Genomic DNA, 125,203 nt, shown 5'->3' with positions numbered 1-125,203 from the left:
GCCCCTTTTACGGATGAAAAAACTGAGCTCAGAGGTAAAGTCCCCTGCTCACACTTATAAGCAGCAGAGGCAGGATTCTTGACCATGCTTCATCCTGGAGCACGACGCAGCCATGTCCTCAGAGCACACACGGGGCCAGGGAGGGAGAAGGACACACGGGACACGTGTACACAAAGCACTGGCCGAGAGGTCTGCCCCTGAACAGAGAGCTGTGCTGAGCCTGGGGAGGAACCACCTCCCCACGTGTGGCCACTGCCCAGCAGAGAACGGGCAGCCCGGGAGCCAGCCCACCCCAGGGCTGCTGTGAGCCGGGTGCTGGACCAGGCCTGTCCCCTTCCTACTCCGGTGCATGCCCTCTGCACCAGCTTCCTGGGCTACCATGACAAAGGACCACAAACCACGGGGCTTAAAACAACAGAAACCTATTCTCCCACATTCTGGGGCCAGAAGCCTGAGATCGAGGTGTGGGCAGGGCCGCGCTCTCTGGAGGCTCCAGGGGAGGGTCCTTCCTGCCCCTCCCAGATCCCGGTGTTGCTGGCCATCCTCGGTGCTCCTTGGCGTGAGGACGCATCCCTCCAGTCTCTGCCGTGGTGTGCGTCTGTCTCTGTGTCTTTTCTTATAAGGACACTTGACATTGGATTTGGGGCTCCAAAATTTGGAGCTCCATCCTATGCCAGCATGCCCTCGGCTTAACTTGAGGACATTTGCAAAGACCCTGTTTCCAAGCAAGGCCACATCCATAAGTAATGGGGTTAGAACTCAAACACATCTCCGGGGGAACACAATTTCATGGACACTGTGCTGGGTGTGGGATGAGGGCAATGTTTCAGGGCCAGGCACTTCCCATCAGGCATACACCTGTTCCCCTCTCAGGGATGCAAACTCCAGAGGGAGCCCCCGGCACAGAACAAGGGCGATGAACACGTGGCACCTACAGCAACAACCCCCCTGGTGTGGAAGGAAGATTCTGGGAGTAGGAAAGCCAGCAGAGGTAGGAAGAACTCAGGCCTCAGTGTCCCCAGCTTGCATACAGGGGGTTGGGAGGGCTCCCCCCGCACCCCGACCCTGCTGCAAACTGCCTGGTGCCGCCACCTGCTGGACGGTGGGGGTAGTGCATGGGTGGGAACATTCCAGAAAAAGCTCTTGGCCGTGAGGCCCTCACACCAGGGCCCCTGTCACTGTCACTGGGTTCCTCCCTTGCAGCCACAAACCCTAGGGCGGTCACGGACCTCGTTCTTCGTGTGTTCCCCGCTCCTGGCCCGGTGACAGGAGGGTGGCGAGGAGAGAAGAGACCTTGGTGGTGACCCCGAAGTCACTTGACTCCTTCTCCCGCTGACGGAAGCTTCCGGGCTGCTTCTACTACAAGGGATTCCACTGCGAACGTTCGTGTGTCTCTACACGTTTGTGAGCATTTCCTGCGGCCGCACTTGGAAGGTCACTGTGGGGTCTCCGGCGGGCGTGGCCTCTGCCCCTGCACACTGCACACGGGGACCTTCTCCGCAGCAAAGGACCAGCCGCCTGTGGTCTCATCCTTGGCATCACCTGGTGTGCTCAGGTTCTTTGAGTTTTGCCAACCTGCCAGCGAGGAGAGGGCCACACCGTGACTGGTGTGCACGCCCTGCTGCCTGGCCGGGACCTGCGTTTTGCCCACCAGGCACGTCTCTCCTCTTCCACTTGCCTGTTCATTTTGACGTCAAAGTCAACAATCTTTTCTTCTACAGTTTGTGCTTCGGGGATTTTGTTAAAGAAATCCTTCCCGGGATTTCCCTGGTGGCGCAAGGAATCTGCCTGCCAATGCAGGGGACACGGGTTTGATCCCTGGTCCTGGAAGATCCCACCTGCCACAAAGCAACTAAGCCCATTTGCCAGAACTACTAAGCCAGTGCTCTAGAGCCTGTGAGCCACAACTACTGAGCCCACGTGCCACAACTACTGAAGCCGGTGCGCCTAGAGCCCGTGCTCCGCCACAAGAGAAGCCACCACAATGAGAAGCCCGCGCACCGCAACTAGAGAAAGCCTGTGCACAGCAACAAAGACCCAACGCAGCCAAAAATAAAAATAAGTAAATTTATTAAAGAAAAGAAAGAAATCCTTCCTTACTTTAATGTCATAAGATACAGCTTTTCCCTGCAAAAGTTTTATGCATTTTGCTTTTATGCCATTATAGACCGTTCTGCTGCCAAAAGCCAACCTGCTGTCAAAGAATCATCAGAGACAGTGCCCCCCACTTGGTCCCACCTGGTGTCCTGCCCTCTCACTGGGCCCTTCTCCTCTCTGCACCCTGGCTCTCCTCACTTCCTCCGCCTGGCCCACACGCCCCAACTCCAAATTCTCCTCGGTCGATGGCGCAGAACAATTCCGCTCTCCCCAGGCCCCTGCCGCCCCCTGCTCTTGCTCACTGCTGACGCAGCAGCTCTGATAACTTGCTCACCGTGTGATCTTGGCCACGTTTCTCAGCCTGCCACACACACCTGCCACAGAGCTTGACAGGAATGCCCAGCCACGAATGCCTGCTCCACCCTCAGCCTCCACACCGGAACCACGCTGCACCCTATGCACCCTGCTCCTGCCCCAGGAGCTGGCCTGTGCCTTCAGTGGAAGGGTACACCCTTGCTCTCTGGCCTCTGGCTGCCCCCGGGGGCCCTGGTGCAGTCAGCATGAAGGTGCAGAGTGAGGGCCGGGTGTTCAGTCTCTGGATCCCTTCCTGTAGGACTGCCTCGGGCCGGGGTATCCCTTGACGGTCAAGGCGGTGGGCTCCACACACCTCCCCCTCCCGGTTCCAGCAATGCCCGCCTTCCTACCCCAAGGCCCTGCTCCCCCAAGGTAGCAGCTCTGCAGCTTTACTGCATTATTCCTGCTGGCCCCCTGCCTGCCCACACCTCTGGGAATCACACCCCATCAGTGCCCTCCTCAGGTTACCCTGATGTGAGTGTGCCGTGCGTCTCCTGACGGACAGACCAAGGGCCACCCTTTCTTCTTTAGAACCCGCTGAGGCCCATCACTCGAGATAGGAACCCCTGTAAAAGTCAGGAAGGCCCTGGCAGGCAAATGCGCTAGCAGGTTCCAGTGATGATCAATTTCACTGGTGAGTACTGTGTCTGGGTCAGATCATTGTTTTCCTCGAGATGAGATGTCATAAAGATTTACGATGATGGTCGGCACACTTGAGGGCCAACCTTGATGCCGGAAAGTCAAACCATCCCCATGCCTCCCCTGGCTCTGCCCTGAGCTCTGATGGAAGCAGCAAGGTGGAGGGAGGGGGCGGGAAGGCGAGGCGAGGCCCAGGTTTTCCCAAGCACTTTATCAAGGTCAAGGGAGGCAGCCTCCTCCCTTCCCACCCCTCCTGCTGAAAGTTAAATTCCATCAGAGAGAGGAGACAGCTGCCAATAAGGGACAGAGGGCGTTAGCGGGAAGGGCAGGTGATTTGAAGTCAGACCCGCCTACGCCCAGCGCCCATTTGCTAGTTGGGTGTCCAGGGCAGGCCCCTCGGCAACTCCAGAGTGAGGACAGCAATACCTCAGTGTAGAACCGTTGAGAGGATCACAGAAGTGAACGGGAAACATTCCACCAACAGCAAGTTCTCTGTTACCATTGGCTCTTGTAGCCACAGTTGGGAGCATTCGTATAATTAACACGAAAAATAGAACTGCTAAACATGATCTCTGAATATAAGAAAAAAGTGCATCTGTTTCAATGTTGAAGCTAAAGACCGTTGGCCTCTACTGCTTTGCCATCCAGATGATGACACTGAGGCCCAGAGAAGGTGAGTGGCTTGACTGAGGTCACACAGCAGTAGCAGAACCGGATCTGGAGCCCAGGCCTCCTGAATGTGTTTTCACAACTTCGTGCTGTGGCAGACACATCCTAGGGTGGCCCCCTCCCCGCGAGTGTGGGCAGGACCTGTGACTTGCTTCCAACCATGAGAATATGGGATGTTACTCTCATGGTTACGTTTCATTATACAAGACTCTGTCTTAGCAGAGGGAGTGAGAGAGAAGGAAAGAGCCAGGCTATGAACTGCCATGGGGAGGGCCCAAGAGCAGCCTCCAGATGACACCCAGGGACAAAGCAGGGCCCTCGGTCCTTTAGCCACGAGGAAATCAATCCTGCCGACAGCCAGAGCGAGCTGGGAAGCTGGGCCCTCCCAGTCGAACCTCCGAATGAGCACGCAACCCGGCTGACACCTTGATCATAGCCCAAGACACCCTGAGCAGAGACCCGGCCCAGCTGAGCCTGGACTCCTGACCCTCAGAAACTGCGAGACGGTACTGGGGGTTGCTTCCGGCTGCTAAGTTTGTGCCAATTTATTATGCAGCACAGGAAACTAACACACACATGATCCCTCTGAGTCCTCCTGAACCATGAGAAAACACCCCCTTTTCCTATATACAGTGGGTGGCCAGATCCTTCACCCCCCCTTTGCTCGCTCAAGGATGTACTGAGCACCTGGGCTCTGGGTGGGCTGCGTCTGTGCCAGGTACTATGCTCTGCCCGTCTCTCTCTCGGATGGAGACCTCTGGCTTCCAACAGAAACGTGGGTGCCCATCGTCAACACTGCAACTCCCAGCAGGGGGATGCAGCCATGTGAGCGAGTTCTGGCCAGGGACCTGCGAGGAGGGGAGGTGTGAAGCTTCTGAACCATGTCCTTGAAGACCAGGGCCCGCCTTCCCTCCCTCCCTCCCTGCCGGCTGGAACGCAGCCCATGTGAGCCCACTAGGTACGCACTGTGTACCTGATTGACTGTGTGTCCAGCAGCCGGGCCACCCTTCTGGACTGGAGAGCTCATATCCGCTCTTCTGGGACACAGCCTTTCCAGAAATACCCTCAGCTGAAGACAGCTGCCTTGCCTGGAGCCATACCCACTCTGGTCCAAGACGCAAAGGCCCAGCCCCTCGCCTTGCTTAGGACACCCCTGAAGGGCCACCCAGCCTCGGAGCTCCCTGCGGGGTGAGGCCTGTGGAGGCTGCATCACAGTGAGGGTCTCCCTTGGCCAGGCAGGACCCCAGGACCCTCCTCCTGCAGATCTCCCCCGGGGGACCCGACCTGCACCCGGAGAAAGGCAGCACCACAGGACAGGGGAGCCACCGGTGAGGAGTTGCACCAAGTCAGCTTGACCTTGACGTGAAAGAGACAGACAGAGACGCTTCCGGCTCTGCTCTTTTGGCTTCCTTTGCTAGGGCACTGCAGTCGATACCTTAATTACTATACCAGGCTGCTCGGATGCACGAGCAGCCCGAAAGGATTGAGCCCCTACAATCTTCCTCCACCCAGAAGGCCATGCCTTTTTAAACTTAGTCCAGATAGGGGTACCTTTCTTCTGATTTGCACAGACATCCCACGGACTGCCTCAGGTCCCACCTGCAGCGTGGGCTTGATGACTCGCTCGGGAGAAAATGAGGGTCCCTTCCTGCCAAAGGCGAGATCCACGCGGGGTTGGGAACGCTGTACAAACGGGTGGCCAAGGAAGGGTCGGAAATCCTTATGAGGAACTCCTTACAGAAACGCCTCTGGTCCGCGAAACACGTGGCTTCCGCAGGACCACACGGCCCCTTCCTGAGATCCAGCCTCCACGTGCAGGGTGATTTATGGACCGCACGAGGCAGGCCTAGGTGGGAAGCGGCAGCAAGTGATTACGAGGCTGTTAAGAGACCTCGGGTAACGTGATCTCTGCCAGCACTTACAAGGATTTTCTGCTTATCTCCCAGGCCTTGGACTTTAGTATCAAATGTCAGAATCAATTACCAAGTAATTACCAATGAACGTATTTTACGCCGACTCCATGAACAGATAAATAAGATGAGCTGAGGACCAAGTGATGTTGGCAGCAGGGCTCGGCACACACCAAGGCTGGGCAGTGCAGCCGGCAGCCTCTTCCTGAGAATCTGCCGTGAGGACGCAGGGCCGCCCCACTGATGGAAACTGTGCCCACAGGTCTGATGCTCCCGCTGGGGGCCAGGCCTCCAGGACCCCTCACAATGTCTTGTTCATGGGGGCGCTATGTAAACAGAGGATGACTTGGTCATTTATGGTCCCTAAACTAGGTAAGTGCCTTTGCATCCTGCTTTCCAGCTGCTGAGAAGCTGCCAGTCTGAACCACAGACAATGGAAGCAGCTTCGGTTTCAGCAGTGGGGCGGATACCGTCAGGATCCGCCAGGGATCTCTGGAGCCCTTCGTACCGTCTCCATGTACCCAGAGTGCGGGTGTGTCCACACCTCCAGCAGCTGGCACCTGCGCTATGTCTGGACAACCGCCTTGCCTCTTGCAGGGCACCTGCCTGCATAAGCGAGATGCCTGTGATTTGTATCACTCCAGGAAGCCCTTCACCAAGACGGTGGGCTTGGGCAGGAGTGTGAAAGCCTGCTCCCTAGGCATCCTCACGTGGCCTCCGTCTCTCCTGTCCAGATTCCCTCACTCCCTAATTGTCGCTTCAAAACAAATCATCATGGTAGGCTCTGCTTCTGGGCAACCTGTCCCAGGAAACAGATCTGGGTTAACGATTCCTTAGTCATCGACACAAAGGAAACGGCACAGCTGTGGTTGGAAAAAGGAGGGAGCAGCAGCTACTGCTTCAGGGACACCTTTAGAATCGACTGTTAAATATATACACCACTATAGATGAAACAGATAACCAACAAGGACCTACTGTGTAGCACAGGGAACTCTACTCAATATTTTGTAATAACCTATAAGGGAAAAGAATCTGAAAGGGAATATATATATCATACTATACATATGGAATATATATATAACTGAATCACTGTGCTATACATCTGAAACGAACACAGTATTGTACATCAACTATACTTCAACTATAAAAAAGTACATGCATTTAGAGTGGGAAAAAAAAAAGAACAGACTGTTAACAGTAGATGCGGTATCCTTGTTTTTTGAAGGGGGAAGGATAAGAACGTGTATTATATACATGCCTGCACCTCCATCAAGAAGGAGATACATGGGGACTTTGCTGGCGGTCCAGTGGTTAAGAACCCACCTTGCTGTGCAGGGGATGCCGGTTCGATCCCTGGTCAGGGAACTAAAATCCCACATGCTGTGGGGCAACTAAGCCCGTGCGCCCCGACTAGAGAGAAGCCGCGCACCACAACGAGAGATCCCGTGTGCCACGACTAAGACCCAACGCAGCAAAAAATAAATATTTAAAAATTTTTTAAAAAGAAGGAAATACATGAAAGTAATGAAAGCAGATACTCAGGGTGCAGGAAGTCACAAGCCCTCTGCATGTTTAGACTGCCGACGCCACCAATCCAGAAAATTAGACACAGTTCCTGGGCCCCGCCCCCCGGGAGCCTGAGGCAGCTGGCCTGGGGTGAGAAGTCAGGGTCTGAGAGGCTCCTGGGCTGGCCGCAGCTCAGCCAGGCTGGGGGACGTCATTCTGGGTGGTTTCATCAAGAGGTCTGATGAAACCTAACAGGCAGCCGGCAGCTCCACACCCAGGTGGTGCTGCTTCTGGGACATGAACCAGCCCCTATGGGACGTGCGACGGAAAACCTCCTCTCATTCCCGGATGACCCCTGATGACACCTGTGAGCCGGGCTGCGGGGCAGACGTCAACCGCCTTCGCCTGGCGCCCGCTTCTCATCCCGTTGCCACAGCAACAGCAGACACAATGGTTTCCGTGGAGTTCGGGTCTATAAATAATGTCTAGATCAGTCGTTGGGGTGGGAATGGGTGGACTCTGCAGAGTGGTTCGTGGTGACCAGCAGGCCAGGCCACTGTCCACCGGAAGCGTGGCCCTCGGGGAAGGGAGGTCCGTCTTAAACCTGACTCCGTCCAGTGGTAAGGGCGGTCTCCTCCGATTCTGCAGCCATTTCTCCTTCAGAGAACGTAGCTGGGAGTGTTCCACCTCTGTGAATCTGACATGCGTGCACCCAGCTGGCTACGCTGAGCCGGGGCTGGGCGGGCAGGTGGGCTTCAAGTCCCTTCTGGGGACTCGGAGACCGAGGAGGGTGCAGAGGGGCTGTTTCTGTGCTGGCGAGGACGGTGCCTATTTCATGTCTTGGTCTTGCTGGGTGAGCTCTGGCGGGACGGAAGGGCTGGGGTCTGTGGATCCGGATCCCAGTCTATCTGGCTCCCCTGGTGCAGGCAGCAATTCTGTCTGTGTCCTAAGGACAGCTTTTTGTGTTTTTTAATATCAGTGTTTCCAGGGAAGGCTCACATTCTCAATCCAAGGGTGAAGGAGGTGATCTGTGGTGAAGTCATTTGAAAATCAAGCCGATGGACGCTGTTGCTCTCTGATGAGGGTGAGTTCTCTGGTGGGAGGCCCGCAGGGCCTCTGGCACGTGGCACGCTGCATGGTGTCGAGAGAAGGGCTGGGCATTGCTCTGACATATGGTGGGTGGGCATGGGAGTGGGGCAGCCTCTTTGGAAGGCAGTGAAATGACAGCTGTCAGCACTGACTGGGCGGGTCCCTCCGTGCAGCCGTCCTGCCTCTAGGGGTACTTTCTGACCAACGCCTGGCTTGTGTGTGCCGAGGCATATTGCATAGGCGTGCGAGCGGCCACGTCCATGAGGTTGCGTTTACTACAGCAAAGACGGGGACTGACGTCTGCCGGGAGGGTGGCTGGATGCATACAGCTTGACACCCACATACCAACAACAAACACACAGTCAGACAAAAAGAAGTGCTGGGTTATCTGAGCCGATGCACAACAGTCTCTAGGATAAACTGATGAAAAAGTGCAAGATGTAGAGATGCTCCTGCTTCTGTAAGAAATGCATGATGCACTGCGAACATGAACGTCCATGTGTGTACACATGTACATGGGATACGTATACATACACATATCTCTGAGTGAACGGACGTGGATAGAGACGATTTCTGAAAACATACACAAGAACCAGATGACTCTGCTTCGCTGTGTGAAGGCAGGTCTGGCGCCCTGAAGAGGTAGGCTGGAGGGAGACTTACTTTCATTGCACACTTTTCTCTAGGGTTTGGGTTTGGTTTCATCATCTGCATACATTAATTTTTCAGTTAAAAACAGATGAGTGGACTCACGCCCTGGAGCCCATATGTCACAACTAGAGAGTAGAGAGCCTGCGCGCCGCGATGAAGACCCAGCGCAGCCAAAAAAACAGACAAATGCGGGAAAAGGAAGGGAGAAAGAGGAAACAAGGCAGGAGGAAGGGAGAGAGCCAGGAATGGAGGCTGGAACCTTCTCTTCTTCTAATCCTAGCGCTGCCAAGGTCAGAGGACGCAGGGACTCAGCCAGAGGTAATGGAAATGCAAACCAGATTCCAGAGTGTTTTGCTCCAACGCTGCACCAACTCCTGGGAAACCCGTGAATTTGTTTTCCCCGACCCAAAGGACGGCAGGGGTTTCAAATTCTCCGAGAAGCAGCCCTCAGGGTGTAGCTTCACTGACCCTCAGCCCAGCTGCTGTCCACCTCGTGGGCAACTGAGAAAAGGGGGGGAAATGCATGAGAAGGAGTTGGGAAATAAGTTTTTCACATTTCCAAATGAATCCAGGTCTCATGCAATTGGGCCTCAAGACTCGTATCTCCAGAGGGTCACTGTGCTAATGGTGGGGGGAGGCTGGCACCGGTGGTGAAGGTCAAAGGGCATCCCCCCTTAAACAGAGTGGTGGCCTGGGTGTGACATAAGAGTCTCAAACAAAAAAAAATGGTTTTTCATCTCAAGGGAAGAAGACGGGAACTGCGGGCTGGGGAATGTGGGTGTTGGTGTGGTGACTTTGACCTCGTGAATATAAGAACTGCATGTCGTCAGCTATGGTGTCAGGCTCAGCAGGTGGGGTGACCTTGACTTGGGAGCCTGTGTTAGGAGGGATGTAAGCAGGTCTTCAGCGTTTCCCCACACTTCACTCGAGCATTTTCTCAAACACCAAGATCATGTCTGGAAAACGCAGACACTGGGAAGCCCAAGGCATATATATGAAAGAAGGTCTGTTAAAAGTATGGGAAGAAACTATTATCATTTCAACTTCAATTCACCTCATCCTTTTAAAATTTCTCTTTGGTGTTTGATGATGTGCATTAAATGGTGGCAGCAGAGTACAGATGCAGGCTTTATGCATAATCATAATAATACCTAGCTGGGACTTCCCTGTTGGCCCAGTGGTAAAGAATCTGCCTTCTGGGGGCTTCCCTGGTGGCGCAGTGGTTGAGAGTCCGCCTGCCGATGCAGGGGACACGGGTGCGTGCCCTGGTCCGGGAAGATCCCACATGCCGCGGAGTGGCTGGGCCCGTGAGCCATGGCCACTGAGCCTGCGCGTCCAGAGCCTGTGCTCTGCAACGGGAGAGGCCACAACAGTGAGAGGCCCGCGTACCACAAAAAAAAAAAAGAATCCGCCTTCCAACGCAGGGGACATGGGTTGGATCCCTGGTCAGGGAACTAACATCCCACATGCCAAGGGGCAACTAAGCCCGCACGCTGCAACTACTGAGCCCGTGCGCCTCAATGAGAGAGTCCATGTGCTGCAGACTACAGAGCCCATGTGCTCTGGAGCCTGTGTGCCACAACTAGAGAGAGAAAACCCCGCACACCACAACTAGAGAGAAGCCGGAGCACCACAATGAAAGATCCCGCATGCCTCAACTAAGACCAAACGCAGCCAAAAAAAAAAAAAAGAAAAGAAAAGAAATATTTAAAAATAAATAAATAAAAAGGAAGCACTTAACTTGACCTTTGATTTAAAAATAATACTAATAATAGCTAGCCCTCGTACTGCCCGTGTGCCACAGCCCTGCTCCAAGCTCTTTACGGGTATTCATTCATTTACTCCTCACAGCTCTGCAAGGTACCATTACCTCCTGCTATGGACTGAATTGTGTCCCCCCCACTAGATTCACAAGCTGATTTGATGATGTGCATTAAATGGTGGCAGCAGAGTACAGATGCAGGCTTTATGCATAATCATAATAATAGCTAGCTGGGACTTCCCTGTCGGCCCAGTGGTAAAGAATCTGCCTTCTGGGGGCTTCCCTGGTGGCGCAGTGGAACAAGGCATGGCTGCATTTGGAACAAGGAAGTAATAAAGAGGAAATGAGGTCCTAAGGGTGGGGCCCTGGTCCCACTGGATTAGTGAGATCCCATAGGATTAGCTGGCCTCTCTCCCCTCCATGTGAGGACACAGAGAAAAGGCGGCAGTCTGCAAGCCGGAAGGAGAGTCTTCTCCAGACACCGAATCACTAGAACCTTGACCTTGGGCCTCTGGCTTCCAAAACGGTAAGACAATGTCTGTGGCTTAAACCACCGAGTCTGTGCCCGTCTGTTGAGGCCCCCGCAGGATACTACCACCCGCCTCATGCAGGTGAGGAGGTGGAAGTATGGGGAAGTTAAGGAGTCTGGACAAGGCAGCACGGCCAGGAGGTGGGACCAGGGCTTGAATCCAGGTGTTTGGCTGCAAAGCCCAGGGCTTTCATTACATATGTTAGGCCACGCTCTTTTTTTTCACTTGTATTGGAATATGTTTGAAAAAGTCTGGAAACTACCAGATTAGAAAGAAAGGGTGAGCCTCTGGCAGAGAGGACAACAGCCCCCAACAACCTCCGTGTCCGAATCCTCAGAAGCTGTATTTACTTTACTTGGCAGAAGAAACTTTGCAGATGTGACTAAGTTAAGCATGCTGAGAGGAGGGGATTACCCTGGAGTATCCGAGTGGGCCCCACGTGCAATGCCAGTGTCCTTACAGGAGGGAGGCGCGAGGTCAGAGAGGAGAGGAGATGCCGGGCCCCTGGCCTTGAAGACAGAGGAGCCGCGAGCCAGGGATGCAGCACCTCTAGAGGCTGGAAAAAGCAAGAGGACGGGTTTGCTTCTAGAGCCTCCAGAAGAATGCAGCCTGCAGACCATTTTAGACTTCTGACCTCAGATGATACACTTGTGCTGTTTCAAGTCACCAAGTTTGTGGTGATTTGTGACAACAGCAGTAGGAAACCGTACAGAGGAAAAAACTGCAGATTTGGGGGGTAAATTGCCAAAGGAGATGATACGGCTGGGGAGCTGAGATGCAGTGGTGATGCTGTGTGACTTGTGATCTCAGTCCCGAGAGACCCTGCCGTGCCCACTCTCACCCTCTGGAGGCCGCCAAGATGCCCAACCTGTCCACCGAGGATGAGGCCACGTAGAGCAGAGAAGAGCCAGGCTAGCTGCACTCACAGTTGGCACCAACCGCGGAACAGCCCTGCTCCCCACCTCCCATGCCTTCCCTCCAACCAGCCAGAACCACAGAGCTACGCCTGGGCTCAGACCCACCCACATTACGGAAGCAGCTCTGTCCTTGGGCAGAACCTCTTCTGGGGACCAGCGGCTCTGTGATGGGCTCAGCTCTTGCAGATAGAACCCTGTGCCTCTCACCTGTCATGTTCCCTGTTGCTCTGTTTGTACGCTGGGCTCTTAGATTTTAATTTTCAATGACTGGACACTACCTTGCTAAACTCTTTTTTCATTTCTAATAATTTTTTCTGTAGATTCTAGTGTTCCAATGTAGTCATATTATCTGACAGGCAATGATAGTTTTGTTTCTTCCCTTCCAACCCTGATAAATATTACTTTTCCTATTTTCCTATGCTGGTAGCTCCTCCAATACAATGTTAAACAGAAGCAAAGAGACACCCATCCTTTCCTTGTTCCTGATTTTAAAGACACTATTTTGGGCTTCCCTGGTGGCGCAGTGGTTAAGAATCCGCCTGCCAGTGCAGGGGACACGGGTTTGAGCCCCAGTACGCGAAGATCCCACATGCCGCAGAGCAACTAAGCCCATGCATCACAACTACTGAGCCCGTGTTCTAGAGCCCACGAGTCACAGCTACTGAGCCTGTGAGCCACAACTACTGAAGCTCGCGTGCCTAGGGCCCGTGCTCCGCAACAAGAGAAGCCACCACGATGAGAAGCCCACGAACCGCAACGAAGAGTAGCCCCTGATCGCCACAACTAGAGAAAGCCTGCACGCAGCAATGAAGACCCAACAAAGCCAAAAATAAATAAATAAAATAAATTTTTTTAAATGTAAAAAAAAAAAAAAACTATCTTGTGCACCATTAAGAATTATGTGTACTGTAGCATTTTGGTAGATAGGCTTAAGATATTAAGAAAATTTAATTTTGTTCTTTTAAAAAATTTTATTTAATTTTTCACTGCTTTGGGTCTTCGTTGCTGTGCGTGGGCTTTCTCTAGCTGCGGCGAGCAGGGGCTACTCTTTGTTGCGGTGCACGGGCTTCTCATTATCGTGGCTTCTTCTGTTGTGGAGCATGGGCTCTAGGTGTGCGGGCTTCAGTAGCTGTGGCACACGGGCCTAGCTGCTCCGCAGCATGTGGGATCTTCCAGGACCAGGGCTCGAACCCATGTCCCCTGCACTGGCAGGCGGATTCCTAACCACTGCACCACCAGGGAAGCCCTTAATTTTGTTCTTAATCTTTCAAGACTTCTTATAATAAAAGGATGCTGAGTTTTAGCCATTGCTCTTTCTGCATCTGTATGAATGATGGAATGGTTTTTCTCTTTTGACCTGTTAATGTGATGAATGACATTTATAGATTCTCTAATGTTATGTCACTCCTGTATTCCTGGCATACATTTACGTTTGTCATGATACATTATTTTTTTATATATTGAAGATTGGGTTTGCTAATATTATGTGTAAGATTTTAGGGTCTATTTTTATGGGTGATTTTGACCTATAACTTTCTGTTCTTACTCTTGTCAGGTTTCACATCAAGATTATACTGGCCCTACAGAATGAGTCTGGAGCTATTCCTTCTTTTTGTATTTCTTGGAAGAGTTTTGTGAGACTAGAATGATAGACTTTAAATATTTGGTAGAGCTCTTCTGTAAAACTCACTGGGACTGGTGTTTTTTTGTGGGAAGATTTTAAATTACTGTTCAATTTCATTATTGGTTGTAGAACTGTTCAGACTTTCTATTTCTTTGGGGGCCAGTTTTAGTCAATTACATTTTTTTCTAAGAATTTTCCTGTTTCTCTGCCACTCCTTGAATTGGAAAAATCCTTACCTGGCTACCCCGAGGTTTCTACCTTCTAAATCTTAGGCAGATCACTCTGAATTTGCCCTCATCTCTTTGAAATTCCAGCCTTCTCCTATGTTGGCAACGGTATCAGTACTGTTTGGGCTGCAGGTAGTAGAATATGTGACCAAAAATGGCTTAAATGGCAAAGTATTTTTACCAATGCTTGTGAGCAGTCCAAAGGCAGGCAGTTCCAGGGCTGGTCCAGGGGCACAATGATGTCACTGGGGACCAAAACTCTCTCTTTCTGTCCCTCCCATCCTTAGCACATTGGCCTGCTTTTTACATGATCACTGCTGTAGTTCCAGGCATCTGTGTGTGGACGTGAAAGCTCCCAGGAATAGGGACCTCTCATACTTTGCATCACTTTTCAAAAAAAATTTAACTATAGTTGAGTTACAATACTGTGTTAGTTTCAGGTATACAGCTTCAGATTCTTTTCCATTATAGGTTATTACAAGATATTGAATATAGTTCTCTGCTATGCAGTAAATCCTTATTGTTTATCTGTTTTATACATACAGTAGTGTGTATCTGTTAATCCCAAACTCCTAATTTATCCCTCTCTTCTCCTTTCCCCTTTGGCAACCATATGTTTGTTTTCTATGTCTTTGGTGTATTTTTTTTAGATTCCACATATAAGTGATAGCATATAATATTTGTCTTTCTCTGTCTGACTTACTTAGTATGATAATCTCTAGGTCCATCCATCTTGCTGCAAATGGCATTATTTCATTTTTTATGACTGAGTAGTATTCCTGTGTGTGTGTGTGTGTGTGTGTGTGTGTGTGTACGTGTGTTTATACCACATCTTCTTTATCCATTCATTTGTTGATGGACATTTAGGTTGGTTCCAAGTCTTGGCTACTGTAAATAGTACTGCAATGAACACTAGGGTGTATGTGTCTCTATGAAGTAGAGTTTTCTCCGGATATACGCCTAGGAGTGGAATTGCAGGATCATATGATAGCTCTATTTTTAGTTTTTTAAGGAATCTTCATACTGTTCTCCATAGTCGCTGCACCAATTTACATTCCCACCAACAGTGTATGAGGGTTCCCTTTTCTCCACGCCCTCTCCAGCATTTATTACTTGTAGACTTTTTGATGATGGCCATTCTGACCAGTGTGAGGTAATATCTCATTGCAGTTTTGTTTTTCCCTAATAATTAGCAATGTTGAGCATCTTTTCATGTGCCTGTTGGCCATCTGTATATCTTCTCTGGAGAAATGTCTATTTAGGTCTTCATTTTTGGATTAAGTTGTTTTTGTTTGTTTGTTTGTTTTTGTTTTTGTGATACACGGGCCTCTCACCATTGTGGCCTCTCCCGTTGCGGAGCACAGGCTCCGGACGCGCAGTCTCAGCGGCCATGGCTCATGGGCCCAGCTGCTCCGCAGCATGTGGGATCCTCCCGGATCGGGGCACGAACCCGTGTCCCCTGTATCGGCAGGCGGACTCCCAACCACTGCGCCACCAGGGAAGCCCTGGATTAAGTTTTGCATTACTTTTTACTGGGGAGGAAAGCTTTCCCAGAAGTACCCCACACACACCCAACAGACCTTCCCGCAGGTCCTACTGGCTGTGCTGCGCTCCAGGGAAATTCTGGGGCAGTGAGGGTGTGGAGGTCTCCGCCTCTGTAGTGGGTGGCAGCCCCGCAGGAGTGGGCAGGGCTGGGGTGCAGAAAACCACGTCTGCTCCAGCACCTTAGGGTTTAAGCCCTGATTGTCCCGTCTGACCCCCTCCTGATCTCTCTGGCCTGTTGCCACCCGGGCCAGCTTGACAGAAAGTATTAGAACCTGTGGTGTGCTTGTTAATGTTAATAGCAGGCTCTCGGGTTGGGGGAAGCCCTGATTTGAAGGTTTGATTTCCAGGGTGTAAACACTCCCATTTCGGTTGATTTCAAGCCATCAACATGACATCATTGACTACACAGCTGGGAGGAAGACTTGCAAGGCACACTCTCATGAGCCAGCATGGGCCAGCTCCCACGCAGCCCAGACCAGAACTCGCTAAATCCTGTTAATTAAGGCATCAAGGGACTTCCCTGGTGGCGCAGTGGTTAAGAATCCACCTGCCAATGCAGGGGACACGGGTTTGAGCCCTGGTCCAGGAAGATGCCACATGCCGCGAAGCAACTAAGCCCGTGTGCCACAACTACTGAGCCTGCGCTCTAGAGCCCACGAGCCACAACTACTGAGCCCGCATGCCACAACTACTGAAGCCCACGTGCCTAGAGCCTGTTCTCTGCAACAAGAGAAGCTACCGCAATGAGAAGCTCGCGTACCGCAATAAAGACCCAACGCAGCTAAGTTAATTAATTAATTTAAAATAAAGGCATCAAAAGGGCTGGCTGAGATGATGGAGAGAGGGTTGATGTACAAACACCATGCTGATTCCTCATGACCACACACTTGCATAGTGAGGAAACTGAAATTCAGAAAGGCTAAGGCGCACAGTGACTTATGTGGAATCAGAGTCCAAATCCAGCCTGTCTTGTTCATGTCCTTTCATTCAAACCAAGGCCCAGATGCAGAATAGATTCCATCAGCTCTTATTCTGCACCTGTGACGTGTCCGGGGCTGGCTGGTGCCCTCATTCTGCACCTACGATGTGCCAGGGGCTGGCTGGTGCCCTAAAAGTGGAGCATTACTCATAACGCCAAGAAGTGGGAAAAAACCAAATGTCCATCAACGGAAAAAATGAATAAGTAAACTGCAGTCCATCCAAACAGTGGAATATTATTTCTCCATCAAAGGGAATGAAGTCCTGCTACATGCTACAGTATAGATGAGCCTGGAAAACATCATGCTAAGTGAAAGAAGCTACTCACAGAGGACACTTCTGTGAATGTCCAGAGTGGGCACACCTACAGTGACAGGGTTGCCAGGGCCTGAAGGGAGGAGGGAACGGGGAGTGACCGCTAACGGGTAGGGGCTTCTCTTTGGGGCTGATAAAAATGTTCCGGACCTAGGTAGTGATGAGGGTTGCCTAACTCTGTGGACATCCTACAAAGCACTGAATTGTAAAACAGAACAACAACAACAAAAAGTGGATAATTAAAAAAAAAAAAAAGTGGAGAATTAATTGAAAAGGGATTTTCTTTGCTCTCCTCTCCCCCAGGCTGAGGCCTTCGTATAAATGTCTCATCATCGTTGAGCAGGACTTTTCAGGTCACCATGTACTGTGCTAAGTGAGCATCTTATATGCATCTTTCTTATTAAGTACTCTCAACCACCTGATAATGGGGTCATATTATTAACCCTATATCACAGATGAGAAAACTGAGGCTCAGAGAGCAAGTAAGCAACTGGCCAAGAGCACACAGTCAGTTGACGGCAGAGCCAGGACTTGGATACAGGTCCATCTGACCCCAAAGCATGTGCTCTAAACCCTCCACTGTCAAGTGAGGTCCAGGTCACTGGAGGCTTCCTTTACCTCCCTCCAGGATGCAAGGTCAGGTGACTCTGCAGCTCGTAGGGCTACTTAGCCTAGAAGCTTCTGTCTTCCATCTCTCAGCCTCATTCTGTTTACCTTAAAAATTGAGGGGCCCTGAAAATCTGGGGTCCTCAACAGGGGCAGTGCTGCCTCCTAGGGGGTGTTCTGAAAACTTGCAGGCATTCCACGAGCGGGACAGTCCCCCAAAATGAAGAATTCCTCCAATCCCTCCACTTTGCGATGTCCCACCAGACCTTCATGTAAATGAAAAGTCCTCTTGTAATTTACGGGTCTAGAACCAGCTCTGTTTTCTGTTTATGTGTCTTTAGCAGAGCTGGAATATACATTGGAAGCTCTGGGAAGGCAACTACAATATCATGTGGTCAAGGGCAGATGGTCATTTCCTCTGTTCAGAGCTTGACTGAAAGCTGTTCACCATTTTGGAAAAGCCCATCAGCGGCAGCGACGCTTCACGGTGTCTGAGCCGCCACACGATGCACCTGTGTCACCGCGAGTCCCTCTGGGCCAAGCGTCTACCACTTCACTGTGTCGTCCAGGATGCTCAGACCTGAACATTTACCTTTTGAAATTCCACATTGTTTTATTTTAAATGACTTTTCCTTTATGTTGCAGTTAGGGCATTGTATGAATTTTTTTTTTTTTTTGCAATTAGTGTGTAGGTAGGTTACAAATTCTACGAATTTCATTTCAGAATAAGAAAAGCAGCGTTACAAAATATTTGTTATCTTCTTTAAAAGGTGTTAATTAGGGCTGAGAGAGATCTGGGAACCACTGAGCTACATCATTTCTGCACATCCCTTCCAGATTTTAAATAATTAAACCTGACCTCCGAAAACCTTTTCCATAATCCTAATGAAACCAAGTGCACAACGTCTTTCCAATAATCCCCAAAGCATCATTGCACCAGCGTGGCCCAAGTGCAGCCAGCAGCTGATTTCAACAAGCTGGGCCTGTGGACTCTTAAGAGGCTGCCTCCTGACCCTGGTAGAAAAACCACCTGGCTTGTAACATAACACTTGCCTCATTTCCTTTTCACCTCAAAAAAGAGAAAAGTCGACACCTCAAACGAAAAATCTTCCTTATGCCATCTCTTTGTGCTTTGACAAGTGCAGTGCTTACCTAGAACGTTTTACTGAAGGGGAGAAAATAAGCGGAGATCTGAGAAAGTCTATGGTAACAAATTTTGATGTGCTTGAGTGAGGTCACGCCATGTGACATTCCTTCCTGTTAATTATTTCTCCCAGGCTTATCTTCCCCCATCTCCTCAAACTTATTATATTTTAACGGCAGCTAGCGGAACGGTTGGGGCACTGCCTTCCCCATCTGCGTGGAACAGAATGTTCAAAACGGTCGGAATCAGGGATGCTGCATGGAACTGGCAGATGTGCCAGGGAGTGAAAGACGGCAAAAAAAACCCCAGCAGAATCACGCAAAGCCAGAGAGGGAACAGACTGCAGTGAGGGATGTTCCGCATGGAACAGTGCCCCGCAAAGAGTCACATCCCCCCCAAACCTCAGAACACGCCCTTACGCGTAAAGAACAGGGTCTTCGCAGATATACAGGTAGGTTATGAGGAGGTCATCTAGCATTAGGGTGGGCCCTCTTCTTGTAAAGAAAGGACAGGATCCAGAGAGAGACAGAGCAGAAGGCCAGGTGACAACGGAGGCAGAGGCTGGAGTGAGTGATGCACCACCGGAAGAGGCAGGAAGGACCTGCCTCTCGAGCCTCCCGAGGGAGCACGTCCCTGCCCACACCTTGATTTCAGACTTCTGGCTTCTGGAATGGTGAGAGAATACATTTCTATTGTCTGAAGCCCTCCGGCTTGCGGCAGTTTGTTATGGCAGCCCCAGGCCTTACGAAGGAAAACCTCAGAAGGTAAGTGTTAGGGGCTGAATGTTTGTGTCCTGCCCAAAATTTGTATGTTGAAACTCTACCCCTAATATGACGGTATTAGGAGGTGGAGCCTTTGCGAGGCGATTAGGATTGGTGGATGGCTCGGGGTGGAGCCCCCATGAATGGGATCAGGGTCCTTCTAGGGAGCTGGCTGCCCGGGCTCTGCTCTCTGCCACGTGAGGATACAATGAGAAGTTGGCAGCCCACGACCCGGAAGAGAACCCGACCACGCTGCACCCTGATCTCGGACTCGAGCCTCCAGAGCTGTGAGAAATACATTTCTGCTATCTGCAGGCACCGCCCCCCCAACCCAGTTCATGGTATTTTGTTACAGCATCTTGAGCTAAGACGGTAAGTGAGCTGGTCCCCACCCCTTCCCACATAACCCCCATCCCCACCATGCAGCCATCAGTTGCAAAATTGATTTTATAATCAGTGGTGCGTGGGATGAAGGACCTGCCTGTCTCCTGTCTTGACGACAGCTGGGTGGTTTATACTCTCTGAGCCCTGGGTATTATTTTAGCCCCAGCGGAATGAGCCACTTCCTTCTACCCTCTGAAGATCCTGGCATTTATTGAGTTCTTACTATGATCCTGGAACTATTCAAGTGGAAAACATCAGTGTAAACATTCTATATATTCTATTGATAATTCTATTAATAAATAGAATATGTATATTCCATATTTTATCCTCAAAACAATATTTCATTGAATATTAGACACTACTAGTTGTAAGGTAGACCATTATGGTATACACTATTAAGAATGAAAACAAATGGGAATTCCCTGGCAGTCCAGTGGTTAGGACTCCACACTTCCACTGCAGGGAGCATGGGTTCCATCCCTGGTCAGGGAACTAAGATCCTGCAAGCCGCGCAGTGCAGCCAGAAAAAGAAAAAAAAAAAAGAACGAAAAAACCTGTCATTACTTGTAAACACATCCCAATGTGTGAATCTTAGAATCAATGAAATATAGTTTTATCATCACCCCTGTTTTATGGGTAAGAAAATTGAGGCTAACATCACATCGCTATTAAAGGGTAGAACCGAGATAAAATCCTCTGGAAGCTTGCCTGGGGCCTGAGCCCTTAATCAGTGTACACACTGCCTCTCTCATTACGAATACCGCTTCGAGTGTTTTAGGCCAAGACTGCTGGTTATCACCCAATACCCATCCTCCCCTTTCTTTCTTTAGCAATACAACCCTTGAGTTTCAGTGGGCACATGGTTGCTGGCTAGAAACTACATTTCCCAGCAACCCTTGCAGCTAGATGTGGCCATGTGACTAAGTTCTGACCAATGGGATGTAAGCAGAAGAGAGGGCTAACACTTCCGGGCCAGTCCTTACAAGGAGGAAGCGGCACCCTGCGTCTTCTCTTCCCTTGTTGCCCTGGCTGGAATGGACATGTGCTGGCGGGACCTGGAGCAGCCATCTTAGATCTGAAGATGGAAGTCACATATTGGGGTTGGCAGAACACCAAGATCTTATATTTATAAGAGCAGCTAGCATTGCCACATGGGCCTTATTTGCTTAATCTTGGGCAATTGTGACAGAAAAAAAGAAACTCCTATTTTATTTAAACCACTGTTACTTTGGCCTTTGTTACAGCAGCCAAGATGTAATCCTAATTAAAACACACTATTACATGCCAGATACTGCCCTGGAGGCTCAGTTCCTCCCCTCCAAGAGTACAGGCTCATTCAGTGAGAATGCATATAAAACACCCAATGCGAGGCTGGGCAAAGAATATTAGTTCCTTACACAGACAAGGGTAACTCAGGCATTTGTTGCTTGCATATCTTGACATTCTCCTATTTTCTCCAAATCCTACCCATGCATGGCAGGAGAAACAACATGAATGTTATTTTTCTGGGTTCCTTTTCCCAACTCCCCATCACCTCTGCCTTAACAAACATTTTCTTCACTGGTAGAGCAATTCACAAGTCAGCCTGGACCTGCCTTTACAGGCTAGAATGGTTCCTGCTTCATCTAACAGCTCCATCCCCATTTTCCCGGCTGGGGTCCTGACCAGGTTTGGCTACCTCTGTCCCCACTCTTCACCAGGCCAGACCATGACTCACGGTCCAGCCTCACCAGCCAGAGTTTTCCATCCCTTTGGCCACAAGAGGTGGTTCAGAGATGAGACTCACCCATGCCGAACTGATCCGCATCTTTACTAAGAACTGATGATGTGGATGTTGGGAGAATGAAGATCTATCTCCACAAACATTTTCAGCTGTAGGGATCACGAAATCTATTGCAGTTGCTAAGGCTGTATAACCAATTACCCCAAAACCTAGGGACAGAAAACAGACATATACTATGCTTACAGATTCTGTGGGCCGGGCCAAGACAAGGGCACGGTGTGGATAACCTTTCTGCTCTACACTGTCTGGGGCCTCAGCTGGAAGACTCCAAAGCTGGAGGTTGATGCTGGCTGTCAGTAAAGGGCCTCTGTTCCTCTCCATGTGGGCCGTCTCTCTGCACAGGCCAGCTTGGGCTTCTTTATAGCATGGTTGCTGGCTTCCAAGTGTCCAGAAAGAGAAGAGGCCAGGCAGCAGCTGTATGCCTTTTAAGATCTGGCCTTGGAAGTTACCTAACATCATTTCTACAATTTTCTATTTGTTGAGGTGGTTACAAAGGGCATTCAAGGTCAAGAGGAGAGAACATAAACCCTCCCTATCATTTTAAAAAATTTATTTATTTTAGGGCTTCCCTGGTGGCGCAGTGGTTGAGAGTCCGCCTGCCGATGCAGGGGACACGGGTTCGTGCCCCGGTCTGGGAAGATCCCACATGCCGCGGAACGGCTGGGCCCGTGAGCCATGGCCACTGAGCCTGAGCGTCCAGAGGCTGTGCTCCGCAACGGGAGAGGCCACAACAGTGAGAGGCCCGCGTACCGCGAAACAAAAATAAATAAATAAACTTAAAAATATATATATTTATTTAATTTCTTTCTGGCTGCGTTGGGCCTTCGTTGCTCCATGCGGGCTTTCTCTAGTTGTGGTCAGTGGGGGCTACTCTTCGTTGTGGTGCACGGGCTTCTCATTGCGGTGGCTTCTCTTGTAGTGGAGCACGGCCTCTAGAGTGCAGGCTCAGTAGTTGTAGCTCACGGGCTCTAGAACGCAGGCTTAGTAGTTGTCACGCATGGGCTTCGTTGCTCTGCGGCATGTGGGATCTTCCCAGACCAGGATTCGAACCCGTGTCCCCTGCACTGGCAGGCGGATTCTTAACCACTGCGCCACCAGGGAAGCCCAAACCCTCCCTTTTGATGGGAGTATGTCGACATTACATTTTAGAAGAGCATGTGGGATAGGACATATGTAGATGTGGCCAAATTTGGAATATACAACCTGACACAGAAACCTAGAGCTACCATCACCCTTCGTCAAATGAGGGTATGTACAAAACGAGGCCAACACACAGAAGAAAGCAGAATAAAGAGAAGGAAAGACACCATTTGAGCCCCTGGATACAGCTGTACCCGAGCTACGCACACCTATAGATTCTGTTTTCCATTTAGTGAACCAATAAATATTATTTTTCCTTTAGATATTTGGGTTGAATATCTGTCATTCACAGCGAAAAGAGTCCTGAGTAATATATAAGGTCACTAAGCTGCTCGGGTAAGCCAGGACTCCAGCAGTTAGTAGCACGAAGCACTAGCTGGTGCTCTGAAATGACACGCTTTCCTCTGCTCTTGGCTAACCAGAATCCCGAGGCCAGCATCCCCAGTATGATTTGCCACTTTTGAAGGCAAGAACTGATGACAGTGAGTTTTTTGTGTGGCTTGGTTTTAAGCAGCCAGAATGTTCCCTTCTGCCACGAGGACAGTACAGGGTAGCATTTGGGAAGTGCTACAAAAACGACCCAGATCAGGCTTCCCTGGTGGTGCAGTGGTTGAGAGTCCGCCTGCCGATGCAGGGGACGCGGGTTCGTGCCCCGGTCCGGGAAGATCCCACGTGCCGCGGAGCGGCTGGGCCCGTGAGCCATGGCCGCTGAGCCTGCGCGTCCGGAGCCTGTGCTCCGCAACAGGAGAGGCCACAGCAGTGAGAGGCCTGCGTACCGCAAAAAACAAAAACAAAAACAAAAACAAATAAAAACGACCCAGATCAAGGTGAGAGGCAGCACAAGGGAGAGCGACCCTGCGGCCTGGAGCATTCCTCCAGCCTGGGTCCCAGAGGGAGATGCCGGGCCTTGGAATGAGAAAAACAGCCATCATCTCTAGGATCTATTGTGTGCCAGACTTCGGCGTCTGCACACCCTACCCCTCATCTTCACAGCAACCTTGCAGGGGAGGTCTTATCTTCAGGTTACAAAGGAGGAAACTGACGTGGAGACAAGCTAGGCAGCTTGCTGAAGACCCACACCAGGAAGTTGTGACGGCGGCGTGGTTTTCTGACTGCACAGCCCGAATTCTTTCACACGCCAAGTTAGTGGGCTGGGAGGAACACGGTGGGGGGCGGGGGGGCGGGGGGGGCGGTGGCGTTCCGGGTGAGGTGATAATGGGTGGGGAGTGGGTAGGGATGGGCGAGATGTCTGGTGTGTCCGGAGCCCGCAGGGCGGGACTTGTCATGGCAGTGGACACCGACGGGGTGGGCTTGCTGGTGGTCAGAGAGGCAGGGCCTGGAATCCCGCCAAGGCCGTGCTTCTGTGGCCTCTGCAAACTGAGGCCACCGAGCAGGATTCCGGCAGCTGCTTAGTGGCTGCGCACGGGCTCCTGCTGGCCAGCCTCCCCACTTGGGGCTTGGCTGGGTAGGCAGAAATGAGTCACACCCCGGTCCTGCCTGAGCCCCCCTCCCTCTGCCTGGGGCACAGCCTGCCCGCCAATCCCAAAAAAGCAACGCCCAGGGGTCAGGATCCAGGAGGGGAGGCAGCCCTGGAATAAGCACTCCCTTTGCCGGAAGGACCTGCTGGCTCTGGATTTCTTTGGGGACCTGCGCTGGTCCCACCGCACCATGTCAGGGGTCTGAGCTCAGGGCTGGCTGTGCCTCCAATGAGCCACATGAGCCTGGGCAAGTCCCCTCCCCTCTGACTTCGGATTGTAAAATGGGGCAAATTGAGCCCCCCCTGCCTCCAGGCTGTTGACCGTGCCTCTCCCACATCCCTGGTACTGTGCCTCTCCTCTCTGTCCTGTAATCTGCTGTCCATCCTTCCTCTCTATTCTGTAAACTAGCTCACCTCCTTCCAGTAACCCCCTCCCCCAACCACTTCTGTTGCTTGCAACCCCAAAACCCTGGCTGCAAGTGACCGCGCTGGGCCTCACAGCCTGCCTGTGAGCCTGCCCCACACAACCGCTGACATTCCAAAGGGGACAGGCGTCCTCCCGTCAAACAGCCTGCTGTACAAAGCGCTTTATCAGCTTCTCGTGGTCGCCCAGGGCCCACCCAGCCTCCAGAGCCAGCAGCAGGATCGGGGTGGGGGGGAAGGGACCCAACAGGGGAAGCGTGGCCAAGAAGCACCCTTAGAGTCTGGGCGTAGCTTTCCAGAAGCGGGGTGTGGCCTCCTGTGTCAGAGCTGCTGGGGAAGGCAAGGCAGGATGTGATTAACGTCGGCAGTGGGTGTGACAGCCCGCCAACCCCAGCCCCATTGTTAGCACAGCACACAGGCAGCGCCCCCTTGCCCACCCCTGCACGGTGTCAATCCCCTCTCCTCCCTTCCCGTGTACAAATCCACAGAGCCAGGCGCTTAAGAATAGCATCCTACCCAAGACGCAGGCATGAGCCAGAACTGCAGAGCAGGAGAAAGCATCCCCGCTCTTGCCTCGGAGCATGTGGGCTCCCCAGTCTGTGCCTGGCGCTGGTGGGGGCCGTGCTCGGTTTGCGCCTTCTGTTCCACGGGAAGGGAAAGCCCGCGCGGTAAGCTCCCAGCCTAAAGGCAGATGTGCGCTGGGCATCGTGTCTGCACATCTGGGGTGCCTCCCCACGGTGCCCGGGGGGTGACCTGAAGAACTGTGCCCCCCTTCCTCGCCAGCAGGGAGCCCTGGCATGAGATTGGAGGGAGGAAGGAAGGGGAAGGGGGCCGGTACTTATCTCCCACCTTCCTCCCTACAAGGTCACCACAGGCTGGCTGTGCCCTTGACCTCTCCACCCACCTCCGTCCCACTGGGTCAGCAACCCACCAGACTCTACTTCCTGCCATACGTTTTCTTTGGCAGCATTGTTGATGATAGTTAAAAAAAAAAAAAACCGAAGGAGCTGAAATGTCCAAAATTAGAAGTGGGTTACGTTAATTACGGCAAAGACACCCAAGAATACTATATGGTTTTTAAGAAGTGTTTTTCTGAAAGCGCCGTTATTTTGAGTCTGAGATACCATCATTCCTTACGTGTAACACCCATTTCATAACCCCCTCTTCAGGGGAAAAAGAGAAAGAGAAGAAATAGCTGGCATGTTTCTTTTGACATTGATTCTAAAACACATCTTTATTTCAGAAACATCAAAGTGTGGGAAAATATGCAATATGGTAAAATGTAATGATCTGGAGAAAATGTTCTCGATATATTTTTAAGTTTAAAAAAAGTGGGTTAAGAAACATCATGCCTGGAATTAAGAAAAGTTAGCACGTATATACGTATGTAAGCTGTACTCATTCCACAGTGAGATGAGTCTATGAAATACACATGCACAGAAAATAGACTGGGAATCAACTATATTTCAATGAAAAAAAAAAAGAGAAAGAAAGAAAATAGACTGAACGGCAACCTAACCAGAAGCCAGCAGTGTTTGCCTCCAGAGCGTGGGGTCACGAGTGCTTTTGGTTTTCTTCTTTGAACTTTTTTGTGTTTTGCCACTTTCGGATTTTATAATCAGACAACTGAAATAACACTAGCTACCCTCTGCGACCTCCTTTCCACATGTCTGCGCTTACCTATACTGAACGCTTTATTACGATGACCACATTCAGGTCTCGGAACCACCCGTTGTGGTGAGAATGCTTGTTATTGCCATTTTGCAGATTAGAAAACTGAGGCTCAGAAGGATGGAGTAATTTTCCCAAGGCCACACAGCTCTTCAGTGGTGGGGCCAGGATTCAAACCCCGGTCAATGTGATTACAGAACTGAGGCCCTTAACCATTATGTGATCAGCACGAACCTTGCCAAGAGCCCTGCTTCTTCACGCAAGAGGGCACCTAAGGACAGGAAGGGATGCCGAGATATCGACCACAGTATAGGGCCCCTCACATTGCCTACAGGCTGAAAGCTGGAGTTGAGGACCAGTCTCTTTGGTCTGAGACATCAGTGTGTTTTGTGACATGAAACGACCATGATTGGGCCAAGAAAGCCAATGTCTCCAGCTCCGCTGCAGCCTCTCTTGGAAGCACTGTTAGCCGAGGCAGAACAAAGGAAACGGATATTCCCAGAGCGCCACGCTAGGACGCTTTGGCAAGCCCCGCTGCACCCCTCCTGTGGTTTCTGCTCGTTCTGCTAAAAGGTGCTCTTCGGCTTCCTCAAGAGATAAACATTCCTAACATCACTTTTTCTCAGCTGGGGGGCCAAGGGAGCAGCTGGGAGACCTGCGAGCGGGGAGGAGCGTGTTTGTTTTCTGGAGCTCGGGTGAGAATCTTTTCTCCAGGAGACCCCAGGAACTTGTTCCAAACAAACAGAACGCCTGCTGGGGAATCTGGTAGCCAGGAACCCAGGGAGGCCAGTGCAGCCCTGGGAAGCAGGACAGGGTCAGCAAAGGCTGGTGTTGCTGGTACAGGGCATCACTGCTCTGCGTGTCCATGGCAACAACTGGGGGTGGGGAGGTGCGGGCAGGATTGTCCCATCGTCCAGATGAGGAAAGCAGAGGCTCAGAGAGGTGATGTGACGGTCCCGCGGCCAGAACCCAGTCTGAGCTCAGAGCGATGTTTTCCCAACTCTTGTCAACCTCCCTTGGGTCTCAGGCTTATCTGGGAATACGGTTAAAGTTATGGACCCTTTGCTGTAAAAAGTGGGTACAGGCATTTACATGCAAATGTTGTGTGTAATTTCAGGGAGGTCAAGTTCTCCTTGAAAGACTTGGATAAGAATCCCTACCAACCATCCAAATGCATATGTCTCCACACTCCATCGCCAAGCCAGGCATGGGCTCTGGGTGAAGCGGGGGAGGGACACTGGTCTCCACTTCCTGCCCCTTGAAGTCTTGAAGGGGGGAAAGATCCACAACTGTGCTTTCTCTGTAAGGTCCTGTGCACTTAGGACTGGCACCCATGTGCGGTAGGGGAGCCAGAGCCATCCCCCCATTTCTGGCTATTAGATGCTCTCGTCCCCCCGCCACCCAACCCTCACTCTGCTGAGAAGTAAGAACGACACGGAGCGGGGAAGGGGCTCCTTAGTCCAGTTCTAATAAATCAGTACACAAACGAACAAACAGACAAAATCCTCTAGCAAACGCCTTCTCTGTACAGCAGGCCCTCCCCACCAATAAAAAAAAACATCTAGGCCCTCACCATTTGCCTGTAGTCATCCCCGTTACAGAGTTCTCGATTACATAGTGCATAAAGCTAAAATGTTTCCTACAATCGGTCACTGTTTGATATGGGGTTTTTGTTTCCATTTTTGTTTTGACAGCTAATAGACATGAATTCTTTACGGCAAAAACTTTCCAGCACAATATATGTGTGTTTTAAAATTTATGAATTAGACCCATGTGCCTCTGTTCTCATATTTTATGCAAAAATCATGAGACCCATATCAACACGGAAATTTGGTGGGGGGCACGTACCGTGTGGCTTGTGGGACTGACCAGGGATTGAACCCTGGCGAGTCCTAACCATTGGACCATCAGGGAATTCCCTCAACAGGGAAATTTTTAAGGGCTGAGTAAGAGATGAAATGATGTTTTTTAATGTCCTGCTAATTGTCAGCTTCTATCATCACTGACTCAAGGCAGAAAGATGCCTTTGGGTGAGGATTTTTGCCAATAATCATGGCTTTTTGAATACGTGTTTCAAATAGACTTCTTGATCATCTGGAATCTGGGGTTGTCTTTGAGGTCAGATTGGATGACCGTCTTTGTTTTCTCCGTGGGACACGTCTGATAAAGAGCTTGGGCAGGAATAGGACAGCTGCCTCTGCCGCTTTCTGGCTCTTGTGTTCAAGTTTCGTAGTATTTGCTTCAATCCTCAGTTTCTTTGCAGGAATCTTTCTAAGGCACGTGTTTAATTTAGTTAGGACTAGACGAGGTGGGTATAGAACCTGCAAATCCACTTTGTGAAGCCAACATGTCACAACTTTATGTTGCAGTAGGCTAAGAGCTAGCAAACCAGCCAATGGGACTTTGCAGGGGAATTCTCGCTCTTTCCAAAGGATACGCATTGGGAGACGGGTGAGGAGTGACCATGTGCAGCATCACCCTTCCGGGGGCCGAGCTTGTGTTGCCCTCTGCTACTGCATGTTACCTCTCTGCCCCTCCAGCCTTCCACACCTGTTCCACCAGTGCCCTGTGTTGAATTCTCCTGCCAAAAGAGCTGGGGTGGTCTGTTTTCCTGTCTGGACTCCCGTGGATACAGAGGGCCAATGTCAATCCAGAGCCAGATCTCTTAGTCTTCAGAAATGACCTAGGATCTCTTTCTGGTGCTCAGCAGATGGTGTCACCCCAGGAGTGTGGTCACAGCCTGGAGCATTGAGCACACTGCACTTTTTTCTTTTTTATGTGGACCGTTTTTAAAGTCTTTATTGAATTTGTTACAATATTGCTTCTGTTTTATGTTTTGGTTTTTTGGCGGCAAGGCATGTGAGATCTTAGCTCCCTGACCAGGGATCGAACCCTCACCCCCTACATTGGAAGGCGAAGTCTTAACCACGGGACGGCCAGGGAAGTCCCGAGCACACTGCACTTTTAATGCACGTGTTTTAAACTTGTAAGACTAATTTCAGGGACTTCCCTTGGCGGTCCCGTGGGTAAGACTCCACACTCCCAATGCAGGGGCCCAGGTTCGATCCCTGGTCGGGGAACTAGATCCCACGTGCATGCCGCAACTAAGACACGGCACAGCCTAAATAAATAAATAATAAATATTTTAAAAAAAGACTAATTTCTGACCTCCAGAACTGTAAGATAATAAATACATGTCAAGGTACCAAGCAGCCAGAGGGAGCTGCTACACTCACCCGGAAGGAAACATAAATCCATGGAATGTTTCTTTCGGAGTTCCCTGGACAAAGTGAGGAAGCTCACGAGACTTTGAAGTCTGCCTTCACAGGAAAATTTAAACTCTCATTTCAGAGTCTGCCAAGATGTCAGGTGACTACCGGATCAATTCACTTCATTTGACTCCAACTCGGCCACACCCAAGTGTGGTAAGAAATTGGCCCATAGTTTATAAAACTCAACAGTTTCATGGAGGAGCCCTGACTTCGTCCCAAGTTTTACTGGCCCGAGTCCAGTGATAATGGCACTCATGGCCGCTGCCCCTGGGTGCCAGCCACTTGTCAAGTCTCAGTATCCTTGGTCCCTGAGCCACATAGCAGCCCTGCAATGCGGCGCCCCATTACACAGATAAGAAAACTGGGGTACAGAGGGCATAAGTGGCACGCCCAAAGCCAAGGTAGGAAAGACAGAACCCAAGTTTCCAAAGCTCTGGGCTTTCCCAGCTGTCCCGCTTCTGACGTCGCTAACTGTTCATGAACCCAGATGGCAGGAAGGTTTTAGCCCCTATCAGCTCAGGACCAAGGCAGGGCATAGCCCGTTTCCATGCCAGTGGCACCCACTCCCCACTTAGCCGCGGCAGTGGACCATAAATGGGTTAGACAGCAAATCCAGGGGTGCTCCAGCCTCATGACGCACAGCCACTCGAACCTCCTCCCTCGTCAAACTTCCCAGGGATGCTAATGAGTGATGCAGGCAGACACAACAACTTCCTTCCCAGTCCTAGCATGGCGCTCATTCAGAGAACTAGCTGAGGGGTGGACAAGGAGGAAGAAAGCACGAGAGGCTGCAGAGTCCATCTCCAGAGAAGTGGAGGTGATTAAGCTGGCAGACTTGACCTTCACACTATGTTGGAATGAGCTATGGGATTATCTGGGGCTAGACTCTATCTGCCCAGCTATAAGAATAATGATTACGGAGCACCCACACACACATAAGCTGGCTCTAATGGAGTACGATGGTCACCGTGATTATGACCGTAAAAAAGGTAATAACAGCCCTGTAATGATATAAGCCCTTCCCTATCCAATCTTGCCACCTCGTGTAAAGAACCAGGGTAGTCTGGTGGAGAGAGATTTGGGGTGAGACAGATCTGCGTTAGAAATCTGGCATACAGTATACCAGATGTGACCTCCTGCAAGTTATATAACCTCTGTGAGCCCCAGTGTCCTCATTTGCAAGCAGAGCCCTGACATTGTTCTGCCTTCCACACTCTCTGCACATCCATGGGCTTCAGGAGAGGCTGGCTCCAGCCCCAGAAGGCATATCCTGATTGGTCAAGGGCCACCATGATGACTCTCTTCCTCTTGTCTGTGATTAATTTAAGCATGGGCATATGATACAACCTAAGTTAAGGGGCTTCAGTAAAAGATTTTTGTTTTGTTTGTTTTTATTTTTTTGCCCTTAAAATTGTTACACAAAGAAAGATAATCTTTCTTCTTCTTCTGGATGCCAGATGTGATGCCTGGAACAGCTGCAGCCACTTGTGAGCATGAGGAGAGCCAAACTAAGGTCAAGGCTGACACACTGAGGAGGGCAGAGGAAGCTTGGGTCCTCAATGGTGTCCTTGAGCCAATACATTCACCAACTCCAGAATCTTCACACCTCAGGACTTTTTGACAATGAATTTCTTTTTTGTTTAAGCCCCTTTGGGTTGGATTTTCCAGTACATGTAGTCAAGAGCATCCATTCTATTGCAGGGCCGTGCTGAGAATTAAATATATAAAGTGCCCACTATAATCCCTGGTAGCCGGCAGCTTTCATTGCCTTGTGAGGTGATAATATATGAAGCAAGCACAGCAAACCTCCATGATTCCGAGGGCTTTCTTCATTCATGTGTGTACATTATGCTCCCTGGCTAGAGATGTAAACTCCCTAAGAGAGACAGTGCCTTGGACCTCTGTGCTATGCTCCAGTGTCTGCTTAATGAATGCTCTCCTACTACCCCAGGGTAAACAATGAGGTTTGCCTACTGTATCAGGTAACCATGGCCCCAACAATGCTGAATAAAATGTCATCACAAACAGCAATCAATGTTGATCAAAGGGTCATCACAAACATTCAGTTACAAGATGAATAAGTTCTGGGGATCTAATATACAGCATGGTGACTAGAGTTAATACTGTATAGTGCCCCTGAAATTTGCTAAGACAGTAGACTTTTAAGGGTTCTCATCACAGACCAAAAAAGGTAACTATAAGACACTGATGAAAGAAACTGAAGACAATACAAACAAATGGAAAGATTTATAGTACTCATGGATAGGAAGAATTAATGTTGCTGAAATGACCATACTCCCTGAAGCAGTCTACAGATTCAATGCAATCTCTATCAAAATACCAATGGCATTTTTCACAGAACTAGAACAAATAATTCTGAAATTTGTATGTAAACACAAAAGACCCCAAATAGGCAAAACAATCTTGAGAAAGAAGAACAAAGCTGGAGGCATTGTACTTCCTGACTTTAGACTATACTACAAAGCTAAAGTGATCAAAACAGTATGGTACTGGCACAAAACCAGACACATAGATAAATGCAACAGAATAGAGAGCCCGGGAATAAACCCACACACATATGGTCAATTAGTCTATGACAAAAGAGGCAAGAATATACAATGGGGGAAAGACAGCTTCTTCAATAAATCATGTTCGGAAGACTGGACAGCTACATGTGAAAGAATCAAACTGGACTACTTTCTTAACCATATATAAAAATAAACTGAAATGGATTAAAGACTTACACGTAAGACCTGAAACCATAAAAATCCTTGAAGAAAACATAGGCAGTACATTCTTTGACAGTGGTTTTAGCAGTATTTTCTTTTTTTTTATACCTGTCTGCTCAGGCAAGGGACAAATGCAAAAATAAACAAATGCTACTATATCAAACTAAAAATCTTTTGTACAGCACAGGAAATTATCAACAAAACGAAAAGGCAGCCTACTGAATGGGAGACAGATATTTGCAAATGAGATTTCTGACAAGAGGTTAATATCCAAATATACAAACCACTCATACAACTCAACATAAAAAAAAAATAACCTGCTTGAAAAATGGGCAGAGGATCTGAATAGACATTTTTCCAGGTAGACATACAGATGGCCAACATTACATGAAAAGATGCTCAACATCACTAATCATCAGGGAAATACAAATCAAAACCACCATGAGTTATCACCTCACACCTATCAGAATGGCTGTTATCAAAAAGACTACAAATAAGAAGTATTGGCGAGGATGTGGAGAAAAAGGAACCCTCATACACTGTTGGTGGGAACGTAAATTGGTGCAGCCACTCTGAAAACAACATGGAGCTTCCTTTAAAAATTAAAAATAGAACTACCGTATGATCCAGCAATTCCACTTCTGAGTATTTTTCTGAAGAACACAAAAACATTAATTTGAAAAGATATATGCACCCCTATGTTCACTGCAGCATTATTTACAATAGCCAAGATAGTGAAGCAACCCAACTGTTCATTGCTGGATAAATGGATAAAGAAAATGCGGTATGCATAGTCAAGGACTATTACTCAGCCATAATAAAGAATAAAATCTTGCCATTTGTGACAACATGGATGGACCTGGAGGGTATTATGCTGAGTGAAAGAAGTCAGGCAGAGGAAGACAAATATAATGATTTCACTTATATGTGGAATCTAAAAATCAAAACAAATGAACAAACATAACAAAACAGAAACGGACTTATACACGGTTGCCAGAGGGGATGGGGGTGGGAGGAATGAATGAAATAGGTGAGGGAGATTAACAGGTACAAACTTCCAGTTACAAAATAAATGAGTCATGGGGATGGAATTGTACAGCATGGGGAATACAAACAATAATATTGTAGTAACTTTGTATGGTGACAGATGGTAACTAGACTTATGGCGGGGACCATTTTGTTATGTATAGAAACACTGAGTCACTGTGTTGTGCACCTGGAACCAACGTAGTGACGTAGGTCAATTATACTTCAATTAATAAAAAAAAGAAGCTAACTATGTGAGGTGATGGAAATGTTAATTAGCTTGATTGCGGTAATCACTTCACAGTATATGTGTACATCAAATCATCAGGTTGTACACCTTAAATGTATTTAATTTTATTTGTCAGTTATACCTCAAAAAGATGGGGGAAGCTGACACATGCTACAACATGGACGAACCTTGTAAACATCACGCTAACTTAAAGCAGTCAGTAGCAGAAGACCAAATATTGTACAATTGCATCTATATGAAATGCCCAGAAGAGGCAAATCCACAGAGGTGGAAAATAGATCAGTGGTTGCCAGGGCTGGGGTTGTTGTGGATAACTGAGGAGTGATAGTAATAGGTACAGGGTTTCTTTTTTTTTGCAGTATGCGGGCCTCTCACTGTTGTGGCCTCTCCCGTTGCGGAGCACAGGCTCTGGATGCACAGGCTCAATGGCCATGGCTCACGGGAGGGTTTCTTTTGGGGTGGTTAAAATGTTCTAAAATTGTAGTGATGGTTGTAATCTTTTAATTTTTAACTAAAAACTATTGAATTGTACACTGCTGATTTCTTCCCTTCCTCCGATTTTCCTGCATTTAGTGTAGGATGTGATGCCTGGAGCGGTGGCAGCCATATTGGTACCATGAGGAAAGGCCAAAAAGAATCATGGATGCTGTCCCTGACGTCACTGAGCATCATTGCTGGAGCAGCACCACCAACACTACCCATCTCTGGATTTCTTGTCATGTGAGAAAAACAAACCCTAAATGTTTAACATCACTGTCCATTGCAACCAAAGATATTTCTCACTAAAACCCAGCAGCAATTAGACAGGATGGTCTAGGATGCCTGCTGAGTGGGCCATCAGACTTAATGAGAAAGTCATATGCAACATTTCAATCCAAGTTTCATCAGTCATTCAGTCGATTACCTCACATGTACTAGTCACCGTGAGCAAGCAGAGCTGCTCTTGGGAGCTGCTAGTTAGCAGGGCACATGGATAAAGTCAAACCTGATGTCAGACGCATGGATCGACAGGGACCAGCACATGTTAGCGCAAGATGTTAACACATATGAAAAACAGAGAAATTTGGTCAAACATGTAGTTGATCCGGACTTCCCTGGTGGCGCAGTGGTTGAGAATCTGCCTGCCAATGCAGGGGACACGGGGTCGAGCCCCGGTCCGGGAGGATCCCACGTGCCGCGGAGCAACGAAGCCCGTGCGCCACAACTACTGAGCCTGCGCTCTACAGCCCGCGAGCCACAACTACTGAGCCCACGTGCCACGACTACTGAAGCCCACAGGCCTAGAGCCCGTGCTCCACAGCAAGAGAAGCCACCACAATGAGAAGCCCGCGCACCGCAACGAAGAGTAGTAGCTCCTGCTCGCCGCAACTACAGAAAGCCCACGTGCAGCAATGAAGACCCAATGCAGCCAAATAAATAAATAAATAATAGAATTATTTTAAAAAAACATGTAGTTGATCAAAAATCTGAAAAGGTTGTAAATCACTTCAATTACTTTCTGCACCAGCAATCACTCCCCAACGCGGGTGATAAGTGGGTTGGTTGGGTGATCCCTGGTAGCCCTTTACCCCTTTTCTTCATCTGCTAGTTAAGAAGTTAACCTGCCTGACTGCTAAATTCTCTTTCAGCTCAAGTCTTTCCCATCCTGGGATTGATGCTATGTTATAAGGAAATATCAACAATATTTTTGAAAACATTCCACTTTGCAAGCACTTGGGTAGAACCATAATTATACACAAGAGATCATAATTGACAAGCTATCCCACTAATTGGAGAAATTAGCACAGTACCACGATCTTTACAGAAGAAAATGTTTCTGTTTGGGAGAAACATCACAAAAACTTATTTGGGAATTCAGAATGACCATCTCAAACATTTAATAAATGCCTACTATGTACAAGGCAACTGTCTAGAGCTGGAAACCCAAAGTGACAAAAAAGTATCAGACCTGGTCCCTGCTCTCAGGGAACTCAGAATTTAATTAAGCCACCAGCACATGTGTTTTGACAGTACTAACCTTCACCTGGGACATCCCAGCATGGCCTTGCTGTCTGTTGTAGCCAGGAATGGTTCTGAATGCTCTGTCCAGAAGTTCTTGAGGAATACTGTCCCTGCAGGAAAGAAAATAAGTCTCATGACCAAGAATCACACGTGTGATAGGTGGACCAATGGTTAAAAACCTTAGCCACAGGACATCCTCTTCAAACAAAATCTTAAGCAGAAGCCAAATACATATTAATATATAAACATACATCATACGTACGTATCAGACCGGCTCTGGTGAAAACGCCGGGCAAAGGTCCCTACTTGGTCAGGAAACCCCCATATGGTGATTAGCGTCACACAGCGGGGAGGATATGGGGTCTGTCCTTGCTGGCTGTCTACATGGGCAAGTGGCCTCTCTGAGTCCAAAGAGAGCTGAGCGAGATTATGATGCAAAGCACCGAGCCTCCAGTAGGTCTCGACAGGTGTTAGCTCCTTGACACCAGGGTCACCTGAGCCCCAGTGACCCTCCTCGCCCACAGAGGTGTCATCCTGACCCGGGCTTGATCTTCTGCCTTTCTGGAGGACACAGGGCAGTACGATTTGGGGTCAGGAATCTTTTGTTCTAGGCTGAGCTCCGCCGGTATCTGTTCTCCTTCCCCCAGGCCTGATCGCCTCCTTTACCAGCTGAGGATAAGGATCTATTGATTTCAAAGCATGTTACAAGGTTAAATGAGGCATGAAAGTGCTCTGTCCCCTGGCACTTCTGCCCTTCCTGCTCTCAGTGCCAAAACCCTTAGCTTGGCCAGAGGCACCAGGAGCTGCCGGCCTCGAGGCCTAGCTCTGTCACTTGCTGTCTGTCTTCTGGCAGGTGACTTGCCGGCGCCGTGCTCTGTGCACAGAACCCACGCCCTCGGTGGCAATGACCATGATGATACAGGGCTGTTCTTGTTCTCTGACGTGGGCGTCTGTAATGTAAACACGCCCACGCGCTGAGGTGAGGGGACCCATATGGTGTCAAGTGCTTGTTCAAAGTCCCGGTGAGATGGACCGGTCCTCGCCCTAGCCCTGTCTACAGCATTTCCGGTGCTGGGGCTCTTGTGGAGCCCCTACGTACATTAGAACCTGGGGCTTAAGATGCTCCTGGAAGTGGTGGCAGCCGCTACTTGTCAACCATCTGCCACGCACTTGCATCATCTTAACTATCTAGCCACCTTCCCAAGTCGATATCTTTATCTCCATATCGAGGGGGCTGAGGCGCTGGGAGGAGGGGGCGAATTGCAAGCTGGGGGTGAGGGAGCCGCCGTTAGAGTTTGCTCTTCTGACGTCCGGAGCGCCTGCCCTTACCCCTCTGGTCCACCGGAGGGAAGACAGGTTTGGGAAGGCTCCCCGGGGGAGACCACAGTATCGAGGAAGGCATGCATTCGGCAGCAGGTAGCAGAAAACCCGAGTAACCTGACAAATGTGGTTTTATTTTTCTCGTGGGGGAAGCTGAGTTGAGCACCTGGGTGACGTCCCAGCATCGCTGGCAGCGTGGTCCCCAGTGCCGTGCCCCCCTACACTGCGGCCATGCTGTGCTCAAGGAAGCCCCGTCGGGGAGGGTAAAGAGGGATGCCTGACACACTTCTTCTATTAAAGAAGCAGAAGTGTTCTAGAAACTTCTCAGCAGACGTACTTGGGTCTTGTTGGCCAGAACGGGATCATACAGTGACTCCTGGATGCAAGGGAAGCTGGGCACATGGAAATTTGTTTTCCCACGTTTGTAGTCTGAGACAGCAAGACAGACAGGTTGGGATGGGTCTCAGGTAGTTCATGGGCAGTGTTGCACATTCACCAATCGGCCATCCCCGCCCTGGCCTGGGAGACTGGAGCAGTGTCCTGGGGCGGCCACAACAAAGGACCATGAACTGGGGGCGGGGTGGGGGGGGGCGTTAAAACAACAGCAATGGATTCTCTCACAGTTTGGAGACCTAAAGTCTGAAGTCCATGTGTGGGCAGGGCCGTGCTCCCTCTTGGGGCTCTAGGGAGGGTCCTTCCTGCCTCTTCCAGTTTCTGGGGATCCAGGTATCCTTGGCTTGGGGCTGCCTCCCCCCAGTCTCGGCCTCCGTCTTCACATGGCCTCTCGCCTTTGTGTTTCCTCTTCGTATAAGGACACCAGGCCTAATGGATTAAGATCCACCCTAACGATTTGATCTCAACCTGATTATATCTGCAAAGACCCTATTTCTAATAAGGCCACATTCCCATGTAACAGGGTTCAGGACTTAAACACATCTTCTGGGAGGAAGCGATTCAGCTCAGAACAGAGACCACATCGGCCTTCTGTCTTCTTCGGGAGGGGAGGTAAGGGCCACACCTGTGCCGTCTTCCTCCAAGATCAGACCCCCTACCCCTGCTCCCATTCCTGGGGTCATTCTTGCCTGAGCAAGGGCCGTCCCCAACCCCCTCTCCTGCCTCATGCCCGCCTCCTCAGGAAACCTTCCAGCATCCTCTGATTGTTCCTCCTCACGCGTGAGGGTTGTCTCAGACATGCCTGAAACACTGGTTTTCAAAGCCCTAACTGGTCCGCTCGGCACCGACCCCTCCTCCCACCCACACCTGACACTGCCGTTCAGTGATGCTCAGGGGTCTGGGCCATATTCCCAGGCAGAGGCTCAGCTCCTCCCTAGACCAGGGGATGCTCCGGTGCAGGCAGGGCTGCAAGTCTCCCCTCTAGTCTCACCTTTGTGACGGGACGCAGAGACCCGCCCTGGGTCACGCAGCTTCACAATGGTGATATCCAGGATGGGTGGTGCAATCAGCCTTCCACCTCAGGGTCATCATCCCCACTGCTAACGTTAACTGAGCATCTGCTGGACGCCAAGTGCCCCACACCTACCACCTCAACTCTACGAGGGAGGAGAGCAGTAAGGCGCAGCGTACCCAGAGCTGTGACATGCCCAACACTCTGCCGCTTACTTATTTTTTGTTTTTTCAGTGGGGGGACGGGAATGCAACTTTCTGGGCTGTTACCCTAAAGGGGGAATTGATTGTGTTAAGGGACTTTATCAAGGTTCTTTGGTTCTAGGAAGGTCTAAAACACCTGGATAAAAGGAGGTTAGACTCACCTGGTTCCCGGGTCTTCAGTAACTGGTTGACCACAAGAGGGGCGCTTGGCTGTTTTCCATCAGCCTCTGGAGCAGAGGACCCCCACAGCCAGCTCATCGTAGTGTCTTTCCGTCGCGTGCAGGGACCAGGAGCTCTGGTAGATCCCACGGATGAACACAGGATGGAGGTGTGCCAGTGGAAGAGATGGAGTTGCCTGACCCCAATCTCTGGGTCCTCCCCGACCTGCATCAAGAGCAGAGGCAGGTTAGCATCTCCTGCTGCACAAGTTACCACAAACTTAGTGGCTTAAACTAACACCCACTTATCACCTGACAGTTCCGTGGGCCAGAAATCTGAACAGGCTCTACTGGGTTCTCTGTTCAGGTCTCACAGCCGAAAAGCCCCGTGTCCCCCAGCTGGGCTCCCCTCTGCGGGAGAATCTGCTTCCCCGAGGCTGTGGGTCTGAGGTCCCGTGTCCTTGCTGGCTGTGGGCTGGGGCCATGCTCTGCCCTGGAGGCCACCCGCATTCTTTCCCACGTGGCCCCAGCGGTCTTCAGAGCAGAAACGGCGGCGTGTCACGGCCTCCCGATTCTTCTAACATCTCTGTCAGCCCCCTCAGCCTCCAGCCAGAGAAAACGCTCTGCTTTTATAAGACTCACCTGAATGAGTCAGGGCCGCCCAGATAATCTGCGTATTTTAAGATCACCTGACCTGGGACGTTAATCTGCAAAATCACTTCACAGCAGCACCTGGGTTAGTGTTTGGCTAACGAGGGACTGGGGCTGGGGTGGAGGCTGGGGGCATCCTTAGAATCCTACCTACCCTGGTGGGGTCTTTAGGGGGGATTAGCTGCAAAGACAGCCCTCCCCTGGATCTCCGGGTGGAGACACCACCCCTCTCCTTCTCTGGTACAAAATGGGCCGACTTTTGGCACAGAGGGATTTATAATATGAATTCACCCCTTACACTGAAGGAAAAAGCATAACAGAGGCCAGGCCTCCAGGGGGAAACCCAAATATTTATATCGAACAAGCCTGTCTTCTGTAAGGCTGTGGGGCAGGCCAACTATTCGTTCACACTTAGGAGACTTGGCCTCTGGTTTCTTTTTCCTTTTCTCAGAACATTTTATTTATTTATTTATTTAAAATTTTTTTACAATTAATTAATTTTTATTATTTATTTATTTATTTTTGGCTGCGTTGGGTCACCGTCGCTGCGCGCGGGCTTTCTCTAGTTGTGGCGAGCGGGGGCTATTCGTTGCAGTGCGCGGGCTTCTCATTGCGGTGGCTTCTCTTGTTGAGGAGCACAGGCTCTAGGCACGTGGGCTTCAGTAGTTGTGGCACGTGGGCTCAGTAGCTGTGGCTCGTGGGCTTAGTTGCTCTGTGGCATGTGGGATCCTCCCGGACCAGGGATCGAACCCGTGTCCCCTGCATTGGCAGGCAGATTCTTAACCACTGGACCACCAGGGAAGTCCCTTTCTCAGAACATTTTAAAGTGACCACCTGTCAGTGCTTTTCAAAACTGATTCTCAGAGTAAAGTCTGATGAGTTTCCCAATTCAGCAGACTGTTTGTCACTCCTGAACGACTTCAACAGCAGCATAAGGCATCCATGGAGGGCCCCCAGGCTCTCAGCACACAGGCTGCAGGGGCTCCGGATAGCTCTGCTTTTCCCTCTCTGTCCCCCCAGAATTCATGTCTACCTCGAACCTATGAAGGAGACCTTATTTGGAAATAGGGTCTTTGGAGATGTAATCAAGTTAAACGGGGTCATCTGGATAAGGGTGGTCCCTGAATCCAACTGGTGTCCTCATGAAAAGACGGAAGTCTGGACACAGACACACAGGGAGGAAGCCACGTGAAGACAGAGGCAGAGATTAGAGTGATTGTGGCCGTAAGGCAAGGAAAGCCAGGGACTGCTGTGAATCACAGAAGCTGGGAGAGTGGCCTGGATCAGGTTCTCCCTCAGAGACATCAGAAGGAACCAACCCTGCTGACACCTTGATTTCAAACTTCTGGCCTCCAGAGCTGTGAGAGAATAAATTTCTGTTGTTTTAAGCCACCGAGTTTGTGATCATTCGTTTCCGGCAGCCCTAGGAAACTAATATACCCGCTGTGTGGTTGTGTTTTTTAAATGTAATCTCTGGTTGGCCGTAGACCTCACCACGCCCTATTTTATTCTACTCTCTATAGCTTTGCTCATTAGCTTTCTGCCTGGCTCTTCAAAGCATTTTAAAACCCAAAAAACAGATGGTTTAATGAGTACATCTAATAGAACTGGGTTTCAAAAGCAAATACCTCATATTTTACGTAAGAGTAAACGCCAAGCAGATCAGGGATCTAAATATGACAAAACGAAACCGTATACATAGTAGAAGAGAACATGGGTCAATTTCTTTATAAGCTGGGTGTAAGGAAAGGTTTCCTAACCACAATTCCAAATCCCCATGCAATAAGAGATGAATAAATTTAACTACATAAAACTAAAAGAAATCTTTTCAAGGTAAAAACACCATAAACGAAGTCAAAGGCAATTGACAAATTGAGAGAGAATATTTACAACATAAATCACAGAGAAAGGGCTAATATCCCTAATATACTAAAAAAAAATCTTAAAAATGGACAGAAACAAAGACCCAAAACTTGATAGAAAAATGGGCAAAAAACATGAACAGGCAATTCGTTTACAAAAAGACACAAGAATGGCAACCACACCCGGTTCTCCGACCCTGCCAGATTCTCACTTCTCTGCTATAATTTAATAAACCTGTTTCTGCTCAAACTAGACATAGCAAATTCTGGGTTTGCAATTTATTTGGTGAACACAGGCTATTCCCAGATCTCAATGTACCTAGAAGCATGAAGACTTTTCAGCCTACGGTACATCCAGACATTATTTACACAAGACTCTGGAGACAGTTTTAAAAGAGTTCACGGATGTATTTTCAAGCAATCACAGTTTTCTTTCCGTAAGAGGACTGCATTCCGGGGTGACTACTTTGAAGGAGGGAGAGTTACTGTGTTGGGTGAGCTCTGGTATGATTGTTTGAAAAGAAACTTTCCGTACTTTGGAGTTACACCACCTTGTCACCCAAACAACACGTTCTCTCCCTTTGGAAGGTGGTTTTCACCCACACTTGGGTCTGGGTGTGTCTTGTGTCTTGAGACTTCAAACCAAGAACTGAAGACTTGGCTGGGGAGGCACTGGGAACTACCCAGTGCCTCTGTCTCTGCCCCTGCCTGACACTTCTCAGAAACCCACGCAGGATCTAGAGGAGGCGGGTCAGGCTTCAGCCTAGGGCAAAGTCCAGGACAAGCAGAACTGCCTTTTCAAACTCAGCAGATCACAGAAACAACCTGAATGCCTGACAACAGGGGATTAGTTGAATAAATCATGATACATTCAAACAAGATTCTGGGCCGCCCTTGAAAATCAGGATTTGGAAGACATTCCATGACATGGATAGACATCTGGGGTATACTGTTAGGTGGACAAAACAGATGGCAAAAAGGGGAGCACAGTCCTAATTTCGAGAAATATACCATTTTTGTAAAAATAGGTGTGCATGTGTATATATGAATACAATAGTGTCTAGAAAAATATATTTTAAAATGTTAATGTCGGTTATGATTGACAAGTGACATTATTTGACTTTTAAGTTGTTTTAAGTGAGATAATCTCTTTACAAGGAGCATGTATTATCTTGCAATCAGACAAAATAAGTGTTTTTTAAATATATATATATATATATAACCCACAATTTATTTGCTTTAAAATACTGCAGAAAGAAAATATATGTATTTCTCCCACTCCAGAGAGAAATAGATGAAATAAAAGTGGTAAACTGTCATCTCTGTTGGACCTGGGGAACGACTACGCTATTCTCTCGACTTTTGGGTATGTTTGAAAACTTCCATTGTAAAAAGGTAAACAAAAGAAACCCAAAACACTCAAAACCGAGAGCAGCAGTGAACAGTTAGCTTTCAGAGGATATCATTCTTTCGGCGTAAGAAACATAGAAATGTAAATAACAAGCAAATATACAACAGAAATAAGGCTGCAGAACTTAATGATGAGAATTATTAATTATTAATGAATCACTAATCATTGGATGGCCTCTTTAAGCCTCAGTCTCCCCACCTGTAAAATAGGGAGATCCAGGACTTCCCTGGCGATCCAGTGGTTAAGACTCCGTGTTCCCAATGCAGGGGGCACGGGTTCCATCCCTGGTTGGGCAACTAAGATCCCACATGCCGCACAGCGCAGCCAAAATAAAAATAAAATAAAATAAAACAAAAAATAAACTAAAATAGGGAGATCCTTGCAGAATGGTAGGCCTGTAACACGGACTTCACCCTGATTATGACTGCAGTTGTCGACCCAGGGACGCACACTAGAAGCCTGAGAGCAAGAACGCCTTGCCCGAGGGGGGTCGTCCAACTTCTGTGTGCCCCAGGGAGCTCGCCACATGCAGATTCCAAGGCCCCGCCCCACAGAGTCTGACTCAACACCTGGGGTCCGGTTTGGGAATCTGCATCTTAAGTAAGAGCCCAGGTAACTCCCACTGGGGAAACACTGCCTCCAGCCCAAGGTCAAAGACACCCTGGAAAGCAGATCTGCCCTGGAGGAGAACGTGTGGTCACGCAGAAACAGGGCCAGATGTGGCTGGGGTCAACTGCCCATTTATGACCCCAGGTGGACTCTGGCAGCAGTTAGGGCTAGGAAGAAGTGGCATGCCACAGATACCTTTGGAATCTCCAGTTTGCAGAAACAGAGAATAATGACTTGTCACCTTTGTGCTTTCCTCCCTGAGGGACAGAGTCCTGGCAGTTGACTTAGGTCAGGATCTGGTTCCAACGTATCTGAACCGCGTGCCCCCAGGCCCACAACTGACTGCTCTGCATCTGTAAAATGGGAACAACGACAGCACTATCAGGATTCCTCACACCGGCTCGTGGCCATCACTGCCTCATGGCCATCACTGAGGCTATCTGGAGCCGAGGCACCGAGCAAGGATCCCGCAGTAGGATTTAGGGAGGCACTGCTTAAGTCCTGCACATTAGGGGTCCCTTTCCTTTCTCAATCACAGGAAGGCAGGGCCTAGGACAAACAAAAGCATCTAAGTGGAGACCACACACATCCTGGCCACACATCTCAGGGAAAAATAAGTGGTGGGTCCAGGCACGGAGCCTATGTTTTTAAGGCACCCTCATCTTAATCAGAGTCTCAATCTTAATTCTGTTTTCATTTGCCTAACCACAACCTGGCCTCCAGGCTCTTCCTCTCTGGCCGGGATTCTAAGTGAGAGGAGAAGCAAGGCCATGGGGTGGGGGAGATGGAGAGCCGTACTCCAGCTGGCTGACCTCTTGTCTCAGCCTGGTCCCTGCCTACTGAAGTAATTCAACAGTGTCACTGATTCAGATGCAAGAAGTCATCCCTCGCACATCACAGCTTCATTGCAAAATCATTTGGGGAATTTTGGGTGAACCCCAAATCTTTCTCTTTCTCAAAGATAATATTAATTTCTGCTCCACCCCAGCTCTATGGAAAATGCAGACACATTGTCCTACTGTAGACCGAGAGCTCTCCTAGACTGCACTGTCATCCCCGGGCCCTGTGTCAGGCACAGGTATGTGGCAGGTATGGCCTGAAGGAGCGAGTGAGCCTGCTGTCCTGCTCAGCGTTGTGTGGGGAATCTCTCCCTGCTGAACACACAGCCCCACCTCCCTGTTACCTGCAGCCCCCTTTCTCTCACATGGAGGGATGCCCCTTCAATCTCCTCCCATGGGTCCCCAGCCTCTCTACTTTGTAGCAGCTGGAGAAACACTCAAGTCCCAGTGGAAGCCAGGGGTCACCGGCTGCAGAGCAAGGGAAAGTGAGAAGCTCCAAATAGCCCAGGGCTGGAGGCTGTTTCAGGGAAGGATCCCCGGGTGGCTGGGAGAGCAAGGAGAGCAGAGAAAACAGAGAAAACTGCAGCCTCAGGGCCGGCTGGGAGTCAGTGCCCACCAGCTCCGCTCCCAGGAGGCCCCTGGGGAAGGGAACCGTGTGCGGAAGGGAAAGCTCCCTTGTGGACTGGTGGCCCAGCTGCTTCACAGCAGGGACTCCAGGCCGTCAGTTCCTTAGAGTCGGAGGGCCTGGGTCTCATTTCTCCTTGGAAGCCCCAAACCCTTAGTGGGGTCTGGTCCAGCAGGGCAGGGATTTAATATCTGTTGAATTAAATTGAGCTAGACTGAAGTTGAGGGGGAAACAACACTGTATGAGTTTCCTGGGGCTGCTGTGACAAACAGCCACAAACTTGCTGGCTTAACACAACAGAAATGTATTCTTTTACAGTTCTGGAGGCCAGAAGCTCAAAGTCAACGTGTCTGCTGGGCCATGCTCCCTCTGAAGGCTCCAGGGAGGGTCCTTCCTGCCTCTTCCGGCTCCTGGTGTCTCCAGGTGTCCCTTGGCTCCAAAGCTCTGCCTCTGTCTTTGCATGGCTTTTTCTTCCCGAGTCTCTGGGTTTTTTCCGTCTCTTACAAGGACACTCTCCTTTAGGGCCCACTCTAGTCCATGATCTCATCTTGATTCTCATCTGAATTATAATTACAAAGACCCTATTTCTAAATAAAGTCACAGTCTGAGGTTCTGGGTGAACAAGACCTTTTGGGGGACACCCTTCACCCCAGTGCATACATTAAATAGCAAATAGCACAGGCAGAAGTGGCAAGAAGGCGGCTGGGAGCTGGGAGACCTTGATCCAGTTACTTGTGGCTCAGTTGTCCCAGCTGTCAAGGGCTCCCATTAGCATCTCTGACCTCCACTGCCAGCTGGGAGGCGGGGCTTCCGGCTGCTTTTTACAAATGAGGAAACTGAGGCTCAGAGGGGTTGAATGTACGGCCAAGGTCACACAGCCTGCTAGAGCTGGGAGTAGAATCCAGGTCGACTGGCACTGGAGCTTAGGGATTTCACAGCCATGAAGGGCTGGGTTTGAGGAAAACCCCAGCACCGATAAGGTCCCAAGATCTTTCCATTCCAAGGAACTTAATTTATCAAAAGAAAGCAACGGTGAACTGTTTTGGTTTTCATGTTCCTTCACTTCCTCATGTCGTAGATTTTGGAATGCGGCTACTTCCCTGGAATCACTTGAGAAGGTGAGGTCGAAGAGAACAAGGATTAAATTATTCGCAGAAATTAGTCTGTAGTGGAGAAGTAAGGTGCGGAGACCCAGCTGGACCCAGCCTTGCCCCTGTTGCCTATGAGGACCTAATACACTTGGGAAGCTACACTGACCTTCACCTGGATGCCTGCTCCTTCCCACGATGGCCAAGAACACCAGGCGGTTCAGGGAAGATTTGTCCCAGGAGTGGAGGGGGTGGGGGATTGGGAAGCAAATCTTCTCCCCCCACCCCAAGTATGGCTCTGCAATGTCTGTTCAACTTTGAAGTCCAGAGGTTGCAGAACGTCTTGTTAGGAAGTTTCTAGTACCTTGGACCATGTCCTGAAGAAATGCATTCATTTATTCAATCAATCTCTATTGTGTACTGCCCAGGACCAGGTTGTCAGCTCCAAAGGCGGGAGGGCAGGCTTTGTTCGCAAGGGGCCCCCCCAGGGCTCAGAACCTGGCGTCCACCAGGCCCCCGTCGAGCTGCTGAACAAATGCAGGAACAGGCCCCGTCCTAGACCACAGGACGTCAGAAGAAAGGTTCTACTGAACGGGCAGGGAAGAATGAATTTGTTGCTCCCGGGCCTCGGTTTTCTTATCTGGAGATGGCGGACCGCTGCCTGCAGCTGTAGGGTTATAGGTGGCTGGACCACCAGCCTCTCCCCCGCCTGTCCCCAACCCAGAATCCGTGCCAATACAAATGCTCCCTGACCCTGGCCGGTGTGCTTGCATCCTCTCGGTTCCCAGAGCTGAGGAAGTAACCCGCTGAAAGGAGGCCGACTTAATGGCTCAATTTGGATGAGGTTTTCGTACATAGCTTGTTCCCGTCACATCTCAAGGCAGGCCAGCCGCCTCAGAGGTGAGGGCGCCGGGCCTCTGTGAGCTCACGACCTTCTCACGGGCCCCGGGTGCGGTTGTCATCACCCTCATTTTCGGGGGAGGCGCCCAGGACTCAGAGAGGCCAAGCGACTCGCCCAAGGTCACACAGCTTCGCAGAGACAGAGGGGGGATGGGGACGCGGGTCTCTGGAGCCCCGCTCCAGCGGCTTTTCGAAGACACTCGCTGCCTTCCTACTGTGACGCTCAGGAATAAAACGGGAAGCCGGGACTCCCGCTTCCACCTAAAACAATGCTCCACGCAGATCTGTGTGAACAAAAGCAACCAGAAATCCGCCTCGGGTTTTCGGCCCGCCCGGCCCGCCGGCCAATTGACTCCGCCGGCCGCCGCGGGGCGGGCCGGGGCGGTTCCAACGTGATCGACAGCCCCACGGAGGCGTGGCCGGGTCAGGGGCGAATCGGATTGGGGACCCGGAACAATCATGGGTAGAGAAGGCGCAGCCCGAGCCAATCAGCTCGGGGGGCGGGCCCGGCCGCCTGGCTGTCGTGAGAGGCGGCCTCCCCGCCCACTTGCGCCTTGTCCCGGCGCCCGTCAGCTGCGAACGCGGCGCTCGGCCCGGATCCGTCCGCGGCGCTGGGAGCAAAGGCGCGAGGCCGTGGCAAGTGCCGGCGCAGATCCCTCCGCCGCCCGCTCCCGAGCCCGCTCCGAGCGCCGCTCCCGAGCCGCCGCGGCCTCCGTCCCGGGTAACGGCCGTCGGCCCAGCGCGGCGGCGCGGCGGCATGGCCCGGGCGGCTCCGTCGGGGGGCGGCCCGCAGTGACAGACCCTGCGGCGCGGGGGGAGATGGGGGCGGCCGCCTCCCGGGCGACGACGACGACGACGAGGAGCAGCCGCCGCCGCCGCCGCGCACCGGCCGCCGCCGGGGACGGGCGCGGGCCAGGAGCCCGCCCGTGAGCGGGGGGCCCGAGGCCGATCGCCGCCCCCGGCCGCCCCGGCCGCCCCGGGCCCCCCCGGCGCCCCGCGCGCGCCCGCCCGCCGGCCCCTGGCGGGGGTCTCGCCCGCGCCGCGCGCCCCCGGCCCCGGCGCGGCCCTCGGCGCCCGGCCGCCCTCGCCCTCGCCCGGCCCCGGCCGCGCCCCCGGCCGCGCCCGCCCGCGCCCCCGGCCCCGGCCCCGGCCCCGGGCGGCGGCCCCCGGCCCCGCGTGGCGGCGCGGCGCGGGCGGCAGCATGGTGGAGAAGCGCTGCCCGTTGCAGAGGGACGGCGTGTACCGCTGGTTCTCGGAGCTGCCGTCGCCGCAGCGCGTAGAGTTCCTCTGCGGCCTGCTGGACCTGTGCATCCCGCTCGAGCTGCGCTTCCTCGGCTCGTGCCTCGAGGACCTGGCCCGCAAGGACTACCACTCGCTGCGCGACTCGGAGATCAAGGCCAACAACCCGGCCGACCTGGGCAGCCTCACCAACCTGACAGACGAGGTGGTGCGCAGCAAACTGCTCGTGTCGCTGGCGCTGCTGGGCTCGGAGCAGCGCGAGGCGGCGGGCGTGCTCTACCGCACGCTCACGCACATCGACTCCATCATCCACAACTACGGGCTGCAGCTCAACGAGGGCCGCACAGGCGATGAGTTCCTGCTGCTCTTCACCATGGCCTCCAACCACCCGGCCTTCAGCTTCCACCAGAAGCAGGTGCTGCGCCAGGAGCTCACGCAGATCCAGAGCAGCCTGAGCGGCGGCGGCGGCGGCGGCTGCGGCGGGGGCCCCGGGGGCAAGAGCGCGCTGCCCACATGCCCGGCCTGCCACAAGGTGCGTGCCCGCGCCCCAAGCCCCCGCCTGAACCCCAAACCTCACACCTCGCTCCCCAAGCCCCCACTGGCACCCCACATCACCGCAAACCCCTACCCGCACCCCAGGATTCCGCCCCACCGTCTCCTCGCCACCCCAAGCTTCCACTACGCACTTCACTCCGTGTCCCACGTCTCCGTCCTGCACTTCAGACCCCACCCTCACCTCAACCCCCTATTCCCTCCTTGCACTCCAAACCCGCACCCCTAGACCCCGCCTGGCACCCCACGCCCCCTGGGGCCCGTCGCACCCGCCTTGCTCGGGGGCCCGGGGGAGGGGGCTCCGGGACTGGGGAAGGGCGCACCGGGCAGAGTTCGCGGCCCGCCGGGCCTTCGGTACACGTCTTCCGCGGGAAGCTGGAAGCGCGATAAGGCCTTTGTCCCCTTCATCGGGCTCTTGGGCGACAGATAACTGTTACACATTGTGTCCTCTTGGTTTCTCCAAATCTGGTGTTTATTATCAGAAAAGGAAGCCGCTAGTGAGGTGGAGATTAGAAGGCGCTGTAACGATAGGAGACGTTCGCGGGGTGCTGTGCTGGGGCTCCCACGGCCTAGGTGTCCATTTCCCGGGAGTGGTGGGGTCGGCGTCGCCCCGAGGAGGTTAGGGTCGGCGTGGGCCGCAGGCCGCCATGGGCCGCAGGCCGCCGTGTGCACGTGTGTCAGTGTGTGCGTGTACGTGAGTACACGTCTGCTTGAGTGTATGTGCATTGTGTGTATACGTGAGTGTGTGCTCACGTATATATGTGTATAGAGTGTATATGTGTATTTCTGAATGTGTACGTGTGTCTGTATTTATATTGTGTGTAAGAACAGGGCTGTTGTAACAGACGGAAAAGCAGGTTTGGAGCCTTCAACGCATGTGAAACAGTTATTTCTCCGTGACCCGCCTTCCTTTTTAGAAACAAATCCTAGGCTGATTGAGAGTCCAACTAGGATGAGTTAAAAGATCTCCTGTCTCCAAATTAAACAGGAAGGGCAGAGTGGTCATTCAGTTAGAAATGTGAACTTTTGTCTAGATGTTTAAAAATTATGTAAACACAAAGCATTTGGGGCTCCAGTGTCTTTAACAGCCCCCTGGGACCCTGTGCCAGAATTGTGCTCCAAGCAAAAGGATTTATCTTTGACCACGTGTGTTGTGTGATTTAGGATTAAAACTGACTTTCTTTGGTAGTAAAAGATTGCAGTCATACCAGTAGTCTAAGTGCTTTTTGATAGTGTCTGTGCTGTCTGAAACTAAAGCTTTGTTTCTCTGGTTTGCTAGTGGTGGTTTTTAAGCTCTTTCAACTGTGGATTGTGGCTTTTAATGATTTCCTTTGAGACGGGGTTGTGATACCTACATTGGTTGGTTTTTTTTTTTTAGCTGCATTGGGTCTCCATTGCTGCGCGCGGGCTTTCTCTAGTTTCCGCAATCAGGGGCTACTCTTACTTGTGGTGCGTGGGCTTCTCATTGCGGTGTCTTGTTGTGGAGCACAGGCTCTAGGCGCTCAGGCTTCAGGAGTTGTGGCACGCAGGCTCAGTAGTTGTGGCTCGCAGGCTTTAGACTGCAGGCTCAGTAGTTGTGTTGCACGGGCTTAGTTGCTCCGTGGCATTTGGGATCTTCCCGGACCAGGGCTCGAGCCCGTGTCCCCTGCATTGGCAGGCAGATTCTTAAACACTGTGCCACCAGGAAAGCCCCCCTACATTGGTTTTTAACGTGTCGTATCTTTTTTGAGATATGAACCACCTCTGAGACTTTGGTTTCCTGTTTTAAGCGTGTGTTCAAATCCCATCCTAAAAATGTTTTTCCAGCTATGACAAAGGGAAAGCAGGGCCCTATAAGATGTCGTTGTCCACAGGGCACTCAGTAGGCTGTGGGGCGCTGGTGTTCATGGGGTTTCAGTCCCTGGTGGCCGGTTTCATGAGGTCTCAGTCCTCTGTTCGTGTTGGTAAACACTGGCAGTGTCGTACTCCCCTCTTGAAGCGGATTCCTGTGTGTGTACGGATGAATCACTTTATAAAAGCAGAAGGTGCCGATTATTCTGGCGGGGCAGTGAGCTAAAGCTAGAACCAAAATACCTTTTTTAAGAGAGACTTTTTGTGAAGCCAGAAACCCCTTTGATGAGATGCAGGGGCTGGGAATTGACCAGCTGTGTGACCTTGGCCAGAATCCTCTCTCCTCCTGGTTTTCCCTTTTGGGGTGGAAGGCAGGTTACCTGTCTCATGGGCTCGTTTGGAGGGTTCCATGAGGTCCCATGTGAAGCGCCCAGGAGATGTTCTATGAGTGCTGTCTTGGCCCTGTCCTCTCTGGCTTTCCATAGAGGAGTGCTAACTTTGTTTTTGGCTGCAGTGCTGGGCTTGTAGGATCTTAGTTCCCCGACCAGGGATGGAACCCCGGCCCCTGACAGTGAGAACGCCAAGTCCTAACCACAGGACCGCCAGAGAATTCCCTAGGAGTACTAACTTAAGCAAGGCACGTTGTCAGGGAGTGACATATTTATGTTTTGGAGTTTTGGTGTTTTCTAAGTTGATTTTTGAATGTGTAGTTACTTGGAGCTGGCTTTTTTTTTGTTGTTCTGTTCATCCGTGGGAAATCGGAGAATTTTGCCTGACATTTAATAATGAGGTTATAATGAGGAGCCTTGGGGCCATTGCTTCCATGTTTCAGAAACAATCATGGTGTCTAGTTTTTTTTTTTTATAAATTTATTTATTTTATTTTATTATTTACTTTTGGCCGCATTGGGTCTTTGTTGCTGCGCGCGGGCTTTCTCTAGTTGCAGCGAGCAGGGGCTACTCTTCGTTGTGGTGCACAGGCTTCTCATTGCGGTGCCTTCTCATTGCGGAGCACGGGCTCTAGGCACGTGGGCTTCAGGAGTTGTGGCACACAGGCTCAGTAGTTGTGGCTCGCGGGCTCTAGAGCACAGGCTCAGTAGTTGTGGCACATGGGCTTAGTTGCTCCACGGTATGTGGGATCTTCCTGGACCAGGACTTGAACCCATGTCTCCTGCAGTGGCAGGTGGATTCTTAACCATTGCGCCACCAGGGAAGCCCATGGTGTCTAGTTTTACCTGGTACATCCCCTGTGTCACTGCTGAACTTAACTTCACTCATATTCATTTAACTTTCTGTTCCTTTGCTGCTTTCAAATTTGTGCCTGACACTGATGCACAAGTCCTGTGGAACCTAGCAAGTAAGCCTTTGCCTTGTGGGTGTCCCTGAATCTAATACTTAGCGCCGTCCTGAAAAGGCAGCCCCTTAAAGCTGTGTTTGCATTTCTTTTGTAAGACGTTGTGTTTTGTTTTGAACTCTTTGAGCTTAGAGACTTTGTGTTTATCTTTTAGAGATAAAGATGTTGATTGTTTTTTATTCTTTATCCTATTTAAAGGGACATACTTCTTGTAATTAAATTTTCTGATATAGTATTTGCAGTTCCTTCTCCAAAGTCTCACTGGGTTATTTTAAAATTCTTCTTGCTCCAAGGACTTGTAGAAGAAGTTTAAAAGTGTGAAGAATGTAAAATAGACCTTTTTACTTTTAGAAAGGAAGGTGTTCATAGGCTGGAGGGCGAGTGGGTGGCCTCACTGCGCTCGTAGCTGGGTGCTGCAGGTGTGCAGTGCGAAAAACGGTCTTTCCCTTTTATTTAATTATAAAGCCATAGTTTTGGGAAAAGTTTAAATTTATCCTTTACCATCTTTTCTATGTATAAGTGACAAAGTGCTGTGGCATATGCTTATTTATTTATTGAGACTTAATTCGTGTATCATGAAATTCACTCCTCTGAAGTGTCTAATTCAGTGGTTTCTAGTATATTCACAGAGCTGTGCAGCCATCACCACTGTCAGATTCCAGAACATTTTCATCACCCCTAAGAGAAACCTGTACCTATTTGCAGTCACTTCCATTCACCCTCCCCCACCGGTGGCAACCACTAATCCACTTTCTGTCTGTGGATTTGCCTGTTGTGGGCATTTCATGGAAGTGGGATCACACACTAGGTGGCTTTTTGCGGTTGGCTGCTTTCACTTAGCTTCCTGTTCTCAAGGTTCACTCATGTTCTGTGTAGCCTGTGTCAGCACTTCACTCCTTTCAGGTTGAATAACTTCTGTTGTGTGGCTCTACCCCGTTTTGTCTGTCCATCCATCAGTTGATGGGTTTGTGAGTTGTCTCCGGTGCTTGCTTCTAGACTTTTTCATTCACGGCTAGTAGGCTCGTGTCTTAATCCCTTCCACCTAACACTTGCTCAGTCGCCTCCGGAGCATCGCCCACACACGGCCGTCCGGAGGGACCTGGCTCTCACGTTAAGAGTCCACCCGGCGGATTGCGGGGCGTCGGCGCGGTGCCCGGCAGGTCTGTCCCTGGCCTCCCAGAGGAACTGCAGTGAGAGGTGGTGGAGGCCACTCTGCTCTCAGGACTGATGGTCAGCTCCGTGGTCACGCTGTGAGCCCCTCCTGCCCTCCCGTTCCGGAATCCTCGTGATCAGGATCCTCACGGACCTATTTCCAGAGGGCGTCGAAACTGTGTCTAAAGTGCTTAGTGCAGGAGTGTGGTGGGTGGTGGCCCTTCTCTGGGTGTGTGTCCTCCTCTGGGGGCTGAGTGCCCGAGAAACTTGGGGTCCACGCAGATACGGTGAACAAACCTGCTAATAATCTCTTGCCCAAGGCAGGCGAGAGCTTGCTTTGTCTCGTTGCTTTTCGTAAGCTGTTGGAAATCGTTGCAGTTCAGAGGTGAGACACCTGGTGGTTTGTCACGTGCTGTAGAAATGGCTTCCTCTGGTTTCTCCTTTAACCCTAAACCCTGGAGTGTTGGAGCTGAAAGTAGTCTGAAACCACAAGAAGGGACTTTGCCTGGAGCTGCTGTTGTTCCCACTCAGGTTAAAGGAAGAGCTGTGCCTGGAAGGCCAGTGCGGCTCCCTGTTCACACTTGTTCCAGGCAGCTGAGGTCCAAGGTCACCAGTCTCCACGCAAGTCTGGCTTCCTTCATCACACTGCAGGAGAGGGCGTCCTGAGAGGGATTGGAGTGGTTTTTTTTTGGCCAGCTTTTATAGGTCCCAAAGAGTGTCCTCTTTCTGTAGTGAAGTACATGATAAGGAATTGAGACATCCTGGGGTACAGTTTTAATTGCTTTTCTGCTGCTGGTGTGTTCATTGAAAATGAAGACCCGTCACCTGTCCTTGGAGTCGCAGTCCTGCTGTTTTTCTCCTGTATAATGGCTCAGATTGTGTGGCACTTTAATGACTGTCTTTTGCCCTCAGGTTAATTTAAGGCTGTTTACTTTGACACGAGCTAGTTAGCATTTGCTTTATTTAACTCAGCAAACATTTTTGAGTTCCTGTTCCACCTGTGTTCTGGAGTATAGTTGTAGAAGCTGGAAGTGTCATGTCATATTAGGGTGTGATGAGCGATGGGGTAGCATTACTGATACAAGTTAGAACGTAATTGCAGATGAACATCAACATTAGCCTCGTTTCTGCAGTTTTTGAAGTTCATTGTTCACTTAGTCTTTATTGTACCCATCTTTCTTCTCAGTCCTGTATACTTTATTTACCTTCCTTTTGGATTGAGGACATTTTGGATTAGTATACGTATTTTCCCAACAAATTCACTTCCGAGTTTTACAACTTGAAAGGAAGCTAGGAGAAGGGACCCGAGCTGGTACATCCTTTCTGTTTGCTAAATCGTTGACTGCTGACCTCCTTAGAGGCTGTTAGTAAATCAGAGGAAAAATTTTATCACATCTAGGAAAAACAGTCTCTACTTCAGTATTCTTTTTATTTTTTCCTGCCTTAGATGGATTGGATTTTAGAAAAAAAGATCCTTTGGGTATCTTTTTTTTTTTTGAGAACCCTCCTCAGAACACTACTTGTCTCATTAGTTTGAGTAGGAACTGTTGCCCCAAGTTCACTAACTGGTTTACAGATTATTGAAGGGTTTCTGATGTTTGACTTTACCCTTGACATATACAGTTTAGAAATCGGTTTCAACCAGGCAGCTTTTCTCCAGTCTCTGTAGCGGTTTTGTGGGAGCCTCCCTATTTATAATAGCCACTCTATTTTATAGCTGCCCTGTGAGACCTAACATATTACAGCAGCGTTTCCTGTCAAAAGCGAAAAGCAATTATCAAGAACTAATAAAATATTTGGTTAATTCTTAAGCAGTCTGTTTTGTTTTGGGTTAGAAGGCCTGACGTTATTTAGAGTGAAGAGAAGACAAAGGCAAGACCCACTATCTTTCAAGTAATTGCTCATTTCACATAATCTCTTTGGCACAGTATATGGCCAGGACCTCAGAGGCAGGGCCAGTGGACGCGCCTCTGGGGGTTGGAGCTTCGGGTGGACGTTTTGGGGCAGAGGTTGCCTTTCTGTCCCAGGCAGTCCCTCTGTCTCTGTTCTGGTCACATCTGCCTGTTTCCTCAGGGACATCGTTAGGTCACGTGCTGCGCTTTGCTATTTCCTGACCTCCCCACCTCCTCACAGCAACCTTTGACCTCCACTGTTTTCCCACTTGGAGCATCAGCCCTTTCGTGGAAACAGCGAGACCCTTCCTTCCACGTGTCCCCTCCGTCATCCGCTCACTTCTTGGTTCCTTTGTGACCAAGTCCTGCCCCAGAGCAGTCAGCAGGCCTGCGCTCCAGGGAGAGCCCATTTTTAACAGTTTGGTGTGAATCCTTCTGATGTTCTAATGCCTATATAAATGTATACTTATGTATTCTTTGAAAACATCATATATACATAATTAAATACAAATAGGATCTCCCATACATGCTATTCTGCCCGTGTGTGCGTGCGCGCACACGCGCGCACACACACACACACACACACGCACGCACACACACACAAACCCAGTGGTAGAGAATACAGCCAGCCTCCTGGAACCTGGCTTCTGCCCCCAGCCTCTTCAACTAGAACAGTTTTTATTAAAGGGAACCCAATAAATCTTTTAAATTAAAAATATTTTAATAGATAATGAGAAGTAAAAAGAAAATTGAAAAGCTACAAAAGAATATTCAATGAAACATCCCCTTCTTGCCCCTCCCCCATCCCCCATGCAATCAGGGGAGGACACACAGGACGTTTCAAGGTTCCTTTCCTTTACCTGGTTGTTGATACCTTTTATATCACATTAAAAAAACAAGTTTTTGGTTTTTTGTTTTTTTTTTACCCAGGAACCCATGCAGTTCCGTTCCCCTCTTTATTCCTTGTAGAACCTTCTAGAAAGACTCTCTGTGTTTACAAATAGGTAACTGGAGTCTTGCTGCACACACAGATCTGTCCCTTGTTTGCTTCTCTCGGCGACTTTCTTGATGAGCACTCTCATGTCAGTCCACAGAGCTGCTTCATTCTATTTCGTGGCTGCCCTGTGTGTCTCTACTGATGAGCACTGTTCCCATCTTACTGTTACAGACAATGGTGTCACTTCCATATCATGTACACGTCACCTGCATATGGCCTTTCACATGTTGGTAAGCGTGTCTCCAGAGCAGAAGCCTGGACGTGGCGTTGGTGGCAGGTCACATGGTCTGCTCTTATGTAGTTATTTGGGGTGTCGCCGAGCTGCACCTTGTGGGACCTCCACAGCGTGTGTGAGCACCTGTCTGCGTCCCTCCCGGCCTGCAAGGCGTCAGCGCACCGCTGGCTGCTGCCGGACACTTAGGCGAGGAATGCTGCTCAGTGCAGGGACATGTTTGCAGGTGATCCATTTTATTTATCTTTGTTGAGCTCTCCGTATCCTTTGCCCCTTTCTGTTGGGTTGTTGATCTTTTCTTTATTGTTTTTTAGGAGCTCTTTAAGTTTCAAGGAAATTGTCCTTTTGTCTTTAGTGGAAGTTGTAGGTATTTGTTTTCCAGGTTTGGGTTTTTTGCAAAAGACTTTACTATGCAGTTCTTGTTGTTTGTTTTTAATGTCATTCTTACCAGTCTCGTTTGGCTTCTGGGTGTTGTGTCCCAATTAGAAATGCAGTGTACATAATGTGTCGTGCCTAGTACTAGACATATGCATAGATTGTGCTCATACACACATCATGCATTATACATGATAACCGTTCCCGGTGGTGTCTCCTTACGAAACTCGTGTGGTTTCTCATTTTACATTTAACAGATCCATCTGGAGTTTATTTGGTGTAAGGTACAAAGCTGGGTCTATATTTTCCAGATGACCACCTAGTTGTCCCAGTGCCATGTGTTGAATGATGCATCCTTTCCCTCTCAGAGTTGAAGTGCTGTCTCTTACGGTACGGCGTGTTTCCCAAGTATGTTTCGGTTTACTTCTAGACTCTCTATTGGGTCTCTCTGATGTCTCTATCTTGATGACCTCTTATTTGCCAGATTCGTTGGCTACTTTTCAGCCCTTATCCTTCTCATCTCTCATTTGTTCTGTGGGTTCCCTGCGCAGTGAAATTCCCCAGGGAATGGTGTTATTTATTTTATTTTTTTTTAAACAAATGGGGCTGCTGAGATGCTGGGTTAAAGGGTCTGGGCGGGGCCTAGTCACCCGCTGCCTGGGAGCCGGGCCCCCTCCCTTACTTCTCTGGCACCGCCGACTTCCTCCTGCTTCTATGAGCGTTTGTTTTCCGTTTCTCTCCTGCCCTTTTGATGATGGTATTCCTCAGGCTTCTCTCCTCCTTTCTCTTCTCTTGTTACTTTATAATTCATGACATATTCAGCTGTGATTTTGCCACTCTCTCTGGTTACCCCCAAATCTCTAACTAACTGGGACTGAGCTGCAGCTGGGTGTCCCAGGGAGCTCAGCGTGTCCAGAGGCAGGGTCCTCTCTTCCCATCCTTTACTGCTGCGCCCTTGTCCTGATCCCCAGCCAGGCGCCAACGCCTGCTTTCTCATTTTCAACCAGCTTGTTCTCGGGTCCCAAGCATCTCCACAGACTTACTGTTCTCCATCGGCCCTGCCGCAGCCCAGGTCAGCGTTGGTTCTGTCCGTCTGTCTGTCCCTTGCTCTCTCCCCACCTCACCTCTCCCTAACACACTTGGCATGATGGTTACATCTGTGGGGCACTCCTTAGTAGGTGGATTTGGGGTGGTTTATCAGGGATTCAGGGTACAGATTAAAGCCATCTTCTGGGGACAAGCACAGCCCTAGCCCCACGCAGCCCCGCCTCATCCCAAGTCAAGAAGCAGACAGGAATGTGAGTGAGTGACGACCTCTTTGTAGAATTAACTGATGCCATTGTTTTAAGTCTACAAGAGGCAACTTTATAACTTCTCTTTTTTGTTTGTTGATTAAATTTAAAACAGAAATTTCGGTACCTTAACTCCTTTTAGAAATAACGGTGACATGTTCAGGTGCCGACCTTAACCTGGTTGTAGTCTAGTACCACACCTACTTGTGTCCCTGGCCTGGGTCTGTGTACTGTAGCACCCCGTAGTCCCCCTGGGCCCCTCTGAGCCTCTACCGGCAGTTCGCAGGGTGGCACAGGAACGGTCCTGGTAAGATGCCCGTAGGAGGGGTGGTCTCTGGCACGCAGCTCTCAGCATGGTGTGCTGCGTCCTTCGTGATCTGCCCCTTGCCTGGCTATATGCAGCTTTTATATTGCTCCTGTTCACTGTGTTGCCTCGTTGCCCTGAGCCTTTGCAGATGCTGTTCTCTCAGATGGGACACCTGCTGCCAGGGGCACCCTAGCCCACACTTCCTGGTGCACAGTATTAAATAAGCCTTCTTCTGGCTCCTGCTGGCCTAGCCCTTACCCTACTATGGTAGGGTTCTTTAAGTTTTCATCACCAAACTTTGCCTTATTGGAGGGCAGAGACTGTGTCTCTGTCTTTTAATCCCAGAGGCCAGCGGTCCCTGCCACCTAGTAGGAGCTGTGTCCTGAGAGTCTGTGAAAACCCAGTGGAAGGGACTTGTTGGTGTTTATGAAAGGCCCCCCCAGTGAAAACCTTTTCTTCCTTAGTGCTTTTCTTCTCTATGGCCCTAGTAGTAATATCTGTTACCATCTCACTCTCCGTAGCCTTTATCCAATGGCTGTTTCTCTTACGCATTACACAGCCGTAGATTCTAGTGAAATTTTAACATCTGTATCCTACTTGGTTTTTTTTCAAAAGCCAGCATGCAAAAGCTTCTGTTGGGAGAAACTCTCTGAGTGGGATGGTTTGGCTTTATATTACGCTGTGACAAAACTAAGTTTATGGACAAGTACACCCAGAGCTGGGGAGGAGGTGAGAGCTGGGGACAGGGCGTGTGGTCGTCCGGTGCTCTGGTGGGCTGGTCACTTGTGGAGCCGTGCATGTGGATCAAGTCGTCTTAGAGAGGTGGCTTAGAGCTTGTATCTCTAAACATAAGGCTCTTTCGCTGTTTTCCTTTAGTGTTTGCAGAATTGTAAATCATGGTAAGCCTAGATGTTTTTTAATGTGCTGTAGAACGGCAGTAAACCGAGCGACTGTTATCATCCCAGTTGTTAGTTTATGTGTCTTTTATACTTTAAACATTGACATCAGATTCATTATAAGAAGGGAGCATTACAGCATCATTTCCTGGTTATTTGGGACTTTACATAAGAACTTAAGTAGCATTACTAGAAAGAAATTGTATCCTCAATTTTCTTACTGATTCACAGTGAATCTAATTAAAACATGTATATGTAGGAACTACTTCTAGAAATATTATAGTCTAGGCTAGAAAAAATAACTTTGAAAAAGGAGGAGAGTTAATTTGTGGGGAAGAGAAACAGTCCCTTCTCCCATCACATTTGGGCATTTTAATAAAAATTAAAAGCTTGGGAATAATGGTAACAACCTAGCTATAATAAAGTCAATTAAATTAACGACATACTTTGAACGTACTGGGTGTTGAGGTTGTGTGGGAAGCGCTGGGTGGTGCGTGTACTCCACCTGGACGCAATTAAGTATTAAAATACTCTCCGGAACTCCGCTCTTCCCTGTGGGAGGATGATCCTCCTGTCGCCAGCTTCCTGACAGAGTATGTTTCTGGTATGGGTACTTTGCAGGCTGGGATTTTTCTGAAAACACTTATTTTGTGTGGGTTTTTTCCTGTACTTTAAAGACTGGGTGTGAAGCTCGTGACCCAGTGTGCTGTTCATATTCGTGTTGGGGAGGCTGATTTACCAATCACAATGACTCTCTTTCTTTCAGAATTGTTAGGAAAGAGATGAGTAGAGGACAGGTAGCACGCACACAAGAGGGGTACGTGCCCTGTGCGGGGCACTCTGCGGGCTGCTTCTCGTGTGTGTGCGCGGTCTTCCCAGTGAGCCTGTGAGGGAGGTTCCATCCCATCCCGTCCTGTCCCCATTCTGGCAGCAAGGAGACAGACACAGGGCTTAAGGATGCGTAACTTCAGAGGTGACATGAGTAAGGGGCTGTGTGTATTATGTGACACCAAAATTATGTTAAAAGTGGTGGGGTTTTTTACTTCATCATTAAAAGTGAGAGGAAAATCCTGAAGAATATGAAATGAGAAGACAAAGGAGGCTAAGCTCTGTGGCTCGTGGCGTAGGAAGTGGGAGGCATTGGCAGTTATGCGAGCTGCGGGCGCCCAGCCACCTCTGGGCGGCTCTGATTGCTCCTCGGAACCTTTTGTCATAGTGATGTGGTTCTTCTCGCAGCCACCCCACCCCTACTCATTCATTTTTATTCTTTCAGTAGCCTGTCGTTGATATCCTCAGTATTACAGCTCAGTGTATGTATAGTTTAGTTTAAAGGTAAAACTTACATTCTGTGACTTGCACACTTTTTTTTTTCTGTTTTAACCTTTTTTTTTTTTTTCCGGTACGCGTGTCTCTCACTGTTGTGGCCTCTCCCACTGCAGAGCACAGGCTCCGGACGCGCAGGCTCAGCGGCCATGGCTCACGGGCCCAGCCGCTCCGCGGCACGTGGGATCTTCCCGGACCCGGGCACGAACCCGTGTCCCCTGCATCGGCAGGCGGACTCTCAACCACTGCGCCACCAGGGAAGCCCTAACCATTTTTTAATTTAATTTAACTGATTTATTTTTTGTCATCTTTACTGGAGTATAGTTGCTTTACAATGCTGTGTTAGTTTCTGCTGTATAACAAAGTGAATCAGCTATACGTATACATATATCCCTATATCTCCTCCCTCTTGCGTCTCCCTCCCACCCTCCCTATCGCACCCCTCTAGGTAGTCACAAAGCACTGAGCTGATCTCCCTGTGCTATGCGACTGCTTCCCACTAGCTAGGTATTTTATATTTGCTAACCATTTTTTAAAATTAGAGTATAGTTAATGGACAATGTTTTGTTAGTTTCAGGTGTACAGCATAGCGATTCACTTATACATACATATATTCTTTTTCAGATTCTTTTCCATTACAAATTATTACAAGATACTGAATATAGTTCCCTGTGCTATACAGTAGGCCCTTGTTGTTTACCTATTTTATATATAGTAGTGTGTGTATGTTAATCCCAACCTCCTAGTTTATCTATACCGTCCCCCTGTCCCCCTGCCCCGCTATCCCCTTTGGTAATCATAAGTCTATTTCTGTTTTGTAAGTAAGTTCGTTTGTACCATTTTTTAGATTCCACATATAAGTGATATCATATGATGTTTGTCTTTCTTTGTCTGACTTCACTTAATATGATAATCTCTAGGTCCACCATGTTGCTGCACGTGGCATTATTTCATTCTTTTTTATGGCTGAATAATATTCCATTGTGTGTGTATACCATATCTTCTTTACCCATTCATCTGTTGATGGACATTCCATGTCTTGGGTATTGTAAATAGTGCTGCTATGAACATTGAGGTGCGTGTATCTTTTTGAATTAGAGTTTTCATCTTTTCTGGATATATGCCCAGGAGTGGGATTGCTGGATCATATGATAGCTCTGTTTTTAGTTTTTAAGGAACCTCCATACTGTTCTGCATAGTGGCTGCACCAATTTACATTCCCACCAACAGTGTAGGAGGGTTCCCTTTTCTCCACACCCTCTCCAGCATTTGGTGTTTGTAGACTTTTTGATGATGACCATTCTGACGGGTGTGAGATGATACCTCATTGTAGTTTTGTTTTGCATTTCTCTAATAATTAGTGATGTGGAGCATCTTTTCATGTGTCCGTTGGCCATCTGTATATCTTCTTTGGAGAAATGCTTATTCAGGTTTTCTGCCCATTTTTTAAAAAAATAAATTTATTTATTTTTGGCTGTGTTGGGTCTTTGTTGCTTTACACGGGCTTTCTCTGAGTTGTGGCGAGCAGGGGCTACTCTTCGCTGTGGTGTGTGGGCTTCTCATTGCAGTGGCTTTCTTGTTGCGGAGCACGGGCTCTTAGGTGCACGGGCTTCAGTAGTTGTGGTGCACAGGCTTAGTTGCACAGCAGCATGTGGGATCTTCCCAGACCAGGGCTTGAACCTGTGTCCTCTGCATTAGCGGGTGGATTCTTAACCACTGCGCCATCAGGGGAGTCCTTCTGCCCATTTTTTTGATTCGGTCGTTTGCTTTTTGGATATTAAGCCACATGAGCTGTTTGTATATTTTGGAAATTCATCCCTTATTGGTCGCACTGTTTGCAAATATTTTCTTCCATTCCATAGGTTGTCTTTTCGTTTTGTTTATGGTTTTCTGTGCTGTGTAAAAAGCTTTTAAGTTTAATTAGATCCCATTTGTTTATTTTTGTTTTTATTTCCATTATTCTAGGAGACAAATCAAAAGAATACTGCTATGATTTACGTCAAAGAGTGTTTTGCCTATGTTTTCCTCTAGGAGTTTTATAGTATCTGGTCTTAACATTTAGGTCTTTAATCCATTTTGAGTTTATTTTTGTGTATGGTGTTAGAGAATGTTCTAATTTCATTCTTTTACATGTAGTTGTCCAGTTTTCCCAGCACCACTTATTTAAGAGACTGTCTTTTCTCCATTGTATATTCTTGCCTCCTGACTGTAAGTGTGTGGGTTTATTTCTGGGCCTTTTGTTCTGTTCCGTTGACCTATATTTCTATTTTTGTGCTAATACCATTACTGTTTTGATTACTGTAGTTTTGTAGTATACTCTGAAGTCAGGGAGTGTGATTCCTCCAGCTGCATTCTTCTTTCTCAAGGTTGTTTTGGCTATTGAGGGTCTTTTTTGCTTCCATACAAATTAAAAAGTGTTTTGTTCTATTTCTGTGAAAAATGCCATTGATAATTTGATAGGGATTGCATTGATTCTGTAGATTGCCTTGGGTAGTGTGGTCATTTTAACAATGTTAATCCTTCCAATCTGAGAACATGGTATATGTTTCCACCTGTTTGTGTCGACTTCAGTTTCTTTCATCTTGTAATTTTCAGAGTACAGGTCTTTTGCCTCCTTTGGTAGGTTTATTACTAGGTATTTTATTCTTTGTGATGAGATGGTAAATGGGATTGTTTCCTTAATTTCTCTTTCTGATATTTCATTGTTAGTGTATAGAAATGCAACAGATTTCTGTGCATTAATTTTGTATCCAGCAACTTTACCAAATTCATTCATAAGCTCTAGCAGTTTCCTGGTGGCATCTTTAGGATTTTCTATGTATAGTATCCTGTCATCTGCAAAGAGTGACAGTTTTACTTCTTTTCCAATTTGGATTCCTTTTATTTCTTTTTTGTCTCTGATTGCCATGGCTAGGACTTCCAAAACTACACTGAATAAAAGTGGTGAGAGTGGGCATCCTTGTCTTACTCCTGATCTTAGAGGAAACGCTTTCAGCTTTTCACTGTTGAGAATGATGTTGGCTGTGGGTTTGTCATCTATGGTCTTTATTATGTTGAGGTATATTCCTCTTTACCCACTTTCTGAAGAGTTTCTATCATAAATGGATGTCGAATTTTATCAAAAACTTTTTCTTCATCTATTGAGATGATAATATGGTTTTTATTCTTCAATTTGTTAAGGTGGGATATCACAAAATGCACACATTTTAAGTGTATCATGTGAGTGAGTGAGTGTTTTTCACCACTTGAGTTTTGGTAAATGAATGAACCCCTACCAAGATACAGAACGTTACTATCACCCCAGAAAATGTCCTCATTCTTTTTTGGGTCAGTTCCCACCTTTACTGCCACCAAACCCAGCTATCTCCTACCTCCTGCCTTTTTTCTTGTTTTTCTCTTCTATTTTTCCCCCACCATTGATTAGTCCCACCTTCTCTGGAGCTTCATTTAAGGGGACTCATAGACTCCATTTGAGCTGTGGGCTTGCTTCGTTGCACGATTTTTAGTGGCTGGTCCAGGGGTTCCTGAAGTTTCACAGTCTGCCTTCCAGGAGTTCATGTGGAGACTGAGAACCTTGCAGTTGTATTGTACCCATAAGGTTTCTCTGTCCTTCATGCTGTGGTTAAATATGTGTTGCTTCTATATAGGCTGTTTAGTCCTACAATATATTTTTTGCTTTAATAGGAGTATATATTTTTTAAGTTAAGATAAAATATAGTCTTTTACGTTTACCCACGTATTTGCCATTTCTTACAGAAGAACCGGTTTGTTACCATGTCCCTTCAGTCTGGAAATCTTTTCTTCAGCATGTTTTGGAGTGCAGGGCTGATGGCAAGAAATTCTCTGTTTTCTTTTATCCAAAAATGCTTTGTTTTGCCCTGTATTGTTAAAGGGTGTTTTCACTGGATGTAGGATTCTTTGTTGACTGTTCTTTTTCTTCTAGCTTTTAAAAGCGTTGAGACATGTCTCCTGGCCATCATTCGGTTTATGGTTCTGTATCCAAAGTGCTCTTTCCCTCCGGCTGGTTTCAAGATCACCTCTGGCTTTGGTATTGGAGCAGCTTGACCGTGTTGTTTTCTTGAATTTATCTCGTTTGCTGTTCTTTGAACTCCCTGGATCTGTAAATTTATGTCTTTTACTAAATTGGGGAGATTTTCAGCCATAATTTCTCCACGGTTTTTCCTGTCTCCATCTCTCTTTCCTTCTGGGACTCTAGCTGCAGGTATGTTAAACCTTTTGATATTATTCCACAGGTCCTGAAAGCTTTGTTCTTCTCCCCCCCACCCCCGCAAATATTTCTCTCTCTCTGTGTTTTGCATTGGACGCTTTCTGCTGATCTGACTTGAAGTTCACTGACTTTTCTATTAATTCCAAACTGCTGTTAAGGCCATCCAGTGGATTTTTTATTTCAGAAATAGCACTTTTTGTTTTAGAATTTCCATAAAAATTTTTTTTGTTATTTTAGGACAATTTTTAGAGCACTTTTAGGCTCCCAGAAAAATTGATCATGATCACCCGAAGTCCACAGTTCACGTTAGGGCTCACTCTCGGTGTTGTATATTTTATATGTCTGGACAAATGTGTAATGACGTATATCCACTGTTACAGTGTAACAGAGTATTTTCACTGTCATTAAAATCCTCTGTGCTCCACCCATTCATACCCGCCCCCCCCAACCCCTGGCCACCACTGATCTTTTGACTGTCTCCATAGTTTTGCCTTTTCCAGATGTCACATGGTTGGGATCAGATGGGCTTCTTCACTTAGGAACATGGATTTAAGCTTCCCCCACGTCTTTTCATGGCTGCAGAGCCCATTTCTCTGCAGAGCTGGGTCATAGTTCATTGTCTGGAAGTTCACAGTTGATTTATCCATTCACTTACTGAAGGACATTGGTTGCTTCCTGAGTTTCCATTTTTAGAAACAGTTTCTGTTTGTCTCCTGAGATCTCCCTTTGGTTCGTATACCATGGGCATATTTTCCCTCCCGTCCTGGAGCCTCGTTACAGCAGCCGCTTCTCGCCCCTTGCCTCGGGCCCCAGCTCCGGCTCGTCTTGTGCCTGCCCTCCTTTTCTCTCTTTGTGGGTCTCGTTTTCGTTTCTTTATGTGGCCAGTAATTACGGATCGCTTCTTGGACTTTGTGTGGGAGGCGTTGTAGAAACTCTGGATTTTGTTCTGTCCTCCTGAAGGGTGTTGGCACCGAGTTGCGTTTGTTTGGTGTAGTGGACCTGGCTGGGCTCCTCCCAGGCCCTCTCCGGTGTCCGCTGGCTGCTGCGGTCTGTGCGGCTGATTGGTCCTGGGGTGACCGCCAGGAGCCTGCCCTTGGCGCCCGGCTCAGGGCTCACGCGGAGCGTGGGCAGGAGTCATATGCAGGATTTGCCGTTCCCCTTCCGGGCGCTGTCCTTTCGGGGTTTCCCTCTCGCTTTCCAGCTGCTGGAGTCCACCAGCATTCCGATCTCTGGCTTTCTGAGTTGGTGAGGCTTGGGGCCCTCCCTGAGCTTCAGCTGCTCTTCTCTCTGGTGCGGCCTAGGCCTGCTGCACAGGCGCTCACCCGTGCACGTCTCACTTCCAAGCTGAGACCTCCCCCTGGTTTCTCCTGTGTTTGGTTGTGTCGGTTCATTGTTTTATATGCTTTCTCCAGAGCTTATGCTTATCTGCAAAATATTGCTCTGACTACTCAGCTGTTATTGAATGGAGAACCACCTGTGTTTTGTAATCCAAGCGTTGTGGTCAGTGTAGACCATGGGTCCAAGAAGGAGTAACGCTCCCCGAGGAAGTATAGCTGTGAAGGAGTGCTTCCCGCTTGCTGGGACTCGCGTCACTGTCAAGGTGAGGCTCTGGGCAGAGGCGGAGAAATGGGCTGGCCCGGTGCCTTGAGACCAGCGTGTCCTTTGGAGACAGCACATAAGATGCTTGCTGAGGTGTTCTGGCACTCAGGGTGCTGAGGAGGGTCTGGTGTGTGAAAGGGCAGGCCCAGCGCCCATACCCGTGTGCCTCTCAGGTGCAGGGTCTGCTGCCATCTGCGGCTGGAGGTGCCTCTTGAATTTCTTGACCTGAGTGTCTTCTCTGATCACGCGTTGGGCCCTTTCCGGCCTGATCGTTCCCTGAGCAGCTACCTGGCCCTGAGCGGCTGAGCAGCTTGGCCGTGCTCGTCACAGGCGTCTGCTCAGGTGGCTCCTGTAGAAGCAGCGCCCCAGGGCCCGTGTTACTCACGCTCTCTGGACCTTCGGTGCGTCCTCGTCTGCAGCTGGGCGGCTGCTGCTCGTTTCCAGCTGCTTTGGGTGCCTGTTGTCCCCCATCCCGGATGCCCCAGTGTTCTGCACTGAACCCGTATCGTGGCTCGCACCCCGGGGGGTCCAACAGCAACCACCGGAACATGCGCTGCTCTGCGAGGTTCACCTCTGGTGCTTGAATGTTAAATCTAGAACCAAAATGGTCATTAGAGCCCAGTTTACTCATTATGACTAGACTTTGACTCATGTTCTCAAAGAAAACCCCAATATTTAAGCACACTTCTGGCCATAATGCGCACGCTAACAATATGGTGTGTAGTATGCACTTAATGTCAAAAGTCCTGAGGGTAAAAAGGACCGACTTTGGCTGTGATGTCCACGAGAAGAAACTCTACCTGAAATTGACACTGCCGTGCAGAAGACCGCAGCCCTGCATTTGAAGTGGTTTCCACGAGTACACCGGTCACACGCCTTACCTTTTTCCTAAAGGGGGAGGGGCTGCCTTCCTGAATGTATTTTACATTCAGTGTTGTCTTCAGAGTTTATTGAGATCCCACGTGGCTGTGCCTTTCGAAGTTCTGGGTTTAATAATACTCCTGTGTGACCCCTTGCGTCATTCATGGTCCTCACCACTAACATTGCACCTTTCTTTCGACACCACTGTTTTTAATGCTCTCCCGCCCCTGCCTTAAATTTGCTGCCTGTTGTCTGTTCAGTTCTAGGAGAATACACCTAAGCTGTTGACATTGTTTAAAATAAACCTCTGAATGAGAGGCTGGCAGTGCGGCTCTCCAGACGAAGCCTGTCCTGCTACGCCCTGCGCCTCGGCCATGTCACCAGCTGGACGATGGTGGCCCCTGCTAGGTGTCAGGCTCCGGGCGCCTTCCGCCACCGCCAGGCTCTGGTTTAACTGCCGGCTGCCGGCTGCATTGTGGCCTGGAGTTGAATTTCTGAGCTTCCCGGTGTGCACAGTGAGGCTGGGTGCGCGGTGGGGCTGCACCGCCCTGAAGGCTGCTAGGGAAGAGCATGCTTTCGAGCCGCTTTGCTGGAGCTCATCTGGTTACATACTTGCTACCTTGTGCTGAGATTTTTGAGTGGTAATCGTTTTTTTCTCCCTCCTTTTCTCTTTTTTAATGAGCAGAGCCCTAGGGTAAGAAATATTAAAAGCAGTGTTTTTATGTGGAAAACGGTTTTTGGTTAGCTCTGGCTTCCGCTTGTCCTAAGTCAGCAAATAGCTTTCACTATTAAACTATCTATTTTCTTGTTCTGGGTTTTAGAGACACATAATCACTATTTTAGTAAAATGCTTACAAATCACTTTTCTTTTTGATTTTATGTATTTTTTTCCCATTGACTTAGAAGTATTTAACATGTTGTTCTTTCCAGTATAGAGGTGGTACTTGGAAAACACGTTGAAAATCAGGGACTCTGTTTGTAGTTGCTGGAGTTCATGCTTGTGCTTGGAGGTCCCTGGCGTTCATGAGCTTCGGCCAAGGAGGCCTTGCTGTCCAGCTCTTGGAGACTCGGGGCCCCAACCCATCTGTCCCTGCTCCTGGAAGCCCTTCCTGCAGGTGTTTGCTTGGCTGACTCCCGGTCCCACGAGGCCTCAGCTCCGCCGTCCTCCCTAGACCACAGGGTTTCCTGTCCTGCCGGTGCTGCTCAGCACCTCCGACAGCTCCCAGACCGCTCCAGGCCTGGGGGGGGGCAGGACAGCCGCGCAAGGGATGAGCAGCTGCGGCTTTAGAACTTGCTTTTGTTGGACTTTTTCGTGCTGTTTGCATCTTGTAGGAAGGTGCGCTCATTTAGACTTAGTATCTTTAACTTTTTCCCTAATTCTAATAGTGATTGTTCCTTCCAGAAAAATTGAAAAACAGAAGAGTATATTTTTAATCACTCAGATAGTAAATACTATTAAAATTATGGCGTGTTTTCTTCTTTTTTCAATGCCTGTGGTGTATGTATCTACACAATTTATATATTACAAAATTCACACATCTAAGTGTGAGTGTTCTCCGTGCCTTTCATTTTCTGAAATTATTTTTTAAAGGCTGCGTAATATTTAATCATATGGATGTAAATTTATTTATTTATTTGGCTGTGTTGGGTGTTCGTTGCTGTGCACGGGCTTTCTCTAATTGTGGCGAAGGGGTGTGCGGGCTTCTCGTTGTGGTGGCTTCTCTTGTTGCGGAGCACGGGCTATATGTGTGAGGGCTTCTGTAGTTGTGCCTCGCGGGCTCTAGAGCTCAGGCTCAGTAGTTGTGGTTCGCGGGCTCTAGAGCGCAGGCTCAGTAGTTGTGGCTCACGGGCTTAGTTGCTCTGCGGCATGTAGGATCTTCCCAGACCAGGGCTCGAACCTGTGTCCCTGCATTGGCAGGTGGATTCTTAACCACTGCGCCACCAGGGAAGCCCCTGGATGTAAATTTATTTACGTACTTAAATATTAATCTTGCTGGATATTTATGTCATTTTTTTTTTCGGCCGTGCTGCACGGCTTGCGGGATCTTAGTTTACCAGGGATTGAACCCACACCCTCAGCGGTGAAAGCTCGAAGTCCTGACCCCTGGACTGCCAGGGAATTCCCTATTTTTGTCCTTCTAAAGCTAAGATGAACCTTCTTGCACACAAACCGTTGTATCGCTGGCTGTATTCTTAGGATAGATTCCTCCCTGCGGGATTAGTGGGTCCAAAGGTACAGATGTAATAAAAGTCTGTTACATGCACCTAATTGCTGTTGGGACACCTGCACCGATTTGCACTTGCTGGTTGGGGATGAGACTGCTCGCCTGTGACATGTGAGCATTGCTCGTAAGGGCATTTGTCTACCTGTAGTTGCAGTGCGCTGATCGCTTGTCACGGAAGAGTCCATCTGTAGGTGGAGTGTCTATTTAGAGGGGGAGGCAGCCCCCAGATTCCAGGGACGGGGATGTGGAAACCGTGGGGCTCCCTGGACCTGGACCCTGGGTGTGGTCAGCAGTGCAGCTTTGCGTGCTGCACTCGGGGTGCGGACAGTGGGGTCGAGCACGGACGCTGCCCCCGGATTCGAGGCTGCCCAGGGGAGCTTCTCTGCGGGACCTCGTGGGCATTTGTCGCCTCCACGTGTCCTCACAGCGCTGTGTGTTGGCACTTGAGCCTGTGTGATGGCCTTCATGGCTGGCCGGCACGTGCGATGGTCATAGCAGCCGCTAACATCTCACTGAATCCTGGCTGTTTTTCCAGCACGCTTAGCTACTTTAAATGCTTTTCATTTAATTCTCACAAAAACCCTACGAGCTAGGTGCAGTGGAGGAAGCTGAACGTTGCCAGACGAAGTTTTGGCCATGGTGGCATGGTCAGCAGGCTGCGGCCGCAGCTGTGGAGCCGGAGCCGTGCACGAGATGGGGTCGAGGGGCTCCCGGCTGAGGGCACAGCTGGGGCAAAGGCCTCCCGGCCATCGGTCCCACCCCCGGTGGCCGCAGTGGATGGAGCGGAGGGGAGCCGTGGGGGATGTCAGGGCCGTGACAGGAGCCAGACCCCGTGGGCCGTAGGAGAGGCCAGCTGTGAAGGTGAAACGGGAGGTGAGCTGGCCGGCAAGCACGTCGGGCGTCGTTTAGAAATAGAGCCGGCTGCTTGCAGGAAAAGGGACTTTGAGCCTAATGGGAAACATCCGTCCAGGTTGAGCTGGGCTCTGTCATTGGAGAGCATCTTCTCAGCGCCTTCCCAGCAGCAGCAGAAGGCGACACTGGGAACCGAGCGAGTCTTTATTCTCGTGTCCACCAAGCTGCTGACTGGGCCCTGCTTGTGAGCCTGAGTCAGAGAGCACTTGAGCTGAACTGCATAGGTCACGTGGGGCAAATTAACTTGACCAGAAATAACCCCAAACAGCATTTCTGGGAAATGCAAGTGAAGACAGCTTTCAATGTAAACAAAGGAGCAAAGGAAAGATAAAGGCTTGGTTGGAAAAAGTGAACATTTGGAAGAGTAGGAGGAAATGCTTTGCGGAAAAAGTACCAAGGAAAACAAATATTTTTTTCCCAGTAGTTACAGTTTTAAAGAGTTTTCTTTCATGTATTTATGTCAGATGCAGTGCATACATTTCGATGGGGAACTCACAGATTTTCCCCTTTCTGTTCGTAGCCACGGCACATTGACCTACACCCTGTAGCTTTTCCTGTGAATCCAGGGAAGGAGCTCGCTGTTCTCCTCTGGGGACAGTCAGACATCTGGACGTGGGGCCCTGGGAGCTTCACGCACAAAACAAAAGAACCACCCCAGTGTCCCGGCCGCAGTCCAGAAGTCCTGGTTGGTTTGGCGGGGTGTCGGCCTGCATTCTTTTAGTGCCCCAGGGTTCCCCGTGCAGTCAGGGCTGAGAACCCCGTGTGGGTCTGCTTCCCCTACTTCACAAGCTGCGTTCTCCAACCACAGTGTTAACCAGAGGGACTGGAGGGCACTTGGTCCACTCTTGCATCCACCTCCCCACAGGCTGAGTCTGGAGGATGGCGTTCTGCTCTCGCCGTTTGGGCTGTTGCAGGGTGGGCAGGGGCATGTGTGTCTCTGCTTGGGGCGGAGAGGTTCCTCACTGGCCAGCAGGCCCAGTGTTTCCGTTGTCGGTTGTTGAGACAGCTCAGCCTCTCTCTTCTTAGGACCAGGACCTAGAATTACTTGCCGGGGCAGCTAAGAGAACACAGGGGTTCCTAGGAGTCAGGTCAGATGCGGGGAGTCTGCTGCCGTTATGTTCAGTGTGTAGCTGAAAATAGTAACCTCCTGAGTTGTTTCCCAAAGTAATATTTACTGTTTGGAATTTAAAATCTTGCTCTTTGAGTAATTACTTGTACCTGTTAGTGCTATTATCTTATTTAATAGGAGAGAAGTTCATTTCTGGAATACTCTGACCATTGGATGATGAAAGAAACTTTGCCACACCTAAGGAAATAATCCAATTTAGTTAAATTATAAATATAAGTAACTGAAAAATGTAGCTGTCTTGATAACATCTTGGTAAATGTTATCAAATGAATTGACCTTTTGGAGGAATACTGGGTGGGGAGGAGTTCTTTCCTCGAGCTACATAAACTTGCAGACTAACCAGACCTGCGGTGAGTTGCTGTCCTTGCGTGGGGTCCTTGCGTGTCCCCGTGCACAGCAGGAGGCCTTCCTGGCCAGAGGCTGGCAGGGAGAGCAGGCGGAGCTTGTTGCGGGCAGCCTGTGGTGTCGCTGCGGCTCCGTCTGTGCAGGGTTGGGTGTCCTGTCTCCGAGATGGCATGTACCGTCCTGCCCTGCAGGAGTGGTGCCACCTCCGCCTGCTCCACGCCCTCTGCCTCTGCCTGATGCCCCGGGCCCGGGCTTTACACAGCAGGGCATGGGGCTGTGCTGCCGCCCACCTGCTGTCCAGGTAACAAGGAGAACCAGGGACAGTGAAGGCCGGAGAGCTTCCTGACACGGGGCAGGGTTGGGACCAGAAGGCATGCTCCACTTTTTCCCAGATCTTCTCCTTTGTTGTGTATGTAGCATGGTGTTTCTCCACCTTTTTTTTTAAAATTCATTCATTCATTCATTCATTCATTTTTGGCTGCGTTGGGTCTTCGTTGCTGGGCGTGGGCTTTCTCTAGTTGCAGCGAGCGGAGGCTACTCCTTCGTTGCGGCGCGCGGCCTTCTCATTGCAGTGGCTTTTCTTGTTGTGGAGCACGGGCTCTAGCACACGGGCTTCAGTAGTTGTGGCACGTGGGCTCAGTAGTTGTGGCTCACGGGCTCTAGAGCGCAGGCTCAGTAGTTGTGGCGCACGGGCTTAGTTGCTCCGTGGCATGTGGGATCTTCCCGGACCAGGGCTCGAACCCGTGTCCCTTGCATTGGCAGGCGGATTCTTAACCACTGTGCCACCAGGGAAGCCCCTCTCCACCTTTTAAAACTCACCTCTTTTGATAAACTTTAAAATTTTAATTTTTCTCTACTGTCCTTTGAAATTTTGATGTACATTAAATTGTGAATATGAAGACATTAAAGCATTGGTCATTTTTATTCTTCTAAATCCTACAAGTAGTAAATATATTTGGCTATAAAATTTTCAAATACTGGTCATTATTACGGGGAAAAAAAGAAAGTTATTGCACCCTCCCCACCCTGCCCAAGAGAGCCTCCTCTCATGTCTTGAAATCACTTACGGTTACGAGTTTGCCGTATCCTTCCGGGCCCTGACTGTTTATTTACACATGGACACGTTCACTGTAACCCTAAGACGGGAGGGGGCAGGGAACACTCCTTCTGGCTTCTTTTGGACACTTGGTCTAGGTGAGCTTTCCTTATCGTGCAGAGTGGGGATCTGTGGGCAGCAGTCCTTTATTTATTGGGTCTCTATCAGTAGCTGTTTAAGGTGTTTTCAGTATCTTACTATTACAAATGCTGCAGTGAGCGTCCCGCCCCACATCTTTCTCACGTGTAAGTACTTCGTATGACAGATTCCCAGAAATGGAATTGTAATTTTAGAATCTGCTTTTTAGAAATGTACCCCCCCAATACATCAAGTTGTATTCTGTTCTTTACTGGGTTTTTTTAGAGCATTTTATTATTTTTTTTCAAGATTTATAGAAGGACTGTATTAAGTTCTGCTGTGTAATTAATTTTATAGGAAACTCTATGATTTAAAGAAATAAAAAATCAGGTTGTACCTCACATATAGGTATATGATTCCTGATGGCTTGGTTAACAGTTTCTATCCAGCGAGTGAACCACTGGCACAAGACATGAACTTCCACGTTTGCTCAAACTGGGGATGTTTTTAAGTTTCAGTGGTGAGGACTGGGTTGGTGAAATTTTTGTCTTTTGCTGGAAGTGCTTTCTAGTTGCACTAGCAATACACATTTTATAGAAAAGTTTGAAGATACAATAAACTTAAATGTCTTTTAAATAAAAATGGAAATCGTTCCATATGAACTACATGGAAGAAAATAAGATGTTTCTATTTTTGTCCCCTGAGGTCACTCCCAGGACGGAGACCCCCGTCAGCAGTGTCGGTAACAGTTTGGAGAACGCCCTGCACACATCCGCGCATTCCACTGAGGAGTCGCTGCCCAAGAGACCTGGAGGGAAGCACTCCAGAGGTGAGCGCTTGGTCTGCAGGGTCAGAGGGGAGCAGCGTCAGATGTAGGGGGAGACGTTCACAGTGGCGTTTGGTTAAATGCTCTCACATCTTTGGGGATGCTAGTCTTAGTGAGATGTACTGTTTTTCTAAATTCTGCAAGTTACACACGAGTGGATCTCGGCTGTAAACATCTCACATCTTGACGTTTATTAAGGGGGAAAAAGTGAAAGTTGTTGTGCCTTTCCCCGCCCCACACGGCAGTGGGTCCTGAATTGTAGGGCAGCGCCGCCCTGTAGCGCTCTGTGTAGTAACGGTACGTTCTCTCTGCACTGAGGCAGTTGCCACCAGCCACACGTGCCTTCCGAGCCTGGAAAATGTGGCTCACGCGAGTAAGGACCTGAACTTTTAGATTTATTTCATGCAGTTGCACTAGCTCAGTGTGGACAGTGCACCTCTGGAGACGGCAGGGCACGTCTGGGAGGAGGCCGAGCTCCCTGGTTCTTGAAGGTCTGGCTTTGTGCAGCCACACTAGACAGAGTCGGGCTGGCTGTCCCCCGGCCAGCTGTGCGGGGTTTGGGGGGCTCGCTGGGGAGAGACAGGGCTCTCTGGGCCTCCTGGTCTAGAGCCAGGCGCGGGTGCCTGGAAACGCGCTCGGTGTGTGTGGGGGGAAGATTGCGCTCCTAGCAGCCCTGGGAGCGCATGGTCGGCTCACCTCTGGCTCAGCTGGAGGGTCAGTCTTTCTGAAGACACAATAGGACCTCAGTTTCCGGGTGGGTGGTTGTCGCTCACTCGCTCCGAGGGACTTCTTCCTTGCATGTGTCGCCCAGGGAGGAGCGCCTCCCGATGGGGCGTTGCTTCCTTTGTCCCCAGCCCGTCCCCGCACCTTTGGAGCCTGTGTCCTACACCCTCGCAGTCTTAAGGGGAAGGCCTTTCGTTCACCATTGTGCTTTTTCCTGTAGGCACAATTATCAAGACCCCCTCGTTCCTGTTTTTTAATATAATTGCCAGTTGAACGGCTGTGTCTGTCACTCTCTTGCCGATGTGCCTGGGTGCGGAAAGGCAGATCTGTGGTAGGACCGTTATTGTCTGCGCTCAGACATCGTAATCCTTAGAGAATAGGCAGACCTTGCTAATTATCTATGGTATTCTCCAGCCAGTGGTCATGGGGATGATGGTCTCCTCCGCCCAGAAATTGACCAGCAGGTAAACCTGGTTTTGTCGTTCGCACTTTCCCCGGTGCCCTGTTACTGCTCTTCGGAAAGTCTGAAGCCACTCTGAGTGTTATTAAAGTTTTCTTGCTGTCTTTTCTGTATCCCACTTCTGTTGTGGGTTGTCTCTGCTTCTTAGAAGTTTTCAGTGACACAATTTAGCTTGTAAAGAGGTCAGATTTTTGTATTTCTTCAGTACTGAAGCTCAGGGGACAGCAGTAAGGACAATCTGAAACCCTGACTGCTCTTGTCAGGTGGTGTCCAAGCTCGTTACATATACTAACTCATCTGATCTTCCTAAGAACCTGTGGGGCTCAGGTATGAGCTGGTTCATTCTAACAACAGTCCCCATTTCACAGACAGGAGAACTGAGTCACAGATAAGCAGTGTTCCTAAGATAAGCTGGGATCCCAACACTTGTGTTGGAAGAGAGTAGAAAAGGAAACTCAAGTACACATGAAGTGAAAGCATTACCTTTTTCTCTGTACTATTGATTGTGAAGATTTTCAGGTACAGCCTTCCTCGGGAAGCCACTTGGAGTTTGTGGAAGCCCGCCAGGTGATGCCGCAGTCCCACAGAGCACGTTTTGTTCAGGGATTAAATAACTGCGCCCAAGGTCACGGAGCTGGAAAGTGTCATGTTTCAGACAGCCTGTCTGACTGCAGAGCCCCTTGGCTTCCCTGGCCCTGCCGAGTGGGTTGTGGGTCTGTCCTCTCTGCCCTGGCCTCCTGTCACCCGTCTCCGCCACGGCACAGCTTCGTCCAGCACAGGTGCTGTCATCCCTGGGCCTTGACCCCCGTGTCGCTCTGCCCGCTGGGCCCTTCCCTTTGAGGTCTAGCCCCACAGCACTGCTGTGAACTGTGTCCTTTTTCCATCACTTACGGCTGCTCCTGTGCCTCGTGCGTACTAAGGCTGAATAAAACGTTTGCCTTAATACATAAGCAAGTGAATTCCTCAGGCCCCTAGGTTCAAGTGTGTATCACTAACCATTCCAATGGAATGTGTGTTCATTTCCTACTTTTGCTACTTTAGAAATGTGTTCTGTCAGCTTTATGTTTTCTGGATCATGTACTGCTTTTGTTTCTATATTTCTGGAGAACTAACAAATCAAATTAATGCAAGGTAGCTAGATGATTAAAAAAATCAAAGAAAAATAAGTTACAGAGTTCTTAAATATAACATGACCTAAAAAGATGTAGGAAAGAGGATCAGTTTAATCAGCATAGTAGTGTATGTTTGAATTTTAAGGACAGTTAAAAGAAGCAGTGTTTTTAAAAAATTATTCCCATCAACACAGGCAACTAAATGAAAGTGAGAAAGTAACTTGATATTTTAGGAACGTCATTATTCACCTGAGACTTTTAAGAATACAGGTTTTCAAGTTTTAGATGAAAACTAGATTTCAGTAATAACTATTGTAAAGCTGGAGGCATCTCAAATATTAGTCTTTAAGTATGAAGACACTGAGCACTGTTGTATACAACTCGAGAGAAGACGGTGTTGTGCTGGAGCATGGCTGTCTCCATCTTCGCCTTTCCTCGTGGATAATACCCTCTTTACTCTGCTTTCTTTTGGCACAGTTTTGGTAACTTGTGGTTTCTTGTTATTGAGTGTACAGAATTAAGCTGTTTCATAAAGACACTTTGAAATCAAGTAAAACACATAATTGGCAGAAAACTACCAACCACCCGGTTTTTTCCAGAAGACTTTAGGGAAAATGTTCCAAAAGAGGGCTGCATTCTTGGGGCATATTAAAGCCATCGTCTCTAGGTGTCGTGTTCTCTCGGTGTGAGGTGGCCGGCCATCAGCTCCTGTAGATCGTTTGAAGGCCTTTGGTGGCCCTTAGGCTGTGGCGGTTTTCGCAGGAGCTCCCCGGGCTGAGGTCCGGGGAGTGGTTTTCTGGTCCATCTGTGAGTCCGCCAGACCCCGCTCAGGCCTTTGGGGATGCTTGCCTGGGCTCTTACTGTGGGGCCTTTTACAGTCTCTTCTACGCACATCTCCCTCCCTCCCTCCTTTTTCAGTTACGTTAGTGTTCTGGTTTTTAAATTAGGCATTGATCCAATTATAAAAATGGTAGTTCAGTGCAATTACACATCTTAGTGAAGGCGGTGTGCTCTAACTTGTAAGATTTGAGGAGAATTCCTAGTGTACGTCGTGAATAAGAAAAGAAGAAAGGTTTGAACACACGAAATGTTAAAAGCAGACAGCACACCACCTTGCTCTTTGCATCTCTACGCGAGAGCAGGCTGGTGGCCTCGAGTCCCGGGTTCCCAGCCCTGGGTGCCCTGCCCTGAGCCTCTGCACAGTCTGGAGCCCAGCGAGGCTCACGTCCTTCCCAGCCCCCTAGCGCTCTTCCCGTCGCGCCCGTTTGGGCTCGGGGGCTTTCCAGTTGGTGCTCATCCTGTCTTCGGGTGTGTTCTCTCCCTGCAGGTGGCGGTTTGGTATCTAGCCCCTCAAGCTGACACAGGTTTGCTGGCCCTTTTCAGAAAGTACTGAGACTTCGTGTGCGACAGATGACACGGTCTGCAGGGCTCATGAGGGTGGTGGGAGGGAGGGAGGCCGCATTATCTACCAGTAGACTTTAAGTGGGTCGTCAACAAATTTATATGCGTGTAGGTAAACACTCTAAAATTATGAAACCGCATTACAGAAATTTGGCAGGGAAACTACCCATAATTCCACAACCAAACACAATTAACCATATCATTTTTTTTTTTTTTCCAGTACGTGGGCCTCTCACTGTTGTGGCCTCTCCCATTGCGGAGCACAGGCTCCGGACACGCAGGCCCAGTGGCCATAGCTCACGGGCCCAGCCGCTCCGCGGCATGTGGGATCTTCCCGGACCGGGGCACGAACCCGCGTCCCCTGCATCGGCAGGCGGACTCTCAACTACTGCGCCACCAGGGAAGCCCAACCCTATCATTTTTGATAATTTATTTTTAGTCTTTCTTTAACATTTTAAACAACTATAATCATGTTATACATACAGTTTATAATTTTTCAGGTAATATTATAAGCATTTTTCATGTTTTAATTTTTATAAACATAGTCTTTAATAGTTCCAAAATCGAGAGTATGCTTACACACCTTTGAAGCCCGCCCGGTTCAGCACCCCCCAGCTGCCCCTTGTGTTAGCCACCGTCGCCACTCGCATCTGCTACAGAAGTCCGTCTGCACGATCTCTCCCACCCGCCTTGCCCCCGCCCCAGCAGGCCATCCTCCCACCCTCAGAGCCCCGAGTGGCCACACAGTGGGCGCGGCACCAAGAGAAAAGCAGCAGAACTCGTCAGCCGGCCGTGTATGTGGTCCAGAGCCATCCTGGCAGTGCCGGGGCCGCTGCAGCTGCCTGCAGAGGGCCGATGGCGCGGACACAGAACACCGCGTCAGGTGGGCTGGTGATTCTGAAGAGGTCTCACAGCATTTCGGTCCTGTGGTCCAAAATGCCTCTTTTATTTGAAAACAGCTGAGTAACATTCATCTGCTTTTCACATTTTCCTGTCCAGATATGAGTCACTTCCCGCTTTCAGTCCAGTTGGGGTTTTTTTCTTTTTTTTCATAAATCCTCATACTCAGTCCTGGAACTTTTAGGTACACGTTGGTGTTCTGTGGCCTGGGAAAATGCCGAATAACATTTTTCTGTATTCATTGACTTTGTATATTCTGTTGTTTAAAAAAGTAAAGGATCTGGATTAGGGTGAGGTCATTGTGGGTAAGTTTTTAAAAATAGTGATTGGGAAAACATAAGAGCTGTTTATTTGCTGACAATCTGACTGGGGAAGTCAGACAGGAACAGTGAGTAGTTTCACTGAGTGAGGTCGGGCAGTGCACAGCTGCTAAATGTAGTGTTTTCTTTGTTTTGCCAGAAAGGAAGAAAACATTCTTATTTTTTTTTTTAGAGTAATTCCTTCCTGTGAGCTATTTTAAGCTAAAACTACTCTAAACCAAATGGGTTCTAGTGTCTCCCAAGATCCATATCAACCCCGATGCAACTTTATAAAATTAGGGAGACTCGTGAGGAAAGTTGAGGGCGTGAAAGCGCTTTTCCCCAACAGGCCGTAACCTCTGTGAGTGCGAGAACCCATGGACGGTGCTGATCGCTGTGTGCCCAGCCCTTGGAACACAGCCCGGGACACAGCAGGAGCTTTGTAAGACGAGTTGGTGAATGAACAGTTGTTGGTTTAGGGCAGGGATTGGCACCCTTTTTTCTGCAAAGATCCAGAAAGTCAGTATTTCTGGCTCTGGGAAGCGTGCGGAGTCTGGCACCGCCGCCGGGCTCTGCCGTCGCGGGGTGGAGAGCACCCAATGACGGTACGTCGGCCCACGGCGTGGCTGTGTGCCCCAGAGCCTGTTTACACAGGCAGACAGGCCGAGGGCAGCCTGCAGCCTGCCTGCCCCTCGCTTAGAACAGTGCCGCCCAGTAGAGCTCCCTGGGATGACCGGGCTTCTGTGTCTGCTGCAGTATGGTATAGCTGCTAGCCACGTGTGGGAACGCTTAAAATGCGGTTAGTGCAACCGAGGAGTGAGATTTTTAATTTTACTCAATTGTAATTAGTACCAACTTAAGTGGTCCCGTGTGGTCAGTGGCTGCAGCCGTGGGCAGTGCAGGGTTAGAACCTTCCCCGAAGCCCGGTGCACAGAGCTGCTCGCTGCTCTCTGGGGTGCTCAGACGTGTTAGGGGAGGAGAGAGTTCTGTGGCCAAAGAAATTGAGGAATTGTGGTTTAAAAATGTAGATTTATTTGTTGCAGGACTTCTCAGAGCCTTTAATATGCTAATGTACATGGGCATCCTACAAAAAGGAGTTTCTCAGATTTTCCCTCCAAACTTTTGAGCACAAAGCTTTCTGGGGGTGGCCCAGAGAAAACTATGGAAGGTATGGCCGACCAGGAGATGGGGCGTCTGCAGAAAGTGTAACTTAATAGCTTTAATAAGTTATGTTGAGTGTGTCATGCTAGACATGTTTTGAAGCTTTGTAGAAATCCCCATAGTGCACAGCCAAGGGACCTCTGGAAATGTCGGTGAGAAATAGTGCAAGAAGGTGCGTGTGCTGTTCAGAAAGTAAAGCCTCCCTCATTTGCCAGGGTCTTTGCATAAGAGCTGACTGCCCGTGTGCCTGCCCAAGGTTCATAAGCTTGAAGAATCAGTTAACTCGGTACTTGAGAAACTTTAGTATTTGAATCAGAAATAGGACATACGTACCTTAATGTGGTTTGGGAGTTTGGAAACTACATCATGTTTGATAAGTGCTGTTTTATTTTCAACAAATATTTGTGCTCAGATAATTGCATCTTAAAGCTTAAGGGCTTAGAAGCTTAATTGTATCATTTTCTTTTTTGAGGAGGAAAAAATGCACCCTTGCGTGTGAAAAGGGTGGTATGCAGAGGTGATGGCTTTGGAACTCTAACGGTGACGACCTTTTCTCATCCCTGTCCACCTGTGCAACTGCGGCCTCTGCCCGTCCTTGCTCTGTTTTGCAGAGGCAGTGCTGGGGGTCTGCAGGGTCTCCTCCGCAGCTGCTCTCCTCACACCTCCAGCCTGGCTTTGTCCTAGAAGGAGGAGATGAGGAGATGCCAGTGAGAGGTTCTGGGCAACTGTGTCTCTAAATAATCACTGTGGAAAACGTTGAGCATTAGTTTTTCAGAAATGAGAACAGATCATAACTAATCTTCAGTTATAATTATGGCCTGTGCACTTGTGCATTTTCAAGCACCGATCTCTTTCTTCTCTATGATTTGTTTTTATTTTTTGCCTGTTTTTTCTGTGTCACTTTCAACTTCGCCTTCCATTCCCGCGCGAGCAGCCTCCTCGTTCCTGGCGAGCTCACCCACCACGGAGGAGACGGGGCCGGGTGTTGGGAGCCGTACTGTGAAAAGTTGCTAATGTATCAATGCAAACTAATCATATGTACTTCAAGCTCTTACTTCATTTTTATAATTTTGTTTGTTGTTGTTTTGTTTTGTTTTGTTTACCTTTACAGTGAGTGTTGAAAAGATAGACCTGAAGGGATTATCACACAAAAAAAATGAAAGAAATGTTGAATGTTCCTTTGAGGTAAGATGCTAAGTTTTTTTTTCCTTTTCTCCTCTAAGGGATAGGAAGGAAACATTTACCATGAAGTGGTACTTTTATGTCTCTAAATAAAAGACGAGTCTTTTGCAAAGCACTGTGCCACTGCTGCGGGAGACAGAAGTGGGGACTGGGCCCTGTGGGTGGACCGTCTCCACGGTGGGCTTGTTGGGCCTGGGGGGCTGCTCCCCCTGGACCTCAGCAGGCTCCACGAGGGGGAGGGGCTGGGCTCGGCCACAGCCTGGAGTGCGCAGTCCTGTTGTGTTCCTGTTCGCCGTGTGACCGAGGACAATGCTGGACTCCTCTGTGCCCCAGCACCTCCATTCAGTCGAACAGGATGGAGTTTGGGGGAGAATTAAATGTGACAGTTCATTCAAAGCACTCAGTACAGGGTCTGGATATAGTAAGTGGCTGCAAAGGTGAGCTGTTGTTCTTCTGTGCCTCCTGGATGACAGAAACTCCTTGGTGTGTGTGGGGAACATTCTCTAGACTGACATGCTCAGCTGCTGGTGGCTGGTCACCAGCGTTGGCTAAAATAGAGAACTGTGAAAATTGAGGCATACTGTTCATTAGAATCTCAGATCTACGATAACAGTGGCTTAAACAACATCGGAGTGTACAAGGAGTCGGCCCTGGGGCTGGAATGGCATCTGTGCTCCATAAAATACGTAGGGAGCCAGGTTCCCTCCAGCTGACTGCTTTGACATCTCTAGGAGGTGGCCCTTAGCCTCATGGTCCAAGATGGCAGCTAGGACTCCAGCCCTCACGTTTTCATTCCAGGCAACAGGACATGGGATGAAGAGGAGAGTGAAAGGTTACTTTTACCTCTTTTTCATGGAGCATTCTTAAAAACAGCCACTAGAGGGACTTCCCTGGCAGTCCTGTGGTTAGGGCTCCTCGCTTCCACTGCCAGGAGCGTGGGTTCGATCCCTGGTCGGGGAACTAAGATCCCAAATGCCACGAGGCGTGGCAAAAAAAAAGCCACTAGACACTTCCACTTATGTCTTACTGGCCAGACTGAGTTTCCTGGTCCCGCTTAGCTGCGTGTGCGTGGCTGGCTGTGTCACCAGGGTTCTGCTACTACCCCATTGTTGTGCGAGGTTCTCCTTTGACCACGTGCATCGTAGGAAACTGATTGATAAGGAGAATCTGCTTCCAGCTTTACTGGAGAGTGTTCTCAGGCATAGCAGCTTCTGGTTAGTGTCTAGTACTTACACTGTGGAGCTTACTAACCTTTCCAAGAGTGTAGCTACATCAGAATACTTCAGGTACTTTTAATACCACAAGGATAAAACCCTCATTTGATTTGGGAAGTCCTGCATCGTGCAAATCACTTGTCACTCCATAGATGTACGGGAAAGGCTTCCCTTCGGTTTTGGAGGTTGTCAGAGCTTGCGACCAGCAGCCAAGTGTCAGCAACCAGAGAACCTCAGGACCCCAGCATCATCAAGGCCTGCTGGGGTTGGGGAGCCCAGCGAGGCCCTGAAACGCTGGGTGTGTTGGCTCCTCTCCTCTGCAGTCAGCCTCTGGCTGGCGGATATCGCCTGAGGGGCTGGTGGCGGGCGTGGTCCCCGTGCACAGGGCCTGCGTGTGTGGGAACTGCTGAGCGTCAAGCCCTTCAGGTCCCACTCACAGCCCTTCAGGTCCCACTCACAGCCCTTCAGATCCCACTCACAGCCCTTCAGATCCCACTCACAGCCCTTCAGGTCCCACTCACAGCCCTTCAGATCCCACTCACAGCCCGTCTGATCAAACTGGGCTTGGACTCGGCCCCAGTCCACAGCCTCTCTGCAAAGAAATGAGCCTTGGCAGGGTAGACACTTGGCCTCTCGTGGCCTTTCCCCAGAGGAGGGCCTTGGGATCAGGGTGGGGAGGCGGCAGGCTGGCAGGATAGGGCGCCGTGAGTCTTCTGAAAGCAGAGCGGACAGCTGGGTTGAAGTTCAGTTTAAGACGCTTCGAACCCCAAATGGTTAAGCTGAATGAAGTGTTTTGGTACTTAAAGAAAAAGGTTTGGTTATCGGAAAAGCTTGCTTTTCCTGATGCGATAACTGATAAAAGGATTCTTGTGTTTAGGAAAGTGATAATCCTTCACTAGCCAGCAGTCCGACTCATTTTCTTTTGGGATACTAACTTGATACGCCCTAAGGGATTTACTGCCCACACTACATTTGTTGATGGTAATTTGAGGCACAAAGGAAAGATACAAGGAAGATTTAAAAAACACACAACCATCTTCTTCTTTATAAAGCACACGGTTCATTTGCGCAGCTTCAGCTGTGTGCTTGTCCTCTGCAGGTGAGCTGCACTCTCCTCCTCGTAAATACGTGGCTGCTTGTAGGACACGAATGTGCGATATGCATGTGCTTAGGTTTGGGACTCCTGTCACACTCGCAAAGTGAAGCGCCTTGTAGTTACATCGCTTCGGGCGTTTAACCGCCATCTCTCTAGCTTGTTGTGGTCAGGACCACAGTTCTGTAAGAGAGGGAACCTGTGGACAGTGGGAGAACATCTTTCCATGTACCTTTAAACTTACAAACTTTCTGTCATCTTACATGACCAGCCGGCAAAAGTAAGTCCCAGTAGCATTTTTCTGTTTTAGAAATCAACAAGACGAGGGGCTTCTCTGGTGGCCCAGTGGTTGAGAATCCGCCTGCCAATGCAGGGGACACGGGTTCGAGCCCTGGTCTGGGAAGATCCCACATTGCCGCGGAGCAACTGGGCCTGTGAGCCACAACTGCTGAGCCTTTGCGTCTGGAGCCTGTGCTCTGCAACAAGAGAGGCCACGACAGTGAGAGGCCCGCGCACCGCGATGAAGAGTGGTCCCCACTCGCCGCAACTAGAGAAAGCCTTCTCACAGAAACGAAGGCCCAACACAGCCAAAAATAAATAAATGAATTTCAAAGAAAAAAAAATCAATAAGACGATTCTAAAATTTATATGGAGGGAGTTCCCTGGTGGTCCAGTGGTTAGGACTCCGCGCTTTCACTGCCGAGGGCACGGGTTCAGTCCCTGGTCAGGGAGTTAAGATTCCTCAAGCCTCACAGCGCAGCCTGAGTAAATAAATAAATAGTAAATAAAATAAAATAAAGTTTATATGGAGAACACTATAGAGCAGTCCAAACAATTCTGAAACGAAGAAAACACTGGAAGACTCACGGTACCCGATTTCAGCACCTGTGTTAAAGGTGCTGCTGAGAGGGAGGAGAGGCCGTGCCCCGGGGCAGTGGGGCCCTAGCTAGACTCACATGTAAAGCGCTCAGTTGGTTGTTTTGAAGACTTTAGGAGAATATCCTTGGTGGCGTTTTTAAAGATTAGACGGTTTTAAAATTTTCTAATTGACTTTCTTCTTTACACCTCTGATGCGATAGATTTCACATAACATAAAATTCATCCATTTAAACTGTTCAGTGGCTTTTTTTAATTTATTCAGAATTTTGTAACCATCACCACGATTTAATTTTAATACTTCCATCATCCCAGGAAGAAGCCCCATACCCATTAGCAGTCATTCCCCACTTCTCCTCCCCAAGTCCCTGGCAAATACTAACCTACTTTCTGCCTCAGTGGATTTGCCTGTGCTGAATATTTCACATAAATGGAATCATACAATATGTGATCCTTCGTGATTGGTTTCTTTCATGCAAATAATGTTTTCAAGGCTTCTCTATGTTATATCATGCATTAGTGCTTCCCTTTTTATGGCTGAGTGAAATTCCACCGTGTGGATGGACCACATTTAGTTCATCCACTCAGCAGTTAGTTGATGCACTTCTGGGTTGTTTCCACTTTTTGCCTCTTATGCGTAATGCTGCTATGAACATTTACGTACAAGTTTTTGTGTGGACAAGTGCTTCCATTTCTCTTGGATACACACCTGGGACTGGAATTACTGGGTTGCAGATATTTTCTTCCATTGGGTGGGAATTTTCTTCATTTTCTTGATGCTGTCCTTTGACACACAAAAGTTTTAAATTTTGATAAAGTCCAGTTTCCCTACTTCTTCTTTCATTCCTCGTGCTTTTGGTATTGTATTTAAGAAGTCGTTGCCTAAGCCAAGGTCGCAGAGATTCACTCCTGTGTTTTCTGCTAAGAATTGTATTGTTTGTGCTTTTGCATTTAGGTCTTTGATTTCATTTTGAATTGATGTTTTGTGTATGGTGTGAGGTAGGGGTTCGAATGTGTCCTTTTGCATGTGGACGTCCTGTTGTCCAGCACCCTTTGTTTGTTTGTTTATTTTACAGCTTTTTTTAACATCTTTATTGGACAGCACCATTTGTTGAAAAGACCATTCTTTCCCCCACTGAAGGGTCTTCACACCATTGCTGAGATTCCGTTGAGCGAAATTGTGAGGGGTTGTTTCTGGACTCTCAGTTCCATTCATCTCTCTTGTTGTTAGGCCAGCACTGCTCTGTCTTGAGTACTGTGGCTTTGACGTTGGAATTGGGAAGTGTGAGTCCTCTTAGGTTTGGTCTTCCTTTTCAGGATTGTCTTGGCTCTTCTGGGGATGCTGCATTTCCATGTGAATTTTAGGAGCAGCTTGTCAGTTTTGGTGCCAGCACTGGCAGCAACTCAGGCTCCCCGCTGCCCGCGGCTCCTTGCAGGGTGGCCCTGGGGCCGGCTCGGGGCCTGGCGGTGGCGACTGCTCTATCCCGCGGGCCAGGCCACGTCTGCTTCGGGCTAAGGGCCCCGGACGCCACACCACCCTGGTCAACTGATTATTGACAAAGGTATAAAGGCATTTCAGTGAAGAAAAGACGGTCTTTTCAGCAAATGGTTCAGAAGCAGATAACCATATGCCAAAAAAAGGAACCTTCATCAAACCTCACCCTTTATATAGAAATTAACTCAAAACTGATCACAGACCTAAATGTACAACGTAAAACCATAAAACTTCTAGAAGAAAGCATAGGAGAAAAGTTTGTGACTTAAACAGGCGAAGATTTCTTAGGTAGGATACCAAAAACATGAGCCATAAAAGACAACATGAATTAAACTTCATCAGAGTTTAAACTTGCTCTTTGACAGGCGCTGTGGAGAAAGTTAAGCCAAGCCACAGAACCGGGAGAAAAACATTTGCAAATTGCATGTTTGATAGAGGATTTGTATTCAAACTAGAAAAAGAACTCTCAAAACTCAATGGTGAGAAAATAACCCAATAAAAAAGTGAACATTTTACCAAGAAAGATGTATGGATGGCAAATAGCGCACGTGACAGGTGTTCAGCATCGGTAGCCATTAGGAAAGCACCGATTAAAACCACGGTGAGCTCATCCTGCACGCCCGTCACAGTGGCTGAAGTTGACAGCTGCTGGCAGGTGTGTGGAAGGACTGCCATGGGAGTGTAAAATGGTGAGATTACTTTGGAAGACAGTTCGGCAGTTTTTAAAAAGTCAAACATATCCCTAAAATCTGATTCATCGGTCCCGCTTCTAGGTCAATAAGCAAAGGAAATGAAAGTACACGTTCGTACAAAGGTTTGTACACGAATGTTCATAACAGCTTTGCTTGTAACGCCCCAAATATCCATTATCAGGAGACCGGATGTACACTGTGGTATCGCGGCCACACAGCTCAGCGTTCAGAACAGAGGAGTGCATTACCGATGCACTTGGCAGTGTGGGGGAAAGTGCGCAATCGTGCTGTGTGAAAGAAACCAGGAAAAAGGAGCATACACTGCATGCGTTTATTTATGTAAATTGAGAAGATGCAAAATAACTGCAGTGATAGAACGCAGATCAATAGCTTCCTGGGGAGGGACTGGTGGGTATGTTCATTATATAGATCGGAGTGATGGTGTCATGGGTGTATACGTATGTCCAAACTGGTCAGATTGTACACTTTAAATATGTGCATTTCATTGTCAGTTATACTCAATAAAACCTTTAAAAACATCACCTGAGGATTGGGACTTCCCTGGTGGCACAGTGGTTAAGAATCTGCCTGCCAGGGCTTCCCTGGTGGCACAGTGGTTAGGAATCCGCCTGCCGATGCAGGGGACACATGGTCCGGGAAGATCCCACATGTTGCAGAGAAACTAAGCCCATGCACCACAACTACTGAGCCTGTGCTCTAGAGCCCACGGGCCACAACTACTGAGCCCGCGTGCCACAACTACTGAAGCCCACGCGCCTAGAGCCCATGCTCCGCAATAAGAGAAGCCACCACCATGAGAAGCCCGCATGCCACAACTTTTGAAGCCCACGTGCCTGGAGCCCGTGCTCCACAATAAGAGAAGCCACCACCATGAGAAGCCCGTGCACCGCAGTGAAGAGTAGCCCCCATTTGCCGCAAGTAGAGAAAAGCCCGCACACAGCAACGAAGACCCAATGCAGCCAAAAAAAGAAAGAAAGAAAGAAGTTTACCTGAGGATTAATTTTTGTCCACAGAGCCCTAAATAATTAGGATAAATTGTCCTTTAAATAGGTTGTCTTTTGAACGTGGATATAAATAGCTATCGTGCTGTGGCCAGAACAATAAAGAACTTTATTAGGAGTCTTTGCCTTAACCACGGTGAGATGTACCCTCTACTGCTAACAGTATAGGAAGACTCGAGAAGCGGTTTCTTCTGAAAGCTTTCACTCATTCAAGGAGAAGTCAGCGACTTCCCCCTCCCCTTTTTCTCAGCTTTGTTTATCTCTACTTTTAGTTTTTATGTGTCATTGTTTTCCAGGAGACAAATGAAAGGTTGTTATTTTATAGGAAGACGTAAGTAACAAATGGACTGCAAGCAGGAGTTTGAGTTTCCTGTTCTTTTTTTTCATGGAGTTGGTTTTGTTTTTGCTGAAGTTGTAATTACTAGTTACTGAGGAAAGCAAATACAGGAAGAAAATGACAGAATCTTTGAAAATACAAAAATTATTTTATATCTGTGTACATGTGACATGTCCAAATTTTACCAGCTTTTCCAAATGCACTGTTGAATAACTAAAACTTCTTTAAAGTATACTTATTACACATGAAGGACAGGGTGGGGAAAAAAACATCAGAAGATTACGCGAACACTTGAAACGCCTGTAGATGGGAGAGCTGTATTGACTTAAAAGGAACTGTGGAGCAATACTCATTAAAACACCCATTCTTTTTATGCCAGTCTTTGTTAAGAACCCAGACATTACATTTTATTTTAGTGCTGTATCTTTTCTTTAGAAGTTTTTCATCTTGAAACAGTCTTAACTGCTCTGAACATTTTATCACTATTAGCTAAGGATGAGTCTTGAAAACTATTTTTCATTTCTTTAGTTGTTTTCATCAGCTCTCTGTGTGCAGAGTCTCCAGTAATTGTGCCTACACCACCCGGAGGAGCAGGGAACTGTTTCTTGTGATAATACACCTCATTGCTTGTATGATAATTAGCCTGACTGTGTGAAGGTCCTTGCTACCCAAGCCATGTGGTATATGCTTATTTAGTACCTTTCCTTTCCGATACTTTATTCTACCGGGAGTTAATTGTCTCTTTTTGTTTGTTTGTTGCTTGTGAACAAGTACTTAGAAAACAAAGTCACCCCTAAAGTTTTCCCTGGTTGTGTTCAAATGCATCCCGCATTCCATCGGTTTCGTCTCTGGAGCTACGGCCCTGCTCCGACCTGGACTCGGCCTGGTGCAGTCTCATGGCGGGGCCCCCGTACCATCACCCGCGGGGTCCCTTCCTCCCTCCTGGCTCTGATACCCTGTTCTCAGCTCTTAACTCATCTGTTGCCTTGGGTTAGTTCTAGGTTTTAATAGCTGTTCTAGTAGCTTCTTAGAAAGGGTCCCGGGGAGGTACGGTTTCTGGCTTTCATGTTTGGCAGTGTCTTCATCCATCTGACCTGACATGTGACTGGGAATACAGTTCTAGAGCAGGCGTCATTTTTCCTTAGGAACTCGGAAGCCCTTCTTATTTACTGTCTTGCAGTGTTGCTGTTGAGAAGCATGGGTCTGCTCTGACTCCTGATCCAGTGTTGGCCCTGTTTTATAATTTCTAAAGGCTTTAGGATCTTCTCTTAGTCCCCAGCCTTTGCACATTCCTCAGAGCCAGGCTTGGGTGTAGGTTATCATCCACTGTGCTGAGATGCAAGTCAGCCCTTTTAACTTCAGTCCATTAATTTGAGTTCCTTTTCTGGAATCATTCCTTTTGATTTCCTCTGTCCTGTTTTTCTCAGTTTTCTTGTTTTGGAACTCCTGCTGTCTGCCTGTTGGACCTCAAGACTGGTCCTCTGTTTTATTTTTTTTCCCTCTATTTTCTTTCCCTTTGACTTTGATCTATCCTGTGGAAGATTCCCTCATCTTCCATCTCTTGAAGTGAACGTTTCACTTCTGCTGTCCTGTTTTTAACAACAGAGACCTCTGTTCCCTGGCGATTCTTTTTTCGTAGCATCCTGTTCTTGGCGATGCTGTCTGCTCTCAGTTCACTGAGAATCTCGTTGATAGTTTTTAGTTTTAAAAGCGAGTTTTGAGTGCATGGTCCGTGCCACCTCCAGGCTGCCTTGTTCTTTGTGACTGCTTTGCCTGTCCTTGTATTCGACTTCAGAGCTCCTCAGAGGTCTGGTGGCAGGTCTGGTGGCACCGGGTTGCTTGCTTACGTGAGGGCTGTGGCCTGAGCAGTGGCAGGGCCTTTGCCTGAGCTGCTGCCTGTGTGAGTGAAGAAGACGCTGCCCCTTCTCCAGAGGGTGCTGAGAGCTGAGACGGACAGTGGGTCAGAGGAGTTAGACTCTGAGTGTGAAGAAATCCTCAGTACCCTTATGTACTCTGTGCATACCGTGCTTTTCTTTTTTTGGCTGCGTCGGGTCTTTGTTGCGGTGCGTGGGCTTCTCATTGCGGTGGCTTCTCTTGTTGCAGAGCACAGGCCTTAGGCGTGTGGGCTCAGTAGTTGTGGCTCACGGGCTCTAGAGGGCAGGCTCAGTAGTTGTGGCGCACGGGCTTAGTTGCTCCACGGCGTGTGGGTCTTCCCAGAACAGGGTTCGAACCCGTGTCCCCTGCGTTGGCAGGCGGATTCTTAACCACTGTGCCACAGGGAAGTCCCCATGCTTTTTTGTGTATGTTTAAGATACATTAAAATCCATCTCAGCAGGTCTCAGTGGCTCTTTGAGCGACTATGGGCGGTAGAAAAACACTGTGCCGTCATTTGATTGGCAGTGTTTCTTCTTGGTGGTACATCAGCAGTGGGGTAGCTTATGATCGATGCTGTCTTGGACGTGGTAGATCACGTGTCTCTAGCACGTGGCACAGTGCGAGGCTGCTCTCCCGTGTCCATGCCCCTCCAGGGGCCCGCCCTCTCAGGGGACTGGGTCAGGCCAGCCTGCGTCAGGGGGTTTCCTCAGGGGACTGGGTCAGGCCAGCCTGTGTCACCTGCAGAGCAGAGTGCTGCTGAGGTCTGCTGGTTTCCAGTCCTTGCCCCTGGTTGGAGCAGCAAGTCCTTTTGGAAGTCAAAGAAAAATATACCGGGAGCAGACAACCTAGAATAGTTGCGCCTATTTAAAATATGTAATTGTCGGGGAAGCAGATTGTCTGTTTCAGCATAGAATGGTGTGTCCATGCCGTGCTCCCCGTTTGGGTGTTGGACTTCACGCTTTAGTTGGGTTAGGGTGCGTTCGTGCCACGTGACATGCGGCATATTTTACTGAGAAAACCACGTCAGCTGTACTTTGGGTCGTACATGTAATGCTAGAAAGTTCTCACCTTTAATCCTGGATGTTACTGGTGTTTTATGTGCGGAGCAGCTCACTCTCCCCCAAACTTCTTTTTAGTGTTGTTAAAAGATTTAATTATTTTAGACAGAAAAAATGGCGTAGGTGCTTTGATTTTAGTGTAGGTAGATTTGGGATGGTACAGCACGTTCATTCAGAAATGCCAGCACTTGCCTTGATAAATTCTGGGAGGCATAGGGAATTCAGAGATGAAGAAGAGAGGTCCCTTTCCTTGATTGGCTTGTATTTTGTGGGGGCTTGAAAAACATACCTTAGTAATTGTTATGTGATGTGACAGCCACCAGAGCAGAGAGGAACTCACGTGAATTTCAACAGAGAGGAGAGACGGCCAGCGCTTCAGGCCCCGGAGACCGTCAGCAAACATGCTGGGCTGCTTCTCAGAAGATGAAGGCCAGCGCGGGGTGGGAGGAGAGCATGAGAGTTGTTTGGTGTCTCCAGCCTGTTTTCTCTAAATCAGTGTAAATACAACGCTTTCCTATTGGTGATAAAATACACTCAGTCATTTTATTTGCCGACTTGAAATCCTCCAGCGCTCCTTCTGGATTTTAGGGTAAACGTCCTCGTTCGTGGTTTAACCCTTCTTGTTATGGACCCTGCTTCCCTCCCATCTCATCCTGTCCCCTCTGTCCTTCTCGCGCCTTCCGAGTTCAGCTCACGCTTTCCTCGGTGCAGGAAAGCCCTCTGCCCCGGGGAACAGTCCATTTGTGGAGTCATGAACTAAAACTGCTGCTGTCATAGGTGCAGGAAGGGAATACAGACACACCGGGCTTTGTAGAACTTCCGGAAAGACGTTTCTGATGTTTTCTCCCCGAATTCTTACCCCGCCCCCTGCGATGGAGGATGTTCCCCGCTATTCTGGTACTGACTGCCCTGGCCTGTGTCACCTCCCCCCCCCCAGTTCTGTCAGATTCCTGAGGGCTGGGACCTGGCCTCCTCCCGTCAGCATGCCCCCAGCACTGAAATGTATGGAGTACTCACTGTTTGGATGGGCTCGTTTCTGGTAATTTCTTGATTCCACACCCACAGTTGCGTAGACTGACCTGAACGGAGGAGGTCCCCGTGAGGATGCTGTGCTCACACACATGCTTGCAGTCGGGGTCGCCAGGGCCTTTCTGATGCTTTGAGGAGCAGCCTTAGACTCCACACTTGAGTGATAACACTGCTCTTTGAATAATTGCGCAAAACAGGAAGCTAAGCTTTAATGCACTTGAGTTCCGTGAACATTCTTTCTGTAACAAGCCAAGGGGTATGTAAACGCTCCAGGCAAGAGGCGCACTAGGGCTCGTCCCACTACTGCGCCTGTACCGGCCACGAATCCCTGGACAAGTGTGTTGGGAATTAAGTATGTGGCGTCTGTTTTTAAGGTTTGTTTGTTTATTTGTTTTTAAGGTCTTGTGGTCTGATTCTTCAGTAACATCAGTAACCAAATCTTCCTCTGAAGTGACTGAATTTATTTCAAAGGTAAGGTGATTTAAGGGCTCTTACAAAAATTAAAAGGGTCTCATTCCCCACGGTCCACTGGACTGCCAGGTAATTTCCGTGGTTGCAGCCTTCAGCGGGTGCAGTGAGTGCAGTGCCGGGGATTCGTGCTCCAACAGGGCGAGTGGCCCTCAGGGCCACGGTCCACATTCCTTCCGGTTGTGGAGAACGAGATGGGACAGAAAGATGCGAGTGCGAAGGTGCCCAAGGGGTGTTTTGTTACAGCTCAGCCGAAGCTGAGTGAGGGGCTCACGTGGCGGCAGTGGGCAGACAGTTCACCTTTTTCCACCTTATTCCGTTTACATATTGAATTTTCCTGTTTGTTTTTATTTTTTAAAGTTGAAATACAGATGATGTACAACCTGTTTGGCTTAAAATTGATTCAAAAGATACCGTTTGAACAAGCTGCACGACTAAAGAATTACCTCTGTACCCCCACGTACACGTGTCATATACGTACACACCTGTGTGTCTAAAGTCCCCTGGCCTGGCCTGTGCCGGAGCAGTGAACCACTGTCTTTGCCGCAGTTGTTCAGCTGAAGTAGTCACCTTTGTTGTGTGGAATAACATAGCTGAAGTGTCTCCAAGGTGTGGCTTGCAATTTGATTATAAAATTAAGGCTATAATCCCGTAGGAGAGAATCGAGTGGATGGATCCTGTGTGAGAAGCTTGGGCGAAGTTGTTTGCGTGTGCCTCTTACTCAGGCCTGCCATACGCTGAAGGACGCCCCAGTGCCGTGCTTTCTAGGATTGATTAGTGATCCTCCCCGGGGGTTCCCTGTTTCCTCTGCACCACTTAGAACACTGAATTTCCTCTCCTTTGTGCCTATCCTCTTGTCTTGTGAAAAAGCGCTTCTCTGGACTCCGCTGATGCCGGCCGACTTTGCCACCCTTTTGTCTGGGTGTTTGCAGTGGCTGATACTCACCTGGCTTTGGGTTCTCTGCCCTGCCTGGTCTCTGCCTTGCTGTCTGTCAGTAATTTTGGAAACTTCTTGTCCATTATCTCTTCAGATATTTCTCCTGCCCCACTCTCTCTTCTTCCGGGCCTTGAATCATGTGTACGTGACCCCGTCTTCAAGTTTACTTACGTTTCTCCTCAGCTCTGCCCAGGTTGCTGACGAGCTGAATTCTTCATCTCTAGTACCATGATTTTGGGGTTTTTTGTTCTTTTGTTTTCTGTAGCTTTTCCGTTTGATGACGTCTTTTAATAGAAAGTTTCCATCTCTCTGATGAAATTTCCCACTCGTTCATGCATGTTGTTCATTTTTTGAAACGAAGTCCTTTAGTATGTTCAGCATAGTTATTTTCAAGTCCTCGTGTGATAGTGCCAACATCTGGGTTATTTTCCAGTCTGGTTCTGATGATTATCTTGATGATAGATTGCCCCCCCTTTTTTATCTTATAATTTTTGACTGAACGTGAGACGTCACATCTAGAAGCCAGCCTGGAGACGGGCCTGCTGCTGCGTCTGTCGGCCGGCGGTGGGGCTTCAGGTTGATGTCTTCAGGAGCGGAGCTGGGTTTGGGTTTTGCTGTTGCGCCACAGGCCTCAGGTTCCTCCAGGGAGGCCTGCTGGTCCCTTGAGCCTTGAGAGGAGCCTGGCGTGGTCTTGCTTCACCTGTGGCACAGAGGGGTCTCCCTGCTCCGCTGACTCCTCCCTCCCTGGGAGACTGCTGTCACCTGTTGCGTGGTGATGCATGCGCGGTGAGGGTGGAGCGGTTCCCCGTCCTGCTGGTGCAGCCTCAGCTCTAGCCACAGGGTCGTGGGGGGCCTTTCTCAGCATCCCTGCCCCTTCCTTCCCCAGCAGCAGCTGACTCGGCTCAGGAGGGCTTTCTTGCCCCTTCCTTGGGGCCAGAGGGGTTTTGTTTTCATCTTCCCTGAGAAGCAGGGTATCTCTGCCTGGGACCTGGTGCCGGGAGGACTTTCCCCTCCTCCTCCAGAGGCATGAAGGCATTTCAGCCCCCAGAAACGGGGGGTTTTGCTTGAGCTCTGGGAGCACGAGCAATCTCGTCCCTCCCCCAGCGGGTTACGGGCTTTTTGCTTTGGATTGAGAGCAGGCTCCAGGGAAAGGCATGGGGTTTCCAGCCTCACCCCCAGGGGCAGCTGCCTCACCCCTGTGCCACCTGTGCAGACTCTCTCCAGCCTCCCCGCCTGTGGAAGGGAGCTCGGGAACGAGGACACAGGCCCCCTGTGTCTGGGCTCCGGGCTGACGGCTGACTGACGCACACTCAGCCTGTGGGCATGTGTCCATCCCAGCCGATCTCTTCTACCTGCTTGTATGGCAGCCACCTCTCCCGCGGGCTCTGCCACGGCTGAGACAGTTCACGTGCCCTGTGTCCTCAGAGGGGCAGGTCCGTCTTGGAATTCGGTTCACCTGGTGGCCTTGCAGCTCAGCCCTCTGCTGGGCTCAAGAGCAGGCACAGCGGTGTGGGGTGTCGAGCTTCTTCTTGATGTTGTGGTGGGTCGTTGCTTCCTGCGTCCCAAGTGGACGCAGAAGCCCAGGTGGCTCCCAGAATCACAGCAGCAGGTGTCAGCAGCCAGGACCTGCCCAAGTGTTTCCCGCAGTGAGGAGTTCTGGTTCCGTAAGATGAATTGTGACATACTTCCCATGCCTTTTCGTCTTTCAGTTATCTCAGCTGTGTCCTGAAGAAAACTTGGAGAAATTCATTCCTTGCTTAGCTGGCCCAGATGCATTCTATGTAGAGCGAAACCACATGGATCTGGAAGCGGACCTGAGGTAATGCTCGTCACCCCACCCAAGGCCACGGCCAGCGGCCCCCCTGCGGCGCTGTGGCCGCCGATGGCCCTGTGCAGTGCGGGCCGCCGCCGTTGGCCCTGTGCAGTGCGGGTGGGGCCCGACGTGAGCTGCCTATAGGCATCTGAGGGGCTCCTCAGGTGACATGCGGTCTGGATGGTTCAGGTCTCCTGTTTGCCTCTAGGGGTTTTCATCAGTTATGGAGAATTTGAAGGATTTTAATAATCTAGGCATGATTTTGAGAATATATAAGTGAAGGAATTTCAAAGTGTATGCCACCATTTAATGTAATTTTGACAGTCTTAATGAAATAAAATCTGCTTCTGTCCTATAGTTGAAAGGATAAAATGAGGACCTAATAAAAAGTCTCTTGGGCCCGGTGGCTCTGGACCCTTGATGACGTCCTGGCGCGTTGGTCTTGTACGTGCGCACAGAGGGCCCCGGGGACTGGGGCCAACATCAGAGTGCCACACAGCAGCTGTGACGGCCCCAGCTGTGCTCATGGCCCGGGTCGTGGGCCCTGAGAGACTCAATTCATACAGCGTAGTACAGTGTAAATAAGGAAAAGGGGCACCAGGAAACAGTATGAATCATACCAAGAATGAAACTGAATAAAGCAGGAAGAATATAGGTTAAGGCACTTCTGTTTAGTTTTTCTCTGCTATATATATCTCTTAATTGAAAGTTAAAATTTCTCTGCCAGTTACTTTTTGGTAACACGTTTTGATGCTGATAAAACCACTCTGTTTCATTTCTAGGTATTTGGCTTCATTACCTTCTCACATATTAAAAAATGACCATGTTAAGAAATTTTTCAGCACTTCATCTCCCACCCAACAGCTTCAAAGTCCAGGTGAGTTTGTAAAACATAATTCAATAAAAGTAGAAACATTTTTATGGTCTGTAAATAAATTATATCTATTTTAACTTGTAGGTCCTGGCAACCCTTCCCTGTCTAAAGTCGGTACCATGATGGGCGTGTCTGGAAGGTGAGACTTCTACCATGTAACCAACACATTTCCAGTCAGCCTTGTTACAGAGCTTACTTTTCATTTTGTGTAAATAGTTGTTTCTAGAGTTAAGTCACTCTTGATCTTAGTCTTGAATAATAATATTGAGAGAAGAATTGGATAGAGATAATCCACTTTTTGATTTCTTTAAAAAAAAAAAAAAAAGTGGTTCTCAGAGCCCCTGGAATTAAAATTCCCAAAGACCCTTATTGCAAATGCCAGTTTCTGGGCCCTGCACATTCTAGGAAACCAAAATTTCTGAGAATCTTCATTTTTACAAGCTCCTGGGGGAGTGATTAAGCCCACGAAGGGCCAGAGTCGCTGCTCTGGAGGCCCCTCTGCCAGCACAGGGCCCGACAGTGATGGTGGCAGTGCGCGGGTGACAGACAGACTGCACATCTGGACTGACAGCCAGCATTAAGATGGGCTAACATCACAGACGGTGTGTGCACGCGTGCGCGCGCACACACACACACGGTTCTGTGAGCTCTAATCAGGTAATGAGGTCTTTCAAGGTGCTGACTTTCTTCACCCTCTGCCTGGAGTGTGTAAACATGTAATATGTCAGTTTGCAGTTTAGTGTGGAAGGGGCAGGGACAGAGGGTGATGCTTTGGTCCTTCAGCTTTCTAGAATTTACTTTTCAAAAAAAAATTTAATTTGAATATTAAAGATTTTGGAGTTTTAATATATGATTATCAGTATCATCCTGTGATAGAAGCAACAGAAAGAAACTAGTCAGCAAAGCCACAAGTCTGGTGGTGACACACAGACGTGTACATATACATAACATGTACACACGTACAAGCGCAGCATCTAGATGGGTACATACACGTCCGTGCACGCACATGTCCACGCCTTCAGACGTTCACCCCAGGGTGGTGGTGGCTGTAGCTCTGGCGCCAGCAGTGGACGTGGCTGCAGATGCAGTCCAGGCTGTAGGAGCTGGTCCTCGGTGGAGGCCGTGGTCTTTTGAAAACTACCTGTCTGCTGTCCTCGCAGGCCTGTGTGCGGAGTGGCCGGCATCCCGTCGTCTCAGGGCGGCGCCCAGCATCACGTGCAGCACTCGGCCAGCACGTCCGCCTTGCCCCACTGCTCGCACGCGGGGGGTGCAGGCTCAGCTCTGGCCTACCGGACCCCGATGGACAGCTCGCCCGCTATCTTGATGCCTTCCAGCCTGCAGGCCCCGCAGACCCAGGAGCAAAATGGGATTTTAGACTGGCTTCGGAAACTGCGTTTGCACAAGTACTACCCCGTCTTCAAACAGCTCACGATGGAGAAGGTACGTTGGTTGCTAGCAGGCAGCAAGAGCGTGCTTGTTGTCTCAGGTAACCCGTCAATTTCTTTGGACCTCATTCCTAGAGGAACTGAGTTGGGTTTCTGCAGCGTGTGTGTCGTGGAGGCCATACCACCTGGTCCTTAACACCTGCAGATGCGTGTCCCCGCAAGTCCTGTGAGCTTGCTGGAGGGGCCGCGGATTTGAATTTGGAGGCGACCTGCAGCTGAAGCAAAAACTGGATCACAGTTGTCTGTAAACAGCTTTCTTAGGATAGTTTGGGGTCTTCCCAAACGAGACACTCACTGTCTGTGACTGAGGGCTATGTCTCCAGCAGCCCTTCAGTGGGTAGAGGTAGTGAATTGTGGGCCCCGCGTCCCCCTTTCTTAGACGCCCCTCAGCGTAGCCTTTTACAAGAGCCCAGTGCAAAAGGGTTGTCTGATGACCTGCCTTCATGTAGGCTCTTAGAGCTAAAGGAATAGATGAATTTATGTCTTTCAAGAAATCCTACATAGCAGTTATCTTTTACAATACAGTTTTGACAAGGAGCATTTTTTCACTGTTAAAAAAATTCTGAAATTTCTTACGTTTCAGTGTCAATGGTAAAAGTAAATTGGACCTGTATGTGATGTTTGAACTCTGAGCTCCCCCTGCTGGATAAAGTGACTTGGTGCCTTTTATCTCTGCAAACGTTTCGTTTGTCCAAAAATCTGCAATTGAAGAATCTAGAAATCAAGCTTTTACTGCTAATAAAAAATACATTTTAAGTAAATTTTCAATACTCTCAGTTTAGGATTCACAAGTCTTAAAAACAACAGATTTTACTAACCTTGGTCATGATCAGTTTAAAAAGTTTTAGCGTAATGTATGAGTTGAAAAGGCTAAGATCACAGATCATGTTATGGACCGTTGTGAGAACCAAGTATCATCTTTTTTCTTAGTATGAGGCCAGTGAGTTAGGGCGCCGTTCAGTTTGGATGGCATCTACTTTTCTGGATCATTGGCTACCCAACAAAGTTGCTGTTGTCCCTAAAATGACCATGATCTCAAGAAAAAAGAGCCACTAAAGAAGACTGCTCCTGTCGCTGGCGGGAGAGCCCCGGGAGGGGAGACACTTCCACCAGCTGCATCTCTGCAGCAGTTGAGACGCAGACACTGTTTCAGTCTCCTGCCCGCATAGCACGGACCTTCCAGGTGCCCAGTCTTCACCCACCTGTCACTCGGACGCCTGTGCTGAAGGCTCAGTGGGCACAGCCCGTGACCCTCAGACGCACAATGAGCGTCTTATATTTTGGACCCTGGACACCAAGTCATTTAGCAAGTAAATGTTTGACAGCGATCCCCAGTCTTTTATTATCTACTTAAGTTTGATCTGTTTACATATCCTAGAGGTAGAATACATTTATGAAATTAAACTCCAAGTTCTTTGTCTTCAGAATCCTAATTAATTCTCACACTTTGTAATTTGTTTCTTCTGTGGAAGTTTCTGAGCCTTACGGAAGAAGATCTAAATAAATTTGAATCCCTCACCATGGGAGCAAAGAAGAAGCTCAAGACTCAGCTGGAGTTGGAGAAGTGAGTGTGAGATTGTTTACAGAATGTGTCTTCATTTTAGTTTCTAACATGCGGAACAGACGCTAGGACTTATTACTGCTGATTGCTTATCAAACCTTAATTAATGCTCTTAAGATTCTACAAATGTGGCTTTGGTTTGCTAGGAAGGACCCTTTAGAGTGAATCTGAGAAGTCAGAATGCATTATCTTCCACCCTGGAGATTATTTTGGCAGAAATCAGCCTTCTTAAGTAGAGACTGAAACACGGAGAGGCCCTGCATTAAGTAGAGACTGAAACACGGAGAGGCTCTGCATTAAGCAGAGACTGAAACACGGAGAGGCTCTGCAGCAGAACTGAACGCTCGCTTGTTGCTGTGCTTTCCTGTCGCACAGGGAGAAGTCAGAGAAACGGTGCCTGAACCCCTCGGCCCCTCCCCCAGTCAGCAGCAGCGGAGTGGCCCGCGTTCCCCCCACCAGCCACGTGGGGCCTGTGCAGCCGGTGCGAAGCAGCCATGCTGCAGGTGGGTGGGGCCGGGCGCGCCTGGACCTGGGACCCTTCGGAGGAGGGCCAGGCCACAGGTCACGCCCCTTTTCCCTTTCTGTTTTCTAGTGCTTAGAGTTACTTTTCATTATTTTAGTTTATTTTATTTTTAAATTAATTAATTTAACTTTTGGCTGCGTTGGGTCTTTGTTGCTGTGCGTGGGCTTTCTCTAGTTGCGGCGAGTGGGGGCCACTCTTCATTGTGGTGTGCAGGCTTCTCATTGCAGTGGCTTCTCTTGTTGCAGAGCATGGGCTCTAGGTTCGTGGGCTCAGTAGTTGGGGCGCACGGGCTTAGTTGCTCCACGGTATGTGGGATCTTAGTTCCCTGACCAGGGCTTGAACCCGTGTCCCCTGCATTGGCAGGTGGATTCTTGACCACTGAGCCACCACGGAAGTCCCAAAATTGGGACTTTGCTGTTTCCATTTTCTCATACTTAAGAGTTACTTTTCATTATTTTAGCTTTTATAGTTTCTGCGACAGGAAAATAGAAGGGACGTTTGTGTTAGAAGCTGGAGACTGGTGACTCGCCTGAAGTGGTTTGGGCAAAAGCATTAGACCCAGAAACTGCTCTGGTGAAAGGGAGAGAGTAGGAAGTATGCAAAATAGATGACAGCCTCGCCCCCGCCCCCCCCCCCCCCCCCCCCCCCCGCCCCACCACGGCAGGTGTGGAGGCGGCTTCAGGCCGTTGCCCTGCAGGTCCATCCTGAAGTCCCTGATGCCGCGCCACCAGCCTTCCTCCTCTTCTCCCTGCCGTCCTCTCCTCGGCAGGAGGGGGAGGGTCACGGTAACAGCTGTTCTGCTGTTTTCCTCATGCACTAGAAATATCAAGAGTGACAGTGAACCAGGAAGAAAAAATGTCAGTGCATCTTTTCAGTGCTTGTTTGACTGAAAAGGTCTTATGTCCCCGTCCTCAGGAAACGGAGGTGTCTGTCTGTGGAGTGTGCCTGTTGTAGCACCCGGTGGTTTGGGGGTCCTTTTCCTGTCCTGCAGCGTCTGCGTGGGGAGGCTGAGAGCACGGCCACGTGTGCGTCCGCCGCCTGGCGAGCTTGTGAGCCTCAGCCCTGTATGAATAGGGACAGGATAGAAAATGAGCCCGATAGGCATGCACGCGGGTGGGAGAGCGCGCGGTCGGCGCCGGCTGGCACAGCCCCCGTCGGCATCCCGTGGCTCGCGGACCTTGGTGCCACCTCCGGGCTGTCACCTGTGCCTTCTCCGCAGCACTGCGGGTGGAGGTGGCGCAGCCCCCGCACCAGACGGCCCGGGAAGGCAGCTCCTCTGAATGTTCCAGCTCCTCGCCCAGCCCGATGGGCGTGCAGGCCCGGGAAGAGAGCTCGGACAGCGCGGAGGAGAACGACAGACGTAAGCACGCCCCGTGTGGCTCGCGCTGTGCTGCCCCGCCCTGGTCTGCGGAAGCTGTGCTGACGCTGTTTCCACCTCTCTAGGTGTGGAGATCCACTTGGAGGGCTCTGACAAGGAGAAGCCTGTGATGCTGCTGAACCATTTCACTTCAAGTTCCGCCAGGCCCACAGCCCAGGTCCTCCCCGTGCAGAACGAAGCAGGCTCCAATCCGTCGGGCCACCACCCGCTGCCCCCGCAGATGATGACGGCGGCCTCGCACATCGCGCCCATCCGGATGCTGAACTCCGTGCACAAGGCGGAGAGGGGGGGCGCGGACATGAAGCTCCTCTCGTCCTCTGTGCACTCGCTGCTGTCTCTCGAGGAGCGCAGTAAAGTCTCTGGACCAAGAAGCGGCATCAAAGTGGACAAGAACTTTGGCAGCACCATGATGGACATGCTACCCGCGTCCACCCCCCATCAGCCCATGCAGGTCCTTTCTGGACTCACCGAGAGCAGCTCTGTGTCGCCCACCGTCTCCTTTGGTCCCCGCACCAAAGTCGTCCACGCGTCCGCCCTCGACAGGGTGATGAAGCCGGCACAGCAGCCGGCCCTGGTGGTGGAGACCAGCACTGCTGCCGCAGGGACGTCCAGCACCGTCTTCCATGTGGCTCGGCCACCCATCAAACTTCTGGTGTCTTCATCTGTCCCTGCAGACTCTGCCGTGTCTGGGCAAACGTCCTGTTCCGGCAACGTGCAAATAAGCGTGCCCCCTGCCATAATAAACCCTCGGACTGCTCTGTACACAGCCAACACCAAAGCTGCCTTCTCTGCGATGAGCAGTGTGCCCGTGGGCCCGCTGCAGGGCAGCTTCTGCGCAAACAGCAACACTGCCTCTGCCGGTAGCCACCCTGCCACGTCCTTTGCAAACATGGCCACCGTGCCCAGCTGCCCCGCCCCCAGCTCCAGCCCCGCACTCTCCTCGGTCCCCGAAAGCAGCTTCTATAGCAGCAGTGGCGGCGGCGGCGGCGGCGGCGGCGGCGGTGGCGGCTCCCCCGGAAACCTCCCCGCCTCGGCCCAGAACCACCACCACCACCACCATCATCAGCAGCAGCCGGCGCCCCAGCAGCCCGCGCCTGCCCCGCCCCCCGGCTGCGTCGTGTGCACGTCCTGCGGCTGCAGCGGGAGCTGCGGCTCGAGCGGCCTAACTGTCAGCTACGCCAACTACTTCCAGCACCCGTTCTCGGGGCCGTCCGTCTTCCCCTTCCCGTTCCTGCCGTTCAGTCCCATGTGCGGCAGTGGCTACGTGGGCGCCCAGCAGTACGGCGGCGGCGCCTTCCCGGTCGTGCACTCGCCCTACAGCAGCGGCGTGGGCCCCGAGCCCGTGCTGGGCGGCCAGTCGGCCTTCACCGTCCCGCCCGTGCAGAACTTCATGGGGGCGGCGGGCGTCTACCAGGCCCAGGGCTTGGTGGGTAGTAGCAACGGCTCCAGTCACAAAAAGAGCGGGAATCTGTCGTGTTACAACTGTGGGGCCACCGGTCACCGCGCTCAGGACTGCAAGCAGCCGTCCATGGACTTCAACCGGCAAGGTAAAGGCCCCCGAGGTGGAGAGCTCCAGACAGGAGCGTCCTTTCTGTGAAAGTAATAGTCAACTTCCTTTTTTTTTTAAAGCAAGCAAGAAGTGGTTTTTCAAATGCTCTCTGAAAAAGCACGAAACTCTTGATGGGCTGTGCAGCCCCCAGAAGGTCTGCTTTGGTTCTGAGACTGTCTCTGTGATTTCAGCCTGCTTCTCATTTTGGAGTGTGGCTAGCTGGCTGTGGCCCAGTGGCTCCTTGGTCTGTTATTTTTGTGCCACGTGACTGGGGAGGAAGCATGGGTGATTTAGTGCCACCGCCGCAGGTGTTTAACTGAGAACCGAGGGCGTGGCATGTGAGTTCAGGCGCTACAGGTGGAACTCGCTGTCCCCGCTTCTCTTCCCCCGTCTAGAGTGGCAGTGGCCATGGCCGTGGGCGTTGTGTGGCGGCTACGTGGTGTTTTCACTCTCTGTGCTGCATCTTCTTCCTTCCCCCTTTGCTACTCTTTCTTGTCTCCTTTAGTCAAGTGTGTGTCTGCTGTCGTTACCACACCAGGTTTGTTCTTGCTGTTTTCCTTGGAAAGATTAGGCTGGGCGTTGGGAAAACGGGTCCCAGCCTGCGACTGCTCACTGTGCGACCTTGGATAGTCAGCCACTTGCTTTCTGGAGACTTTTGAGGGTTGTTCCAGACCTGCCTGTGCCCCTTAGTCACCTGGAGAGCTTTACAGACAACTTGGAATCAGGTCTGGTGGCAGGTGGAGTGACTGTGGGCTGTGGGCCCCCCCTCCCCCGTTGATAGAGGTGGTGCTGCGTCTCCTGACGCAGCGAGCCCGGAGGCCTGTGGTGGCGGCCAGGCCTCCCTTGCCCTGTCCCAAGGAAGGGGGCCAATTCTGTGCTGTCTGAGCTCCCAAAGAATGAAGAAACAGACTGGGAACTCTTCAGTCTTTTTCACCCCTTCTCTGATTTGATAAACTTGTTAAGATAACGTCCAGTTTGCGGGGTGGAGCCAGGGGAGCTGGGAGTGGTCAGAACAGGTGGTCTGGATTTCCAGCACCCAGATCTTGACCAGTGACTCTGGAAATAACTTTGGACAGATCATGGCAGTAATTCTATGGTGATTCAAATTTGATCTCTTTTTTTTCCCCTCTCTAGGTACGTTTAGGTTGAAATATGCCCCTCCAGCAGAGAGTCTGGACTCCACAGATTGATATTTTTCTCTGGCAACAGAACACTATTAAGCCATGGAGACCTAAGGAAAATTAAATACAAAACTGAGAAGTCTAGTTGCTGTTGAGCTCAATATTTTTAATCCAAAGGTGCTTTACTTTACTAGACTGGATAGAAAACCTAGCGTAGGAATGCATCAAACTCAGTTTTATTGCCAAAATCCTAGATGGGAGCTTGATGTCAGGACTGGCCTAGTGGGTATCTCCACTGTGGGTGAAAGTTGGCCACCTCCACCCTTGGTTGCAATGCAGAGACCTCCCGTCTCCTGAAGAGCATTGCCGTAATTGGTCCTTCTAGGCTCACACGTAATTCCAGGGCAGCTACGTGAGGTTGGAATCGAGAACTGAAGGTCGGAGTTCTCCAAGTGGAGTTCTACCAGTCGGACTCTTGACACCCCTGGTGAGGGAAAATGTCGCCTTTGTTCTGTTCTGTTCTGTTCTGTTTCGTTCTTAAAGTGGTTAGGCACTAATCTCTGGGCTTTTTAAGGATTGCACTACTGAAGAATGTAAACCGATGTCCATCTCTGCAGTTCTGGGAGACAAACTCCCTGAGACCAGTCAGTGCAAGACGCTCAGAGAATCCGTTCTTAGAGTCCGCACCAGCAGGCTACACGATTTAGTACACAACAGAGATTTTAGTATTTCCTTCCCTCCTTAAAAGCACTTGTAGCAGTTTCAGGGTTTTTTTTTTCTTTTTTTTTTCCTGCAAATAAATTTAAACTACATTATTAAATAGAAATAGTTACTTGCAACAACTTAATTTCTAAAAGGGTCCAAGTCCCAGAGAATCCCTAGTAGTCAAAGCTTTGAGGACACCTTCCTTCCCAGCCCTTCCGAGCTTTGAGTCCTGTCGTCTTCCACCACGAAGGAACTCTGGCAGAGACGCGATAGCGGCACACCTCGTGAGCGGCACTCATGGATGCTGCACGTCCTTAGCCAAGTTTGCAAGTTCTTTTATCTCCCATGGACTTCCCAAGGACCCCAAGGCTCACTGCTAATGGATTCACACTTGAGACAGACATTTCAACAACAATAATACAGTCCTATAATCTCTGAGCAAACGATTGGAAATTTTCTCCTGTCAACTTCTTTTGTATTAGGCTGTGTATCAATAGTTAGTTCCGTTAAAAATTACCTGGAAAACTACAATAGAAAGTGGTAAGACTCTGAAAGAGAATACACTGACAGGACAGAGCTACAAGATCTGCAGAAGTCTAGTTTTACCAAGGTGGGAAATCAAGTCCACCACACAGCTCTCAATTTCACCCCACTGCAATGAGAGCTTTTGGTCCGAAAGTTAGGGACTTAAAGCTTCCAGGCTAAAGGGAATTTTCTGCTCAAACAATATTGTTTTAAATGCTAAAGCCTTCAATATTAAAATATTGATTGGTAAGGTCTTGCCCAGGGATTTTCCAGTTGAATATTTATTTAAAAAAAGAAAATCACAATACTCAGACCACTCTTAAAATGGGACAATCAGCCTCATGTAAAATTGGTGTAAATCAAAAGAATACCCTGGAATTTGAGGCATTGTGATGTAAGGCTTCAAATTTTGAGATCAGTTTCCTGCTTCATGGAAACTAAAGCAGAAAGTTGTTACATTTTTTTAATGAAAGGCTTTTAGTAGAGTTTTTAAGAGTTTTATTTTAGTAGAGTTTTATTTCTATGCAATGCAGAATTGACAGACCTCTGTATTCTTCTCTCTCTTCCTGGTACACAGTATTACATACAGTTTTGAAGTAATGATGATGCTTACAACAGCATTCTGGGGGAATGTTACATTGATCTCTTAAATTATAAACACTACAAAATGTCAAAATTACGAGAACTGACACAACTTTGCCTTAAAGAGTACTAGACTGGAACTTGTCATATTATGTTTAAGGAAGACTTAGAGTGTTCACTGATGTTTACGATTTTACTATTTCTGAAGGCCCTTACGGTGGCCTGGATATGTGCTGAAAGCCAAACTCTTAAAATTTTTGGTTTTTTAAACAAAGAACTATTTTAAATAAATCCTATTTCAACACAGTGAAACTGTTGAAAGCCGTCTCATAACAAAAGAAAAAATCATATTTAGGTTTTTTGTTTTAGTGGTCAGTATTGGGGAATGAAAGTGTGTCTGTTGTTACCCTTATAACTGTTTTGATAAATATTAGAGGTTAGCGTTAAATACGACAAAAAATTAAAACGAACTTCAATTTGAAGTATGACATTCAAATTGAGGGAAATAAGTTCAGACATTGTGTGGCTGTGTTCCAGTCATCAGAGGTCTTAGAGAAACTTCCAGCTGTCTTTGAAAGTGCATGTGCAGAGTGACGTCTCCAGTGAGGCCGTTCCGAGTTGAGAGTGGTAAAACGTAAATGTGAGACACCAGGACACAGAGCATTCAGCTGCCGCTCCGTGAGACCTCTTCCCAAGTGAATCCCATACTTGAACTTGGGAATATTTGCTAGCAGTATTCTCTGATGAAATTTCTCTCCAGAAGCAACCACAGTCAGTGAGCCTAAAGAGCATTTGGCATTTCCTCAGAGGACGTCCTCATCAGCTAGAAACACAGATCAGACTGACCCTTGCAACTACTTATTTTCCTGAAATTGTGGGCTCAGTTTCCAAATGCTGTGGCAACCAGGTAGGTGTGGCACCAGCCACTTTGCTCTGTGTAGTCTGTCATATTTTAAAGTTTCTAACCCCATTTTTTATCTCCAAGAATGGGGAAAGTGGAATGTACAGATTGAAGTAGAATACAACGTTGGGATAAAACACTAATCTTTTTTTTTTTTTTAAAGCAGAACACTCAATTTTCTACCTTATTTTCTAATTTTTATTTTATGATTATATTGAACATTGGAAAGTGTATAAATGTTAAAAACTTCTAATTGCTAAAGAGCACTGAGAAAATGGGAGCTAGCACTTAGAATAATAAAGAAAAAGCTATTTTCTTGAAAGCAGACATGTGATTGGGTATTTTAAAAAACCAGCATCATTTATAATCTCCAAAAAATTACACGAGTCAGCTTGTTAATACAGTAGTTAGTAGGTTCAGTATTTTAATTCACTATTTAGAATTCTAGGTCCTTTATCGCAAGAAGTCCACCTAGCTAGTTACACGGCACACTACGTATGGAGATGCATAGCGGGTAGTAACTTTGCCTGACATTATGCAGCTGTAATGCGTTCCTGTTTGAGCACAGGCTGACCGAGGCTTGCATCTGTCCACTCACTGCAGTGTTGCTAGTGAGCACTTGCTGAGCAGGAAGTGGGCCACGCCCTCCTCGCTCCCTGTCGTTGTCACTCCTCCTGCTTCCGTGGTGGCTTATTTGATGCCTTGCTAGTTTTACACACTGATAACTGATGGCGTTATGTGTTGAAGTCTTAAAGGTTGTAAGGGAAACCCTGACCCTGCTCAGCTCGACCACCCGTCCCAGTGGATGGGCCTGTGGAACCTGAGCGGGTTGGCCGTCCTTTCCAAAGTGCAGATGACTCCCAATGAATGAGGCAGGGGACATTTAAAGCCATGGGTTCTGAAGAGGCTCCATTACTGAAAAGCCCCGAGGTTCTGAATCAAAGTGAGTTATCTTTAATCAACACTCGCAAACTATGTACTGTGCTGGTTGAGGCCAAAGGTCAATGTTACTACACTGTTATTGGAGGGAGGGGTGCGCCTGCCAGGTCACCCCGGTGTTAAGAAGCCCCTCACATGCGTAAAGTTCTTAGATGCACAAAGACAGGCTTTGGTACTGAAACTGAAGACCTCGTGTACACTCAAGAATCTTCCCAGCTTCTATTGGACATATTTTCTTTTTAGGAATGAAGGAAAATTCTCCCATTTTTGAGCCATTCTTTTATGTCAATTCTACAAAATTGCATGTAACTTTATAAATATTTTTAAAAGATATAGTTTTGTAAATATTTAATATTCTGCTAATTTGATTTTGAATTGTAAATGTCAAGTATTCTGTTTTTGGGGTTTTTATGTTTTATTATACTTTGTTAAAAAGGAAAAATTGTACATTTTTAGAATGTTTTTATGAGTCAATTTAATGTACTGAAAATAAAAATTAAAAAAAAGAAAGAGCAGTCTCTTTTTATTAGGTCTTTGTCTCATAGAGTATGAAGCACACAGCCTTTCACATCACGATCCTCCAAACTAGGGAGTCTGACCTTTCCGCCTTCTTCCCAGCCTTGCAAAAGGGACGCCTGGTGTTAAATCCACTTTCTGTCACGTTTCCTAGGTGTTTAAAAAATGTCCTTGCTGTGAATAGAAATGTGAATTGATTTGGGGTTGGATTAAAGATGTTCCAGCTCTCAGGTACCCGTGAACAATCAAGGTTATTAGCATTACTAGATCAAGTATCATTTGGACGTTTCCAAACTCATGATGAATGTGCCCTGCCGCCTAAGGCCACGTCCTCTCTGGACTTGGGCTGGTGCTGTGCTCGCCCAGGACTACGGTGCTGTCCTGAGCAGTGCCAGGCCCCAGAGGGAGAATTCTGGGGCTTTTTCCCCAGCAGGAGTCCCCATTTTCTCTTGGTCTTGTCGTCAGACCTGTCGTCACCCGGAGGAAAACGTGCACACGGTTCTCGGACTAGTCAGGGCCCCTGTCAGGTAAGTAGCATCAGGTGACACAGCTGGCCACTCCTGGCACCTGCTAGCAGCCCCTCTGTTTGGTCACTTCCAGGGCCTCTGAGGGTGGAGGGCATGTGCGCATCTGCTGTTTGTACTGTACGCGGCTCCCCACACGGCCACCTCAGGTCCCATGTGCCGCACAACGCCCCACACACTCTCAGTACTTTTCGTGTTACACGTTTGTTCATTTAGATCAGGTTTTCAAGTGCCTGTTTCCACAAAACACCTAGGTCGCTCCCCCATCCCGTCTCCCCGTACTTCGTGGCACATCTGTACCTTTAAGAGAATTGAGTTTTTTGAAGTCAGTCAGGACCTTGACCAATGCGAGCGAGGCGCTTATGACAAGGCAGAGACCTTCAGAGGTGGGTGTCCCTCCACCCTGGCACAGTGAAACCAGCCTCAGCACTCCTCATTGGAAAGGATATGACCCACTTGGCTGTGGATGGTATAGACTGCAAGTCTCAAATGCTGATCCATTAAAGTGAACTTTGATGACAGTTTTTAGTTGTGCCTTTATTCACCTTAGTTCGTTAAAAATGTACTTGTTTTAAAGATCCTATAAATAGGGTAACCACCCACTAATGTGGGATATAAGTAAGTCACCCCTCTCAGCGTGGTACTTTTGTCTTTAAAAAGCATAGTTTCTTAAAGGAATCTTATCGGTCACATAGTAGTTACAAGAATGTCAGATATAATGATGTATACAATCTAAACAAGACAGGCTAATTAAGAATTTACATAATGTAAAAATATACATATGAAAAGTTAGCCACGTGGACAGATGCATGCATCGGGAAGAGTAGTTGATCGGGGTTGAGGGCCCATATGCGGTAATGTTGCTTTTTCTTCCTCAGTTACGATAAGTAACTGCCACTCACTGATACAAGTTGTCCACACACACGTCTAAATGCACAAGGGTTAATGGCGACCTGCCACTGTACAGTCTCAAGGGGGCCTGTGAGCCTTCTGCGACAGCTCTCACAAAAACAGTACATAGTGAACCCCATGCAGGTAGTAGGAAGCACTGGTTATTTATTCTAGTAGGACTCTGAAAATGCTTAACGTTTGACATTAGTATCTGTGAAGAACATGTTTCCTTTTGCTATTTTCAAAACTGACATGCACATGGAGTGGGGGAATTCTGAGGACTGCTTGACCTAACTGTGATAACTGAAATACCCTTAAAGATACTTAATAACATATTTTAGTCACATACGTAACATAAAACACGGATCATCTACAGCTTTAAGCCAAAAGGTCGAGGAGGTGTATCTGAATTTTAATGCTTTTTGTTTCAGTATCCTGTAGCTTTCTACCTTTGTCCCAAAGAATGAAACCCATGGAACTGCTTGTTTATTTACCAAAGCAGGCACTATTTTGAGCTCTTAAGAGAATATTCAAAACAAAAAAAAAATGTCATTCTCTTTCTCTAGGTCTTTTGAGAAACTTGACCAAAATTATAAATTATTCAAGGTTCCTGTTGAGCAGTGGTATTTTTCTGCGTTACTGCCTAGAGAACAAACCAAATGAAAACTTTATGACAAGAGCACTGATGTGAAATACGCTTATTAGCAATCAGGAACCCTGGACAGCAGCTCAGCTTTCTTATTTCCTATACACTCGCGTCCACCCTGCTTTCTGCCAGCTATTATGGCAAATGGGCTGGGGGTGGGGGTTGGCTATGCCTGACGATTTAGGCTTAAAGATCCTCTTAAGGAGATCTCTCTAGTTGAGTAGAAACCCTTCTATAAAAAGCTGGCAGGTTCTCTTCTCTAGAGAGAAGACTGAATGTCTCTCTGAATGCTCAAATTGCAAGTTCCTTTTGGGGGAAAAACATTAAAATAACTTGAAGGTCTATTTTATTGGCAACTTAGAATGCAAAGTATTTTATTTTTAAACTTCTAAATGTGAAAACAAGACAGCCTAGGTTAAATAATGAAGTTTCCCAAAGCTGAATGTGCTCATTTGGAGCCCAGCTTTTCTGCCTGAAGTACAAAAAAACAACTTGCTAAAAACTCCTAGGCAGGAACACTACTACTGTTTTGATGATCTGTGATTAGGTGAACTGATCAATCTCAGTTGGTAACATCCCTTTTTTATTCCTTGGTAAGGGTTTAAATTCTAGAACAGACACATTTTCTTTTAGTCTTACACAGACAATTTCATTCCAAAAGTCTCCTGAGAGGCGTATACCATATACAGGAATCCATCTTCATCCTTCTCGCTTTCATACACTTCACAAATTGGCGTGGACACACTCACCATGCTATGTCCATTCACTAACAGGAAGAAGGCTTGATTAGCGTTGAGCTGTAAGCGCCTTCTGTTGAAAGAAAACGTTAAGAAATACTGATACATCAATACCTAGGGAGAATGTGTAAAAAATATCACCCACCCTGGATCAATATAAAAGTATAAAGATTTTGGGCTTCCCTGGTGGCGCAGTGGTTGAGAGTCCACCTGCCGATGCAGGGGAAATGGGTTCGTGCCCCGGTCCGGGAAGATCCCACGTGCCGCGGAGCGGCTGGGCCCGTGAGCCATGGCCGCTGAGCCTGCACGTCCGGAGCCTGTGCTCCGCAACGGGAGAGGCCACAACAGTGAGAGGCCCGCAAAAAAAAAAAGCGTACCGCCAAAAAAAAAAAAAAAAAAAAAGTACAAAGATTTTGTAAATGCTGCTTTTGGCAAAATGAAATATATGCCTTACGATGACTTGAATGTTTCTTCTCATAAGACACAGGATGTTTTCTACGACTATATGCATGGTAAGTATTAATGATAATCCTTGCTAGATCATTCTTACTACTTTCCTGAGGCCAGTTTTATTTATTTATTTTGCTAATTAATTATTTATTTGTTTTTGGCTGCGTTGGGTCTTTGTTGTGGTGCGCAGGGCTTCTCACTGTGGTGGCTTCTCTTGTTGCGGAGCACGGGCTCTAGGCACGCGGGCTTCAGTAGTTGTGGCTCGTGGGCTCCAGAGCGCGGGCTCAGTAGTTGCGGTGAATGGGCTTAGTTGCTCCACGGCATGTGGGATCTTCCCGGACCGGGGCTTGAACCCGTGTCCCCTGCATTGGCAGGCGGATTCTTAACCACTGCGCCACCAGGGAAGTCCTGAGGCCAGTTTTAAAACTAGTATGCTATCTGAGTAGCCACCAGTGTCTAATGTGATAAAAATAGTTCAAAATATAATTTACAAACTAAGATCTAAGCTGATGCAATTTATTACCATTGGACCACGTCTACATTCTCTTAACTTATTTTCCTATATAAAACTTTTCTGATTAAGAGACATCTACATAGATGTTATGATGAAAGGATCAGAAGGGACTTGAGATCCAGCAGGTAAGAAATAGAAAAACTCAGAAGTGAAATGTCTTACAGTTTTATTAAGTTCCATAGATTTTTATCAGAGCTAGACTGAAGATTTATCTGTAAGCCTGATAAAGAATGAGAAGTTACCCAAAGAAATAAAGTAAAAAGATGATAAAATACCTAATTATCTTGATGAGCTCACTCATGTTGACATGATCAGGCACCAGGAACTTTGTTTTATCCAGGACTGGAAGCTGCTTCTCACCTTTGTATCGTTCTATTATTACCTAGAAAAGAAGCCAGAAAAGTGATTTAAAAATAGCCGTTAACAAAGAAAAACCGGTAAGATACGTCCTATGTTGTAGCTGGCACACGCCAAAATGGGGTTTAAAACAGCACTTCTGTTCCTTACGAAATATGGTGCACGAGCCAACATGTCTGCCGTCAGGGAGGGGCAAGGTAGCCCTGAGGTGGGGAAAGAAACTTTGCTATAAATTCTGGTATTTGGAACCATGAAAATATACTACCTAGTCAGAAAAAGACCCCAAGCCTTATAACAGCAGAGACGCTGGGTACCAGCTCTAAGTGTAAAGATCTGAATCTATGCCAGTTCTACATCACAATTTCCTGTGACATGACGAGAGTCTTTTAATAAAACTTTTATTAGAAGCGTAAGTAAGATCTTAACTCTGGTAATAGACTCAAATCCTAAGTAAATATTTGAGAAGCAGAGACCATGATTAGCTGGTCTGGAGATACTTTTTTTTTTTTTTGCAGAAGTCTCGAAGATCCTGCCATTTTGATAAAATATCCTTGATGAACTCTGCAGGGAACAAAAATAGTTCCACATTATGACTTGAAATAAATCCATTAGCTCCTTGCCATGCTTCCTCCTTTCCATAAAGGAAAAAATTTTTTCTAGTTCTAAGCCACTTTATGTAGTCTCTGACAGCAAACTGGTGACTGCCCTTGAGCCTCAATGCTACCTGTTTACTGAGCACCAGAGACATCCTTCTCCACGTAGAGCAATTCTTTACCCTGTCATGACAATGAGAAGTTGTAAGATAGGAATGGAAAATCTTCAGAAGAGGGAAAAATGCTTGTGTGTATATTGTTGCACTGCACGGGGCCTACATGAGGTTCTGTGTAAGGCCAGGTCAAGCTGTCGTCACCCTCCCTGGTAAGATCAATAGCTTTATCTCTGAGGTGTGTTCAGAACATGGTATCTACAAGTATGAATGTGCCTTCTGTAAAAAACCTAAAACTACTAGCAGAAAAGATGACTGTAGATATATGCAGACATTCACATTTCAGAAGGAGGCTATGGAACAAATACTGGCAGACTGTTGGGCTGGCTGTTTGTCTCCAGTGACTGACGAGTACCTGCTAGCAAAGAGACACAGCAGGTACTCAAAAGTGAAGAAAAACCTTGAAAAGGAAATTACCCAGAAGCCTCATCCCCAGGCCGTATGTTGGCCCTGAGTGTGAAGACAGACTGAAATTTCCAACCAGTCCAAGAAACGTATCTTCTAACTACAGAATCCTACAGTCACGACACTGCTGAGCAGACCCATCCTATTCTCCCTTCTGTGCACCTCACAACCCCAGCCCCACTGATCTTCCCATCTTCTTTTCCCCCACTTTGGTATGAGATGATCAATCAGAAAGCCAACCATGAAAGCTTCTGCAGAATTTAGCAGTGGAGTTTCTTTGGAAGTGGTCTGTAAGAGGTAACAAGCATGTCCCCAGAATTATGCAAAATTTTCCAACCACATGGGTGGATTCTCTTCCCATTGTATAGATGAGGATATGGCAGCTCCTCTCAGAATTTTAGTAATGAGCCCAAGATCACTTAGCAACCTTGAACCTAAGGCCTGAACTCAGCCACTGTCTGAAGCCAAAAGCTCCTTGACCATTTCTCTCTAGACCTAGTGCCTCAGCAGAAACCTATTTAAGGTCCACCACCAAAGGATCCAGGGCACACAGGACACTGTTGGCTGGGCACAGCAATAAGCATCTGAGGTCCCTACACATCACAGGAGCAGCATCTTTCCTCAATCCTGCAAAGAAATAAAATATAAGGAGAGACTTCTTTCTCTGGGGCATCAAAGTCAGGCAGCCTGGAATGCGCCGTCACATTTAAATCTTGAGGGCTACTGATTTTCCCACAGCAGTAGTCTCTGCTTGCTTCAAAAGAGGGTGGATACCAACTTTCACTGATAAAACACCAACAGATCTAGCCCCTCTATCCCTTCCCCCGCAAGTAAAATACCCTTGATTTGTGAAGTGTGTAACATTAACACAGTAAACTCAGACTTAGGAGGAAACAGAATGTGATTAGATTAAACTGTAGATTAAGGTATCTCCATTCTAGGTCATGAAACTGACACACCAGTTGCATAGCTGAGGATTCCTATAGAAACCCATCAGGTAGGGACTTCCCTGGTGGTGCAGTGGTTAAGAATCTGCCTGCCAAGGCAGGGGCCACGGGTTTGATCCCCAGTCCAGGAAGATCCCACGTGCCACGGAGCAACTAAGCCCGTGCGCCACAGGTACTGAGCCCGCGTGCCTAGACCCCGTGCTCCACAGCAAGAGAAGCCACCGCATGAGAAGCCCGCGCACCTTAACGAAGAGCAGCCCCCCATCACCGCAGCTGGAGAAAGCCTGTGTGCAGCAATGAAGACCCAACGCAGCCAAAAATAAATAAATAATCAAACAAATAAAAAATAAATAAATATAAATTAAAAAAAGAAACCCGTCAGTTAGTCGCACATAGCAGCACTGTACTAAAGTTGTATTTAAGCCGTGCTCTCTTCCGCGTACATTAATAACAACTGAAACAGAGACTACCTACCGGGATTTTGGTAGGATGCTGCTCTCGGATAAGTCGGACATCTTCTACTCTTTGTTCTGCAAAGGAAAGGAAGAAACACAGGCATTATTAAGGGCCAAAAATGCAGCTTCTTTCCTGCATTTTTACCTGGTGACTTCCATATCTGAATCCACCTGTCCTTAGCTGTGGCAGAGCAAAGCAGTAAAGACATCTTCCCTAGAACTGAGAGAAACCAAACACTAACACTTCATACCTGGGCAAAGGTTGGTATACAAGATTAACATACAGAAATTGGTTGCATTTCTTTACATTAACAATGAGATATCAGAAAGGGAATGTAAAAAAAACTACCTTTTAAAATCACACCAGGGACTTTCCTGGTGACTCAGAGGTTAAGAATCTGCCTGCCAATGCAGGAGACACGCGTTCGAGCCCTGGTCTGGGAAGATCCCACATGCCGCAGTGCAACTAAGGCCGTGCACCGCAACTACCGAGCCCATGTACCTAGAACCCGTGCTCTGCAACAAGAGAAGCCACCGCCATAAGCCCACATGCTGCAACGAAGAGGAGCCCCCGCTCGCCACAACTAGAGAAAGCCTGTGCGCGGCAACAAAGACCCAACGCAGCCAGAAAAAAAAAAAAAAAAAAAAAAAACACACCTTAGGAATAAAGCTGACCAAGGAGGTGAAGGAGTTATACACTGAGAACTATAAAACATTAATAAAAGAAATTAAAGATGATTCAAAGAAACAGATATCCCATGCCCTTTGATTGGAAGAATATTGGTGTTTGGTTTTTTTTGGCTGCACAGCATGTGGGATCTTAGTTCCCTGACCAGGGACTGAATGTGCACCCCCTGTATTGGAAGGGCAGAGTCTTAACCACTGGACTGCCAGGGAAGTCCCTGGAAAAATATTGTTAAAGTGGCCACACTACACAAAGCGATATACAGATTTAATGTGATCCCTATCAAATTACCCATGATATTTTTCACAGAACTAGAACAACTAATCCTAAAGTTTATACGGAACCATAAAAGACCCAGAATTGCCACAGCAATCCTGAGGAAAAAGAGCAAAGCAGGAGGCATAACCCTCCTAGACCTCAGACAATACTACAAAGCTACAGTAACCAAAAGTGTGGTACTGGCACAAAAGCAGACATATGGATCAACGGAACAGAGCAGAGAGCCCAGAAATAAACCCACACACCTATGGTCAATTAATCTTCAACAAAGGAGGCAAGAATATACAATGGAAAAATGACAGTCTCTTCAGCAAGTGGTTCTGGGAAAGTGGGACAGCTGCATGTAAATCAATGTAGTTAGAACACACCTTCACACTATGCACAAAAATAAACTCAAAATGGCTTAAAGACCTAAATGTAAGAGAGGACAACCATAAAACTCCTAGCTAGAAGAGAGCAGAGGTAAAACATTCTTTGACATAGATCACTGCAATGTTTTCATAGGTCTCCCGAGGCAATAAAAATAAAAGCAAAAATAAACAATGGGACCTAATCAAACTTACAAGCTTTTGCACAGCAAAGGAAACATTAAAAAAGAACCGAAAAGACAACCTACAGAATGGGAGAAAATACTTGCAAATGATGCGACCGACAAGGGCTTAATTTCCAAAATATACAAACAGGTCATACAACTCAACAAAACGAAGAACCCAATCAAAAAATGGGCACAAAACCTAAATAGACATTTCTCCAAAGAAGACATCCACGAAGACATCCAATAGGCACATAAAAAGATGCTCAACATCACTAACTATTAGGGAAATGCAAATCAAAACTACAATGAGGTATCATCTCACACCCATCAGAATGGCCATCATCAAAAAGTCTACAAATAGGGCTTCCCTGGTGGCACAGTGGTTGAGAGTCCGCCCGCCGATGCAGGGAATGCGGGTTCGTGCCCCGGTCCGGGAAGATCCCACATGCCGCGGAGCAGCTAGGCCCGTGAGCCATGGCCGCTGAGCCTGCGCGTCCAGAGCCTGTGCTCCGCAACGGGAGAGGCCACAACAGTGAGAGGCCCGCGTACCGCAAAAAAAAAAAAAAGGAAATAATGCCACTTGCAACAACATGGATGGACCTAGAGATTATCATAGTAAGTCAGACAGAGAAAGACAAATATCATATATGGTATCACATGTAAAATCTAAAAAATAATACAAACGAACTTATTTACAGTAAAAGGGTCTGGAGAGCTTCCAGGTGGCAGGAGAGTGCAATCACCAAACTCCATGGAGACAGAAGCTCCTGTGCTCAGCACTCTTCCGGACCTTACCCCATGCATCTCTTCATTCAGCTCTTCACCTGCTATGCTTTAATATCCTTTGCAATAATCTGATAATCTAGTAATTAAAGGCTTTTCCTGAGCTCTGGGAGCCACTCTAGTAATTTAATCAAACACAAGGTGGTCTTGTGAAACTGATTTATAGCTAGTCAGAGCAAGGACCTGTACTTGCAATTAGCCTTTGGTGGGGGGCGGGGGGGGGGCTGTCAGGTGGGACGGAGCCCTTAACCTGCTGGATCTGAGGCTATCACCAGGTAGCGCTAGAATTGAGTTAAACTGGATGACAACTAGCTGAATTGCTTGTCTGGTGTCAGAAGTGAACCGCAGTGTTTATGGAGTACTGCAGAGTAGAGGGGACACAAAGGAAGAGTTTTCCTTTCTACCATCCTTAGAACCCCGCTCTATTTCTAGGGGTGTCATGGATACTTCAGCATTTCTCTCAGCCCTAAGACCTGTCCCTATGTCTGTGCTACCCCAGAAAAGACGCTCTACCATCTACACTTAGCTATCAGCCACCTTCACAACAAAAACCTCCATCTTGTCAGAGGAGATTTCACAAGCAAGGGGAAATCACAATTTAATTAATTCACTGTAGCCAATAAACAGTAAGTTTAATACACCCCGAAATGTTTCACATTTAAAAGCTCTTCCAAAAAAATTTAAAAGGTTCAAGGAATCATTCAGGCATAAGGGGGAGAGAATTTTTTATGCAAGGAAAACAGGTTTATTTTGGTGAGTGGAGCAGGAAAAAATAAAATGGGCTCTAAATGTGGGGCTTCAAAGTCAAACTACAGCGTCAAAAGTTTTCTTTATCTTGATTTATCCCCAAAATATGATCCAAAAAGGAAGGCGAAAATGATTATTTTCATTAAAGGTGGGACAACAGAGGAAGACAAGTGACTTCCCTAAGGTGAAAAGAGTAGTACCAAAGTCCTGCAGGAATGTCTTTAGCATCCTGGCCAGTTGTAATAAAAATCCAGTGGTGAGCCCAGAGTGATTAAATAAATATGGTATATGCTGACGCCTAACTCTGAATAGAAGGCTGTTTTTAGAAGCCAGCTGTACATTTAACAAGAGAATTACCAACGCCACTGGATCAAAGGCACACGAGAGCACTTCTTTTACTCAATTATTTTCTTAATGCTGTGATGATCTGTTTATCATTTGCCTTTCTCAACAGACTGCCCCTGGCGGTCAGGGATCCAGCTCTAGTCACGTCTGTATTCCCCAGGGCTCAGGCTTGTACATGGATGATATGCTTCCCCAGATTCCTCTTCCTGTCTCTAAGACCGCTTATAAGCCTTACAAAAATAGAAACTAGGAGTCTAAGGTGTCTTATTTGCAAAGATGCTTTGAGATAGATTCCCTAGGGCATTTAAAGTAAGGCTTACATATATTTTCCAGGATTTAGTTCACTGAAGTGGAACCATAAATATTTTCCCCGATACGCCTATAAATAAAAACCATAAAATCCCACCCATCAGTGAGTGACACAGCTTAAGAGCAGGGAGTGTTACCTAGGTGTTGGCATAAATCTCCTTCTCCAGTCTCCCTGTTACATAGCTGGAGCTATTTATTCTAGACCATCACATGAACTTCCGAGACATGCAGACCTTTTGTTATTGATGGTGAAGCTTAAGATCTAGGTTTAACATTGAATCTCAGCAAAATGATGTCTAGGAGACAGATGTGTTATTAAACTAGGGCAACCCTAGAAGAAAATGGAGTGAGATTATGACATTTGAGAAGACTGAATCCAAAAATGTTTGCTCAAATACAACTTCTGAAGTTGATAAAAATTTTCAAACCATTTGTAAGGAAACACTATTGCCTCTTGACTCAGAGTGTTGGCCCACTTCATGTACTGGAAATGATGGCTACCTACTGGAGGACAGAATTCCTATCAGAAGGGTACAAGTCCAGACTCTGCCACTAGGTGGACCATGATTTCCACCTCTCAGGGCCCCACCCAGTTTCTTTGGCCACAAAAGTAAGTGGTTGTTTTGGGCGAGCCCTAAGATTCATCTCAACCCTTTTAACCCTGGTAGAATATATCACAGCAGAGATATACTCAATTTTTAATTAACCTAAACTCACTCACTTGGGAACAGTACTGTTCAAGCTAACTGGGGCTGGTCTTAGTGTCTATAAAAAAGGTATCTCCAGGGCTTCCCTGGTGGCGCAGTGGTTGAGAGTCCGCCTGCTGATGCAGGGGACGCGGGTTCGTGCCGCGGTCCAGGAAGATCCCACATACCGCGGAGCAGCTGGCCCCGTGAGCCATGGCCACTGAGCCTGCGCGTCTGGAGCCTGTGCTCTGCAACGAGAGAGGCCACAACAGTGAGAGGCCCACATACCGCAAAAAAAAAAAAAAAAAAAAGGTATCTCCAAACAACTTATTTCCCTCATTTACTGTGTTACAAATCTCTGAAAATTGTCAGTGCTGATTACCATAATCAGTAGCAAGAAAAGGCAGTAGCCATTAAATGATGTGATATTTTTCTGCAAAATGACTATTTTTTTAAAAATTATTTTTATTTATTTGGCTGCGTTGGGTCTTCATTGCCGTGCGTGGGCTTTCTCTAGTTGCGGCGAGCAGGGGCTACTCTTTGTTGAGGTGTGCGGGCTTCTCACCATGGTGGCTTCTTGTTGCGGACACAGGCTCTAGGCACGCGGGTAGTTGTGGGTCACAGGCTCTAGAGCGCAGGCTCAGTAGTTGTGGCGCACGGGTTTAGCTGCTCCGCGACATGTGGGATCTTCCTGGACCAGGGCTCAGAACCTGTGTCCCCTGCATTGGCAGGCGGATTCTTAACCACTGCGCCACCAAGGAAGCCCTGCAAAATGACTATTAAAGAGCCCTTTTAAAAATAGGGGGGGATGGGGTTAATCCTAGGAGTTCTCTTCACAAGGAGAAAATCTTCCTTTTTTATTTTATCTATGAGAAGATGCATGTTAGCTGAACCTATTATGGTAATCATTTCACAATATATGTGAACCAAGCCATCATACTGAATACCTTAAATTTATACAGTGATGAATGTCATTTCTCAATAAAAGTAGGAAAAAAAGAATCAGAGTCAGGAGACCAGGGAGAAAAAAAGGAGGAGTGGGAGTAAAGGTGAACAAAGAGGAAACTCCACAAATAGACTAATGGAGAAAAAAATGAAAATGAAAAAAAATACCTGCTGGTCTACCCTCAAGGCCACAGGCACCAGGGGAATTCCTTCTAATTCGCTATTTTATTCTCATTTATTCTCACTTTTATTCTAGTTATTCCTCACCTTTCCTACTCTTACCACCTACTCTTCTTGAGCGATTTTTCTAGCTAACCTAAAAATACTCTAAGCAAAAAGAAAGTAACTATAGTATTGGTCATGAGAAAATGGGCATCTTTCCCATACAGATGTCCCCAGTTAGCTTTCAATGCCAGAGTCTGTAAGGACAGAAGCCAGATACAACGGCAAATCTGCTCTAAATGCTGTTCTCATGGCTGCATAAAAAGTAAGCAGTATTCATGAGTATCAACTTGAGTTCATGAAAGTCACTAAAGAGAAAATTTCTTTAAAAAAAAAAAAAAAAGACACGTCTAAGTTTTGCTAACCAACCACTTCAAGAGGCTGAAAGGATATGCTCCACAGGTCAGCGTGAATTTCATCTACTGGAGCTTCCAAGGCACAAGAAACAATTATCAATAACGAGGTCTACAAAACCATATCCTAGCTCAAGTGAATGCTCGGCTCTTTCTAGACTCCAGGAAACTAGACAAAAGTAGACGAAAGCGATACTTACGGCTCAAGCTCTTAAAGATTAGAGCAGGAAGGAACGCTGGTGCCGCCCTACTCCACCTGGCCTTCCAGGGCTGAGATAAACAAGCCCTACACGGCGATATGCAAGGAGGCCACGTTGTTACTGCAGAACTGTCTTGCTTAAAGGGAGCACCAATCACTTCCTTCCCATGGGTTTTGTGGAGGAGTAAATATTGTGATGGTGTCACCTCCAGTTTCAACCAAATGCCAGCAAGCTAAGTGGGGATTCTAGCCTGAACTGGGAGAGAACGGATTCGCCGCTGCTCTCAAAGAATGCTGTCGCCCGCCGGTTAGAAGAGCCACCCACCCTAGCTCTTGTGCCACAAATAGGACCAAGACGTCCCGGCCACGCGGGGCTGCAGGGGAAGGGGCAGGCGTGAGGAGGCGCGGCCTCGGAGTCACTCCTCTCCACGGAGGGCCTGACGCGTAAAGGGACCAGGTGTCACCCGGACGACGCACCAGAAGACGACTGCCTTGCACCCCCGCTGCCACCACTTCGGAGAACCTGTCCCAGCCCGACGCCCGGGCCAGCCTCCCCTTCAAGGAGGGCACCCCCTGCGCGGCTCGCGCTCGTCTCGTCCTGGGGACCTAACACCCCAGGGCTGGAGGGCTGACGGGCCCCGAGCCCACAACCCGCCCGGCCTCCCGGGGCCAAAAGGTGATTCAGCAGCTCCGCGCCAGTGCGCCCTCGGCCCCTCGGCCCCCGCACTCCGGCCCCTCGGGCCCGCAGTCCCCTGGGCCCGGCAGCCCTCGGCCAGTCAGGCCCCCGCCTCGGCCCTTCGGCCGCCCGGGCCCGGCCCTCCCGCAGCCCCCGCCTCAGCCTGGCTCAGCCCCTCAGCCCTCGGCACCTCGGCCCGTCCGCCCTCTCCGGAGCCCCTCCGCCAGGGCCGGCCCCACCGCCTCGGCCCCTCAGGCCCCCGGCCCTCCGTCAGCGGCCGGCCCCGCGGCACCCACCGAAGGTTCGGCGCTGTTTGAAGGTTTTCTCCGACGGCATGGCGCGGCAGGCTGGGCGGGGGCGGCGAGGTGGAGAGTCCCGGCGGCTCCAGGCGGTGGCTGAGACGGTTCCGACTGTGGCGACAGCGACGGCTCTTGTGTCTTCTCAGCCCGCAGCCGCGTCAGGTGACCTGCGCGGCGTCCCGGGAGGCGGGGCCAGGAGCGGGCCGCCGCCGTCGCCATGGCGGGCGTGGCGGAAGCAGGACGAGCGCCGCGCCGGGGGAGGGGTCGGGGCTGGCGGGAGTGGGGGTGGTCGGCGGCCCGCGTGGGGAGCGCGAGCGCTGGATCAGCCTGTGACCCGCGGAAAGGCGCCGCGCAGACACGCACGGTGCTGCCCCTGCGGCCGAGCTTCCGCGACTCGGCCTCGCTCCTGTTCCCGGTGCCGGTTCTGATGCCTGGTGATGTTTGCACCTGAAAATAAAGGGGTGTTGTGCCCCTGCCTCCTTTGGGGCTGCTGGTGCTTTTCCGCCCGCGGCTTTTTGTGTCTTTGTTTTCGTTGGCTTCCACGTCAAGTACGTCTCAGTTTTCTCTTCTTTTTTAAGGAAACTGTCCACTGGTAACTTCCGGCACGCATTGTCCCAACTAGGAAAAGAACCGCAACTGTGTTATTTCAGGTTATGGTCGGTAAAGTCCGGCCCTGGAGAAAGTCCGTGCCCTGAGCTCGGCATCCGACCTCAGGTAACTCAGGTGGTCGAATGAGCCCTGGGCATTACCTTCGCTGACAGGGCGCGGGCCTGCCCACACCTGGGCAGGGTTCACTGCCTTTCATTCATCTCTGCTGGTCTCAGATACGGAGTCTTACCCGTGTTCACACCGCTCAGTCTTTCAAACACTAACTAGCTGAGCTACCTTGAATACGTAACCATTTTTCTCAGTCTCCGACTCGTGTGTAAGAGGGCAATACTATTTTAGAACTCCAAGTGCTTTCTGAGGAGCAAATGAAAGGGGCCTGGTAGAATATAGATACTACGCAACGTTTAGTTATCAAATCAGTTATTGCCCAACTCAAACATCTGATAAACAGGTATCTGAATGAACAGCACGTGATTCTTTGGCTGTTTTTGCTGTTTAATATTTCATACTTTGAAAGTATTTTCCCCTTTTTGAGTTTGTAAAAGCCTTTCTTAAAATGTCTGTTTCATAAAGTAATTGGATTGTGCTAATATACAGTTATTATACAAACATACAAAACCTACTAAAATATATTTCTCAAAGGGGTTCCAATGCACCTGGAATTTCTTTCTTTACAGAGTAGCCAAGTATCTTCTATAATTAGCTGCCAGAACAGTGATGTTAGTTGTAGCTCTGTACTGTGCCACTATTTACGAAAGAAAAGTGCATTTGTGCATATGTCACTTTCCCAGGTTTTTTTTTTTCTCCTCTTTCTGTCACAGCTCTTTACCTTGAAAAATCTCTAATAGTGTACAGCTAATAAAGATGACTTAAACATTCTGTCTGTTTTCCAGTGTTCCAAAGGAAGGTTTTAAGCTCCAAGTGTACTATCTTGGTTGTTTTTGATTTATTCTGTGACGATGAGGGGGGCGCGGGGAAATCCAGTAAGTGTACCTACCTTCTGCCAGACACAGAATGATCAGTTTCGAAGTCTTAAATGATTGCGTGGACTGTGTATTGCTTTCTTTTCTGGGTTTTTATGATATTGAGTATTGACTGGTGAGTGCTTTTTTGGCTTAATTGGTAGTTTGTAAGAAATGGACTTTTTGTTCCCTTGCTGGACAACTGTTCCAAATGCAAGAGGAGTGAAAAAAAAAAATCGATATCAGGCATCTGGAGCTGGGGGGAGGGGAAGGAGAGTTTCATATTTTCCCAGTCCCTTAGGCATCCATAAAGCTTTACCAAATAACCTCAGGCCTTGGGTTCACTGCCCCAGGGATTACCTCAAGGGCTGTGATAGAGATGGGACAGGATTACTCTTTGTGATTTTCAAGTACTGAAGTGCACATTTACAGTGATTGCTATGCTATTAGCTCCACTTTCTACTTGAATCTAAAACCACACTTCCCTATAGGTGTCTCAGAAAAATCATCCAGAGCAGTTGGTGTGTAAAGGTGTCTCACGAGCATGTAAGAACAACATATTGAAATAAAATATAAATTATATTTAGTTTACTAATTTAGTCATATGCAAATAAATATCAATCAAGAAGTACCATAACTTCATGTAAAATTTGAAAACAAGTGTGCTTGAGTGTATGTGAAAAATTTCATGTGCCCCCAGATTGCAGTTTTGTTTTTGTTTAGTTTTGGCTGTGCCATGTGGCATGAGGGATCTTAGTTCCCCGACCAGGGATGGAACCCGTGCCCCCTGCAGTGGAACTGCAGAGTCTTAACCACTGGACCACCAGGGAAATCTCCCCCCAGATTGCAGTTTAATATATGTTCGACGTAGTAAATGATATTCAGAGTGGTAAATTAATATCATGATCTATTTTAAGCTAGTTAATATAAGAATAGTACGGTTTATTTTTAAACGATTAACAAATATTACTCTTCTTTGAAATAATCCACATACAGTAGAAAAGACCGCATCTGTCATGTGAATTTATTCAGTGTTTTCTCCAGAAATCTCATGGTACTCTTAAGCTATTAAATAATCATTCTAGAAAACCAAGCAGTGTCAGTTTTAAGTAACTCTTGCCCTATTTCTTTCTATAAGGTAACAGCTAGAAATTGAATATGATGTCCCAGCATTAGTGAAGTAACATGCTGTAAATCATGCTGTCTCGCTATTTCTAAGAATCTGTTAAACGAGGCATGAAAAAAAAACAAAAACACGAAGCGTGAAACATTAACTGGCGGGGCAGAACACGTTAGGGTTATTTTGCCACACTCAGTATGGAGGGCAAGTCACACTGAGAGTTAGTTCAGCTCTTCAGGCCTGCCCGGCCTGTCCTGCCTCTCTTCTTTCTGATTGGGAAAGATATTCCACCCTCCTTGCTGTCTGGGCCACTATTGGCCAGTGGTCCAATCAGTCTTGTGTCATCTCTGCTCTTTAGCTAAAGTAAACAAACAAGTATTGCTCAAGAGCAGTGTTCCCGCTGTTCTCAGAAAGGACTCAGCCAGGAGGGTTTTGCAGTTGATGCTCCATAGCTTGCAGTCCTTAGGAGTGTCTTCACCAGGTCCAGGAGGGATTGTCCGAAGCGAGAAAGGCACCATGTGGAAGTGCTTCCTCTCCCAGGACGCTCTGGCTCTGGTGTACAACTTCAGAAACCAGCACACTGGTGCATGCAGGAAAGTGATCTCAAATCACTCCTAAAACCTAACATTGTCTCTTAAGTGAGTGTGTAACAACTAATGGAGCTGGCAGGCATTCCACAGGGTTTTCTCTGTTGTAGTTTTTTGCTTGTTTAATTCCAAACAAATTCTGAAGGATTGCTATTTTTCCAGCTTTTTGCCCATGTTGGGACTAAAGGATGTAATCACTGAGACTCTTATTTCACACCTCAAACCTCTTGTTTAGCCTTTGAATATTTTCCCTTCTTTCCATTCACCTTGACTGTTTCTTCTGAGCAGTGGGCAAGATGCCATTTTTTCACATCTGGATTCTCAGAACCAGCATGGGGAAAGTTAACAGGGTTTTCTTAAGTTCGAGAACTACTACTTTCAGGGGCAACCTGAAAGAACGACTACTTTTGAGGCAACCAACTGAGAAATGCCTCGTCCTGTACTCTACTAATTTCCTTAGTTGTTATCAGTTCTCACTAACAAAGACTTCATTCTTATATTCCCGACATACTGTTAAAACAAATGATCTGTTGGTGCAGCCGCTGCGGAGGACAGTACGGAGGTTTCTCAAAAAATTAAAAATAGACCTACCATATGACTCAGCAGTTCCACTCCTGAATATATGTCTGAAAAAAACCCCACTAATTCGAAAAGATATATGCACCCCAATGTTCATAGCAGCATTATTTACAATTGCCAAGATATGGAAGCAACCTAAATGCCCATCAAGAGATGAATGGATAAAGATGTGATATATATATGTATATATATATATGTATACACACACACACACACACACAATGGAATACTACTCAGCCATAAAAAAGAGCAAAATTTTTCCATTTGCAGCAACATGGATGGATTGGAGGGCATTATGCTAAGTGAAATAAGCCAGACAAAGACAAATACTGTATGATATCACTTATACGTGGTATGAGTAAAAAATACAACAAACTAGGCAGCTACTCACCTGAGTCTGCCCACTCTCCCACTGAGATGGTACTTTCGCTTAGTAAATCCTCACTTTGCTTTCTTGAAAAAAAATAATGAAATTAAAAATACAACAAACTAGTGAACATAACAAAAGAGAAGCAGACTCACAGATACAGAGAAC

At 48.5% G+C, this 125,203-nt stretch overlaps 2 protein-coding genes across 2 annotated transcripts; one reads left to right on the top strand and one right to left on the bottom strand.

Annotated features, from left to right (window-relative positions):
• The first annotated feature begins 47,723 nt into the window (after positions 1-47,723).
• Positions 47,724-103,458, top strand: ZCCHC14 (zinc finger CCHC-type containing 14). The gene is made up of 13 exons (XM_060000372.1): positions 47,724-48,322; positions 73,170-73,293; positions 80,458-80,531; positions 91,619-91,690; positions 94,334-94,443; positions 95,220-95,314; positions 95,396-95,450; positions 96,472-96,751; positions 98,229-98,320; positions 98,693-98,820; positions 100,060-100,200; positions 100,284-101,765; positions 102,902-103,458. The coding sequence occupies exons 1-13, from the start codon at positions 47,753-47,755 to the stop codon at positions 102,955-102,957; spliced, it is 3,279 nt and encodes a 1,092-aa protein (XP_059856355.1). The 5' UTR covers positions 47,724-47,752; the 3' UTR covers positions 102,958-103,458.
• Positions 103,459-108,619: 5,161 nt separating this feature from the next.
• Positions 108,620-120,978, bottom strand: MAP1LC3B (microtubule associated protein 1 light chain 3 beta). The gene is made up of 4 exons (XM_060000373.1): positions 120,809-120,978; positions 113,768-113,823; positions 111,094-111,200; positions 108,620-109,927 (listed from the first exon to the last, which is right to left on the bottom strand). Exons 1-4 carry the CDS (start codon positions 120,846-120,848, stop codon positions 109,753-109,755), a joined length of 378 nt encoding a protein of 125 aa, XP_059856356.1. The 5' UTR covers positions 120,849-120,978; the 3' UTR covers positions 108,620-109,752.
• Positions 120,979-125,203: the final 4,225 nt, after the last annotated feature.

Source organism: Delphinus delphis, chromosome 20 (genome assembly GCF_949987515.2).
Source record: "Delphinus delphis chromosome 20, mDelDel1.2, whole genome shotgun sequence".
Taxonomy (NCBI): Eukaryota; Metazoa; Chordata; class Mammalia; order Artiodactyla; family Delphinidae; genus Delphinus; species Delphinus delphis.
Note: the sequence above shows the minus strand (reverse complement) of the source record. Positions and strands in the feature narration are given on the sequence as shown.

What these genes read in the sequence shown, in the direction of transcription:
- ZCCHC14 (XM_060000372.1), top strand. Translation starts at nt 47,753, where the DNA reads ATGGTGGAGAAGCGCTGCCCGTTGCAGAGGGACGGCGTGTACCGCTGG. An exon ending in TGACTGAATTTATTTCAAAG is followed by an intron (nt 91,691 to 94,333) that starts GTAAGGTGATTT and finishes TTCGTCTTTCAG; the next exon opens with TTATCTCAGCTGTGTCCTGA. An exon ending in AACAGCTCACGATGGAGAAG is followed by an intron (nt 96,752 to 98,228) that starts GTACGTTGGTTG and finishes CTTCTGTGGAAG; the next exon opens with TTTCTGAGCCTTACGGAAGA.
- MAP1LC3B (XM_060000373.1), bottom strand. Translation starts at nt 120,848, where the DNA reads ATGCCGTCGGAGAAAACCTTCAAACAGCGCCGAACCTTCG. An exon ending in AGCATCCTACCAAAATCCCG is followed by an intron (nt 111,201 to 113,767) that starts GTAGGTAGTCTC and finishes CTTCTTTTCTAG; the next exon opens with GTAATAATAGAACGATACAA. An exon ending in GAGCTCATCAAGATAATTAG is followed by an intron (nt 109,928 to 111,093) that starts GTATTTTATCAT and finishes TTCTTTCAACAG; the next exon opens with AAGGCGCTTACAGCTCAACG.